This window comes from Pinus tabuliformis, chromosome J (genome assembly GCF_031772625.1).
Source record: "Pinus tabuliformis cultivar Carrire ecotype Pingquan chromosome J, CPIR1, whole genome shotgun sequence".
In the NCBI taxonomy this organism is placed as follows: domain Eukaryota; kingdom Viridiplantae; phylum Streptophyta; class Pinopsida; order Pinales; family Pinaceae; genus Pinus; species Pinus tabuliformis.
In genome coordinates this window covers 662,667,556-662,811,734 of record NC_142295.1, presented here as the reverse complement: position 1 = coordinate 662,811,734, position 144,179 = coordinate 662,667,556, and the positions used below count along the sequence as shown (strand labels likewise).

The 144,179-nt window shown below is 39.2% G+C and overlaps 1 pseudogene; it reads right to left on the bottom strand.

Annotated features, from left to right (window-relative positions):
• Positions 1–31,060: 31,060 nt before the first annotated feature.
• Positions 31,061–136,521, bottom strand: LOC149228629 (E3 ubiquitin-protein ligase WAV3-like; annotated as a pseudogene).
• Between the last annotated feature and the right edge of the window lie 7,658 nt (positions 136,522–144,179).

Below are 144,179 nucleotides of genomic sequence, written 5' to 3'. Positions count from 1 at the left end.
GGCAAGCCACAGCCTCCGTCTAGCAGCCCGATCATCATTGAAGATGCCCCTACTTCGCCCAAGGAAAGGTCCCCCTCGAGGATATCAGTCACCTATGAGAGGGGAAGCCCGAAGAAAACTACGTGGCAAGGAAAGTTAGACCAATTGACTGAAAAAGCTCGGCTACAGGATGCTGAAAATGCTCTACAGGAAACCTTAGCCAGGCTTAAAGAAACTGAGAAAATGGAAGGAGAAGCACCCTTATCACCACCAAGGGAGGGTGAAGTAGAGCCACCAAAGGAAGTGGAGAAAGAGAATATACCAGAGCCCAGCCCTCAGCCAAGTCTGAGTTCATATTACAACTTTTTAGAGGCTGGCAAGATTATACCTCAGAAATTTACTGTGCCACTGTTTTTTGCATTAGAGGAAGAAAGAGTCCGTACACACACGTGGATGAAAATAGCCAAGTCAAAGGGTGTGGCGGACATAGGTCCCTTACAGGAGCAGCTCAAGGAGGCCAGAAGTGAATTGTCCATGGCCAAACACGTGGCAAATTGCCAACGCGTGTTCCTACAGGAAGAAAACCAGAAGCTGAGATTGCAGCTACAGGAGCTGAGGGCAGGGACAGGTACATCCTCCAAGGACACCACAGAGGAACAGCAAGGCAAAAAGGAACTGAACACCGGTCTTGGGGAGCCAACCACACTTCTACAGGAAGCATAACAGCAAGCACAAATTGAGGTGCAAGCTCTCAGAGAACAGCTGCAGCAGAAAGAAGCACAATTGGCCTTCATGGCCAGCTAGGCCATGGATGCTATCCAATGCAAACAGCCAGCCAAATCCTATGGCTTGTACTTGAAAGACCAATGGCTGCAATTTCAGATCAATACCTTGGCGCAAAGAGGTATCTCTCAGCTCCAAGACCCGCAGCAATTCACTGAAGTTTGCAGTACTAGCTCATCAGAGGATAGGGCCAAATTAGCGGAGTTCTACCTCCATAATCTGGCCCTGCCTAATGTAGTTTCATGGGATCCCAATACGGCCTTGGGAGATATGCAATTATTGGCATTTGCCTCATGGTTGAACCATGAGGACAAAAGAGCAGTAGAAGCCAAAGCAATCATGAATCGAGAGCTGAACGAGCCATTGCTCATCAGACTAGAACCAGGAGATCCAGTTGCACTAATATCGGCACACCAACATTTGTCCACTGACCCTCAAGCTTCATTGAGATATATGGATCAAAAGGACCAAGCCATAGCTCATTTTGAGGACATGGAGAGACTGTTAGGAGACAACACTGTCCAAGCATGCACACGCAGATGGAATACATTGGCACACAGTCTGAAAATCTGAGAGTACCATACCCCAACTCGGATGAGGGAAGCTCTGGTACGGGTAGCCCTCTATAAGAAATCCATGCAAAACCTCCAGGCCAGCTAGATTGGCCTTAAACTCAGCCCACCACTGCTGCTAGGCTTGATGGAAGGCAGCACAGAGACAGATGATAATGAATAGTGGGAAGAGGTAAACAGAAGGGCTGGGTTTCATATCAGCAAGGAGGACACTACTACAAAGGCTTGGGATGTAAGGGTAGCAGTAAAGGCAATGAAGGATGAAGAGTTGGACTAGTTGCTCAAGGATGAGCAAATATTTTAGCTGGGGGGTGATGATGAGCCCCAAATTTTGGTAACAATTTGGGCTCATTTGACCTACTTACCTTGCTCAACCCTTCATTTTTTATCACTTATGCATCATTTCTTAGTATATTTGTGTTATTTGTAGGAAGAAGGGCAGTCATTATGCCTATGTGGCTAATACATGATGATTTCAGGTTTTTTGACATTAAATGGAGCAAAGACCACGCAAATGAAGACAAGGAGACAGCCAAGGTGGCATTGCGGGTTTATAGGGAGGTTGTCCACAGCCTTGAATGACCTTCCTCGTGATCTCCACCCCAACTCCGAGCTCCAACAGCTATCACCACCGAGCTAGAAGGCAGCCAACGGATTCTACAAGAACAACAGTTTACTTTTAGTTGGACAGCCAAGCCCCACTAATTGAGGAGGCCAGCTTTGCCCTCGTCATGTATAAATATTGAGGCTGTAGCCTTCGATGAAACTCTTGAACTTTTGTTGTAGATTTTGAATCACGAGCTGTAGCTCTGTTTTTGCTCTTTGTAAGCCAATTTTGGCATGTTGTTAGACTTATGATTATGATCTTTTAATAAAAGGCAGGCAGATTTGGATTCAATTCTGAGTTCTTAGAGGAGCTATAGCTCTCAGGTTAGGGCCCAACCTGAGAGCAATAGACCTCCTTTTCTTTGTATTGTTACTTGTCTTTCTTTTATCATTGCATTTCCTTCCTTTGCATGCACTTGAAAAATACAGTTTGCTGAGTTGACTGTTTCGGTTTGGTTATGTAGGTTAGTTTCATGAATGCAGTTGTTTCAGTAGTTCAGAATTAGCGTAGAGAGATTGAAGTTACGTTGAAGTTAAGAAAAAAGGTTGAATGCATGCTCACTTTCACCTATGTTTGGGGACTGGAAGTGGAGACAGTGCCAACTGCCAAGAACACTGTTTTAACATGTGCATGCAAGTATCGGTGTAATGTTTTCGGTTGAAGAATTGTCCATAAGGTTATATCTTGAGTAATGACTCTTTGGTTCAGCATCATGCACGGTTTTCCTTCAGCTTACATTGTTGTTCTTTGATTCCTAATAAAACAGTTAGAATAGGTTGGTGAACTTTCGTTTACATGCAAGATAAGGGTGATTTGTTTCATTTACACTGCGCAGCACCACTTCATCGTGTTCTTATCCTTCTGAACCGTGCCTAAGCCACCTACTCATCCTTTGTTCAGCTCATTTTCCTTCCAACCCTTCTACTGTCCACGTTGCTCAATCTTTTTGACCTTCCACTACTCTACCCTTCTATCGACCAACCAGCTTTACACACGCCTTCCCCATCTCATCTCTCTATCCATAGGTCATCACAAGCTCCTCTTTCATCTTACCTATCCACCCACACAGCTCCTTCACTCCTCCATCACCCAAAACTCCGACTGCAGAACATCCTATAGAAGTTAGCAGGCTTCCTGTAGAAATCCCGAGCTTCCTGTAGGATCCCCTGCAGACATCCTGTAGAAGCCTGCAAACCCGGTTGCCAAGCACCCGAACATTGTGGACTTCTGTGGAATGATGTGAGGGATCCCCTGGAACCTCTCAGAGTCCTCCTGACCTTTCCCAAGCCTTCCTCCCCTTTGAACTACCCCTGCACAGTCAAGACCCAGTAAGAAGCACAATCACAATAACTCCACCCACTTGAGCAAAAATACAAAAACGTGTTCTCTTCAATGGAAGTAGTTTAAATTCATGCATCTCATCTCACTAGAAGTAATGGCATCATTTCTAGAAGTTGCATTCCCACCATTGCATCATAAAGATTAAGCTATTCAGATTAGGGTTTACTAGGGTTTCCATGTTTGGTTGGCTTTCAGTTCATTCTTGCAAAGTAGGTTAATTTCCTTTGAGATAGCCTTTGTTCATCATTTAGAAAGCTTCTTCTGAGAACATATAGAAGTTGGCTTGAGCCCTAGCGGACTTGTGCCAGCTGACCAAGTGACAGCTACGACAAGAGCTAGTACTTGTGCATACAGCACCGTCGCTTCCAAGTTTGTTACGAACTACAGGGTTGATAAAATTAGAGAAGGAAGCTCCAGGAGTTGTAGCATTATTGCTACAATACTGGAGCCCACCAGTAGCAAAGTAAGCAACCACCTGGTATTAAAGGAACACTCATGGAAATTAAGGCAAAAAATGAATTATTAAGAATACAACTTTATGATTAACTCCTCAAAACAACACCCTCCAAACAGCAAAGACTGATGGCAACTTATGAATTTAAGGAGGAAAAGATGATCTTAAGTCATTTCAAGCGTAAGCTTCAGCAACCACAGACAGCTGTGGACTACATAAAGACCAATCTAAAAGTTCTCGCCAAGGACATACATCCAATGGACCAAATTGAGCTACACAAGCAAACAGGTGAAATGGTATGTGCTACATTGGCAGACAAGGCAATGTTGGCCCACCAATTGAAGGAATCATTAAGCAATACATCTGCCCAGTTGGATTTGGAAAGAATTTCTTCCTTGCCTAAAGACAATCGAATAAAGACCCTTGAGGAAATTATTGTTGAGATAGGGCATGATCCTAAGGATGCCAAGGGCATCAAAGCCCTCATAAGAAAAAAAGGAAGAAGATATTGTTGCACTTAGAAAGCAACTGAGGCTGCCTGCAACCATGCACCCACAAACTACAGAACTTGCAGAAGAGAAGGCAGAAGGAGATACAATGGATTTGTTGATGAGGATGAACCAAAGAATAATTCAAATGGAGCAAGAACTGGAGAAAGCATTGCAAGGCAAGCAAGGAGAGTCAACCTCTCAGCCACCTGTAACAGCTCCAACAGTCCCCACTGCCCTTCCCACATTAGTAGCAACAATTCCTCCTATCATTCCAGCATCAACGACAGGTACTTCAACCACGGATGCTTCAGCAGCAGTAGCAACAACAACATCAGAATCTAGCATGAGTATGGAAGAAATGATGAGAGCAGTAAAAGAGCTAGAAGTTCAAATGATAGAGCTGAAAGAGGCCAAAGAGAAGTTGGCCAAGCTAGAAGTAAGCTATGACAAATCCAAGATAATAGTGGCTGAGAAAACAAGGGAAATAAAGGCCTTGGACAATAAAATAAAGTCCTTAGAAAAAGAGCTTACTCTAGATAAAACTCTAGCTGAAATCAAGAAAATTTTGTGGGCCAAAATTGGCCAGTCTATCACTGACCAATGGCAATCAATTTAGACTATACATGAGCAAATACAATTGATAGGCATAGCTCAATTTCAGACTCAAAAGGCTAGAGCATCATTGGGAAACATGCCTGAGCAAGCCAATAGAATGATTCAATTTTTGAACACTCATACCAAAGAGCAGCTGGCAGTGCTAGATATCAAGAATAGGATAGACACCATTTTGATAGTGAAAACGGTGCTGACCCTAAGGAATTTTGTACAGACTTTAGAAAGAAAGTGCCAAGAAATGAAGGCAGAAATAAATGCCTTCAAACTAAAGTTTGCAACATTACAAAGCAAAGGATTACCCATCTTGTTAACTAGCAATGAAATACTATTATCAGATGAATAGTATGCTAACAGAGTAAATAACTATGTTTCCAATCAAATTACAACATCCTCAAGCACCTCAGAAAACACAGGGCCTCCCTCTGGACAGAGTCTTTATGACAAATTAGAAAATCTGTTCTACATTGAACATGAGATAAATCATCTTTTTGAAGTCCAACCCAACTTTTATATATATACTGAAGCTGATGAAACACTAATTAAAATACAACGACATCAGTTGCCTACAGAATACTGGTGGCAGGGAATGCTGGAGGTTTTACCGAGGTAATTTTGTTTTTGTTTCCTTTTTTGGTCAGCTACAGGTCAGCAAATTCAAATGCACAGGCCACCTGTCAAAGAGTGAAAATAGCATAGAGAAGAAGTCAGATTGTGATTGCAGCTCATTAATGAACGACCAAGCACTAATGACAAGGCCGGGACAGCAACACAACAAAACAGCAAGACAGCAAACGCAAGAAACGCATAGTAAAGACGCAGCTACCAGCCGACTCACTCAGTCCAAAATTCAAATATATCTGACAAATTAAACAGCCAGCACACCAACATTTACTGCGGCATTCATTTCTCTTATTTACTTCTTCTGAAGGGTTGGTGAAGGAAGTTATTGTTTGAGAACTTATCCACATGATGTTTTGTATCTCCTTTTTGTATAAATACCTCCCCATAATATGTATTTGGGGATGGTGATTTACTTTCTAGACTGCGCTGTAATTCTGAGACTGTCTAATACAAATGATGTTGGAGTTCACTGTTGCTGGATTGTCTGAATGTGGATTTGATGATTCTGGGACCTAGTACAGAATTCCCGTGTCTTTCTATAGATCAATAAGTTTTTCTAAACTGTGTTTTGCATTTTCTGTGTTTGCAAATTTAATATATGTTTCATAATCTTAGTAACCGAGGAAAAGAATAGCCCAGAATTTGTTTAAATACACTCTCTGTTCAATCTCTAGTATTAATTATGTTTTCTTCAGGATTAGTCATAAACAGGAATTCTTAGTTGCTCCTGTTTCCACCGGTCCTTTCATTTTGAATATTACTTAGGAATTCTTTACTACTCCTTGATAATATTCAAGAACCTTCCCTTTGCCAGCATGATGAAGGATTCTTGACTGCCCTTCATCCACTGGCTTACATTCCACCAATTTCCAGATTTCAAAATTGTTCCAAGATCAACTATCTTGCTCTATAGCATTGCCCTTTATCAAAGAAAACACTTTCAGCAGTTCATCATCATTGATCCCATTTGCCCAATGGTATAAATATTTTTGGACTTGCATCCCAGCTCTATTTGAGATCACCATCCAACAAATTTAAAATCAAACTTTGTGCATCATAACTAGCCTAAAATACTTGAAAACAAAGCTAAATTACAAAGAGAGAGCCCTCTCTGGTTGCAGATTGGCTATAATCTGTAGCCAAAAGACTGGTTAGTGGTTACCTCGGCCGTATTCCCCCATTAGAGCTTTCCTAGAGAACAACCTGAGTGATAACACAGACTATGATGAAATAGACTAGGATAGTGTTCTTCGTTCTTCATCTGTATCCTCTCTGACATCTTGGTAAGGCTCATACATAGATAGTTGCACATATTGAGTGGTTTTTGAGTTGTAAAGTGCATTAGAAGCCGAATGTGATAATCATATAGTCTAGAGAATCTTCCTTCACATGTGAATAATTTCATGACAAATTTCATCAAGGAAGCATACTTCTCCAGCAGGTACCTGAAAGGTATGATATCAGCATGTTTTTCCTTGTATGGTGTTTTCAATAAAGGTCTATAATGTTCAAAATCTAAGCTCATCCCCTTGAACCAATATTCACCGTGATCTAGTAGCCCTATAACAAGTGAAATAGAGGCCATTGAAAATGTGAAGTCAAAACCAACAATAATGGCACTTTCTCCTTTCAAATGAGTAGCAACCCAATCCCTCAATTTCTCATGGAAACCCACTTCACACACCCTTTTGCAAAAATCTAAGCAATTCACATCTTCAAAGCATTGTTTGATAAATGGTGATGAATTGATCTCATTGGAGTTTAAGGGTTCATATCTGAGAATTTTTCTCCCTTGTGATGTTTCTTCCTCTCTGGTGAAGAGTCTCCTTCCATGGTGACAGAAATCCTAGCAATAGGAAAATGAGAAAAAACAGTGAGGGATGAGTGAAAAATGAAATGAAGGGTAGGTGGAGTTGAAAATTGGCAAGGGGAAATTTTAGGAGGTGAATATGAACTATGAACAACTTATGAATATTAAAGGAATTGAAATGAAGGAATGATATATTTGTGGAAGGGGAAAAACAGGGTTTCTAGGAAAACTATCCAAATTCCATAGGAATGAACTAGGGTTTCATTTTTAGTGAAGTAATTTAATTTTTTAAAGTTGGTTCAGTGGTTCATGTAGCATATGAAACATATGTAGAGGTGTAGGATGAGGTTTTACACATTTAAAATCATGAAAACTAAATGACCATCATCAACCCTATCATCATTTCATGGCAAAATCATTAGAAACCCTAATGAAGAAATCTTAGCTTTGAATTCATCTTGAAAACTAAAAAGTATATTAAGCTGGTATACTTACTTGTAAATGAGTATAGGATTGCAAGAAAAAGGATGTACAAGCTTAAAAGTCTTATTTGGGTGAGTTTCAGGCGATTTTGAGCTACTTTGGCCCAAGCACAGCGCAGTCTTTAGGAGCGCAACGCCCAAGCGTAGTGAAGTGTCTGGGAGTGCAGTGCTGGCCTCCCAAGCGCAGTGCATTGTCTTAGAGTGTAGCACCGGAGATTCTTTGCTAATTTTTCCTAGGAAATCGAGTTTTTCTCACCAATGGAAGGGAGAGTTCAATTCAAAATGAGGAATCAAAGGCAAATAATATGAGTTTGGGTCTTTTTGGTTTATATAGGAAAATTAATTTCCTTTTTGAAAAGAAATGGGACCCACAAACCTTTGAAAAAATTATTTTTCACTTTTTACAACAAAGTCGCCTTATAAGGCTGAAACCTGGGCTGTATTTTCACTTTTTGAACACTAGAACTTCTTCTTCTAGAGCCTTTCAAACTGACATCATGAAGAAGTTGTGAAAGTTAAACAAGTTAATGTCAAAGAGTTGCATTTCATGCTTTCTTCACTGTTGGATTTACACATGGTAATGATTGACCTTGGAAACCCTAGTGACCTAATGAAAAACCTAAAACTAAATGGAATGATGATGATGATTGATATGAGGAGAACTTGTTTTTATTATGACAAGTTCATGTGAATGAGATAGCTGACTAGCATAAGTGACTTTTCCAAAAGACTGAACTCGTTCGTAGACCAACTAACTAGTAGCCAAATTTTACTCTGTAAACCTAGTGACATGGTAAAATTTGATTTTGAGACTCCTCACAAGCTTAGTAAAAGCACATTTGATCACTAGTGATAGGAAAACAAGAATAACACTAACATTGGCTCTGACTGGGGATGGAAACTCCTTGGAGGTGTCAAGAACACCGTAGACCAAGTAGCCTTATTCATTGAGCAATGGAGTCAACATGCAAAAAAATAAACTTTGACTCAAAACTGACTGACTTTTTGACATGACATAACTAAAAAAGTAAAATAAAACAAAAACAACAGCTGATAAAAGAAGCATTAGGGCCTTCTCTTCAGGATTCAAACTCCTATGATAGCCACTTAGATGTTGGAACATAAAAAATACACCAGTATATACAATGATGATGAAATTTCAGAAATTTTTCATACATGGTAGTGCTTGAGAAGCCTACCATTGATCGCTCCTCCTAAGTAATATTCTCCATTCATTTCATCCAATAAGAAAGCATTCTTCCCTTTGAATGTAGAAATTTTGTAGCATCCCTTCCACAAGTTTTCAAATTTGCCATGTTTTCCCTTTTCTTCATTTCTAGTATCCCACCGAAGAACCACATCTCCTAAATTGAAATTGTCTTCTTTGATATTACGATCATATATATTTTTAATCATGTCCTGAAGTTTAGAGGTGTTTCGAAGAAATTCCTCTCTAGTCTACTGTAGAAGAATCATCTAATTTATCCTTCTTTGCGTATCATTGGTCTCACTGTCTAATTCCTGCAAAATTTTCATGATTGGGACAACAAGAGATGAAGGAGACGCTGTGTCAATTCCATACACCAACTAAAAAGGAGACATACCTATCGATTTCTTAGTGCTGACTTTGTCCACCCATAAGGCATTAATGAGATTTTTATGCCAGTTCTTCTTGTTCACTTCTAAAACCTTCTTGATGATGTTAATCAAAGATTTGTTGGAAGATTCGGCCAGACCATTCCATTGTGTATGATAAGCAGTGGAATGTCCTAATACAATACGGTACTTAGCACAAAACTCCACCATCCTTTTTGACTCGAAGTAGATTCCATAAATTGAATGATAATAGAATCAATAGCTTGCTTGGTTGGGATTGCCTCAATCCATATTGTAAAGTAGTGTGTGGCTGTCAAAATCCATTTAGGATGTGATGATGATGAAGGATGAATCTCACCAATGAAGTCAAGACCCCACTGCTGAAAAGGAGCTGAAATTGAGATGAGTTGCAAGGGTAATGGAAAAAGCTTTCTCTTTCCTTGGAAAATCTGACATTCATGATAGCTCATCATTGTTTTATATACACCAGAAAAGAAAGTGGACCAATAGAAGCCAGCTCTCAAGATGTTGTTTGACGTATTCTTCTAGAAATGATGACCACCACAATCTCCCTTGTGAAAATATTTCATCACATCCTTAGCTTCATTTTCTACCAAACATTTTAGCAGCACACCACCAGGATCTTTCTAGTATAAAACACCGTCAAGAATACAATACTTTGAAGCTTTCAACTTTAATGATCTAACTTTACCTTTGGGAACTTCTGGTGGAGGATTTAAATGCTACAAGACATAGACAATGTCGGCATACCATGGAGAGGAAAGGAACATGTCGAACACGTGTAAGTATGGGTCTTCTTCTTCTTCTTCTTTTGAAAGTGTTGCAATCAAATTAATGTCTAATGCATGTATATTAGATTCAGCCATAAGATTCGCCAAACCTTGTCCCTTGATGATATTTGTAGGATTTATCTCCAAATCATACTCCAGCATGGCTGCAATTCATTTTCCCCTTCTGCATTCTGGATCTGTTTGCACAATAATTTCTTTCACTGCTGTTGTAGGAACATAAGAAATGATGCGAGAATCTAGAATATAAACTCGAAAATCCTTGAGAGATTTCACCAAATCCAAGGCCTGCTTCTCAATGATATTGTATCTTAGTGTTGCATCTCTTATTGTGCGACTAAAAAATGCTATGGGTTGCTCATTTTTTCTGATATTTCTTTTGCATCAGGACTACTGCTAATGTATGCTCATAAGCAAATGAAAAGATTATGAAATCTGAAGTATAATCTGTACTAATCAAAATAGGAGCAGTGGATAATGCAAACTTTACTGCATGAAATGATTTCTTGGCCTCTAAATACCACTTTACCTCATTTTCCTTCTTCAGCATGTTTGTCATCTCTTTCAAATGTTAAGCTAGACTGGGGATGAATATTCTCAGAAAATTTATTTTCCCATTAAAATATTGAATCTCTTTCTTGTTCCTTAGGAAATCTAATTGTTGAATGGCTTGCACTCTTGCAGGATCAATGCGAATGCCATCCTTAGAGATGATGTGTCCCAATATCTTACCTTTTGTTAGCACTCGAATCTGCCTCAGGCTGAAAGAGGCAAAACTCGAGGCAACATCAAACCAATCTCAACCTCGTAGCTAGCCCTACGAGGACAGGAGATGGCTCTCTCCAGTCAATCTCGATAAAATGAGCAATAGGGTGCGAGATGACTAAAAATGGGTACTGATTTTAGGCTAGTAAATAGATAGGACAAGGGTATTTTGATAAATGACTGGGTTTTCTGGGCAGCGTGGGATCAAGGGACAGCATGAACAGAGAAGTTAAATCAAAGACACAGATTATCTCCTGAGGCAAGATAGGCAAGAGATTTAACATCAAATTCGAAATACTGTGGAGTGGGTGAACTGTTGAGAGGTTGACAAGGGCATAGAAGATGAATCCTTGTCAAACAGAAGAAAACATTAAATATGAAAACTTTCCCAAGATAGAGCAATAAATTGGATTCTGCCTTTCTCACTTAAAAGTATTCATTTAGAAATGATTGTGAAATGAAATGGAAACATAACCAAGCTACATATGAAACAAAGGAAAAGACAAATGTAAATTTCACACCTCAAGAATCTCAGGGGTCAGAGTTGTATCTTTTCATTAAATCCCTGTCAAAAATTGTACAGTGAAGTTTTGCTTCACAACTCTCCCACTGTTTGCCAGAACTCAGAACCGTTTACACATAATTTTCATACAATAAATAGACTTTACTATGGGAAAACAAATCGATAAAAAATAGGGAGCTGGAACACCAATCGAAGAATATAGGAAGAGAGATGTCCATCTGTGCTGGCGATAGAACGGTGTTACATTATTCCATTTGAAATCTCTGATGACCATTTGGAAAGGCATACACTGTAACTGTAGACCCTTTGAATCATAACTAAAGTCCAAAAATAGGAAATCGAATACCATTTCTCTGCTGGGGTAAATATTATTTGTTCTAAATTTGGCTTTTGGTCTTTGACCTTTCACCTTCACTTTCCATTTGAATGAAACCAATTTTTAATAAAACTTGTCTTTAAATAAGATTTCACCTGAACAATCCCAACTGCAATTTACCAAGCTCAACACGTGTTTTCGGTTTCAAGACATTTACTTGTGTCACCACTGTTTGATTACCAGCGCATTTCGTTCTTTCCAGATATTAGATGTCTTACGAATGGTTCCATTTCCACTGCAAGGTATATCACATAACATGCGATCAAAAAGTAACTCTGTCATATTTTCTGTATTGAGGCCATTCATTCCTCTCAAGTCTTCCACTATCGTTATCCTCTGAGAAAAGTATTTTCAAAGCTGTTTTAAGACCAAGGATCCAAAGTTTCCCCCACAGCCGACATTTTCCATATCCAACATAGTCCATTAAATCACTGATATTTCTTCAATTCCATATCTTTGTATGTTTGGTGTGAGTTTCACTCTTACTACTTCAGTACAATAATCCGCTTGGCAGCTTGTTTACCAGGTTCATCATTCTGGATAAAATATGTACACTGTATTGACACACGCTGCTTCCAATCTGAAAAAATCCATAAAGTAATATACTTCAACCACTGTTTCTGCCCAAAAAAGGTGAAAAATAGGCCATGAAAAGGCATCCCCCTATTTTACATATTTGATGTATATTAATCAGTTGCTCTGCAATTTTCATGTCAAAAGTTCGATGCATGTTGTTAATCTGAGTCGCTTATAGTTCTCTCCCTGAACCACATAGACATGGCATTTGAGCCTGGATTGTCATCTGATGGTGAAACACCATGGGCTGGGAGAAATCAAGACTGTAGTGCCTCTATTGCATCTTCCCAAGATTTCAACTCAGTTCTATGGGTTTCCGACAATCATATTATGGTCTCCACGATGTGTTTTTCATCCACACCAATACGCACAATCCACAAAAGCAATTGAAGGAAACATGTGAAGCTATGTTTGGAAATTCATACAAATGGAGTATCTTCTTCTTTCTTGTGGGTAACATTTGTGAAGCATCAAAGAGGTTACTGGAGTCTTTGGAAGAATTGCAAGCAAATGGACTGAATTTCCGAAGCTTTTTGCTGACAGAAGAGAAGGAGGAAGATGAAGTCTTCTTCTGTTGCTGTTACTGTTGGTTATTGTGGAGATCTCCCATATAATTTTTCATTCTTGCCACTTCTGTATTTAACTCTTCATTCTGCTTCCATAGAGCAGCAACGTTTGCATCAGTGACAGCCAGAGGTTTTGGGTGATGGGCATTGCTGAGCATTTTCTTGCCCATGATGATTCAAATTATCATCGGGATGGGCAGTAATACTGCGAGTCTGGAGTTTATCATAGAACAACACTTGGACTGATGCGCGGCTAGTCCACCAGGCCAAGACTTCACATATAATTATAGAAGACAATGCCTTATATGATGTCATAGAATTCACATTCTTTCATAGAGAAATAACTTCAGATCTCATCTTTACTTCTAATTTTTCTTCACAAATTCCTTTGAACGAGTAGTCTTAGATGTGCGTGGATTGATGTGCTTTGATCACAATAGATGCTTCTCTTCATGGTCCTTTACGTTCTTCAAAAAAAATTCGCATTTCTCAGAAGTATATAGTTTCATACATTTCGTAATTCAAAGAGATATATTGATTCACCGTCTTTTTCTTTTTTCATATCCTTGTAGCCTTGTCTTCTCAAAGAGCGAGTAATTTTGTTTTCTATGTTCAACCTTCAGGAATGAGTAGCCTTGACCTCAATTTCAGATTAGATGTATTTGTGTTGACAACTTTAATTTTAATAAATTGTCTTTCCATAAGCGAGTGAATGCTTCTCCACAAGATTTCAAAAGGATAAAACTTGCATCTATAGTAGTTAAGGAGTCCGGATACTTGACTATTAGTCCAAATGCCAAATATTTCATAGTAGAAACAATGTCATAGTAAACTCAAATAATCCATAAGTATGATGCCTTAATAAGCTCGGATGTCACAGACAAGTGTTTCCCCAGTAAGTTCGGATGCCACAAAAGAATTTCAAAGATTCAGACTGTTCTTGGTCTTCCTTTCTTGCTTGAGCGAGGGTATTCAAATCTTTCTTTTTCTATTCTTCGGCCTCCTTTATACTTTGTATAGACAACTTAGGATGATATGTGTTTCTTGCTCTAATTGAGGGATGTGTATATATATGGTCTTGTTCAAGTCATTCTTCACTAAGTTTAGAGACCATTCCACAGGATTCCAAAAAGATAAACTTGTTACTTGGATGTGTCATAGTGATTCAACTTCAAACTTGTTTCCTGGACGCTTCATTCTTTCATTGGGATCTATTACTTAGATGGTGCTCTCGCCTTTACCATAGCTTTAATACCATGTCAAGAAACCAAGTGTAGAGTAGATTAGGCTCCAAGGAAAAGAGTAGATTGGGCTTCCTGCAGGAAGGTACCATACCAAGGCCTACACTCCTAAACATAATGCTCCAAAATTCCAGGAAAACTATAATGAATCGCAGCTTTCCACGTCGCTCTTGTCAAAGCCCATACCAAACGCTACATTTGCAACCACCACACGAAGCTTGTTATAGCAAAACATGTCCTGAGTTTTCCTTGGTACTTCAACAGTTGTCCCCTTCTAACTTTTTTGCAGAGTACTTGTTTCAACTCCTGCTCATCCTATTGCATAAAAAAAAAAAAAAATTCATATGTGCCTCAATCTGAATGATTTGGTCAAGTCCTTTGTTGAAACACTGGCGTTACTGCGCTGGATTTATAAAACAAGTTCTGTCGAGCCAACAAAATACTGTTTGAGGGCATATCATTCTCAGTTGTGGGCATGTGATAGTCATCATTTCTGAAGTAAGGAATATGAAACGATATCTGAAACAAAGAATTCATGTAGTGTGTCGCCCCTTGTTTCTTCAGCACAACAAAACCCGCGTTATTTTATGAATCATACACCCCATAATCAGGTATCCTTCATGCACTGGCTCCTGCTATACTAACTAACACGTTTGTGCTGGTTCTATTGTATCAATGACCCCGAATCCATTTTTATGCAAATCCTTTCAGAAAATACACAACTGCTTTAGAAGCCTGGTGAATGATTTTCTATGGCTCTTGGAGAAGAATTGAGCCGCTGCAAATTGAATTTTTGATGTATTGATGATAAATTTCGGCCTTGGGGCTCTGTGCACCGTGCGCACTCCCAATGCGCCGCTCTTGGTGAGTGCGCCGCACCAGTGCAAAAAATGCACTGTGGAGGAGCACCCAATGCGCCGCGCGGCCCAAGTGCGCCGCGCCAGTCATCCTATGTGCCGTGCCCAATCTTCAACACACAGTTCCAGCTTTAACCTACAAATTTCACCCTCCCACAATTGCAATCAACTTGTCTGATGTTTTCTTGAATGTGCATGATATTTGAATGGTGAAAAATAATTATAAAAAGTCATGGTGAAAAATATTTATAATGTTTCTCAAGCATTACACATCCTGCTTCACCCAAAGTCACAGGTACAAACTTAAGGCGAGACAATCTCAGAGCCATACCAAGAAGTATACTTGCAAGAGATGGTGTTTCTGTCCAGGTCTATTCTACAATTGCCCGAACATATAGCAGAAGCATGACAATAATATGCAGTATTTCACCTCTCTGGCTGAGGAAACTTTGCTAAGCACACAACATAATCTGTCATTATAAGCAGTTCATCTTCTCTCTTTCTTTCAGCATCTACTAAGATTGGCAACTCTCTTCTTGTAACACTTATGTATCAATAATAATGTATGTGCAGTGCTGGCTGCTTATTCTTTATGGTTCTCTCATCAATGTGGCCATAATACCTTGAAATTCTGAGCATGAATAAATCTGGAACAGGTTCCTTATTTACATGTCCTTGGAACTGCAAATGACAACCATCATATATTTAATCTCAACTGCCGCAGGCCCTCAACTCTGGACATTATGACTTCGCTATCAGCTGGTGGTGGTAGCAAATCTTCTTGGAACTGGTCCCCAGAATGATAAATAACTTAACTCTCCTATTGTTTGGCCAAAAACAACATATTCGGCCCTCCTGTAGGCTGATTAGACTCCTCCCCTTGGCACTGTCATAACAAAATTGGATCTGGAAACTACAGTGCAAGATTCTTATGCAAATAGAACAAATTATACTACAGATGTGTTTTAACTTCCATTCTGATTTTGGCTTGAAATGATGACTTTTCTCGGTTAATTTTCTACAGGGATAGGGGCTGTTGAACCTAGCAAGATGGGCAGGGCTGCCTGAAGAACTCTAAAACCTTATCAATCATGCATTAAATGAACTTAATAATTTCTTCTTTAAAACAATGTTTTAAAGAAGAAATGTCCTTCAACATTATTAATAATGTGAATTTTGAAGTGAAACCTTATTGAAACTCCCTTTGGCCTGCAGGCGTTCGTGAACACTTCTGGAGACAAAACCCTGGACTCAAGAGTTAAAATGACTCTTTTTGACCAAAATGGCATTTGATGACTGCAATTGATGAGAAATGAACCTTGGTGAATTTGACTCTGACATAGGACTGACAAGACTGAGTCTAACATTGGCTCCAATTGAGATGGCAGCTGTCACTCCGTGGAGGTGCCAAGAACGGCAGATCTTTGGGAGAGAAAACAATGCCTTCGTCCATTGGGCTATGGAGTCCGTTATTCCGACAAACCAACATGACTCAGTTTATTGACTAAAACTTGACTCAAACAGACTCAATGCAAACTGAAATGACCAGGGAAAATTTTAAGAACCCCCCCCAAATTTATAAATATAATAATTGGGCGAATCTCCATGGTATATAGGAAAAATGGAAGGCGATTTTATCAATAATATAATATGTATATATAATTTTCTGGCAAATCTCTCACCAGGCATGGCGAATATTTTACTCAATTATAAAATCTTGTAAGAACTTGGCAAGCCTTTCACTAAATAATAAAACTTTGTAAAGTCCTAGTGAATTTTAGCATTGTGAACTCTTAGAGAATTTTTTGAAGAAGTATAAAACCATATATGATAAGAGCCACATGGTGGCAATATCACTATCTTTTTTCACATTTCCACGACATGGAACTTGTCTATAAAATTATAAAAAAACCAACCAGGAACAGGAACAACTCCAATGCTTTGTGAGAGCTAGTCTAGAAAAAAGCAACAAATAACATGTCGGCAGAATTGTTCATCGGTGAGCCGCTATTTCATGGGCAATCTGTAAAGGAGTAGTTGGATATCATATTTCCAAATCCGGGAAAGCCTTTCCCATCCCTCACAAGATTTGTTAAAAATGTTGGGTGTCTAGAAGGTGTGGATTTGCTGAAACAAATGTTACAAGTGGATGGAAACAAAAGAATAACAGCTAATGAAGCTTTGCAACATCCATACGTTCAGTCCTACAGGACTATAAACAGCTGCCATAAAGATTAAAAATGGAAATCAGCTACAAATCTCTTGATGACAACACTATCAAGATAGAGGCCGATGCTCTCTTAAAGACAGAGCTGCTGGAAATGGAAGCAGGTGCTATGAAGCTGACACTAGTAAAAGATGGGACAACACAGCTTCCCATAGTGCATCCCACTCTGGGACAATCAATTTTTTGATGTTTTGCAGATTGGGTTACAGTCTTGCAACTTGTTTTGGATTTGTCACCAACCTGATGTTTTGCTTCTAATTTATTTTCATCTGGTGATAAACAAAGTGTCAATCTTTTCTCAGGATAAAATAGTATTCTTTACAGACATATTAACTTGGCTGAAAAGTCCAGGACAATATGAACAGGACAACTTCCAGGTTTTTTTGAATATTTCTCCTATCAATTTACTGCCGGAGGGTTTTCTGTGATTTCTTGCACTTCTGAAATTTAATCAAATTTCTACTTGAAATAAAAGTTCAGAAGAGACTATATCACTAATGCTAAACACACATAATTAAGAAGCCGATATGAAGCATTGTTTTTTTGGGTGTGTTACAACTTTGGTGACCATGCAGCTCAGTCATTGCATGTTCAATTTGTAACTCCACCTTGAAAGAGTGAAATGTGTGGTGTAGGATAAGAAGCTCTCTCTTAAGGCACAATTGTTTTTCCCCAAAATTCTAATATCTAGATTCTATCTTGTTCATGTCTGTGTCAGGTGATGTTTCTTTTCATGTGCATGTGTTTAGTCAGATATAAAATACTCAAGTTCTCACCAGCCTGGGCTACAGTGGCCATTCTGATGATCTATTTCATACTCATTGCATGTTTCTAATAAAATGACATTATATTCATTTAAATTATGTGATTGAAATAGGGATACAAGAGCTTATTTGTATTTGAAGGTCTATAAGGCAGAGTATAAGCTCACACCAATCCTTGTTATTCTCTGCAAGAGAAAATCAGTTTCTATTTCACTCCTCAATAACACTGACTAAATCTCAGTTTGAAAATCAGTTAAATTAAGAAGACTAAATCCCAGTTTGAAAATCAGTTAAATTTAGATGAAATTACTCATTCAAAATCATTTGGATGAGGAAATTGTCAAATAATTGTAAGTTGTCGTCTTAGAGAACATGAAGGGAGCACATTCGTCATATTCTACCAACTGCAACATACCTACCTTCAATGCACTCTCTGTAAGGACCATAACGGGAGCAAATGTGGACCCATGTACAAATTTTTACTGCCTCAGGGTTTGTTTCGTCCTGTGACTACTAGGTTCGTTAGTCCTTCACATAACTCTCGAACAAAATGAATCCAAGAGTGGAATATAGACTCTTTACACGCAATTTATTTTCTAGAAAGTCTATACAGAGAAATGAAAGTTGCAAGTATAAGAATTATGCTTCAAAAATGAATTTTCTTGTGTAGTGAGCTATACCAAGGGTATGCTTTTGCAAAGTTTTATAACAAAAAAATTTGTCAAGAGGAATTTATTAAGGAAATCTCTTGTTAGAAATGAAATCCAGTTGAGTTGAGATAAATTCCATAGTTACAAAGAAGTATTGTTGTGGAAAGCAATTCCACTATGACATTCCTGTACATTTTAATACAATATAAAAGGAAATTGATGTGATTTCCAAGCTACTTGAATCCATTGAACACAGAGAGAATCATTTGAGAACTGATGAATGAACATGGAAATCGATGTAATTCCTAAGCTACTTGAATCCATTTTGAACACAGAGAGAATCAATTGAGAACTGATGAATGAACATGAGCTGAAGCAAAAGGACACTATCATTAAGCTAGTCGACCCTGAAATTGAAGAAAATGATCATGTCAAACAAATCTACTAGCAGTGTACTAATAACGGTAAAATCGACTTGCAAGAAGAAAGTAACTTAAATACCACATTTGTTGGAAAATGAAATCAATCAACATCTAATCTTCTTCTGGAAAAAAACTAAAAGAGCTTTATTTCACTTTGAATTTCAAATGCTTGTTAAATGATCAAGTGGTAGTTGCAAAGAACAACTCAAACTGGGTGATATCAAACAAAATAATTTAGTATTTCCAAGACAAAATAACATTACTGATGTATCTTTGGATTCCATGAAAACAAAGCAATTTGATGTATTGAAATGATATTAGGAGATTAGTAAAGAGGATCAAATTAAGTGATGTTATGGCCATACCATTGTATCCATTTACGCTTCGAGCAAAGAGACTCAGCAACACCAAGAACATCGAGTGCCCTCCAAGAAAATGTAGTCCTTGTGGTTTGTAGAGAGTCTTCACACTCTAACATCGGGCTCTTCAAACCATCTCTGCACAAGGTCATTACAAATGTAAAAAATCAACAAGACACAAATTTGGTAGTAAATATGACCAAAAGAAGAACTAGTGCAAACAATTTTCACAATCCTGTTTTTGAAACCAACATTATAATCTCCTTAGCATTATGATCAGCTGTCAGTGTTCTTCCCAAGTCAGCAAACTCAGCTCCGCCTTGAAAAAGTGTAATTGCATAAAAGGAATGTCGGTCTCATGCCAATAGGTCTCCTACGATGAATGCGCAGGAACCTAGTACATAGACCATTTTTCTCTTCGCTTAGCTACCTAGGGCTTATTTCCCTTTCCAAATATCAATAATTCTTTTCCAAGAAAACATAAAATAAGAATAATATTTTACTATATTCTAAAAGGTGAAGATGTTGAAATCATGCCACAAAGTGAAAGGAAATCAAATATCATTCCTCAAACCACCAAATATATAAAGAAAACAACAATAATTATAAAAATAAAACTAGATCTGTCGATCTATGCATGAAATAAGTCAAGCGACTAAAAAAATATGACCAAAATAAACCAAAAATTTCAAACTTGACAAAATCCTCTAAACAAGCAGCAAACAAACTGCTAAAATTTTCTAAGATATTAGAGCTAGACATCAACGTAATTTCATGTACTTGAATAAGCCCATTGTTGCTTAGCGTTAGACTTCTTAAATTAGTTATTTATCATTTAATACTAGGACACTGTCTATGTGAAAAGAAATAGGTCCCAGCTTCATCAAATCTGACTTCATTTCAAATCAAAGATCAAATCCAAAGGACACTAACTCGTTACTCTTGGATGGTACTAATGTTAAATACACAAAATAACAAAAAATAAAGATATGATAAAAAAGTAGACCTGCAAGATTATATTGGTCGAGTGTGACAAGGACACAAATAACTGAGACTAGAGAGATTTATAGAAGGCAGTAGTTACTATTGTGTGATTAGTGGTATGGTGGAGAGACCTACCAAGAAGGGACGTTGGTCTCAGAAAAGTATAGTAGGGAGATCCATAGAGCATTTATGTAAAAGGAAGATGAGAAGTGTCGTCTTCAAGTTGGTTTATGTTATGGTAGAATTTTGTTGGTGATAAGTGGTAACAAAACACTTACATCAATAGGTAAAAAGTAAATTCGGGGCATGAGTTGGACTGACTCATGTTATCTCATCCCTTAATGGTCCTAAGGACATGTGGGGACCCGAAAAACTTAGTACCTAAAAGACTTGAAAACATGGCTGACAAATCACTGACAAGAAATGGCTAGCAAATGAAAAGAAATAGGTCCCAACCTCACCAAATCCAGCTTTATTTCCTGTCACAGATAAGAAACAAACAATGTAATGATTAAATATGAAACATCAATCTTAAAATAACACACATCAAAATAATGTTGCTGCAATGTTACAATGAAAAATACAAATATAGAACCTATTTTTACCTGAAGTTGACATATAGTAATTTTGCATGATCAATGGAACATGTATACCAAAATAAGAGTCCTAGGGTATTTCAATTTCCCAGTTCTCATCTTGGTCCTCATTTTCTAAATTGTGAACATGATCTTCTCTAAATGAACTGTCATTATGAGCCTCCAAAACATTATGTTCTATATCAAGTTCATTAGATAGATTTATTATATTGTTTTCTCCCCTTCTATCACAATCTGATCGCCAAAGAGTTAGCGCTCTTTCATATGGAAAATTGTCAATGTCATACTTTGTTACATATAATCTTAAACATGTATCCACATGTTTATCAAGCTTGTTCCTCAACTTTGACTTCAAGAATGATAATGCACTAAACATTCTCTCATCCTCCACTGATCCCAAAATCATGGTTTGACACAAATCTGCTAATTTGAAATATTCTGATATGTTTTCTTGCAGGTATTGGCTAGCACTTAAAGTAGTCCATAATCTTGTTATAGCACCATTTTCATTAGGATTCTCCAAAAAAGGATATTGCTTCCACATTGTTTCAGCAAAGCGTCCACCTTGTTGATACAATTTTGATGAATCTAAAATACCTTCAATTTGTTCTCCATGTATCCAGACTTTCTTGCAAAAATGGTCTACTAAACATTTTAATCTTTTTTGAAAATCAACTTTTAAAGTTCTTCGACATTGACAATTGTTCCAATATTGAGGGTATACCACACACATGGCCTCCAAGAATTCATCTCAAGGAAATCGTTCTCTTATCTCTAATGATAGTGATCTTGCAATTTCTATCAAATTTTGTCTCACTGAAATCACAATATTATCAAATTGGTCTCTTGACACGGGGCAATCTTTGGTGATTCGTCCTGTCTTACTAATATAATGAAAGGGAACCATATACCCACGCACTACGATACATAGTATCCCTTTTTCATCAAAGGTCAAAAAATTTTCAGTATTTTCTATATTGATGATCTCAGTCCAACTTTTAAACTCTGGACCAGTAAAAGAGTCTGGCATCATATACAAATTATCCAATGCAAGACATGCTGACTTTCTTGCATTTGTGTATTCCGCAATATACATTGTGCGATTCTGAGACATTTTCACGAGGACATTCATTTCATGTAGCATAGGAAGAATTCCAGCCAATGTCAATAATGTCTCTATATTAGTTAGTTGAGAAAGAAGATCTTGAGCTTTGTCTACATTATAGCGATTTTCATACATCAACCCTACCAAAGATTTGAACTCACTAAATAGTCTTTGAGCTGGTCCATTTAATGAGATCCATCTTGTATCAACATCTTTCAGTAGTTTTTTTCCATTCGTAATACCATCTGCAAATTGTTGAAACTCTAAAAATCGTTTGGGACTACGAGAAAAGTATGCATGAGTCTCACGTACAAGATCTTCAACTTTTGAAACTGATGGAAACTTGCTTACTATTTTAAATGCAAGATTCATCCTATGAGCCATACAATGAATATTAAGCATATATGGTGAAGCTGATAGTTGTAGCCTAACACAAAGGCCATTCCTTTGTCCTTGCATTACCGCTGCTCCATCTGCTCCAACACATACCAACTTTTTTGCAATCATTAATTCATCCATACCACTTTCCTTCAATCCATTAAGAACAAGTTCATAAATATTTTCAGCTGTAGAAGTCTCTCTCATCTTATTAATCCCAAGTAGATAGGAATGTCTAATATGGTCATTAACCATATAAATGCTCATGCAAATCCATGAAGTATTATCTATAGCTGTAACCTCATCTAAAGACAATGCCAAAAACCTAGCATTTGCAATCTTCTCTTTCAAATCATCCTTTTCTACTTGAGCTAGATATCCTGCCCATCCCCAACCACTAGTTACAGACCAATGAGAAGATGGAAAGTTTGGCACTTGAAGAAAAGATAGTAATTTCCTGTGATCTGGATAATTTGTCATAGGACGACCTTTAGATAAGATGTGAAATACAGTGCTCAATTGTATCGTCTTGGATAACAAATTTCTTTCCATCGTCTTTTCAAATAGAGATATGATGGTTCCTCCGCCCGCCTCAAGTTTCCTCTTACATAATAAATATTTTTTATATTCTTCTGCATATTCAACATGTCGACATTCCTCGGAAGATTTCCATCTAACAATAGATTTCTCTTTACCATTTACAATTTTCTTTTCATACACCTTTCCTGCATGCTTTTGTACCGTATCTAGCTTCATCTGAAATTTCACTTCCTTTTGAGTTTTCCAACTACACGCAATACATCTAACTTGTCGGAAAAGCTCTTTCTCATTTGTAGGAGGTATTTCTTCAATAAATGGAAAACTTGAGACCCAATTTTCTTGGAATCGTCTTCCTATGGCCCACTGGCCTCTTTTCCTTTTCCGCGAATGGATTGTGTCACTTTCCAAGGAAAAATCTTTAACATTTTCATCACCAATTTCTGTTGAAACTGCATTTATCTCACCCTGACCACTTGAGGAACCTATTTCTTCATCCATCGTATGGATATCAAATGCATTTCCACAAGAGTTAACCTCTCTCTCAGTAACAGATTGTTCAAAGGAGCTTGAATCATGAAGAGGATGTGTATTTTTGGATGGAGCCTTTTGAAAGTATGATAATACATCTGTTTGCCTTGATGGTTTCTTCCCATGATTATCTTTTGACATCTCACTAAATATTCCACAAGTAAAATTTCCAATCGATCTGCAAACCTGCATCAACAGTTTTCAAGCGTTGAGATATGCTTCATATAAATTCACTTGTTCATAGAAAATAGAATTATACTTTGCAAAATAATTGTTGAGTCAACATTGAAAGAACATATATCAGAAATTGAATTTTGAGGCAAAATGGAATTTCACAAAAATTATTTAACAATGATAATGGGAAACTATTAAATTTTAAGACATAAAATATAATAATTCATTTGTATAACATTGAAACAACATCACTTTATTTGAATTATTCCTAATTTCCTACAGAAGTTGGTTGACAGGATTCAGGACCTGGTCCCCTCCTCCCAAGCCAGCTTACAGTATGTCTACCATGCCCAAAACTCAAAAGCTAATGCTAAGCCAAATGAAAGGGTATTGCTACTTGAGGAAGAAATTTGAACAACCAGAAATCTAAGTATGGAAAGGGTAGAGCCTCCATCTATAAGATTTGGTAAGTTTTCTTTGGAATAAATAATTTCTATAAGATTTGGTAAGTTTTCTTGGCCAATGCCAATGTTAGCATGTTCAAGCCACAATTATCCAAGCCAACTTTGTCCAAAATCAACCATTTCAACAAAAACTACATTGATCCTTACCAAGAAAGAATATAGCTCTAGCGATCCTCAAACAAATAAAGTTATTGATAATGGAATCATAGTAGAAGGATGCTTACAAATATCTGCTGATCTCACGAGTCCGACAAAATAATGGGTTTAGGGTTCATATTTTTTTGCAAAGTTGCAAATCACTTCATCAAAAAACACATTGTGAATTTGATCCATGGGTGGAAAACCTAAACCAAGTGGTATAAATGAGTTCCAAAATATAAAAATAGTGTGTCTAACCAAATATGAGCACACTATTTGAAATGGAGACTTTGTGAAAAATCACATTTATACATTCTAAGTTAACTCTATCACAAAAGATATTGAAAGAGTACAATTTTAAACCGATGGGATCATAACAAGAATGATTCACCTAGATATGATCTAATTTTAGTAGTCTAATATAATTTATGGGTAACCTCTCTATGTCCCAATTATATTTTTTGGTATTTTTCAACATCTTCCCTTGGATTTTAACAACTGGCTTTCTCCTTTATTTGTATTTCAGCATCAATATCTTGATTCCAAAGGAGTTGAAAGATCAAATAATAAGAGTAAAACTAAGACATACTTCAAGCTTAGATGCATTTTTCAGAGCTAAGATTTGGTGGCATTGGATCCAAGGTTTGAACATGAATTTGTATGAAAAGACATGCAAATGAAATTCCTATTAGGCATTTTGAAAGAATTATCCTCTCCAAAGAAGGCTCCTACATTTATAATTTAGAAATTCCTATGAAAATAGACTCCAATTCTTGATTGAGGGAATTTATAAGAGGCACCAAAAAAAAACTAAAAGGGGCTTATCATTTTTGCATTAAAAAGAACCAAAGATAAAGTGAGCATTCATTATAGTATCCCTTAGTATTTCCTTGTTGGGTATGCCATTGGATGTGAAGCTAAATATCTTGAAAGCTATTGGGAATATAGTTAGGGTAGTACTTGAAATTGACAAGGCTACTCTACCTAAGCTTGTAGGGAATTTTACTTATAGAGTGGGATGTAGATATTTTTGAGAAAAAGCATACCATGGAGTTGCTCATGGTTCGACTATAGGTCACAGTTATGGTTAATGGAAGTTTTGTAACCACATGTTTGCCGGAAAAACTGAGTGTGAGCCCTTAGTGAGAAATATTAGCTTGGGAATTCGTGTGACACAACGATGGTGAATACAGAAAAATAGGTCTTCATTACAATGCACATACTTCCATGTTGTAGGGTTCTAGTGTTTATCGAAAATATGGGTTTACTTTCAGTGTCCTATCTTCAAGAACGAGCTACTTTATCTTTTGGTATTGTATTAACACTATTGTAATCAGCTATCTCGTCGACCTACTTTATGGTAAAAAATTGGACCTAAAAAATGTCATCTTATCACCACAGCTTCAACCTATTGAATTTGGAGTGTGTACTATCTGATAGAACATCACTAGTGAAAAATTATCTAAACATGGAATGTAGATTCAAAACTGGAAAATAATTACCACAGGAAACCAAAACAACCTAAACTAAGCAACCTCTCGTAAAAAATATATGTAATAAATTTATAAACACATATTATAGAAAACAATAACATAAATGACCAACTTCTTATCAAAACCTATCACTAATGATCATTAATTCTGCACATGAAAGTCTACTACAGAAGAACCACTAAATTGTTGAATTTTAAGTCTTTGTTATTGATCTATACCCTTACATTTATTTTATAGAAATGAAAAGGCGAGCTTAGGGTATACAAAACTAGATCTAATCATAGATATATGGATTTTCAAGATGATGATGTGGTGAAATCCAAGCCAAGAGTTCATATTACCTTCGGATCTACACCATAAATAAAGGTCAAACTCCAAGACATAAAAGATTCTAAAAATAAAATTGTACTATCTTCAATCTACTATCTACTTTGAATGGAGATTAAGGACATAGATAACCTTATCCTATCCTTACCTACCTAAAACTCGTGCACACATGCACACTAACTAATAGAAGGAAAATTTAAGGTTGCATCCACTCATTGTTTATTCATGGCTACCATCACCTACAGATTAGATATGATGCTAATGTAATATAAAACAACAAATCTATTGTACGTACTCGAACACATTGAATATTACCATAGGCACAGACTCTAATAGGTTTTTGAACATGTAATTTTAGGTAGATATGGTTAGAAATTGTGAGTCACTAATAGATGTTACAAGGATGAAGCCTTGCAGTAACATGCATACTTGCATGTATACTGTAACCTCTAGAAGAAACAGATAAGAATACATTAAAACAATATTCCATGTGGTTACAAAGATAGATGAATGTAATTGATATTATGACCCCTCGATCCAAAATGGTACGATATTGAGAAAACAATAAAAAGTCATCGAAGTGCAAAAGAGGCCATGAAACGTTTCATGGCAACAATGACGATGATGTATGGTTTAGATTAAGAAGAAGCACCCATTTTATGAACTCAATTTTTCCTTCTTTTCCTTTCACATGGATAATGTGAATTCGGCACAATTGAGGCTTTGTGCGATGGGCATTGCTGCAAAGATGAAATAGGCTATTGGTAAATTTATCGTGTACTTTTCCAGGTCCTGTAAGGATTTTCTATACAATTTCTCACATAGTTAGCTACTTCCCATCTCCTAAGAAAGGAGTTAGAGTAATTATCATTTAATGAAGAGGAATGATTTCAATATACACAAAACTTTATTTATAATCATAGTATCTTTCATCTTCTTGGTTAGGAAGACAGTGAGTACAAGAAAGCTACTTCCAAAAAATAGGACCAATAGAAGTTCCACACTCAGTACAACAATATGAGGATCACAAATAGATGGGTATGTTGTGATCAATCCATGCATAGTTTGGACATCACAATTAATAAGGCACTAAGCACTATGTAACTCATTGATGGGTATTGGGATAAAATAAACTATTCTTCTCCCAACCATTGACATGCTGGAAATTGTGTAACTGTCACCCCCTAGCTTGTGTAATTTTTTCCATTTACTAGACCTATAGAGATTACAGAGGTCTAATCTGGCATCCATCCTCATGGTGTAAGGTATTGAGTCAGTGGCTGGTGTGGGGGTTCCAAAGCAAAGATTCCTCCACCCTGCAACCCATGTGGTTCTCTAGAGATATGTATCAGCATAGTAAGATATTCTAGGGAGAAATTTATCCACCCTTTCATGAATAGGGGACTCCAAATATCAAAATCTACACCCTTTAGACAAGAGGGATTTTATAGGTGTTTTCTCCACGCTAACTATGCCCAAGGATTCCAGAGACACATCACCGTGCTATGTACCAAGTTGGAATGATATGGGGCTAGCCAACCTCTTATAAAAAACCTCTGCCAAATAATGTGACCACTACAATTAATTTAAACCATAAAACCTACAGGGTTTATTTGGGAACGTTGCGAGAGGACAATACTTCCCATTCCCTAAATCTAGTCACAAGCTTAGTGCTGAAAACAATCTTCAACTAGAAGAAAAACAAAGAGCAGATCAAATATAATTATATTAAAATCAATATCATAATAAAATGTCTCACTGTTTAAGATAATTAACAGTGCAATTTGTCTTATAGCTTTACTAATTCTTTAGCAACAGTGCAATTTGTCTTCTTACCCTCCACAAGTCTTAACAATCAATTCTTCAATTATATGTTTAGCACCCTTCACTTGAAGATAGGATAATTCTTCCCATCAAGCTTAACGTTGGGTAGAGGGATGCTTTAAGATGAAGCTATCCTCCCCCTTGCTCAACAATTCTCTACAGATCTCAGAACAGAACCAAAGGTAATCTCAGGAACAGCGTACTAATAAGTTAGACATGGCAATTATTGTCATGTTTCCTAAAGAAGAGGTCATCTTCTCATATCCTGAATAAATTACAAGATCTTCATATTATTATCTATGTTTGAAAAACATGAATGCCATTGCATAAAATCACTTATAAGTGTTAAAAGGAGAACTAAACAACTATCAATACTTTAGGAAACTTATGTAGCTTCAAGAAAGAAACAACCAAATAGAAATCCAACCACAATCCTCATTTTAATGAGACAGATCTATATATTTACATTAAGATAATACAAAGAAACCCCATCTATATTAATACTAGTACAAAACAACTTTAAGCTAATACAAAGAAACCCTATCTATATTAATACTAGTAGAAAACAATCTAAGCTAGTTTCTGTTGTAGGCATTCAGGATGCATACTTTTAATTTGAATTTTTGACCTCTATATAATGTGCTAAGGTAATTTTGCCCTAGTTTTCAACAAAATTTCTCCTTCTTGTACAACAGTTTAACATAATAAATCCAACAACACACCCCTACCACTCATACTATTGTACATTATTATGATGATTCACAGTAGAATTTCTAGATAATTAACCTTTCTATTTCTATTATAGTGGTTAAATTTTAACTCATAATTGTTACTCTCTCTTCAATGATTACAGTGAACAAAGGTATCTGGAATACTAAACAACAATACAACAATTTTTTGCAATACACTACTTAATATCATATAAACATAGAGTTATAGCATGAAATTCAAGTCAAACAACTTCAGTTCCTCACCAATGAGAACTATGAACCACAAGTTAAATCCAAACCCCACAATATCAATTACTCTAACTAGGAGTCAAAACTTAAATTAGTTATGTTTTCTACACTTCTTGGGCTTTACATTGTATAAGAAGTCAATTCTGAACCTGTTACAGAGTTGGATTCACCACAATATGCCACCTTCTACTAGACTACATCCTTCTATTGGAGGATCTAAATTGCATGAAGTGTCTTTGTTGGACTATACAGGAATTTCTCCACAAATTGAATGGAAGCCAAACTCAGTGGTTTACTTTGGTTCCAGAGACAAGAATCAAATCCCCGCAACTTGGAAACCCTCCTTGATTCTCAACTCGAACAAGTTCCGCTTCAGGCAACTCTGATTAAGACTGTATTTAGGCTTTGGAACCCTACGACCAATGCCAAGTCACTACTCCACTGCCTTTTAAACATCCAACTAACCATCAACTTTGGGTCCAAATTTCTGAAATAATACCAAGGCTCATTCTATGATAGGAAACGCCAAAGGGACAGGAACAGTAAACAGTAAATTCCAGGTCCTTGTCAAGAACCCTTCTATAGGTAATACGAGATTAGTTTAGGATCAGCCACAGACAAATTCTTGTTTTGGGAGGAGCCTAAGGTTCCACTTCCAACATCATGAGGATGAAAGCATTCTGAGTTATAGTCTAGATTTGCTTTACAATGTCCTCCCATATTTTCTGATGCGCATACTAAACAGTAAGGCTATTGTCTCAACCTGTCAGAGGCTGCCTTTAGGACTCCTATAAATTCTCCCTATTCATTGGCAATTCATCTCTAAAGTCACGAGACCAGTGCTATTGTAGGTATGTTGGTCAAATAATAATGACCTATAATATTCTTATTAAGGTCTCAACCTTGAATGCCAACTTAGGATTGAGTGGATGAGAGGGTTGTTGAGTGGGTGGTGGGGGGTGGTGGCGCAGGGAGGTCCATGTTGCCTGAATTAACTGCCTATAGATACTGTCTACTGTATGATTGATTTATGCCTTCCAAGGAGGCATACGGGGAGATTCAAAGAGGACAGGTAGGGAGGAAGACAACCAATGAAAATAACTATAGACTACAACAATCTAGATGCCTCAAAAAATTTAAAATACCAGCATTCTTTCCTCAATGTACTTTGAGAAGGATGTGAAGAAATCTCCTTGGAAGATAAAAGAGCCAAATAGGGGTACCTCTCCTCTCCAAAGGCCAAATCTCCAACGGTGCAAAGGTTGTATAGGTAAGAGGTAAGCTTGAACAAAGTCTCTAGTTGAAGTGGGTGAGGTCTAAATCAACTTGTATAATGAAATGTGGAACTGTGTCCTTACATTTGATCATCTGGTGGAGCATGATGGTTGATCTATTATCTGATCATCTCTCAACAAGTGATCAACTGACCTCACCCAAGTTCGGTCTAATTAGACCTTTGATCCATCCAATACAATTGGTCTAACAAGATAGTGAAAGAGTGCGATCATCAAAGGATGTCTACAAAAATAAATTGGAAGCACTTCTTTTCCAAAATAGCTAAAGAAGTGTATGCCTTGCATAGCCACATTTGAGAAGATGGTCCCAAATTGAAAGGTGGCCTTGAAAACTGGACACCTAAATAACTTAATAAGAATAGGTAGGGTGAACTTAACTCATTCTCCTCTATTGAAGAATTGGAACCGAGACATAGGATCTTTTGTTGCACTAAAAAATGTATTCTTAGCCTTAATAATATTAACAACCCCAACTTACGAATGGAAAGCCAACAAATCAAGTTGTGACTGAAGAATCTCAAGAGAGGAAGCAATTAAGACCAAATCAGTCAACGAAAATAAGTACTTAGACCATGGTGTAAAATGCACCCTTCATTGGCATGTGTCATCTCTCTTAGAAACTAGTCAAGCTCATGATTCAATGTAAATCCTGATTAAGATGGGGAAAGAGTGCAGCCTTGTTTAAGACCCTAAACGCTTATAATAAGGTCAGAGAAGCCACTGGGTTTGTAGAACTAGCTGATAACTGATCCATAAAGCCTTGGGATGCCTACAAATCCATTCTCCTAATCCCCAATACAAGTTGGGCACTTGTCAAATCACTCGTCTGCCAGTGCTCTAGCTTCTGCTATGGATTCTGCAGTGCACAATCTGTTTCTTTTCCTATCAACGTTAAGACAGATATCCTGTTCATCACTGCTAACATATTCAAGACATTGAATATATAGTTATGTCACTCATGTCCAAATAATTTCTTGTGAAACAGGATCCTTGTAAGAACAAATAACTTTCAACATTTTCATTTCATTAACAGTGGTGCTCTCTTCAGGTTTTCTAAATGGAGGAATATTAACATGTACCAATAAGTCCCTCTCCTCCTCTTCATACAAGTCTCCAATATTTACCAATACCTTGTGCCCATCATCTAGAATATTGCCTACATAACTGCCTTCTTGTATGACACTCAATTGCACTCCTGAACTTGTGTATGTGACAATACCTTGCATATCCTGAATCACCACACTTAGAAAACCACCAATGCACTGTTAAAAAGCATCTTGAATAATACTTTCTATCTAAAGGAAGGAAAAGGTGGCACCAGAAGTCTCTGGTATGGAGTGCATGGATGTTGAATCTTGATCTGTCACAAATCCAAAAGTGTATACAGTGATTTGTATGTTACGCTTCTCGACAAGTTTTCCTTATTGATCCTAGCAACAAGGACTAATAATCCAAAACCCTCTTGGAATTTGACAAAATGGAAACCTGCCTATGGTTTCCCACATTGTAGGTGTCCTTCCCATCCATGAGTAAAATGATACTACAGACAGTCACCGGGTTTAACATTTTCATTTTGTTAATAGTGGTGCTCTCTTCAGGTTTTCTAAATGGAGCAAGCTTAACATGTACCAAGAAGTCCCTCTCCTCCTCTTCATACAAGTCTCCAATATTTACCAATACCTTCTACCCATCATCTAGAATATTGCCTAAATAACTGCCTGCTTGTATGGCACTCAATTGTACTCTTGAACTTGCATATATGGCAATAACCTACATATCCTGAATCACCACACTTAGCAAACCACCAATGCACTATGAAAAGGAATCTTGAATAATAATTTTTGTCTCGATGAAGGAAAAGGTGGCACCAAAAGTCTTTGATATGGAGTGCATGGATGTTGAATCATGATCTGTCACAAATCCAAAAGTGTGTACATGGATCTATATATTACGTTGCTCTACAAGTTTGCCTTATTGATCTTGGCAACAAGGACTGAGAATCCAAAACCCTCCTAGAATTTCACAAAATGGAAACCTGCATGTGGTTTCCCACATTATAGGTGTCCTTCCCATCTGAGAGTAAAATGATACTATAGACAGGGTTCTTCTCATGTTGTTCTTCCAGCAGTTTGGCACCCTTTTTCAATCCTTCAGCAATGTTGGTTCCACCAGTGGACACTAGGCCATTCACTGCTTGCAAATCAAACTGCTGACCCCCCTCAGACATACATTGTAGAGGAAACAAATGCCTAGTAGTTGATGAGAAGAAAATCACTGAAAGGCGGTCCATGGGGCCAAAATTATGAATCACGAAGCCCACAACACACTTCGATAGTGCCAGTTTTGTGCCTGCCATGCTTCCACTAACATCAACAAAAATTACAAGATCAATGGGGGCTCGATCTTTGGGCATATCAGGGGTTTGGGATGGATTTCCAGTATTCCAAGTTCTTTGGATTTGCTGTTGTTTTGCACTAGAGCATGGATCTTTTATATGTACCAGGACACTGAACTTCTCACGAACCTTTGAACATGGAATTCCAGAAAACTCAGGAAACATTTTTAACTGTATAGACGTATTATCAACTTCTCTACCTTGAATCCCTTCACTTCCTTGTGCCAATTTTCCTCTTGAATCCATAGCCTATGAGTTTCATGTTGTTATCTCAATTTCAACCAAAGTAGGTTCATTCCCATTTTTCCCACCTAACCCGTTTTCTCCACTTGACCGATGGTCCAATGGCTCATCATTAGCAAAAATAGCAAGGTCTGTAACAAGTCTTGCAACTTCAGGATGTGGGGGACAAGAAGATGGAAAATAGGGTAAAATTGTAGTCCTACCATCTTTCTTTTGTGGCCAATTCAAAGGAATTATTCATGCTTTGCAACGCATTGGTTTTGAATGAATCCCTTGTAAGGGAACTTATTCGCACTTGGCTCGACAAACTAGACACACCCTATTTCCACGCTTCACATTGGAAGCAATGCAAGAAAAGTGGAAAGTGTGGGAACACTTTGCAGTAAATAAGGCATGTCCATGGCCTGGTTTCATTGCATTAAGTCATATTGCACAAGTTTTCTGCATCATAAAATGTATGCATTAGAGAACCAGATCTATATACACATAACCATGGTTTTACAATTTCTTCAAAAGACCCAATAACCACAGTAGGAAAATCAATCACCTGCTCATAAAATAATGCGTGTGCTCAATCACAACAACCCTCTTATTTTTCAGATCAAGAATAATCATAGATTTATGAATATGAAGAATAATGTTTTATGACCAGGTTAAAGGGAATATTCAGTATCATATTTCCATTTCTATAAATTGCATTCTAATCTGTGGAGCTTTGACTTGCTGTGTCTAGAGAGATTGAATCCACTAGACTACCATCGATAAACAATCAACAGAACATCAACTAGCTATCACATAAAAGAAACCAAAAGACACTTACCGCTCCCACCGGCCGGCTGATGGAAATGGACTGACTACCGGAGATATTCGTGTTATTTCGTCTACACTGGTTTGTACACGAATGCGTGGGTTATACTGAGTACTTGGTGAATTATAAACCGCTGCAAATAAGAAACAAGTTCCATGAGTATAAAATCAACAAATACAAATGAATATTACGAAGTAGCATGAACAGGTATACCCCATCTTTCGGAAAGCAATTGCAATCCCTGAGAAAAGAAATCATGAGCCGCTCAAATCCAAGAAACAATGGATACCGAAACCAGAGAAGAATAAGCGGATTGAAATCTGAAAATGCAAGAATATCCCACCGAAACTGATTTGTGAACTAGGATGAAAAAACCTATTTCAAAACCATTTTTATACAGGAACCCAGGGAGCCATATACACCAAAACAGCGGGCTGAATCCGTCAAAACAGGGAGCCGCCCTCCATTTCAAAATAAATCTAACATCCCATGACCAAATCGACCCTCATCCCATGACCAAATCAACCCTCACAAACCACTCCCGGGACCAAATCGACCCTCACAAACCACTCCAAGACCAGAAAACCCAAACTGTAAATCAAAATGGGGGCGATTTTGATCAAATACCATTCCGCAAATATCAAAATGGGGCTATTTTGATCAAATACGATTCGGTTAGTTTATCTGCCCTGGGCTAAAATAAAAAAATAAATTAATTTTTAAATAAAATATGGGCTAATTATATAAAAAAAAATAATATTATTTTAATTAAAAATTCGCCCCATTAAAATATAAAAAGCCTTAAATTTCGCCAATGGGCTATTATTCACCCCTAAAATTAACCTTGGAAATGACTAAACAACTTGAATCTAACAAACTAACTCAAAATGACGAAGACCTGGACTTAAACTTAAAGCTTGGTGGTATTACATGGCCACCTGTGTTTCTTACAAGACAATATATCCTCAAACTATATCAAAATGCCAATTCAACCATTCAAGAAGATGGCTTCTTGACTGATTCTTCCTATCAGATCTTCTGGTCAACAGTACAAACTGATCACTGGGCAACCAAAAACATAGTTGACCATGATCTCCTTCATCACTAAACACTGCAATAAACACTTTCACAGCTAACTGCAATAGATTGGCCATTGGATCCTAAAAAACATGAAGATTTACCTCTTGCTGAAAGAACAAGGTGTCCTTTTCACCTACTTCTGATCTTTCTTCAAAATGTACTTTAGTGAAAATCTGCTCCTCGTCCCCAAAAAATTCTGAACAAATAGATGAGCAGATCTCTTCTTGGAAAAACATTTCAGTGCATGAAACATATGAAGAAGAATCTGAATGGAAATCCTGAATGTTTTGATCTTCTGCGGTGTAAATGTACTGTAGGTTATCATTATATGATATGATAGCCAGGTTTTCATGTTCCTTATTACATTCATTAATCATAAGAAAAGCAACTTTAGATGATTCTTGAAACTCAAGCATGACATCATCTATCATAAATTCATCCAGAGAAACTTTTTCACCTACTTGAACAAAGGTATCCCCTTGTTGTTCATGAATTGACTGGATTACCTTGGTAGGAAGGCTGTGTTCTAATGAGATGAGGGCAGTTAGGCCTGTAACTCTTATTTCTTCATTTGAGGCAGCCTCAACAATGCAATTCTCTTCTATGAGATCCAGAACAACATGTTTTTCCTCTTCACAATCTATCTCTCGATTTGGTTTATCATCATCATTTTCGGAGATTGGAAAATCATTTTCCTGCATATCCTCATTTATTTCAACCAGATCTGAAATAGGACTTCTTTTTCCATCATTTTCAGCCATATGGAAATCTTTAACCTGCTGATTTTGATCCTGCTGCAAAGTTTCCTCTAAGAGTTTTGTAGGCTGCTGAAACGGATTTTCATACAATGCTTCCATGATTTCGTCGTCCATAAAATTAACATCCTCATAGTATTTTTCAAGCAAGGATAATTTTAGGGGCGAATTTTCGCCCTTTGGCGAAATTAAGGGGTTTTAAATTTTTAGTGGGCGAATATTTTGTATCATAGTACATTTTTACAAATCACCTCAAATAGCCCACCTTATTTTAAAGGAAAGGGTAAAAAAGGTAAATTTAGCCCTTGAAATTAGGACTTACAACCTTCCATTCGCCCATTTTCAAGAATAGGTTTTATTTAAGTGAATCCATTCGCCCATTTTCAAGAATAAGTTTTATTTAAGTGAATCCTATGGGCCAAATACCATATTTATAAAAGAGGTATGGTAAATTAATAAAAATATAAATAAATGAGAGGTATGGTAAATAAATTAAAAAAAAATTATATTTACTCCATAAATCACCTTATATACATGTAACGGTGTAAACAAATAAAAATATAAGTAAAGTGGAGGTATGGTAAATAAATAAAACATCTTTTTATACTTACTCAAACGGTATGGTAAATAAATAAAAATATAAATAAACTAAACGTATCGTAAATAAATAAAACCTCTTTTTATATTTAGTCCATAACCCTCGTTCTATTTATGAAGGCTCAAGAAAGAGGTTTTATTTAAGGGAATCCTATGGGCCAAATACCATATTTGTAAAAGAGGTATGGTAAATTAATAAAAATATAAATAAACGAGAGGTATGGTAAACAAATAAAACATTTTTTTATATTTACTCCATAAGTCACCTTATATTTACGAACACTCAAAAAATGGGTTATATTTAGGTGAAACCTATGGCCAAAATACTATGGGACAAATACCATGGACTAGATTGTTATTAATACCATGCAAAAAACCATTATTAATAAAAATAAAAATGGCACATGGTATTGACCCATGGTATTCACCAAAATGGCACATGGTATTGACCCATGGTATTCACCTGGAATGTAGCCTATTTAAATGGGGGAATTAAACTAGCATGTAGCCTATGCTAAGATTCACTAGGACTTTACAAAGTTTTATTATTTAGTGAAAGACTCGCGAAGATCTTACAAGATTTTATAATTGAGTAAAATATTCGCCATGCCTGGTGAGAGATTCGCCAAAAAATTATATATACATATTATATTATTGATAAAATGGCCTTCCATTTTTCCTATATACCATGGAGATTCGCCCATTTATTATATTTATAAATTTAGGGGGGGTTCTTAAAATTTTCCCTGTTTTCAAGGCTCTTAATAAAACCATAAGCATGCTTGCAACAATCCTAAACTAAATTTAATGATGGATAAGATTCTTTATACTTCTCAAAGAATATTGAATGAAAATCCTTTAAAAAATAAATAGAAGCAGGTGGCAAACTTTCATACCAAGATCGGGCTTCATCTTCCAGGGTAGCCATAAACATTTTCATCAAGCAGTCTTTAGGAAAATTGATCTTTAATCTACGCACATGAATGTGAAATTTCACCAGATGAAGAGCAACGTCATTACCTTCCACATTTCTGAACACAGGCAAATTCTTTGACAAATCTACCTTAGGCATTTTATTTGGAAAACATGGGATGTGATCTTGGATCATGGGAGCGTATCTTCTTGAAATCCAATCCATCTTGAAAATCTTACCGCTACTGATCCCTCTGTAGTGGAGTCACCATGAAGCACCAGTTTTTGGATTCTTCAGTGAAAGGAGTCGCCAGGTGAATGATTTCAGCAGTCTTCTTATGTCTGATCGTTGTTCACCATCAACAATCAGCCCTAAACTTGAGATATGTATTGGGGCAAAACAATCTTCAAGCAAACCATTTTCTTCCCTAGTATGGTCGCCACTATGTTAGCGCTCGAATCTGCCTCAGGCTGAAAGAGGCAAAACTCGAGGCAACATCAAACCAAGCTTAGCCTCGTAGCTAGCCCTACGAGGACAGGAGAGGGCTCTCTCCAGTCAATCTCAATAAAATGAGCAATAGGGTGCGAGATGACTAAAAATGGGTACTGATTTTAGGCTAGTAAATAGATAGGACAAGGGTATTTTGATAAATGACTAGGTTTTCTGGGCACCATGGGATCAAGGGACAACATGAACTGAGAAGTTAAATCAAAGACACAGATTATCTCCTGAGGCAAGATAGGCAAGAGATTTAACATCAAATTCGAAATACTATGGAGAGAGTGAACTGTTGAGAGGTTGACAAGGGCATAGAAGATTAATCCTTGTCAAATAGAAGAAAACATTAAATATGAACACTTTCCAAAGATAGAGCAATAAATTGGATTCTGCCTTTCTCACTTAAAAGTATTCATTTAGAAATGATTATGAAATGAAATGGAAACATAACCAAGCTACATATGAAACAAAGGAAAAGACAAATGTTAACTTTCACACCACAAGGATCTCAGGGGTCAGAGCTGTATCTTTTCATTAAATCCCTGTCAAAAACTGTACAGTGAAGTTTTCCTTCACAACTCTCCCACTGTTTGCCAGAACAGAACCGTTTACGCATAATTTTCATACAATAAATAGACTTTACCATGGGAAAACAAATCGATAAAAAATAAGGAGCTGGAACACCAATCGAAGAAGATAGGAAGAGAGTTGTCCATCTGTGCTGGCGATAGAATAGCATTACATTATTCCATTTGAAATCTCTGATGACCATTTGGAAAGGCGTACACTGTAACTATAGACCCTTTGAATCATAACTAAAGTCCAAAAATAGGAAATCGAATACCATTTCTCTGCTGGGGTAGATATTATTTGTTCTAAATTTGGCTTTTGGACTTTGACCTTTCACCTTCGCTTTCCATTTGAATGAAACCAATTTTTAATAAAACTTGTCTTTAAATAAGATTTCACCTAAACAATCCCAACTGCAATTTACCAAGCTCAACACGTGTTTTCAGTTTGAAGACATTTACTTGTGTCACCACTATTTGATTACCATCGCATTCTGTTCTTTCCAGATATTAGATGTCTTGCGAATGGTTCCATTTCCACTGCAAGGTATATCACATAACATGCGATCAAAAAGTAACTCTGTCATATTTTCTGTATTGGGGCCATTCATTCCTCTCAAGTCTTCCACTACCGTTATCCTCTGAGAAGAGTATTTTCAAAGCTGTTTTAAGACCAAGGATCCAAAGTTTCCCCCACAGCCGACATTTTCCATATCCAACGCAGTCCATTAAATCACTGGTATTTCTTCAATTCCATATCTTTGTATGTTTGGTGTGAGTTTCACTCTTACTACTCCAGCACAATAATCTGCTTGGCAGCTTGTTTACCAGGTTCATCATTCTGGACAAAATATGTACACTGTATTGACACACGCTACTTCCAATCTGAAAAAATCCATAAAGTAATATACTTCAACCACTGTTTCTTCCCAAAAAAGGGGAAAAATAGGCCAGGAAAAGTCGTCCCTCTGTTTTACATATTTGATGTACATTAATCAGCTTCTCGGAGATTTTAATGTCAAAAGGTCGATGCATGCTGTTAGTCTGAGTCGCTTATAGTTCTCTCCCTGAACCACATAGACAGGGCATCTGAGCCTGGATTATCATCTAATGGTGAAACCCCATGGGCTGGGAGAAATCAGGACTGTAGTGCCTCTATTACATCTTCCCAAGGTTTCAACTCAGTTCTATGGTTTTCCAACAATCGTATTATGGTCTCCACGATGTGTTTTTCATCCACACCAATACACACAATCCACAAAAGCAATTGAAGGAAACATGTGAAGCTATGTTTGGAAATTCGTACAAATGGAGTATCTTCTTCTTTCTTGTGGGTAAATTTTGTGAAGCATCATCTGCATCAAAGAGGTTACTGGAGTCTTTGGAAGAATTACGAGCAAATGGACTGAATTTCCAAAGCTTTTTGCTGACAAAAGAGAAGGAGGAAGATGAAGTCTTCTTCTGTTGCTGTTACTGTTGGTTATTGTGGAGATCTCCCATATAATTTTTCATTCTTTCCACTTCTGTCTTTAACTCTTCATTCTGCTTCCACAGAGCAGCAACGTTTGCATCAGTGACAGCCAGAGGTTTTGGGTGATGGGCATTGCTGAGCATCTACTTGCCCATAATGATTCAAATTATCATCGGGATGGGTAGTAATACTGCGAGTTTGGAGTTTATCATAGAACAACACTTGGACTGGTGCGCGGCCAGTCCACCAGGCCAAGACTTCACATATAATTATAGAAGACAGCGCCTTATATCATGTCACAGAATTCACATTCTTTCATAGAGAAATAACTTCAGATCTCATCTTTACTTCTGATTTTTCTTTACAAATTTCTTTGAACGAGTAGTCTTAGATGTGCGTGGATTGATGTGCTTTGATCACAATAGATGCTTCTCTTCATGTTCCTTTACGTTCTTCAAAAAAATTTCGCATTTATCAGAAGTATATAGTTTCATACATTTCGTAATTCACAGAGATATATTGATTCACCATATTTTTCTTTTTTCATATCCTTGTAGCCTTGTCTTCTCAAAAAGCGAGTAATTTTGTTTTCTATGTTCAACCTTCAGGAATGAGTAGCCTTGACCTCAATTTCATATTAGATGTATTTGTGTTGACAACTTTAATTTGAATAAATTGTCTTTACATAAGCGAGTGAATGCTTCTCCACAAGATTTCAAAAGGATAAAACTTGCATCTACAGTAGTTAAGGAGTCCAGATACTTGACTTTTAGTCCAAATGCCAAATATTTCATAATAGAAACAATGTCATAGTAAACTCAAATAATCCATAAGTATGATGCCTTAATAAGCTCAGATGTCACAGACAAGTGTTTCCCTAGTAAGTTCAGATGCCACAAAATAATGTCAAAGATTCAGACTGTTCTTGGTCTTCCTTTCTTGCTTGAGTGAGGGTATTCAAATCTTTCTTTTTCCGTTCTTCGGCATTCTTTATACTTTGTATAGACAACTTAGGATGATATTTGTTTCTTGCTCTAATTGAGGGATGTGTATATATATGGTCTTGTTCAAGTCATTCTTCACTAAGTTTAGAGACCATTCCACAGGATTCCACAAAGATAAACTTGTTACTTGGATGTGTCATAGTGATTCAACTTCAAACTTGTTTCCTTGATGCTTCATTCTTTCATTGGGATCTATTACTTAGATGGCGCTCTCGCCTTTACCATAGCTTTGATACCATGTCGAGAAACCAAGCTTAGAGTAGATTAGGTTCCAAGGAAAAGAGTAGATTGGGCTTCCTGCAGGAAGGTACCGTACCAAGACCTGCACTCCTGAACATAATGCTCCAAACTTCCAGGCAAACTATAATGAATCGCAGCTTTCCACGTCACTCTTGTCAAAGCCCATACCAAACGCTACAGTTGCAACCACCACACGAAGCTTATTATAGCAAAACATGTCCTGAGTTTTCCTTGGTACTTGAACAACTGTCCCCTTCTAACTTTTTTGCAGAGTACTCGGTTCAGCTCCTGCTCATCCTGTTGCATAAAAAAAAAAATTCATATGTGCCTCAATCCGAATGATTTAGTCAAGTCCTTTGTTGAAACGCTGGCGTTAATGCGCTGGATTTATAAAACAAGTTCTGTAGAGCCAACGAAATATTGTTTGAGGGCATATCATTCTCAGTTGTGGGCATGTGATAGTCAGCATTTCTGAAGTGAGGAATATGAAACGATATCTGAAACAAAGAATTCATGTAGCATTTCGCCCCTTGTTTCTTCAGCACAACAAAACCCGCCTTCTTTTATGAATCATACACCCCATAATCAGGTATCCTTCATGTGTTGGCTCCTACTATACTAACTAACATGTTTGTGCTGGTTCTATTGTATCAGTGACCCCGAATCCATTTTTATGCAAATCCTTTCAGAAAATACACAACTGCTTTAGAATCCTGGTGAATGATTTTGTCTGGCTCTTGGAGAAGAATTGAGCCACTGAAAATTGAATTTTTGATGTATGGATGATAAATTTCGGCCTTGGGGCTCTGTGCGCCGTGCGCACTCCCAGTGCGCCGCTCTTGGTGAGTGCGTCACACCAGTGCAAAAAATGCACTGTGGAGGAGCGCCCAATGCATCGCGCGGCCCATGTGCACTGCGCCAGTCATCCTATGCGTCGCGCCCAGTCTTCAACACACAGTTCCAGCTTTAACCTACAAATTTCGCCCTCCCACAATTGCAATCGACTTGTCTGATGTTTTCTTGAATGTGCATGATATTTGAATGGTGACAAATAATTATAAAAAGTCATGGTGAAAATTATTTATAATGTTTCTCAAGCATTACACATCCTGCTTCACCCAAAGTCACAGGTACAAACTTAAGGCGAGGCAATCTCAGAGCCATACCAAGAAGTATACTTGCAAGAGATGGTGTCTCTGTCTAGGTCTATTCGACAATTGCCCGAACATATAGCAGAAGCATGACAACAATATGTAGTATTTCACCTCTCTGGTTGAGGAAGCTTTGCTAAGCACACAACATAATCTGTCATTATAAGCAGTTCATCTTCTCTCTTTCTTTCAGCATCTACTAAGATTGGCAACTCTCTTCTTGTAGCACTTATGTATCAATAATAATGTATGTGCAGTGCTGGCTGCTTAATCTTTATGGTTCTCTCATCAATGCGGCCATAATACCTTGAAATTCTGAGCATGAATAAATCTGGAACAGGTTCCTTATTTACATGTCCTTGGAACTACAAACGACAACCATCATATATTTAATCTCAATTGTTGTTGGCCCTCAACTCTGGACATTATGACTTCGCTATCAGCTGATGGTGGTAGCAAATCTTCTTGGAACTGGTCCCCAGAATGATAAATAACCTAACTCTCCTATTGTTTGGCAAAAAACAACATATTCGGCCCTCCTGTAGGCTGATTAGACTCCTCCCCTTTGCACTGTCATAACAAAATTGGATCTAGAAATTACAGTGCAAGATTATTATGCAAATAGAACAAATTATACTACAGATGTGTTTTAACTTCCATTCAGATTTTGGCTTGAAATGATGACTTTTCGTGGTTAATTTTCTACAGGGATAGGGGTTGCTGAACCTAGCAAGATGGGCAGGGCTGCCTGAAGAACTGTAAAACCTTATCAATCATGCATTAAATGAACTTAATAATTTCTTCTTTAAAACAGAGTTTTAAAGAAGAAATGTCCTTCATCATTATTAATAATGTGAATTTTGAAGTGAAACCTTATTGAAACTCCCTTTGGCCTGCAGGCATTAGTGAACACTTCTGGAGACAAAACCCTGGACTCAAGAGTTAAAATGACTCTTTTTTACCAAAATGGCATTTGATGACTGCAATTGATGAGAAATGAACCTTGGTGAATTTGACTCTGACATGGGACTGACAAGACTGAGTCTAACACCTTCTTCCATGGTGAATAAGCTCTTCTTTGGGTTGAGTGAGATGCCAATTTTTCTGCATTTCTGAAAAAAAAAAAATTCTCAAATGATGTAAATGATCTTCATCATATTTTGAAAACATTGTAAGATCATCTAAGTATATAACTAGAAATACATCTTTTTTCATTGGCGAAATCTATGTCCATAACTCGCTGAAAAGTAGCTCCTGTATTCTTTAATCCAAAAGGAATCTTGGAGTACATGAATGTACCCCATGGTGGTTTGAAGGTTTTTTTCTGTTAATCATCTTTTTGCACTAGAATTTGATCATACTTGGAATATCCATCTAAAAATGACATTCTAGAAGACCCAACTACCCTCTGAAGTATATCATCCATATTTGGCAAGGGATAATTATCTTTTTGGGACAATTTGTTCAAATTTCTGAAATCAATGCAAAGGCGAATCTCCTCAGTCTTTTTTCTTACTGGAACTAGGTTAGAAATTCATTCAGAAAATTGAATGGGAACTATGATACTAGACTTATAAAGCCTATTTAACTCTTTTTCAATTGATGGCAGCAGCTTAGGATTAATCCTTCTCAATTTTTGGTGAAATGGCTTTTAATCAAGCTTGATGGGAATGGTATGCTGAATGATACTCTTTTCATAAACCTTCATATCTGAATAGTCCCAAAGAAATACATCGAAAAATTCTATCATTAAGGCTATGTACTGACTTTTTATTTCAGGAGATAAGGACTTTGATATTTTGATCATCTTGGGCTTGTCAGTTGCGCCAATGTTTACATCTTCAACACCTTTTTCTATGGGAACCATGGTGGGCTTTTTGGCAGCATCTTCACAATCAAACAACTCTTCCAAAGGTACCAAGCCTCTTGGAATGTTGTTTTACTTTAGCTGCAATATTTCAATCTCAGTTGATTGAATGTCTGGATCATTCATATTCGATGTATCATCAATGCGAGAATTTTGAAATTATCCTTCTAATTGCATAAAATTGTCGATCTCCTTATCGTCCCAAAAGACTCGCCAAAAATCATATTACTAGGGAAAGCTAGGTAGTGTTTGACATGGATAGAATATTTTTTATTACAGTGAATAGGAAACTTCACCATACCGGCTGCAGTAGCAAGAGATTCAGCTATCACATTCTGAGTTATAGGAATAAGAGACAAAGTATATTCTGTAAAAGTTTTGAGGATTTCAAGTATAGCATTTGCGATAAGCTCTCATTCTTGGATTCTTGGCATGGTATTCCCCTTTGACTTGTTTGATTACTAACTTGGAGTCGCCATAAATAGAAATTTTATTTTCTCCCAACGTCTTCAGAATTTTGAGGTTAGCAATCAATGCCTCATACTCCGCCTCATTGTTTGAGAATTCAAAAGCTAACTTGTAAGAACTCATTCTTACATTAAGAGGAATTTTGCATGATTGATGTAAGGGGCCATGAATCCAAACACCAATCCCATCTCCTTCTCTTCCCACTACACCATCAAACTCCATAATCCAAAGACCATTTTCTTCATCCAGAAAAAGGATTTCTGAAGGCTGGACTACCTGATATTTTGGAGGATGGTTGGTTGTCTCAAGACACTCTATTTTTTGTACTATCTCGGCAATCTCTTCAAAAGAGGGTTTTTTGGATGCAAACACTCATCCTTCATTTCTTTCCCTTCATCTGTAATAACTTTCTGCATGTTGTTTATAACCCTTGGAACTTCTGAAATTTCTACCAGTTGACTTTCATCATCAACATAATTCATATCATTATATAAGATGAAAGAATCAAGGTGAGTATGGACATCATGTATAGGATGATTGATGGGCATTTCCTTACTGTTGATCATGAATTTCATCTTCTTTTCCCGATAGAGTTTCTGGAGCTGACCAAATACAGGGATAGTGGCATATGAAAAATCAAGTTGTAGAGTGCCTTTTAGTTTTGCTCCCCAAGACCTTGAAAGCAACATGCCAAACCTAAGAGGAATATCAGCAACCACTACATCCATAATCACATTCTTGGCTGGAATTTGGTCCAAGGACACTACCAAGTCTTTAATGAGGCCAAGACATTTCACTCTACCCGATTCAAAAGAATAAAGGTCATGATAAGGTCGGGTGATACTTGGTCCTAGTTTTTCCATGATGACTTTAGGCATAAGATTATGTGAGGCACTAGAATCTAGCATGGCGTTATGGAGGATAAAGTCATGAAGTTTGAGACTAAGATAAAAAAGAGGGATTTCACTATCTTTGATAGTTCCTTTCAAGGCTAGACCAAAAAGGACTGTTGGCTCATCATCAACCACATTAACTGTATCTGACATCTGGTCAACCTTAAGAATTTTTGCAATCTAAAATTTATATTTATCATTCCTCACTAATTTAGTGAGAGGAATATAAAATTTCAACTTAGAAATTTCATTTTCCAAACTAAAAAGATTAGATTGATTTTCTACCTCCTTTGCAATGATATCTTTCTTTTCAGCTGCCCTTTAGCTTGAGATTCCTTCTTGTGACTTTCACTTTGAAACTCCTTGTCCTTTCTCACATTTCTGGTAGATGCCTCATTTGTTTTATCCTAGCTCAATATACCAACTTCTTTTTCTTTATTCTAATTCGGAGGAACTGCATCTTTTCTTGGTGTGTCTTTCTACAGATTTTGCCTCTTCTACTTCAATGAAATAGGTACATTTTTGTTCCTCAAGTTGTATTTCTTTCGCAAATGACCAAGAGTATTCTGATATCCTCTTTGGTATTCTTCAATTTGAATGGCCCATATATCGTCACTTGCAAGTACAAGTTGCTAATCAATGGGTATGAAAGAATCTTCAGAAAACTAATCTTTTTCTGTCAAAAAGGTAGGCAGCTTATCTTCTTCGAAGAAGTGATTTTCTTCCACAATATCTTCTTCATCTTCTTCCTAGCATTCAGTATAATTTTCTTGAAAAGGTGCTCTTACTTGTCCTTGAGGATCTTGATTTCGCTGCTCTTTCTGTCTATTTCTAAACTTCTGTTGTTGCTGGCCACAAAAGTTTGGATTCCTCATTAAATACTATGCTTGTCTATCAGTTATGGATATTCTATCCATCATTCTCTCCATGGTTTTGATCAGGTTGTCAAGCTTTACATCTGAATACGATGAAGCTTCTTCTTTAAACACAACTTTCTTCTCAATCCTCTCAAGCTTTGACTTAGACTTCTTGATAAGAAGATTGGCTTCAACACTCACTGAATTTCACTGCATTTCTTCAAGAGTAGTAGGGTCTCTCTCTCTTAGCTAATGTTCCATGTCTAGCTCAGAGGCATTGAGATAATGGAGAAGCGCTAGACTAGGTGGAGGCTTAATATCATCAGGAATAGAATTGTATACCAAATTAAATCTTGTTGTAAATTCTTGAATTGTCTCATTTGCATTTCTTTTCATTGAGTTATACTCAGCCAATATTTGCAATGGATTTTTCTTCTCTTGCCAACAAGCTAGGAACAACTCAATCAACTTTTGTGAGTTATTGATAGAATTACAAGCTAGGTTGTGAAAGCACTTCTTCAAATCCCCTGAAAATCTCTGAGCTATGATTCTCATCTTAGCATCACCATTATTAATTTCTTCTAGGTTAATAAAATCTATCAATTTATCAACATGATGTTGAGTTGCGATTTTTGAAATCCCATCAAATATAGGAAGTCTTTGACCATAGTTATGAGGTAAAGAAGCAAGTTGAGCAGGTAGTATGAGGGGCGCAAATCATGCCATGACTGTTGGAGGTGGTGGGAGTACTACAATGGGTTGTGTAGGTAAGGATGATGATACTAATGGAGGTGGTGGGAGAAAGGATGAGGTGGCTAAGGTACTTGGAGATGTAGTGGATGTATTTGGGTTTAGTGGAGGAGGAGACAACAGATAAGTATTCAAGTTGATATTGAATGTACGCTTTTCAGTAGTAATTTGGAGCTGGTCAACAAGACTTTGAAGTTTGTCAAAATTCAACCACAACTCGTGATCAACTCTAGGAGATAGAGATTCGGAAGAATGAGAATGAGATTCAATTTGAATAGGTTTAGATATTACTTTATAAATGCAAGATTCAGATTTTGACCTTGAAAGGGAATACTCTAACTAAGTATCAAAATGAAGCTACTCAAAGGCAAATAAATTTCTAGGTAGAGAGGTTGTTCTTTTAACTTTTTGAACTGCACTTTTAGTGATAGGTAATTTAAGTTTTTTGAGAATTTTTTCAGGATCTTAAACAATAAAAGGTGGATTTGGGTCAAGATTTGACCTGGTATATATTTTAGAAGCCATAATTTTGTCTCACCTTAAGATTTGATGAACTTTGTAAAATCAGCCTATGTTTGGATACTAGAAATTGTCAACTACAGAACCAGTTCTCTTGAAAGCTCTAAGAAATCTCATAGGAATGATTTATCAGTCGTTCCTCGGTAACAGTGCCAAAAATGTTATCCCTTACAATTCCCTAGGCTAAGGAGGAGATCGAGAAGGGTAACCTCGAACTACTTTCGGCTTAGTAGCTAGCCCTACTGAGCCAAAGAGGGATCTCTCAAAGTTTTTTCCAATGAATAGCTTTAAATAACCAACTTTTTAGGCTAGATATACATATTTGTTTGTGTGTTGATGAATTTGAGATTTTAGGGTTTGTTGGACTAGGGTTTAGAGCCAGTGATTAGGTCTAGGCTTTAGGAAGGCAGAGACAAATATAGAAAAGAGCTAGATATCAGAAGGCCATGGTGTACTTGGAATATTGTCAATGTAGTATAGAATAGAAAGTTTTGAAGAGACTAATGAGCATATGCAAGTATGATTTCATTAACTTTTAGAAGAAATAAACACAAGCATGAAAACCATATAAACAGAGCTTGAAATCAAGAATATTGTCTATTTAACTGCAAGGTAATCCATAGAAAGAATAAAAAACATGTGGAGTAATATTATTTAACCATTAAAAAAAATTGATAGAAAGAAGAACAAACACCATGCACTCACTAGACTAGAGTTTCTTAAAAATAGTTGCAACTGCCTCTGTATTAGTTGAAGAAAACATAAACATGCCAACCTCCTACACAAAATTCCAACCCTTCTCTCTAAAATAGAAATGACACAGATAGACTTAGTTATCCAACTTCCCCACCTTCAGGAATCAAATTCCTAGGTGGTGGAACTGACTCCAAGATTCTCTCAAACAACAGGTGAGAGTGAGAAGGTAAAACTCAAACACTTCTTGAAGACTTTGTTTAGGAGTTTGCTTCCTCAATGAGGCCTATTAAACATCAATAACAACCTATCATGTAAATTTATTCATGATTACATCATCTAAACTCGAAATAATTTCCATTACATTAATATTTTTTACTTTGACCAAGTCAAACTGAAAGTTAGAAAATTTACATAGTGAAATTTACAATAAAAAACACAAGAAATTGCAGAAGCACAATGTCGACTTTGAGCCCAATTTAAGGTGCCTTTCTGAAGTCCAAATGAATATATGAGAGAATGGTCAACTATCCTTTCAATTCTAGTTTCCAGAACACCCCGAATTTTTGAAAAGTCACCATGGGAAGGCCTTCCAAAATCAAATCTCCCAAGGTCACTCCAGGAGTGCAGCACCTGTCAAAAAGAGGTCTACAGAGTCGATTTTTGGCCACTTTTTTTTTATTTTTCTCAAAATTTAGGCCTCTTATGGAAAATATGAATAAATGGATTTTGAGAGGAGGCCAAGGGATTTCCAAAAATGTAAACTTTTCTTGAATTTAGTGCCTACGGAGGATTTTTCTGTTAATTTTCTACATAAGGCACCAAAATTTGCAAAAAACCAAAAATGATCAAAATTTCCTCAAAATTGGTCAAGAGCTATAAAATGAGGCATGTTAAGCCCTCATGGATGCTTCAACAAGAATCTCCAAGTTTCCTTTATCATTTTGGTCCTTTTGGGCTTCTTTGAGTTTGTTTTCAAGCTGCTTGACCTTGACATTACAAATCATGTTCTGAGCCTGGTAATGGTGTGCCATGTGCCTTAGCAGTTGATTGTCTCTATTATCTTTGTCTAGAAGCTTCTCCAAATGGTCATTGACCCTGTTTAACCAGTACTCTTTGTCTTGATTGACCTTTAAATCAATTCTATCCTCTAGGTCTAGCTCCTCATTCAATAAGATGTGTTTTTCTTCTTCCTCTAATTCCTTCTTAAGACCTTTAGTTCTTGGCCTCTTTCTCTTACCTTTTCCTTATGTTCCTTTAGGCTCATTTGTCTCCATGACTTATTTTCCCTTGTCGGCTTGGTACAATAGTTTGGTTTTCTCTTACTCCATGATCAATTGTTTTCCCTTCAATTGACTATTTTCCTATTATAGGAATGAGATGATGAACCTTGCTCTACCATGTTGACTGTGAGTTCCTTGATCTAATAATATTTGTCTCTGATCATCCACTGCATGCTTGAAACCTCCTTTTTTGCCTCTAGGTCAACCAAATCAAACTCATGCTCAACCAAGTGCTTATCCTACACTGATGATCCCTGTTTTGCTGATGTAGAAGGCTTGGCCCCTTTCTCACCATGAGAAGCAAACACAAGCTTATGTCCTCTTTTGTACATCCGTATCACCTTAGGTTTAGGTGCTTTAGGTATTTCCACTGATTTGCTAGAAGACCTAATTTCCATTTGTTGTGTTGGCATGCTAGAAGTTTGAGCTGCCACATTGGATTCATGTCATTTCAGAGCTATCTCTAAGAAAGATTCCCATGTCATATTCTTCTCTACAAGTTGATGAAGGACTATAGTATTGATCAGACTATGATAAAATAGACCAGGATAGTGTTCTTTGTTCTTCATATGTATCCTCTCTGACATCTTGGTAAGGATCCTACATAGATAGTTGCACATATTGAGTGGTTTCTGAGTTGTAAAGTGTATTAGAAGCCGAATGTGATAGGCATATAGTTTAGAGAATCTTCCTTCACATGTGAATAATTTCATGACAACTTTCTTCAAGGGAGCATACTTCTCTAACAGGTACCTGAAAGGTATGATATGAGCATTTTTTTCCCTATATGGTGTTTCCAAGATAGGTCTATAATGTTCAAGATATAAGTTCATACCCTTGAACCAATATTCATCATGATATGGTAGCCTTGTAGCAAGTGAAATAGAGACCACTTAAAATGTGAAGTCAACACCAACAATAATGACACTTTCCCCTTTCAAATGAGTAGCAACTCAATCTATCAACTACTCATGGAAACCCACTTCACACACCCTTTTTCAAAAAATCTAAGCAATTCACATCTTCAAATCATTGTTTGATAAAGGGGGATGAATTGATCTCATTGCAGTTTAAGGGTTCATATCTGAGAATTTTTCCTCCCTTGTGATTTTTCTTCCTCTCTGGTGAAGAGTCTCCTTCCATGGTGACAGAAATTCTAGCAGTAGGAAAATGAGAAAAAATAGTGAGGGATGAGTGAAAAATGAAATGAAGGGTAGGTGGAGTTGAAAAATGGCAAGGGAAATTTTTAGGAGGTGAATATGAACTATGAACATCTTATGAAGATGAAAGGAAATGAAATGAAGGAATGATGTATTTTTGGAAGGGGAAAAACAAGGTTTCTAGGAAAATTGTCCAAATCCCATAGGAATGAGATAGGGTTTCATTTTTTGTGAAGTAATTTAATGTTTTAAAGTTGGTTCAGTGGTTCATGTAGCATATTAAACATATGTAGAGGTGTAGGATGAGGTTTTACATGTTTAAAGTCATGAAAACTAAATGACCATCATCAACCTTATCATCATTTCATGGAAAACTCATTAGAAACCCTAATGAAGAAAATCTTAGTTTTGAATTCATCTTGCAAACTAAAAAGTATAGTAAGATAGTATACTTACTTTTAAATGAGTCTAATATTGCAAGAAAAAGGATGTCCAAGCTTAAAAATTTGATTTGGGTGAGTTTCAGGCGATTTTGAGCTGCTCTGGCCCAAGCGCAACGTAGTCTCTAGAAGCATAGCACCCGAGTGCAGTACAGTGTCTGGGAGCATAGCGTTGGCATCCCAAGCGCAGTTCGGTGTCTGGGAGCACAGCACCAGACATTTTTTGCTAATTTTTCCTAGGAAATCAAGTTTTTCTCACCAATGGAATGGAGAGCTCGATGCACAATGAGGAATGAGAGGCAAATAAGATGAGTTTGGGGATTTTTGGTTTATATAGGCAAATTAATTTCCTTTTTGAAAATAAATGGGACCCACAAACCTTTGAAAAATTGATTTTTCACTTTTTAAAACAGAGTCACATTAGAAGGCTGAAACCTGGGCTGTATTTTCACTTTTTGAACACTGTAACTTCTTCTTCTAGAGCCTTTCAAACTAAAATCATGAAGAACTTGTGAAAACTCAACAAGTTAATGTCGAAGAGTTTCTTATCATGCTTCATTCACTACTGGATTTACACATGGTAATGATGGAGCCTGGAAACCCTAGTGACCTAATGAAAAACCTGAAACTAAATGGAATGATGATGATGACTGATATGAGGAGAACTTGCTTTTATTATGATAGTTTCATCTGAATGAGATAGGTAACTAGCATAAGTAGCTTTTCCAAAAGACTGAACTCATTCCTAGACCAACTAACCAGTAACCATATTTTACTCTATAAACCTAATGACATGGTAAAATTTGATTTTGAGACTCCTAACAAGCTTAGTAAAAGCACATTTGATCATTGGTGACAGGAAAACAAGACTGACACTAGCAGGAGCCTTGGTTGGAACAAATGTTGTGGAGCCCTGGAAGGCTTAGGTAGGGACTAATCTAGTGATGGTTTGTGATGTCTGACCATGAGGTGGAATCGTTGTTTGATGGGTTGAGTTGGTTTGGCCTCTGGAAGCCCTGGATGGTTTTGATTGGTGTTTTTTATGAGATTCGACATTCATTCTTGGAATATGGCACAGGGTTGACTAGCTGAAGAGAGATTTTTCTGAGCCATGTCTATGTTCAGGTGGTTTGTGGAAGTCTTGAACCTGTTTGGCCTTTGCATCATTAATATGAGGTTATTTATCCTTTTTATTTCATGAATATTGTACTAGTTTATATGTGCATTATATGGTTGTTGTTTCCTTGGTATTTATGTTGTTGTTATGTTGGTTATGAACATGTATTATGATTATGGCTATGTATGGCTCTCATCATGTTTACTTGTAAATTAATGGACAATGTATATATGGCCTAATAGATGAAATTTCAGCTAATGTGTTGAGGCATCAATGCTTCTTAGCAATTCTCAGATAAGTATGAGACCCTTATGCTCATTTTTGTTGTTAAGAATAGTAGCTTTCATATTTGTGACGTGTTTGACAAAATTCCTATCACGACTAGTACGCATCTAGTCTATACCTTGTTAATGTCTTTGCAAATGTATTATTGTTCCATTATGATAATTCATTTATGAACCTGTCATTGATTTTTGGGCAGTGACCTGCACTCTAGGCCTGAAAAGTGGTACAAATCCCGAAGTCTTAGGCACAGTTCTAAGGAGAAAATTCCCCAGGTGCATGCATACCCATGTTGTGGGAGCGTCTAGAGCCTCCTGGGCACATGATTTTCCATATCAAGGGAGTGTATGATGGTTTAATGGTCTAAAAACGCGGTGGGACCCAGGGGTTAGTTACCTAAATGGTTGGGATGGCTCCTAGGAGTTATGTTGTTGATGTGAAAGGTTAGTAAGGTGTGTTTCCATCAGTTCCACTTTGTTAACTAACACATAGGGAGTCAAATCATATCATAATAACTTCTCCTCACATGTTTACCTCGGTTGGCTGGTTACTTGGGTAGATATGGCAGGAGGGTGTTACATATTTCCATGTAAATATCTTTTGTTCAAGATTTATGTGATTGGTGCATTATTTGTTTGCTAAATGTGTTTAATTAGGTGAATAAGCATTTAAAAATTATAAAATACCTATTGACCTCCCCCCCTAGTATTTTTGTGGTTTCCAACAATTGGTATCAAAGAATCTTCATTTAGTGGCAGCTTAGAAACTATAAGGTATATCCAAGACATGGCCAACTAGGATGGAAATTTCACCAACAAAGGTCCTATATTCATTGGAACGAATTATGCATTTTGGAAGGTAAGAATGAGAACTTACATAATGTATCTGTTAGCGCTTGAAATTTCACCTCAAGCTGAGAAAGGTAAACCTCAAGGCAACATCAAACCACTTAGCCTCGTAGCTAGCCCTATGGGGCAGGAGAGGGCTCTCTCCGGTCTATCTCGATAAAGATCTTCAATGGGCGAGATAACCACTAGGGTAACACTGATTTTAGGCTAGTAAACTGATCAAAGGGTTGATTTGGGATTTTTTAGGGTTTTTGGTGGCAAATTGAGGAGGTAGAAATTTTGGGTGCGGGGATTGGACACAGTTTCTGCCTTGCAAAATGCTGATCTATATAATATGTTAGTGCTTGAAATTTCACCTCAGGCTGAGAAAGGTAAACCTCAAGGCAACATCAAACCACTTAGCCTCGTAGCTAGCCCTACGGGGCAGGAGAGGGCTCTCTTCGGTCTATCTCAATAAAGATCTTCAATGGGTGAGATAACCACTAGGGTAACACTGATTTTAGGCTAGTAAACTGATCAAAGGGTTCATTTGGGATTTTTTAGGGTTTTTGGTGAAAAATTGAGGAAATGGCAATTTTGGGTGCGGGGATTGGACACAGTTTCTGCAGGGGGTTCTTTGGGGCGAGGTAGGAGACAGTATTGATGCCTTTGATTGAGGTGGATGATTAAGAATGACAGATGAGGAGTTAAGGAGAGCAAACAATAACTTTGAATTCTCCTTAAACAGTAGAAAACATTGAAATTAAACAAACTTAAAAGCAGAGCATGACAGTCATGAGTTCTACTTTAACACTTCATTTGCTTAATGTGCAGAAGGAAAAGAAAGGAAATGATTCACATAAAACTCTTACAAGTACATAGAGAAACACACCATCAATACATGTAACCACAAGAATCCCAAAAAGGAATGCAAAACCCTGGTCTTCCTTAGCCAAAAATTGCAGAGATACAGTGAATAATACAATGATAGCTTCTCCCTCAAAAGTCCAACCATGAAAATGAGCAAGAGAGTACATAATATAGATCATCCAACATATTTCCCTGCCTCTAGGGGTCAAGCTCATCATTCTAGGAGCTGTTTCAACCAATTCTAAACTGAGCACTAAAATCTAGGCAGTCAAAACAACTTGCCTCTATAAGCTAGGAAACCAATTCATTCATTAAATGTTTGCTATTTCATGAATGAATCTTCTAGAATAGGTAAATAAGTGTCATGTCAAAATAAAAATACATTAGTTACATCAAAGAGGGTGAAAAATCCCATCAAAAGTCAAAACTAGTAAAAGCTGGGCGAATCCATGAGCTGTAAGTGAAAAATTGTGAAAATTGCCTGATGGGTCGCGCGCCTTTGAGAGCACTTTTGGGGCACTTCCAGGTGTCCAAATGAAACAAGAGTAGGCTTTTTGGAAAGTTCTGTGAGTCTACTTTCCAACCCAACTAGAATTTCTGAATTTGGTTGTCATTTGCCCCTCCAAAATTGCAATCTCCCAAGACTGCTTTCTGTGTGTCAAAAATGTGGCAGAAAGTCATTTTTTGCTTGTTTTTTGACTTTCTGGAGGCCCAAAACTTCATAAAATCTCTTGGAAATGGGTGAGCATGTGTAAATTTTCATGAAAAATCTAGAAATTCTGAGTTTTCCCGGAACGGAGTTGCCAAATGAAAGGGTCGCGCGGGGGGTGAGACCTGTCAAGCGAAAAAACCTGTTTATGGCACAAAAAAATCACAAATGAAAAAATTTTCTCCAAATTTCTTGAAATTTGGGCTGGGAGTCCCCAATCAAGTACCATGCTCAGTCAAAGAGGTTTTGACCAAAATTTGGAGTGGATCAGACCTCTTCCGTCGTTTTAGTGCCTTGGCCAACCTCCTTGGATCCGGCGATTGTAATTTTGACATTTCTCTAAAACCATGACACCTGTGCAAAAAGTGAAGGAGGTTTTTCTTCTTTGGCATGTTGTGGACAAAAACCTCTCTCAGTTTTGAAAAATTCATCTTTTATTGCTCTGAAACATCATTTGAGTGAAACTTGCCCCGATGTGTGAAACAAGGAATTTTGTCGAAATGGAGCGAAATGAAGGGGATAGGGGGCTTCTAAATTCTTGGGGAAATTTTTGGGAGTGGGGAGGGATGTTAGGAAGTAGGGGAAAGTGGAATCCCATAGATTGAGCGAGGGGAAGGGGTCCAAAAGGGCAAAACACAGGCCAAACCTAGAAAATTGCCAGGTTGTAGCTAGAAACTAGGGTTTGTGCAAAAATGAGGAATTTGGGGGATCTCAGTGATGGGAAGCATTTGATAAGGTACTTTAAGGATAGGGGAAGGTGTATGAACATCTGGATACAAGTTTTGCTAATGATTTGATCGTCCAAGAGAAATTGGCTTTAAAACCCTAGGAGAGGGAAATGACCTTGCCTGGGCGCAACTGAAGCATGAACAAGATGTAAAATGACTCATTAGATACTGACATGATAATGACAACCCCTTTGAATGATGATAGACTCAGCTGAATAATGACATGGACCGACATTTTGACAACTTTAGAAGGAGTTAAAGCAAACCCTAGATCCTAATGCCTAGTGACTAAATTTTGCTTGAAAACTCTTTGAAATGACCAAATTTGACCTTGACACTTCAAAATCACTTTGTAAGAGCATGTTTGATCACTGAAGGAAGGCTAGAAATACTGACACTAACATTGGCTCCAATGGGGATGGTAGCTCCTCGGAGGTGCCAAGAACGACAGATCTCTGGAAGAGCTAGACAGTGCCTTCATCCATTGGGCAATGGAGTCAAAAACTCAAGCTGAAATGCATGACTGAAAAATGATGACTTGACAACACAAATTGACTCTCACTCAACTAAAAACTGACTCAATACTTAAACACAACCGACAAACTGAAAAGGATGCTCAAAGTGGAGCTTATTCATCACAACCTACCCTAACAGTTTCATTCATCACCTGATCAAGTGAAATGAAACAACCAATGCAACCAAGTAAGTATCCTGTTTGCTGTTTGAAGCCTCCGCAAGTGCTCACTTAAGAACAACAAAAGAGAACTACTGAAAGGCAACTCCCATGGCAATTTGGAAATAGATCCGTTGGATGATATGAATTCTCTATCCGCCTCCAAAAAAACTGCATAAGGATCTTGAAATTTATGCACACTGGAACTTAGCTCATCCAATGGATTACTTCTCGCTTCCTCCTACCATGAATGAAAACTTTGATCTGAGCCTTGTGACGAGACCTCTGCTGAAAATGACAAAGAAACCGGCTGCCAGATCAAGTTCATATCAGCACATGTTTCAGGCTCACATATAGACAATGGAGAAAAATTTTGACTGCAAACCTCATCCAAAACATCAGCTATTGGATCATGAAAAACTTGAAAAGACTGCTGCAATGTATCCATTGAAAATGTATGACATCCTTCTAGCTGTTCATCTTTTTCTTGAGAGATTTTACGAAGATTCTGCCTTATAAACTGAAATGCTTCGAAACAAAAGGGCATAGAATCTTCCTGCATCATCAAATCATGTATTTCAGCTGCCATACCTTCATCTGTAATCTACCCTTCAAGTTCATTTGGTGGCTGCAAATCTGATGCTACAGGCTGCTCAAGAATTTTGTTATCTGTCTCATCCTCAACATTAACACTGAGAGATTGCTGATTTGTTATAGGTTGTTCATTTGAAGATTTACTATGCAATCTACCCTTCAAAAACTGAAATGATTCAAAACAGAATGGTATGGAGTCACCTTGAATCATTAAATCATGTGTGTGCACTTCCAAGTCTTCGGCTGCAACTTGACAATCAATGGCATTTGGGGGTTGCAGATCTGAATATGAGAAGTCTTGAACAAAATTTTCATTGCTCGCAAGATGATTCAAATCAAGACTTGTTGACATTTGATTTCTGATAGCATGGTAGTTATCTCTGATGAACTGAAATGAATCAAAACAAAAAGGCAAATATCCTTCACTTACTTCAAACTTTGATGCACTTTCCTCAGCAATGTCATAGCTGATATGTGATGGCTGAACATTGTATTCAAGCTGCTGAAAATGAACTTTTTCCTCCCACAAACTAGCTGCTTGTTTGATTGCAAGATTAGCTTTTGTTTGGAGAACATAATTATCGTCATACTGATCAAACTGAGGCAAATCATCACTATAAAACATATCATCAAGCATGCAGGTCATATCAACAGTGCTTTCTTCGCCAAGGTGATCTACAAAACAATCATTATCAGATATATGACAACTAGGATAAGAAAGAAAATGTTTTGGATCAGCAACTTGTTCTTCTTCAATCAGCGAGCCATGAGCTTGAACATCATAAGCATTCCTTGTGTTGATCTTGTCCATCATCGTTTCCACTGCACTTACCAAAATGTCAAGTTTCACCTCTAGAGATGTTTATTCGGCCGGATCTATGTTTCTCATCTCTTCTTCTTTCAACCTTGCCCTTCGGATCAGCAAATGCGCCTCTACATTTACTGCACTGTTTTGCATCTCGTGAAGTGTTGCAATATCCCTTTATCTCAGCTGAAACTCCATCTCCAGATCAAAGGCACCCGGATAGCGCAAGAGAGCAGATCTAGGAGAAGGTCTTATATCAACTGGCATTGAATAATAAACTTGGTTAAATCTGGCTGAAAACTGTTGTACTGTCTCCGCTGACATTCTTTTCAGCTGGTTATACTCTTCTACAATCAAGAAAAGGTTCTGCCCGATCATCCACCTGTCGAGAAAAACTTTGACAAACTGCTGGAAATCTGAGATGCTCGCATCAGGCAGGGCTTTGAACCAACTCTTCACTTTAGCTTGCAAAGAAAGAGCAAAAAGCCTAATACTAACATCTTCTTCATCAACTTCAAAAAGATCTAGAAAATTCTCAAAATTTTGCACATGTTGCTCAGCGTTGACATTCTTACTTTCACCATCAAACCTCAGCAAGTATAGATCATAATTTTTTGGGAAAGCATGAAGAACAGAAGGTAAAACAAGAGGTTTATACCGATCTGGCATTTTACAAGGTGTAGGGGCATGTACAGCAGGTATAGAATCGGTCTTGGTCTTTTGAGGTTCATCAATCTGAATATGGTTATCACAAAATTCGGAAAAAGGATCTTGATCAAGCTCAAAGGCATGCAAATCTTTGGTTTTCACACTTTTCAAAGGGAAAGAATCAACTGCAGGCTTGGGATCTTTTCTCAAATACAATATACTTTGCAAAGCCTTCTTAACATTCTTGGGAAAAGAGAAGAAATAATTTATGACAAAGAACAAAATGTCTTGGATGAAATTCCAACTTGAATACCTGGTCTGTCCATGTTCTCCTTTCATGTTTCTGCTGGTCGGGATCATCCTCCAGTGCAGTCTTTCGATCTGATCTCAAAAATGATTTAGAGTCGCCAAGTGAATGATTTCAGCCTTTCAAGTGTCTGATCGTTGTCCACTATCAACAATCAGATCTGAACTTGATACATGTACTGGGGTAAAATGCAAATGAAGTATTGTATCCACAAGCTCATAGAGATTAACTGAAGCAGCGTTTATCTACTTCTGCTTATGCAAAGCAAAAGCGTTTCGAAGGCTACCTGGCATAACTTCAGGCTCCGTCTAAGACTTATGAAACAAACACATCAATCCACAAACAAGTTTGTTCTCCCCAGTATGGTCGCCAATATGTTAGCGCTTGAAATTTCACCTCAGGCTGAGAAAGGTAAACCTCAAGGCAACATCAAACCACTTAGCCTCGTAGCTAGCCCTACGGGGCAGGAGAGGGCTCTCCCCAGTCTATCTCGATAAAGATCTTCAATGGGCGAGATAACCACTAGGGTAACACTGATTTTAGGCTAGTAAACTGATCAAAGGGTTGATTTGGGATTTTTTAGGGTTTTTGGTGGCAAATTGAGGAGGTAGCAATTTTGGGTGCAGGGATTGGACACAGTTTCTGCCTTGCAAAATTCTGATCTATATAGTATGTTAGCACTTGAAATTTCACCTCAGGCTGAGAAAGGTAAACCTCAAGGCAACATCAAACCACTTAGCCTCGTAGCTAGCCCTACGAGGCAGGAGAGGGCTCTCTCCGGTCTATCTCGATAAAGATCTTCAATGGGCGAGATAACCACTAGGGAAACACTGATTTTAGGCTAGTAAACTGATCAAAGGGTTGATTTGGGATTTTTTATGGTTTTTGGTGAAAAATTGAGGAAATGGCAATTTTGGGTGCGGGGATTGGACACAGTTTCTGCAGGGGGTTCTTTGGGGCGAGGTAGGAGACAGTATTGATGCCTTTGATTGAGGTGGATGATTAAGAATGACAGATGAGGAGTTAAGGAGAGCAAACAATAACTTTGAATTCTCCTTAAACAGTAGAAAACATTGAAATTAAACAAACTTAAAAGTAGAGCATGACAGTCATGAGTTCTATTTTAACACTTCATTTGCTTAATGTGCAGAAGGAAAATAAAGGAAATGATTCACATAACACTCTTACAAGTACATAGAGAAACACACCATCAATACATGTAACCACAAGAATCCCAAAAAGGAATGCAAAACCCTGGTCTTCCTTAGCCAAAAATTGCAGAGATACAGTGAATAATACAATGATAGCTTCTCCCTCAAAAGTCCAACCATGAAAATGAGCAAGAGAGTACATAATATAGATCATATAACATCTTTCCCTACCTCTAGGGGTCGACCTCATCCTTCTAGGAGCTGTTTCAACCAATTCTAAACTGAGCACTAAAATCTAGGCAGTCAAAACAACTTGCCTCTATAAGCTAGGAAACCAATTCATTCATTAAATGTTTGCTATTTCATGAATGAATCTTCTAGAATAGGTAAATAAGTGTCATGTCAACATGAAAATACATTAATTACATCAAAGAGGGTGAAAAATCCCATCAAAAGTCAAAACTAGTAAAAGCTGGGCGAATCCATGAGCTGTAAGTGAAAAATTGTGAAAATTACCTGATCGGTCGCGCGCCAAATCCTGACAGGTCGCACGCCTTTGAGAGCACTTTTGGGGCACTTCCGGGTGTCCAAATGAGGCAAGAGTAGGCTTGTTGGAAATTTCTGTGAGTCTACTTTCCAACCCAACTAGAATTTCTGAATTTGGTTGTCATTTGCCCCTCCAAAATTGCAATCTCCCAAGACTGCTTTCTGTGTGTCAAAAATGTGGCAGAAAGTCATTTTTGGATTGTTGTTTGACTTTCTGGAGGCCCAAAACTTCATAAAATATCTTGGCAATGGGTGAGCATGTGTAAATTTTCATGAAAAATCCAGAAATGCTGAGTTTTCCTGGAACAGAGTTGCCAAATGAAAGAGTCGCGCGGGGGGTGAGACCCGTCAAGCAGAAAAACCTGTTTATGGCACAAAAAATTCACAAATGACAAAATTTTCTCCAAATTTCTTGAAATTTGGGCTGGGAGTCCCCAATCAAGTACCATTCTCAGTCAAAGAGGCTTTGACCAAAATTTGGAGTGGATCGGGCCTTTTCTGTCGTTTTAGTGCCTTGGCCAACCTCCTTGGATCCGGCGATTGTAATTTTGACATTTCTCTAAAACCATGACACCTGTGCAAAAAGTGAAGGAGGTTTTTCTTCTTTCGCATGTTGTGGATAAAAACCTCTCTCAGTTTTTCCAAATTCAACTTTGATTGCTCTGAAATATCATTTGAGTGAAACTTGCCCCGATGTGTGAAACAAGGAATTTTGTCGAAATGGAGCGAAATGAAGGGGATAGGGGGCTTATAAATTCTTGGGGAAATTTTTGGGAGTGGGGAGGGATGTTAGGAAGGAGGGGAAAGTGGAATCTCAGAGATTGAGCGAGGGGAAGGGGTCCAAAAGGGCAAAACACAGGCCAAACCTAGAAAATTGCCAGGTTGTAGCTAGAAACTAGGGTTTGTGCAAAAATGAGGAATTTGGGGGATCTCAGTGATGGGAAGCATTTGATAAGGTACTTTAAGGATAGGGGAAGGTGTATGAACATCTGGATACAAGTTTTGCTAATGATTTGACCGTCCAAGAGAAATTGGCTTCAAAACCCTAGGAGAGGGAAATGACCTTGCCTGGGCGCAACTGAAGCATGAACAAGATGTAAAATGACTCATTAGATACTGACATGATAATGAAAACCCCTTTGAATGATGATAGACTCAGCTGAATAATGACATGGACCGACATTTTGACAACTTTAGAAGGAGTTAAAGCAAACCCTAGACCTAATGCCTAGTGACCAAATTTTGCTTGAAAACTCTTTGAAATGACAAAATTTGACCTTGACACTTCAAAATCACTTTGTAAGAGCATGTTTGATCACTGAAGGAAGGCTGTAAAGACTGACACTAACAGTATCTAAATTCAAATGCTTGGTACATAGTGCATAATGGATATAAAAAGCATGGTGTATTGGTTAACAAAGATGATAAACTCAATTTCTCTTGCAATGCTAAAGCAATGAATGTAGTCCTAGGTGGCTTTCCTAAATTTAAGTTGGTTAAAGTCATACACTGCAAGTTGTTGTGTGAAAATGTGTGTTGATTTCATATTGGGTATTGTATGCATATCAGTGTTGATGGAAGTATTGTTAAAAGATAGAGATAGTATATTTTGATATGTTAGTTGTTTTCTAACATACATACTAACTTGAAATTTGGTATTTCAGAAAGTCTCATTTCCATAGCTTATTTCACTTAAACCAAAGTGATGGGTGAATTCTTTTTATGTATATTTGATTGGATAACAATTATGTGCATGTAAAAACACATAAGATGACACCAAATATTAGCAAGAGAGCAAGGGGATGAGCAATAGAATGGCATAGCATAGCACTGAATAATTCCAGTGGTTTCAAGAAGACAAATCAATTGGAAAAATCATAGATTGTCTTGATTGGATGAACACCCTCAAAAGTGAGATGGGTTGAGAAGTTTCAAGGATGACAATGAAATGATTTCCATGGCTGAGGAGCAATAAGAAGAAGTAAATTTAATTATCATGGGAAACCTTTCAAATTTCCAGAGGAATAGGCAACATGATCTAGATTTCAACCACCTAGGAAGAGGTAAGGGTAGGAAAAGTCCCTTAGGACTTGAAAAGATGAATTAAGAATCGATGGTGCAGAAAGAAACATATCTAGGAAGAGACATAGACAAGAGAGAAATGATATGGTAAGAGGAGGAACTTCACTAAGTACACTAGAGAGAAGAAAAAATAGTAATAAGTAATTGTCTACTATTGCTACTAAAAGGCACTATTAGCATAAAATGAGACAAAAATATTTGATGCTAGTAGAGGTTAAGAAGAAAAAACCTCATAAATTTGATTGAGAGGTGAAGAAGGTGGAAGAAGTAGAAGCATTGTTTCTAGGAATGAAGAAATAGTTTAGAGTGCGTGATTAATTTGAGAATATGAAAGCAAGAGTGGCCACGTTTTGCTTGAAGGGTAGAGCTAGTATCTGGTGGGAAGACCTGAAGAATGTCAAGAATATTAACAAAAAAAGCTATCCAGGAGGGGATTTGAGAGATATTTCTAGGAAAAGTACCTATCTGAAAGATACTATGACAACAAGGTCAAAGAATTTTATGAGCACAAGCTAGGGAAATAGATAGTTGATGAATACAAAATTAGGTTCTTGTTGTTGTTGAGGTATGTTCCCTACCTCAAGTATGAGAAGGACAAGATTCATACGTTTCTTAGTGGGTTGCAACAAGCATTCAACAACATAATAGAGTTTAATGAGCCACAAAATATAGAGGACGCCATTCTAAATATGAAGCATTTCTATGGAAATTCAAAGCAAAGGATCGAGTCCTAAATTGATTGGAAAGTGAAAGGAAAGCCCATATTTAAGGGCAAATGTAAGAAAGTTGTATGACAATAACTTGGAGGAAAGAATGTGAATTTTTCCCCTCCTATCAAGGGTGAGTTTCAATAGATATACACTATTTCTCATGGAGATCGATTCTCTTAACGTATAGAAGAGGAATCCAAGGGTTATGGAGGAGAGCTTATAAAGTTTTAGACTTATGGAGAAAACCACAGGAAGAGAGAATATCCTCAACAATAGAAGAACATTTTGAGACTGCAAAATGTGTAGGAAGTGGAGATCATAAATGATGTGGCTCAGAGCATACTGTGAATCTATGTACCATTGTACAATAGATAGGCTAATCGCTAAGCCTCAATGATCAAAATGGAAGATACGGTCAATAACAAATTTGTTTCAATTTTGATTGACCCTAGATCAAATTTTAATTATATAAGTCCATAAGTTGCAAAAAAATGTAAGTTATAGGGCATAATCCATGAAATTTCTTTGTTGGTTCACTTGGTCACCAATACTAAGAAACAAGTTGAATATGTGGCAAAGTGATGCCTAGTCATGTTAAATGACATTCCCAAAATTGCAGATGTAAAACTTATACCATTGCACTTGTATTATGTATTGGTGAGGATGGATTGGATAGCTTCCCATAAAACCAAGGTAAACTACTACAATAATTCGATTGAGTGTCTCAATGAAAGAGGAGAAATGATGACGTTGTAGTGAAATAGAAAATCAGTAACAGTCAAGTAAATAACTACGCTAAAACTAAAGAGGTGCAATAAGGAAGGGTGGGGATTTTTTTTTTTCAAGTGACCAACAAATTGTAGCCCGATAAATATGGAATGGATGAACACTCAATAATAAAAAAATCAACGATGTGTTTCTCCAAGAGATCCCAAGACTACCACCAAGGAGGGAAATTGATTTTTCAATTGAATTGCTTCAGGGATAAGTGACAGCACCCAAATCCCCATATAGGATGAGTACACTAGAGTTGGTAGAGATGAAACTACAATTGAAAGAGATGTTGGACAAATGATATATTAGACCCAATATATCACCTTGGTGATCACCTGTATTATTTTTCAAGAAGATGGATGGCACGTTGAGGCTTTGTATCGACTATAGGAAGCTTAATAAAACCACAGTCAACAACATATATCATTTTCCAATGATTGATGATATATTTGACCATTAAAAGGAGTCGTAGTATTCTTGAAAATCGATTTGATATCTAGGTACCATCAGGTATGCATCAAAGATGGAGATATTCATAAAAGCATATTTAGAACCAGGTAAGGGCACTACGAATTTGTGGTTGTGCTATTTGAAATCACAAAATACCTAGCAACATTCATGTGTTTAATTGATCTAGTTTTAAACAGGAATGCAACAAATTACAAATATAACCATACATATAGAGATGCAGCAGAAATAATACTTCATTTCATTACTGTAAAATACTGAAATATGCTTACAAACAGAAATGGAAATAAACTAGCTAAGACGATGATAGCTTATCTCTGAGAAGAGATGTGGTAGCTACATGCCCCTGAACTATGTTACAATGAGGCTAAAAGGCCTATTTATTGTTGAGAAACAATGGAAAACCCTAAACATCCAAAAACATAACCCTAGAAGATGAAATTCCAAACTGTGGGCCCCGTTTGGGTAAATTGGTACATCAAATTCCCGAGGTCGTAACTTTGGCATACGATCTTCGTTTGACGTGCACAATATCTCGTTAGAAAGATCTATCTAAGAAATACAACTTTGGGAAGAGAAACATCAGTCCATGGACCCATTTTTCTCCCAGTTTTCCCAAAAAACATCGTTTAGGGCCTCAAAATGGCTCTAGAAGTTTAGGACCCGAAAAACTGCTAAGAATAGTAAATTGTGCTACAATTAAGGAAACTGAAAAGTTGAAAGAAATCTGGGGGTCCAAGTGGAATCAACGGGTGGCCACCAAAATCCACCTGGATCTTTCATCCCCCCTTAGGAAGAAATGGTCCCCATTGCGTTGAGTTCCTCCATGAGATGAGGAAACTTCTGTTGAACTTGGTCTTTGGTGAGCCACTTTCCTTGGTGAAGGAGTTGGCCTACTTTGACAACTCTATACAGTTGGATATTCTGCTGGCAAGTGTGCTTGATCTGTGTGTCCATGATCCGATCAGTTGCAGCTTGTTCCATGCAATTTGGATTTAACTCTATGGGTGTGAGTTGTTCTGCAATGTCAGATGTGTCTAGTAATGGTGGAATGTATGGCCGAAGGCAGTCCACATTGAACACTGGATGCAGGCCAAGGAATGGGGGAATGTTGAGCTCAAATACATTTTCTCCCACATCCTTGGTAATGGTGTAACGACCATATCAGAGTGGTCTGAGTTTCCGATAGGCTCTGGTAAGGTGTTCCTTTTGCTTATGCAACCAGACTTTGTTTCCCACCTGAAACTTGAGTGGCACCTAATGTTGATCATGTCGCTGCTTGTACTTGGCATTTGATTTCTCCAGAATGTCATGGACCTACTGGCGAATATGTTGGATGTGATCAATGAAGTTGTTTGCCTTATCTATATTGGAATGGACATGAGCTGAATCTGCATGAGTAGTTGCAAATGGCATGGCCACATCAATGGGACATAGTGGCTGGAATCCCAAGCCCACCTGAAGAGGGTTGTGGCCAGACGAGTTGTGGAGAGTCTGGTTGTAGCTGTGCTGAGCATAGGGGAGGCTCTCATCCCATGTGTGTTGATGCTTTGAGTTGTACATGCACAGAATGTGTACGATCATCCCACTGACAACCTCTGTCTAGCCATCAATTTGAGGATGGGAGGTTGTGGACTTAGTGAGTTTGGTGTCCAGCATCAACCAGAGACTAGACCAAAATGTACTAAGGAACCCGTTGTCCCGATATGAGATGATAGAATGTGGGATCCCAAAGTGTACCCACACTCGTTCAAAGAAGAGGTTAGCAATGGCTTTTGTTGTGAAATTCTTCTTGCAGGTCGCCATAATGGCCATCTTCAAGAACCTGTCGACGACCACATAAACAAAGTCATTTCCATGCATAGTAGAGGGAAGGCCCGACATGTAATCCATGGAGATGGATTCCCAAGGTTTACTAGGGGTAGGCAATAGTGTATAGAGGCCTTGCTTTTTTATGGTTAGTTTGGAAATGGTGCAGGCAGTGCATGATATGATGTACTTCCCGACATCATGTCAAAGATTCGGCTAATAGAAATACCTTTGTAGTACTCCCACCATTTTCTCAACCCTGAAATGCCAAATAGGCCAACTATAGTGTGCTTCCCAAATCATCTTGGCACGCTCACTTGAAGGAACACAAAGGTGACCCAAGTGGCATAACAAGGCATCCTGGAGGTGAAAATATGGAACATGCTAACCCTACAAGAGTATCTAGTATGTGTGGCTGAATTTTGGGTCGCTTTTGTAGAGAAGTGGCCAATCAGAAGTCTTGTTCCCATAAGAATTGAGCACGATGGTTAATGCCATGATCAGTGGTCGACTGAGGCAATATGCAACATTATTGGTGCTTCCCTTCTTATACTTGATATTCAAATGGAACTGTTGCAGGTATGTGGACCACTTTTGATGGCAATCGTTTTGCAATTTCCCTTGGGTCTGTATGAACTATAGGGGTCGGTGGTCTATGTGGATGACCGTTTCCTTCCCCAAAATGTAAAGCCTCCATTTTCGGCAAGCCTGCACAATGGAATACATCTCTTTGTCATAAATGGGATACTTTTGGACTGTGTCTGAAAGTGTCTCACTGTGATATGCCACTAGAAGCCTGTGTTGAGTACGGACTACCCCAATAGCATAGTCAGAGGCATCTGTATCAACCTCAAATGGTTGTTTCAAGTCTGGTAATGTGAGCACTGGTGCCAAGTAGACGCGATATTTCAACTCTGTGAATGCCTTCTATTGAGATTCAGAACAAAATAATTTTTCTTTCACTCCTCCCTTGGTGACTTAAATCAAGGGCCAAGTGATATGAGAAAATCCCAACATGAACCTGTGGTAGAAGTCGCCAAGACCTAGAAAGTTTCAAAGCTCTATCATAGTGGTTGGAGATGGCCAATCCTAAATGACTTGGAACTTGGCTAGATCCACATGCACCCCTTGTTCATCAATAATGTATCCCAGATACTAAACCTGGGTCATGCCAAAAGTGCATTTCTCCAAATTGGCACATAACTTGTGTTGCCGCAGTGTTTGGAGAACCTATCGGATGTGGTGGAGGTGCTCTTCCCAACTCTAGCTGAAGATCAGGATGTCATCCAAGTATACCACTACAAATGAGTTGGTGAATGGCTGCAATATGTCATCCATTAGCCTCATGAAGATTGCAAGAGCATTCATCAATCCCAAAGGCATAACCAACCATTCAAAAAGGCCCTCCTTGGCTTTGAAGGTAGTCTTCCACACATCGAAGGGTTCGATTGGTACCTGGTGATATCCTAACTTCAAATAAAACTTGCTGAAATATTTTTCCCCCTTCAGTTGGTCTAAGAGGTCATCAATCCATGGGATCGGGTACCTATTATGGACAGTGACCTTGTTCAGCACCCAATAGTCAATACAGAGTCTCCAAGTCCCATCCTTCTTCTGTACCAACACGATCGAGCTCCAATAGGGCGATGAACTTGGACAGATGTGACCTTTCTGCAGCAACTCCTGAATCTACCTCTTGATTTCATCGTTCTCCATAACGGAGCACCGATAGATTGGTCCATTTGGCAGTGGCACACCTGGGGTCAGATCAATGGAGTGCTTGACCTGACATTGCAGAGGAACCCTTACGGGGGAGGTGAAGATGTCCTCATACTCCTCCATGACCTTGTCCATCTGTAGTTGTCGTGTGGAGGGTCCCTTTCTAGACGTCGTGGCCACCATATTCTTCTTTCCTTGAGGGTGTATTATCAGGAAAATAAATTTCCCAGTTTTGGAAATGAGCTTACTGCATTGTTTTGCAGTAACCAAAGAGATGGCGGTAGGCGGTGCTACCTCTGGTATCTTGTACAACTTATTTCCAAAAGTAAATATAATAGCATTTGGCCTTGATTCATACACATCATGTCACTTCCACAAGTATGGTTGTCCTAATAAAACAATACCTCATCCATGAAGGGCTTGATGAAGTATGGAAGGCGACACTGTTGGCTCACGCGAAGATCCCGTCCTTGGTGAAACCACCTAATGTTGTATAGTTGTGGATGTGCTATGGTCGGCAAGCCTAGCCACTTCATGACCTCTACCAAAATGAGGTTCTTTTTTCTCCCGCTATCGATAATGAACTATACCAAGGAGCCCTTTACCCACATCTGGGAGTGGAAGAGACACTCCTCCTCTTCTTGATCTTTGGATTCCTCCTTCTGGATCTTCATGGCTGCAATGGTGGCATTGGGCTCCCCATTGATAATTTTCTTCCCTTTGTCATTCCCCTTGTTAGGTTATGACTTAGAGTTTGAACATGCATCTGATTCTGAAATCTTTAGCTTAGCCACCAGTGACTGCTTGGCCTGACACTCACTTGTGTTATGAGTGGAGCTCTTATGGAACTCACACCACTTTCCCGTGTCATTTTTCGACTTCGCGGCGCTATTCCTTGCTTGCAGCCTTGGCAGGTTGTCTTAGGCTACCTCACCTTGGCTTTGTCCTTTGTTATGTGATTTGGGGGTACCTTTCCCTTGCTTAATATTCGTAGATCCAAAGTCTCGCTTCTTTTGTTTAAACTTTTTCTCAATCTTGACGGCATATCGGTATGTCGTGCTGAGCGAGGAGATGTTCAAGAATTCTATTTCTTCTTGGATGTACTTGTTCAAGCAACTGTAGTATTTGAGTAGAAAATACTACTCTGAATCCTTGATACCAAACTTCATGCGAAGGGTATGGAAAATATTGGTAAACTCTGGCATGTCTTGGTCCCTTCCCTGCCGCAGTGTGGTCCACTTTATGTATTGATCCTCATAGCTTCCGACAGGGTAGTACTTCTCCTTGATGGCAATCCAAAATGAATTCCAAGTGGATACGGCTGAAAACGGTGAGGCCATACTTTCCTCCTTCTTGCAGTAGGTTTCCCACCAGTCCTTAACATGGGGGGCGGCTTTGAGAAGAGCGAAAGTAATCTTTTCCTGGCCAGAAAAATCATGAACAGAAAAATACCCTTCAAGTAGACTTAACCATTTATCTATAGCGTCTGCATCTATATAACCCTCAAATATGGGAATGTCAATGTTAACTTGTACCTTAAAGGGTGTGGCGCTTCCAGAGTAGCTGCTAGAAGTAGATGTATCACCCTTGGGTAGCCGTTGAAGGATCTAGGCAAAGTTGTCCATCATCGCGTTCCTTTGTCACTCAAGGGCCTCTTTGAGAAAAATTTTGATAGGATCTCCTACCCCCTCATATTTCTTTTCATCCACCATGGGAGGTCGTCGGGATTTGTGAGGCTGGTCTTGCAAAGGTTCGACCAGTTCAAGCCCTAACTCCTTATATCCCGACCTCGTTGGGAACATGCAAAGAAAAACAGAGAAAGAGAATACCTCTCTGATACCATTGATCCAGATTTAAATAGGAATGCAACAAATTACAAATATAACCATACATATAGAGATACAACAGAAATAATTCTTCATTTCATTATTGTAAAATACTGAAATATGCTTACAAACAAAAATGGAAATAAACTAGCTAGGGCGATGGTAGATTATCTCTAAGAAGAGATGTGGTGGCTACATGGCTCTGAACTATGTTACAATGAGGCTCGAAGGCCTATTTATTTTTGAGAAATAATGGAAAACCCTAAACATCCAAAAACCTAACCCTAGGAGATGAAACGCCAAACTGTGGGCCCCGTTTGGGTAAATTGGTACATCAACTTCCCAGGGTCATAACTTTGGCATACGATCTCCATTTGATGCGCACAATATCTCATTAAAAATGTCTATCCAAGAACTACAACTTTAGGGAGAGAAACATTGATCCATGGATGCACATTTCTCCTAGTTTTCCCAAAAAGCGTCGTTTAGGGCCTCAAAACGGCTCCGGAAGTTCAGGACCTGAAAAACTACTAAAAATAGTAAATTGTGCTACAATTAAGGAAACTGAAAAGTTGAAAGAAACAATGGTAGGGGTCCAAGTGGACTTTGTGGATGGCCACCAAAATCCACCTGGATCATTAATGAACAATGTTTTAAGTTTGTTTATGGATAAGTTTATACTAGTTTTTTGTGGATGACATATTGGTTTATTCAAAAAATGAGCATGAAAAACATTTAGCAACAGTATTGCAATAGCTGAGAGAAAACAAGTTCTATGCCAAACTTAACAAGTGTGAATTCTTCCAGACCCAAGTTCAATATTTTGGGCACATTATTTCCAAAGAAGGAGTAGTAGTGGATCCAAAGAAGATCAAAGACATTATGCAGTGTCATACTCCTCATAACATGAAAAAAGCCAAATCCCTCATGGATTTAGCCAGGTACTATCAGAGGTTCATTCAAAACTTCTCAAATATTGAGAATACAATCATAACACTGCAAAGAAATGGAATTAAATTTCAATGGACACCAAAATGTGAAGCCGTATTTGAGTAATTGAAATATTTTCTCACACATGCATTAATATTAAGAATAGTAGACCCAGAGAAAGATTTTGTGGTATGTACAAATGACTACAAGGAGGGAATTGATAGAGTCTTAACGCAAGAAGGACATGTGGTATGTCATAATTCGAGGAAGCTAAATGTGCATGAGTGAAATATGTCACTCATGGCTTGGAGTTGGAAGTGACAGTGCATGCATTGAAAATGTGGAGGCACTACAAGGTAGTTGATGCACTCAGTAGAAGGCTTGTTACATAGTATTTTGTCACCCCTCTTGAAATTCCCTGTGACATAACCTAAAGTGCCAGAAACATGACCATTATGTTGTGTACTCATTCATATATTCAGTTTAGATCCTTCCCAATACATTGATTAGAAAAATCCTTGAGATTTCCCTGAAAGAATTAGCTCTAAAACCCTAATTTGAGCATCATCACACTTATGAGACTCAAAATAGTGATTATCGCCTATTGCACTGCACTTGACCAGTGATGGCATCACTTTGCTCACTTGTATACATGTGATGATCCCCAAAAAGGAAATTTTCCCAAAGAATATGAGAAGCTCCATGATCTAGAAGCTTCCAGGGTGACAAGCTGGAGGTTGTTCGACGTGGATGAGGTTGAATTCTCCAAAATTGGGCTCTCGGACTTATACCTATGAGCTACCTCCTTAAGATGAGGGCCTACTCCTATCTTTGGATAGATTGTAACTCCCTTTCCCTACCTATATATTCCTCTTTCCTCATTCACAAATGGTTGGTCTATGCCTATTTGCACCCTTATGCTAAGATTGTGCCTATATGCTACTCATTTGGCTTAGAGAAGGACTGCTTGGAGAGCTTAGCTTGGACTTGGATATTCATTTAAGGAGAGCCTATCAACACCAAGCCTTTGTTGTATGCTTCCTTTTATTTTCTATTAATATACAACTGCTAGTTCATTTTCCCTAAATGTGTATTCTCATGTATCATTTAGCTTAACATTCCTTGATCGGTTAAGTAGGTTGCTTTTGAATATGCTATTTGTATTTGCATGCCTTGTTGTGTCTTGATCTCTTGTACAGGTGCATAAACTCTTAGAGTAGCAGGAACAATCCTGTGACACAAGGGATTCAAGGTCTTCAACAAAGCATATTGAGATAGCATCAGAACGAGGTAGGCCATCTTCTTCATCTCTCTTTTCAAATGCGACCAGGGGAATTTTAAGGATGAAAAATCATCTCGATGTTTAAAAACATTGGTGAATATCACTAGTCCCTAATATGAAAACTATAAAAATTTTATTGATGTATTTGCAAAAATGTTAAAATTTATAATGATTTTATATATACTCTTTATATAGTGTTGGTTATTTTTAAGGTAAAATAATTTTATATTGTAAAATTTGCACGAATCATTTTTATAAAAAATGGAAATTAGCAAATCTTTTTTTGGAAAGATCATGGAAAATTAGCCCACTTGCAAATATTAGCCCCTAAAATTTTCCATGATTGCAACTTAGGAAAGTGTCTAGTAGATTGTCACTTCAATTGCTAGACCCACTCATTGGGCTAGAGGGATCCTCTCTGTCTGTAGAGAGGATTTACCTAGATAGCAAAATGGTGACTCCTCTAGGGAGCCTATGATCCTTTCCATCCAATCCTTCACCTTGTTTTTGTGATAAGTTTGACCAACTGTCCAATCCCAGACTTATTTGCTTGTCTGTAACTATTTTCACTCTCTGGTAATTGCTTGAAGGTTTTTAATTTGTGCTACTCTTGAAGATTTTATTTTTCTTTATCTTTCTTGACCATCGCGGTTTTGTCCCTGACAGTCATGATGACATCGCGAATATGTTGCTTATAGTAGTAATTATCGCTTCTTTTCTTTTAACAGTTGTGATGATATCAAAGGTTAAAGAAAATTAGGGTTTGTCTTCCTATTTTCAGTTTTTTGTCTTCCATCGGTGGTTTACCAATGTAATTTTAGTGTCCTTGTCTTGCTTGACATGTCCGTCTGATTACAATTGTCTCTTGATTTGGTTTAAGTGTGTTTGGAGCTTGATTTTCCTTCTAGGGTTTTAGGACTTCTAGGTCATCCTTCATTCACTCGTTGGTCTTCTCTTCAGGGATCGATTACCCTTGTTAGAAGAGTCTTTTTTTGTTTGGAAATCTTTTGAAAATAACTTTTGGTTCTTGGATATTAATTTTTTTTCATTAGTGTTGAATTCAGTAGATTCTTAGAAATTCACTTTAGTTCCATTTGGCAAGCAATAGATTACGAAATTGTTTGTTTTGATTGAACTAAAAGGAAGTATTTTCTTTGAATATTTGGTTTCTAAAAGTGAAAGTGAAAGTGAAAGTGTTTATCTTTTAAGTAGTTTTCGAAGCATTTGTTCCAATCAAAATCATTAATGTGAAATAGATTTTCATGATTATTGAGTTGTTTGCATTCTCTTTTTTTCTTTTGCACTATATTACGTTGATTGCATTAAAGTAAAAATGAAATGATCATTATATCTTAAGGTAGATCACTTTAATATTTTATTTTGGCATTTCATTTGCTTATGAAATGAAAGATTAGATTTCATGTTCTGTATTTAGCATTCGAAATTGTCATTGATGCATTGTTGCTTGTTTTATGCATGATTTGGGTGTTTCTCTTCCCTAAATAGGTAGCCTTGATCGAATGAAAGGATTTCAATTTCATCATTTAGCTGCATTTTAGGAACAGGTGACATTGTTAAGGCCTTGAAATCAAAACGTAATTTCAAGATTAACTTTAAAATATATCAATTAATCTAAGTAGCATTTGAAACATTAACACTCGTAATTAGTGGTCTAGGCTAGATACATGTTCCAACGTCTATAAAACTTAGTAGTTGTTGTTCGCTCCTACATTAGATAGTGCTAGCATGGACTTGTGCTCCCTATACCATCAAGTATATAAAGGGAGACCCTTATAGGTTGCAAACATTTATCCATAGGAAGTCGAGTCTGCCGCCCTATAAATGTGATACACCGAACACAACATTCGAGGAGATTGCTTGCATGTACATCAAGTCCTTGGTAAATTTATTTGCTGAGGTGTATATTGCAGTTCATGCTTACTTGGTACTCCTTTTTTCCTAGAGTTACCTAAGTGGTCATTTCGATCTATTCTAACTCCTTAAATTTGAAAATATCATCGAGCACTTGTCCTTTCAAGCTGGCTAAACCTATGAAAGCAACTAGAGTCACCTTTTTCATCCTTTTCTCGAATCTTAAAACATGAAAAGGCAAAGTTTTTGTTTCAAATTCTAAAATTAATTGACCATGGAACAACATCCTTCTTGTGGAAATACTCCTTAGTAGATCTTAGGTTGATACCAATGGCAACATTTCCTGAGTCTGTTGTTCAAGGAAACCCCTTTGATGGGAATCCTACTCCTTTTCCTTCTTTTGGAAATATTGGTGCTCCTTATATGGCAACGTTTTCCCTTCCTAGATTGACCATTGGTCTGCCAGTTTGGTTGTTTTCTACCTTGGTGGTTCCGAGTGTCCAAACTTATTTTCAACAAAGTTCTCCTCCACCTTAACAACATCAACCTCATGTTGATCCTAAAGTTGACCCCTTTCCTTCTTCACCTATTTCTTCGCCCCATTCTTCCTCTTCTCTTGGTGAAAGTCTAGATTCTAGTAATCAGGAAGCTAAGAAGAAGAAGAATAGGTTGAAGAAGAAGAATCAAAATAAGAAAGAGGGCAACCAAGCAGCCATTTCTAGGGATGAAACTAATGAAGAAAAATATTCCAATGAGCCCTAGAAAGTAAAATTCCCTTGCATGTTATGTAAGGGTGACCATTTTCATCGGAATTTTCCTGGTATTCCCTAGCTCTTAGAAGTGTGGTGCACTTGTTCACATCAACCATTTTCATCAGCCTCTAGTGATCATGTGAGTGACAAACCCTCAACTAGTAACATTAAAGCTCACAGAAAAAAGGGAAAAGTCAAATTTCCTTGTAAGTTGTGTGAAGGTAATCATCCCATTCACCTTTGTCCTCTTATGGATGAGGCTTCCAAAGAGCTGGAAAAACTTATAGCTTCTCAACCTCATCTTCTCACTGGGTATCAAAAGCTTTCCCCTAATCCTTCACTAGTTGATCCAGTGATTGATCAAAACTCATCTTTGGTCAAGCCCATCCTTTCTAAAAGTGAGTCTCGTGAGTCCATTCTCGATCAACCATTGGTTAATAAAATGGTATACTTGGCTCCACCTTCAGTTAACCATACATTTCAGGTAGAGATTGAACCTCATACTACTCAAGTTCTTCTGGTTTCTTTAGTTTCGAATGAACTAGAGGTAAATCCTCCTATTCCTAAGGTGCATGAGAGAAATTCTCTTGTTCTGATAGTGCAAGAGAACAAATCTCACATTCCTACAATACCCCCTCTGATTATTTTAGTCACTTCTTTCAAGCTTGAGTAAATTAGCTTGTTTTTCCAAATGAGCCTTGGTTTCTTCATTCCATCGTCACCATCCCTTTGGCCGATCATACGCTTTCACTTAGTTTTTTACCATTGCCTGAGGAACGTCTACAATGAGTGGTCTTATTAGCCAGCCTCTTGACCCTTACATGTTTTGAGTAGTTCAATCATTACTGGAACTAGTTGCTATCCTTTTTTTACCACTCGTTCCTCCGGGAGGAGTCATCTTTCAACTCTTTTCTAACTCTTGAAACGTGAAAAGATCAGCGAGTACATTTCTTTTTGAACTCGTAAAGGTAAATGAATTGGCATCTAATCAGTATAAGTTTAACCCTTTTCAGAACTGAGATAGACTATTGTACAAAAAAGATACACCTTGGTCGACATGGTCAAGAGGTTCTCTTGAATATTGTTTTCTACCTTTTCGGGTTCGAGAGACAAATTACAAAAAGGGACTTGATGGAGTTTTCTTTTTTGTCTCGTTTTCAAACTCTATAAATATGAAAAATACATTTAGTTACTCTTCCATTAGACTCGTTAAAAATTAAATGACGAAAGACTCGTCACCATGATGAGACCGATTTTCTCCTTCCTAGGACTCGTAAAACTTACTAGGATGGATTCATTCAAAGAATGAACTTATACGACAAGCATATGGTACCCTCTTCAAGCTTGTGTAAAAATGAAAAAGTACTCACTAGAAATAGTGTGGAAAAAGTGAAAGTGAAACATCTCTTGTATAGGCAGCATTTTGCTCTTGAACATGGCACTCATCTGTGTCTTGTGTCGAGTTTGGCATATCCTCGCTCAGCCACTTGTCTTTCCAGGTTTGGGTGATCCATTTTTTCCTCTCATTTGACTATTCCATTTTGTCATCGTGACCTTTAGTCCTATGGTTGATTCAAATCCTTCCATATTCCGATGTCGTGTCGCTAGTGTTCAAGAGAAGTCGTATCTGCAATTATTTACCTATACATTGTCTGACCCATTGTTATAGTCTTGGATCTTATTCATTTCATTCCACTTTATTCCATGTTTCATGTCGATGATGGGGGACTCATCATTTCCCTCCTTCAATGGGTCACTTCCTGTCAAGTTCAACTCATTATCCAGGAAGATGAATTAGAAACTCCGTTTCGGTACCTCAAAGCTTGCATGCCTTAAGGGCAAGTTCTTCGCATCCGATGATAGGTCTTCATCATTGGCCTTCGATTAAATGATTCCACGATTGTTTGACTTTAGTTTCATTGCCACATTCACAAATTGTATTGTCATACCTTGAGAGCCATTATCATTATTGATGGTTTCTCTCATACTTATTAACATTCCACATCATTGGCTGGTAATCTGCTAGTTTTCTAGCATGTTCGATTTTCGACACATTCATTCGCATGTTAGAATTTTCACTTTGATTGGGTCGGGATGGAGCGCAAGACCCTGAGTCTTGTCTGATATGACTCAGGCTGTGTGGAGTTATATGTTATTCATGATTGTACACATTTTTCTGTTATACGGATGGTTGTGACCATATTGTGGGACTTTACATTTATGATCATCCTTCTATATCGGATGGTTGCGACCATACCTTGGATCTTAGATTCATAGATGATCCTTCTTATTTGGATGGCTATGCCCATACCATGGATCCTTTCATATAGTCCTTATCATCTAGATGGTTGTGTCCATACCATAGATTCATGTCTTGATCTCAGATATGTATATGTATATGCATCCTTGATTTGCAGGTCTCCTAACAGTGATTGTCCTCATCCTTAAAAAAGCTCATAAAGCATCTCATCCATCACTCTTCGTTATGCCTTCATACTTTAGGGAGAATTTGTTACACATTATTTTGTCACACCCCTTGCACTTCCCTGTGACATACTCCGAAGTGCCCGAAACATGACCATTATGTAGTATACTCATTCATATATGTAGCTAAGATCCTTCCTAAGACATTGATTGGAAAATTCCTTGAGCTTTCCCTGAAAGAAATAGCTCTAAAACCCTAATTTGAGCATCATCACACTTATGAGACTCAAAACAATGATGATCACCTGTTTCATTGCACTTGACCCACAATGGCATCACTTTGTTCACTTGTATACACACGATGATCCCCAAAAAGGTAATTTTCCCAAAGAGGATGAGAAGCTTCATGATCTAGAAGCTTCCAGGGCAATGAGCTGGAGGTTTTTCAACATGGATGAGGTCGAATTCTCCCAACTTGGGCTCTTGGTCTTATTCCTATGAGCTACCTCCTTGAGATGAGGACCTGCTCCTATCTTTGGAGAGATCCTAACTCCCTTTCCCTACCTATATATTCATCTTTCCCCATTCACAAATGGTTGGTCTATGTCTATTTGTGCCCTTATGCTAATATTGTGCCTATATGCTACTCATTTGGCTTGGAGAAGGATTGCTTGGAGAGCTTAGATTGGACTTGGATATTCATTCAAGGAGAGCCTATCAACATCAAGGCTTGGTTGTATGCTTCCCCTCATTTTCTATTAATATACAAATGTTGGTTCATTTTCCCTAAATGTGTATGTTCATGTATCATTTAGCTTAACATTCCTTGATCATTTAAGTAGGTTTCTTTTGAATATGATATTTTTATTTACATGCCTTGTTGTCTCTTGATATCTTGTGTAGGTGCATAAATGCTGAGAACAGCAAGGACGAGCTTGTGACACAAGTGATTCAAGGTCTTCAACAAAGGAGATCAACATAGCATCAAAGCGAGGTAGGCCATCTTCTTCATCTCTCTTTTCAATTGCAACTTATGAAATTGTCTAGTAGATTGTCACTTCGGTTGCTAGACCCACTCATTGTCCTAAAGGGATCATCTCTGTCCATAGAGAAGATTTACCTAGACAACAAGGTTACAGGTAGATCATATGGCAGTTGTAAGTTCTTATGAATTCAATGTTAGTTTCAGTCTTTGAAACCTTCCACCAGTGATCAAACATGCTCTTACAAAGTGGTCTTAGGGTGTCAAAGTCAATTTTTGTTATTTCAGTGAGTTTTCAAGTAAAATTTGGTCTCTATCTATTAAGTCTAGGGTTTGTTTTCACTCCTTCCAAATTTTTCCAAATGTTAGTCCATGTCACCATTCAAATGAGTGTACCATCATTTATATATTTTTCATCATCATTTCAGTTTCCAATGGGTCATTTTACACCTTGTTCGTGCTTGAGTTGTACTTGGGTAAGGCTCATTTCCCTCTCCTAGGGTTTTGAAGGTAATTTCTCTTGTATGGTCAAATCATCAACAAAAATTGTATCTTGATGCTCATATACCTTCCCCTATCCTTAATTCACCTTATTAGACACTTCCCATCACGGATATCCCTCAAATTCCTCGTTTTCCCACAAACCCTAGTTTCTTACTACAATTTGACAATTTTCTAGGCTAAGCTTGTGTTTTTCCCTTTTGGACCCCTTCCCCTCACTCAATATTTGAAATTCCACTTTCCCCTATTTCCTAACATCCCTCCCTACTTCCCAAAATTTTCTCAAGAATTTAGAATCCCCTTATCCCCTTCATTTCACCTCATTTCGACAAATCCCCTGTTCCACACATCGAGATAGGTTTTACTCAAATGTTGTTTTTGCGTAAGAAAAGATGAATTTGGAAAAAGTGAGAGATTTTTTTGTCCATAATAGGCCAAGGAAGAAAAACCTCCTTCACATTTTAGACAGGTGTCATGGTTTTAGAGAAATTGCAAAAATAAAGTTGCCTCAAGAGGGTTGTTGCGCCTCTGAGGTGGCCTTGGGAAAATCCATATTTCTCCTAGCTTGGTTGGCCAAATGACTTCCTTGATGAGTTAAATGATATCTACACATAGATATATTTCCAATGCACTATCATGAGCTCAATTTGGAGTTGAGTAAGACCTTCAAAAGTTGACTGCAACAACACTTTACATTTAGGCAGCCTCATTTTGCACATTTTGACAAGTCTTAGGAGATTTGACTTTTGACAGAGAAAATAACCTCCAAATTGAAAAATTCAAGATTTTCTACAATGTAGACTTGATAGGCTTTCCAAAGAGCTATCCTACACCCAATTTGGACACTACTAAGGCCTCCAAATCTTGATCTGAAAGTAGCACTATGCATCAAATCAGTGGCGCTGCACATAGAAATTTTCAACACAGGCTTTTCCAACAGGTGCACAGTGCCACTGGCGCTGCACTTTTGTTGGAGGCATCCATTTGCAAAAAAATTTATATTTTTGGAATCAGCATGAAAAAATATGCATGCTCAGAAATGGCTGAGAGTTTTGGACAAGTTCTATGTCTCCAAAAGGGCAAAAAACACCCAAAAAGTGCCCTCTCTGCCACTTTTTTGCCACACAGGAAGCAGTCTTGGGAGATTCCATTTTTGGAGGGGCAAATCGACTCCAAATCCATAAATTCATGTTTTTCTAGAAGGTAGACTCACAAATATTTCCAATGAGCTATTTTTCACCTGATTTGGACTCCAGGAAGCCTTCCAAAAGTATCCTAGAAAAAGCATTTCACATAGGATCAGTGGCGCTGCGCATAGGAGGAATTTTGCCAGTTTTGCCTGATTTTCTAGAATTTCACCCAGTTTAACTATCAGTTGACTTTTTCTCTTCTCCTTGGTAAATTTGTAATGGTAAATCATGGAAGATGATTTAAATTTTATGAAAAATGACTTGAGGGGGTAGATACATCAGTTAGAAGTAGTTTGAGGTTGAATGAATCAGTTTCCATAATTTTAGAGGCAAGCTGTTTCACTGCCTGTTTTGTAGTTCCTAGTTTAGATGTTGTTGAAACAGCTCCTTAACTCATGGATTCGACCCCTGATGGCTAGCATAGGTGGTTTGATGCCTATATCTTGTACTTTCTTAGTCATTTGTCAAAGTTGGACTCTTGTGGATGCATTGAGCACTATTGTAAATCACTTCTGCAGTTTGGCAAGGAAATGAACCAGGGTTTTGTAGCATTTTGTGGGATTCTTGTGGTAATGTGTCTTGGAATTGTTTTCTCTTCTGTAATTTAGTTTCTCTTATGTGTATGTGTTCTATCATCTATTTCTTTCTTCATAACTAAATGTATCAAGAGAATTAGGTAGAATCCATTGATATTCAGTGCTCTACCTAGAGGATACATTTAGTTTTTTATGTTTTGTTGTTGTTTGAAGAGGACTCATGAACCTTGCATGCCCTCTCCAACTCCTCCTTGGTATTTAGACTCACCATCACATTCATTTCAAAGTGCTAAAACACTTGCCCACCTCGCCCCACAGAAACCTCTGCAAATCTGAGTTGATTTCCCGGACCCAAAATTTCCTTCCTCATCCGATCCAGCAACCAACCGTTAAAATCAATCAAAATCCTCTGAGAAAATATACCTAGCCTAGAATCAGTATTTACTTTCACTTATCTCAAGCCTTAGTTGCCATATTCTTTTGATATTGACAAGGAGAGAGCCCTCTCCCAACCTGGTAGGGCTAGCTACCAGGTGAAGCGTGGTTTGATCTTACCCTAGACATGCCTTCCTTCAGCCTGAGGTAGATTTAGGCTCTAACAGTCAACATCCAAGAAAATATTAAAGAATCAATGCAGCAAGATGAACACTACTAGCAAGTGAAATAATTCTTGTAGTAAGAGCTAGAAGGGGCATTGAGCAAGAAATATTGCCTCATAGATGATGTACTATTGAATTTTAAAGGAGGGTGGTATATACCTTGTATGTGTGACTTGAATAAGCTCATTTATGATGAGTCTCATAGAATACCATATTCTAGACATCTTGTTTATTAGAACATGATAAAAACCATGTAAAAAGATGTATTGTTGGCCATGCATGAAGAAGGATGTGGTGGAGTACATTTCCAAATCCTTGGAGTTCTAGTAAGTAAAGGTGGAATGTAGACATTTATTTGGGTTTTCTACAACCTATCCCCATTCCAAAGTGCAAGTTGGAATTCATTTCAATAGACTTCATCACTAGGTTTCCAAGGACATCTAGGAAACATGATGTAACACCCTCCTCCCACATTTACCTAAGCTAACCGGTCCACTAAGGTAAAAATGTGTCGAAGAGTTACTATGATATGATTTAACTCCCCAAGAAAAGTTAAGGAAGTAGAACTGAAAAGACAATACCAATATGAACTTCCTTAGGAGCTACATAACCTTCAAGAGACAACCAAGCCTTCTAAGTTCCCAACCCCTAAGACAACTTGATGTTTTGTTGATATAGACCACTAGCCACTCCCATGACAAGCCATGCATGCGACTGGGACCTTCCAGTCCCTCCCACAGTAGGGCATGCATGTGACTAAGACCCTCCATTCACTCCCACAGCAAGGCATGCATGCGACTGTGGCCCTTTTTAGGTAGTTTTGTGCTAGCAACCCCAAATTATGTGCCACTTTTTTAGGGCCAGGACTCAGGCCACTGCCAAGAACTTCATGAAACTTCCAAAACTGATAAATGGCATTGAAACAAGACTACTAATGAAAAATATTAAACAAGGACTTGATCTAAGCCCTACTAGCCATGAAAGGAATTTCATCAACATATCATAAACATGAAATATATAGGTCATAACAACATAACAAAACATAGGAGTCTCATACTTATCTAAGAATTGACAAGGAGGATTGATATATCCTCCCAATAGCTGCATTTTTATCTATTAGGTTATTCATTCATTATTATTTCATCTACTAACCAAAACATGATAAGGGTCATACATCAAGATTACCATAAAACATGCTCATAACCAAAAAATAACCAGAGATATATCAATGATGAAACAACTAATAAAGTCACATAATGGAAAGCACATTTTCTCATGAAAATACGAAAGGAAAAGGAGATCTTATTAACATATGAAAATCAAACCAAGTCAAGGACTTCCACGTACCACCTAACCATAGATTTGGCTTAATGAAATCTCTCTTTCAGCTAATCACCCCTCGCACCATATTCCAAGCATGAATGTGGGATCTCATGAAAAAAATCAAACAAAAGAAAACTAGGGCTTCTAGAGGCCAAACCATCTCAGCCCTCAACTAGTGATTCCACCTCACGGTCATTCATCACTAACCATCACTAGATCGGTTTCTACCCAAGTTGTCCAGGGATCCACATTATTTGTTCCAATCAAGCCTTCTAGGACTAGTAACTCATCTCATAGCTGTTGTCAAGATCCATAGTGTTTATCCAATGAGCGATTCCATGACTAGTAAATCAACCTACCAAGGGCTACAAATAATTTTTCCAACCAAGGCATCCAAGACTAGTAACTCAACCCAAGTTGTTATAGCGATTTCAGAGCGTTTGTCCAACCAAGGTTCCAAGAACTAGTAATTCAACCCACAACCATAAGGAACATGACCACCAACTAGAAAACAAAAGGAAAGAAACCCACAACACCATGGCTATACAAGAAATGGAAAGGTTAGGATAAAACACTATCAATCTATCCAATCCTCCATGTCAATGATAGATCATAACAAAGAAACCACATGCATGGGTCATGTATGACAAAACTAGCAAGGAAATCATACATTTAATTCAGTACGTGCAAGAAAAACTCACTATAGTTGTTGATCCCATTGTCCTCTTACACTTTCTTGCTTTTCATTTGCCTCCTTGCTCCAAATCCCAAGTATGCGACACTCCTCAAAGAGTGCTCCAAGAAAACTCTAATTGTCCATGAGTATGAGAGAGAGAGAGAATAGAAGAGAGAGATCCAATCTAAAACTGACAAAAGGTTGAATTAAACAAAATCCATGAATTGATCCTTAGAAAAAAGTTTATCATTGAGGCCTCTATTTTCTTCATTTTCCATTATTTTCCTCCTCACACGAAACCTAAGACCTTTCACATTCCTTTTCTCCTATTTCCATCATTCATAAATAAAATTCCATTCAACGCTCTTTGCCTTTGCCAATTTCCATAGCCATTTATTAATCACAAGTGATCCCCATCACTATGTTTTTGCCCAAGATTCAGCTTGGAATATGTGTCCCATGACCTAGGTTAATATTTTTCCTTTATTAACTTTATTAGATGGATTTTTTACCAGGGTTGTTACACATGGTGCCATAGTGGTGGTGGTAGACAATTTTAGCATGGTAGATCATTTTGTAGCTACTAAATCTACTCACCAAGAAAGGGATATTGCTCATATTTTTATAAAAGAAATAGTGATATTTCACAGTTTACCCAAGAAGAACATCTTGAACAAGGATCCTAAGTTCACCTCAAAAATTTGGAAAGTGTTATTTGCTAGTTTTGGAACAAAGTTAGCCTTTAGCACAACCTGCCATCCTCAGACATATGGGCAGACTAAAAGAGTAAGCAATGTGCTATAAGACATGATAAGAATGTATGTTATGCATTAACCAAAAAGATGGGAAGAATTTCTACCTATGGTATAATTTTTCCTACAACAATGGGTACTAGGAGTCATTGAAGATGAGTCCATTTGATGCTCTTTATGTCATAAAATGCAACACACCTATCAATAGGAATGATCTAGTGAATAGGGTGCATATCGAGGTAGATAAGTTAAAGGAAATGGAGAAGGAAGTAATTGTTATTAGGTAGAAATTACAAATAGTTGAAGACAACCAAAAGAGTTATGTAGATCAACAAAGGATGCACAAGGAGTTTCAAGTGGGGGAACATGCTTACCTCTACATCAGACCAAGGAAAAGTTCATACAAGATTGTATCTTGTGCTAAGTTGGCACCAAGGTTTTTTGGACCATTTCAGATCTTAGAAAGAGTGGGGTTGATGAAATACATATTGGCCTTGCCACCCATAGTAAAGGCACATGATGTCTTCCATATATCTTTACTTGAAAAGTATGTACATGATGTTAATCATGTTGTTGGCTGGTCTATTATACAAGTGGAATTTGAGGAAGAATTCAAACTAGAGCCACTATGCATTCTAGATCGGAAGCATATTGCACTCCAGAATCTAGTAATCAAGCATGTCAAGGTGTAGTGGAGGCAGTTTAGACCAAATGAGGACACTTGGGAGATGGTTCAGCAAATAAGGGCACATAACCATTTTTGTTGTTAGGTAAGAAAATGTAATTATAACTATAAGTAAATGTTAAAAGTTGTGTACATAAATATCACTATGATTTTCTGTTCAATATAGAGTACTATTTAATTTTGTATTCAGTAAAGAGCATGGTTGAACTGTGTTCCGGTATAAAATACCAAGGATGGTGTTCCTCTAGGGGCGTATCATTTTTTATAGCCCTTTTTGGCTACGCCTCTTATAATTATCATTGTGAATTTGTAATTCATGTAAATATTGTGAAAATATAAACACAATGACTGTCTATGAGGAGTGGACATAAATTTAGAGTTGGAGAGAGGAGTTTCTTGGAAATTAGTTAAGTTAAGTTACGCATTAAATGGCCACCATTTTTTCTAATTGGATTTAATTTCCTACATGGCATTCCAGGAGGTGGAGTATGGGATTTTGTTGTAGCGGGTACAACCACCCTCTAAAATTTTTCCTTAGCTTCGTTTTGGAGCCTCCTTACCAACCTTTCACAACACCTTTTCTTGCTTCGTCAAGTACACAACCTTCATTATTTTTCTTGCACAAAGACATCCTCTCGATCAAATCTTGATTCATTCGCCTCATAGGTTGATCACACGGACTTGTTCCAATAGTAGGCCGAGTAGCTTCCCCAAGAAATTGTGCAATTCTAGAGGGAAACTAGCCTTCCCTCAAGAAATTGCACAATTTTATATAGCATCCTACTGGGGTCCAGAATTATGCAATCCTGCTAGTCTGGCTTCACCTAGAAAACTACGAAACCCTTCAGAGTAGGCCTGCTCAGCCCAGGAATTGCACAATCCTAGGCAGCAGTCAACTGCTCTACCTAGAAATTACACAAATCTCCTAGGCAGCCAGCCCAGCTCCCATCCATAAATGTGCATTTTCTCCCAGCAATTGAGCAGCCTCATACATGAGCAGTTGGGTTGACTAGTTCCACCCAGGACCAAGTAAATTTGACTTGGATGCATGGCTTGGTTTTTCCTAGAATAGCAAAAGGAAACATGCAAAAAATCATCCCATGATTCAGGGAGCTATTTTTAGCAGTCGGAGGTTACATGCAAAGTTCACTCTAGAAACTTTCCTCCAAGTGTCGCTTTTTCCTAGATTTATGGCATGCACATCATGAGCTAAAACTTATTTATTCAACGCATTAGAGATCATTCTTTCACATTGATCTTGGAGCTATAACATCCCATAGCACATCCAGGACTCTTCGACACATCCGGCTCAGCTATTCACGGGTAAGTGTTCTCAACTTGTCTTTTTCAGCATTTCTGTCACTTTTTGTGTTTTTGCTTATGTGAGTGTTGTTTTCTGGATTTCTTTGATCACTTTTTGTCATTTACATGTATACAAGTTTGTCCTAGCACCATTTCATTTTTCGTTGTTGTTGCATGCATGAAACTGTTTTGCACAAACGTCGCTGATTCGGCGACTCGCTTCACCCACATGCACATTTATCTGCTCACTGAATCTTTCATTCAATGTTTGCATGCACAATAAATCACTTCTACTTTCACTTAGTGTCACCAAGGATTCACTTTCATATTTTCTTTCATTTTCCCGTTGGCGGGTTTGGGCAGCCTTAGCCCAGACTCTGCCTCACCTAGACAGCATTGTGCAATCTAGAGAAGGAAGGCTCTGTCTTCCTCTCTATAAATGTGCATTTCTACCCAGACATTATCCTCTAGGATTGTTTTGTGCATTTATGAGGGACAGTGACTATCGGCCTAGAAAATTGCGCAATGCAGACCTCAAGCTTGTAGTCATTTCCAGTTGGAATTGCACATTATGCAATCCCAACAGTCAACAGTCATCCTGGATTACCCATTGTGAAAATCCAGCAGCTAGTCTTGCCTCCCAAATATCCCAGACTGCCTTTTGCATAGTTCTAGTAGCCAATCACCCAACCTCCCAGAAGAAATTGTGCAATCCCTACCTATCATTCCCCAAGTATGTGTTAAGTCATTCCTCAAATTTGCTTTGGTTTTCATTGACATATTTCTTGCCATGCATGTTGCTTTGTCTCTAGATCTTCCAGGTGTTCATCTGCCTCTTAGCAGTACAGGATCAATGGCCTCCAAGAGAGCAGGATCCAAGGACACTAACGAAAGTGCAACTGGAGTAACAATTGAGTAGGTGTTCGCATGTCTACCAATCTATCAAGATACCAAGTTTTCTCTAGACAAGGACATCAAGTTGAAATGGCAAGAAGTCAATGAATCATTTGCAGGCACTTTTGTGGAAGACCTCGAATACTGTTAGGTGTATGTGAACATTCACAAGTCCAGCATGTACTAGATTACACACAGATACCCTGCATTCCCATGCGCGGACATGATACACTGGATCATTTCACACACTGATCCTGAGACAATGAATCTGAGCAATGCTAGCAAGACGAAGCTTGCCACCTTCTGGGCACAATATTATGATGAGATGTATTGGATGTTGAAGCCCGTGATTATCATGGAGACTCCTTTCAGCTTACCCAACAGAAGTGCCAACTCCAGAGACATTCTGAAGAACGAGGTAAAGGAGCCGACTAGATTTAGGATGATACCCAAGTAGATATATACGATGAAGATACTACAGAAGGCGTGTTATCTCAAAATCAAGCCCTGGAAGGCTGCAGACCAGGAAGACTTCAAGTAACTGTTTCAGACCAATCTTTCAGCTAAGGCTTAGCCTCCTTAGCCTGAGAGGGCTCTCTCAAAGGATTTAAGGTTTGTGATTATAATTGAGATGGCTAACTCTTTATAAAACAAATAGGAATGAGGCTGGTAAAATCTGAATTAACAAGCATCCATTGGGCTCATGGATTCATATGTCATTTAGCATCAATGGTGAATTGGCTTTGCAATAAAATCAAGGCATTCAGACTTCAATATAGATAAAGTACAACAAACACAAAAGGGACAGTATTTGAGCATATGAAGGAAATTAGAACACTACAAGTGATTTCTAAGTAATCAAGTACTCATAATACTGTATATAACATGAAAGACAACAAGAGGAATTCATACATTGAAGTCACTATGATTCTTGAGCAGTAGAAGCCATTTACTGTATTACCAAAGAAATAGAGTCTTTACATAAGCTTGACAACAAAGCTTTTTTACATAAAATTCCAACCCTAATTACATTTCCCTTTCTCCTATTTATAAATTTCTTCTACCTGACTAAGATTCCTCCTCAAACCTGAGGGGAACTCGAAATCTATTTCTAATGACACCTGTTCAACTTTTAACTGCCTATTAAATATAACAAACTGTAACTAGACTTTCTAGAGATTTAAATCAAGTAGGAGTCTAACTCCTTTTTATGCTAATAATAGCCTTGATTACAAACATTCTCATTCTTTGACATCTGGTCCCTTTTTAGTTTGGTTTTGATGAATGTTCAAAAATCCATGCTAGTCTTCAATTTCACATCTTCTCCATTTCCCTGAAACATAGGAAACTACCCTTGCTCATCGGTCTTTAGTTTGCCTCAAAATTTTTGAATCCAAAGAAGCATGTCCTTTATCCTTGATTATCCAAAATGTAACAGATGGCCACGTCCTTGATGTGTTGTCCACCTCTTTTATGTGTAAAGGCAAAAACTCTTTCAAGCTGTTTTGACCTATCTTGAACTGTGGTAAATGTGCTCACTTTATGACAAAAATTTAAAGTTGGATTCGAACCCATATTTTCTCCACCTGCCTTGACCTGGTTGAATGTTTATAGGTTCAGATAATGCCTTGTATATATCCCCCTTTCAAAATTCCCACTTATGTTTCAAAACAGGTTGATTGATATTGGATTGTTTAGCTTCAGCAGTTTCATAGCGCGCTACGAAACTGCTGAGCTCTTGTCATAACCTTTAGCAGTTTCATAGCGCGCTACGAAACTGCTGAGTTATTTCAAAAATCACAGTTTCAACCCAAAACTTTGTTATTTGAGCACTTTGTTGTTTAAACATTCTTTCGACTATTCCAATACCTTCCAAAACTGAATGGGGATGCTTGAAAAGATTATACCAAGCAAAACCATCAAAACTTTGAAACATATCCTTACTTGAAGTGAGATTTCTTTATGGAGATTCTTTTTGTTGGTTCAATTGTATCTTTAAGTCTTCAATTTGTTTCTTCATTACTTTGATCCTAGACCTGAGGTTTTTACTGACTTTTTTGATAAATTGAGCTTATTTTGTTGCAGGAGTAGTCCAGCTACGGAATTGAACATTAAAATCGGCCACCTCAAGAATTTGAAATGTTTGGTCCTCCCATCGAGCTTGCATTTGGTTGAAATAAGCCCCCTTAGCTGCAAATTTCCTAGCAGCTTTCTTCAATCTAGAAATTTCAAAGTTGGCAGATTCCAATCTCCTTTTCAAGTCTTCCACACTACCTTCTTCTTGAGTGGCAACTGTTTTACCTTTATCCTTTCTTTCATGAAGCCGTGTCACCTCCCCTGTTTCATCAGCTCTTGGTGGTACCTCCTGTACTTGTTTGAACTTCCTTTTTATGGGTCTCCTGGGCTTAAAAACAAATTGATCAACTTGATCATCAAACTTGAGTTTCTTTGAGGCTTTGACCTTCTTAGCCTCCTCTTTTCTTCGTTGTAACAACTAAGCTTGAACTAGTGGGGACTCTTCAATGTCAATTGCATGCAATAAATCATTTAAGTCTCCCTTTGAGACAGGGCTTTCTTCAATACTCATTGACTTACCTTTTTCTTTAGCCACCTGGATCCTAGTTCTTCTTCTTTGAACTCCTCCACCTATGCTTGATTCATGTGTAGTTTCTTTGACCTGAGTTTTCTCTTTACTTGACTGCTGGGGTGTATCCTGAATAGTCAGTGGCTTGTTAGACTCTCCAATTTGTTTCCTTCCCTTTAACTTTGAAATCCTCTTGGCTCTTGTTTCTGCTTGAGGACTGGTTGTTGTTGAAGGTTCTTTTGCAGCTTGAGGGTTGAGACCGGTCTTGCTTTTGAAACCGGACATGAATATAAATGTGTCCTAGTCTCTGCCTACCCTTTGGAGTTCATGTAGAACAATCAACTTAACCAAGCCATGGTGGAACAATGAAGTCTCACAGGCTTCTTTTCTCAGTTTTACCTTGTCACACATTTTACTTAAGCTGCAGAATAAGTAAAAAGGTAGATCAATATATTTTTTCCCTGCGAAATGCAACATAAGTTTAAAATGGTATGAATACACTTTGTTATATCTCCCTTCATAGGTCAGATACTTCTGTATACAAGTAAGCAAATGGGCATATGATTCTTTAACATAACTTCTAGGAACAGACTTGATCAAATCTGAGTTAATGAACTCCTGCTTTAGAAATTCTTTGCATGGGTTCATGTCAAATTTGAAATTCTTGAACCAGTTTTCTTGCCCTCTTGGAATTTCTTTAACTGTGGATATCATGTCTGGTGAGACCTGCAATTCCAGCATGCCAACCTTTGAGTTTAGTCCTGTGAAATTCAGTGCAAATTCCTTAGTAATAGAAAAATTGATGTCCAATGTTAAGACTTTTGGTTTATGTTTTTGGAGGAATGGATAGATAGATAGTTAGACTCCTACTTGATTTATATCTCTAGAAAGTCTAGTTACAGTTTGTTACATTAAATAGGAAGTTAAAAGTTGAACAGGTGTCCTTAGAAATAGATTTCGAGTTCCCCTCAGGTTTGAGGAGGAATCTCAGTCAGGTAGAAGAACTTTATAAATAGGAGAAAGGGAAATGTAATAGGGGTTGGAAGTTTATGTAAAAAAGCTCTGTTGTTAAGCTTATGTAAAGACTCTGTTTCTTTTGGTAATACAGTATTGGCTTCTGCTGCTCAAGAAGCATAGAGACTTCAATGTATGGATTCCTCTTGTTGTCTTTTCATGTTGTATACAGTATTATGAGTCTTTGATTACTTATAAATCACTTGCAGTGTTCTAATTTCCTTCATATACTCATAGACTGTCCTTTTGTGTTTGTTGTACTCTATCTATATTGAAATCTGAATGCCTTGATTTTATTGCAAAGCCAATTCACTGTTAATGCTAAATGACATATGACTCCATGAGCCCAATGGATGCTTGTTAATTTAGATTTTACCAGCCTCATTCCTATTTGTTTCATAAAGAGTTAGCCATCTCAATCATAATCACAAACCTTAAATCCTTTGAGAAAGCCCTGTTACACTAAAAAATGTCACCATGGCTATTTACAGTTAGTATGGCTCTATCAACAGTCATGCTATCCTCTTAGGCAAGTCTCATGCCTCTGCTCTCCATGTCAAACTCCAAAAAGAGAGAAAGTCTTTACAAATGTATTTATCTCTGGGTACGCAGGTTCTCTCTACCTTACCTGCGGGTACGCACCCAATGTTCACAAAAGCTGCGTCTTTGGATGCTCTGTATGTAAAGGGGCAGGTGCGTCCCCCTGTAAAGGTTAAAATGCGCAAGTTTCATTTTTAAAAAGTTACTTGTGGTCATTTCTAGAGCATTCTAGAAGGTTGTTCGACGTGTATTGAGCGCCTCCAGATGGTTCATGCACCCCTACCAAAGAGGAACTTATCCCATCAATAAGGGAGCTATCCCATCCAAAGAGGGGATTATCCCATTGATGGTGGACCTGATTAACTTCCTCTTGAGCACTATAAATACAGGCATTGGGCCAGAAGGAGAGGAGGTTGGAAGTTATATATTTCTAAGGGTAGATGCTGCAGGAATTAGGACTCCCATTTAGAAGCTTGTGAGGAGAGATTGCCATCTTTTCTTGTTCTATTTGGAAGTGGGTGAGCTTTGTCAAAGTAAAGGAGAACTCTTGATGGACCCTGGGAGGGACTTGCACAACACCAAGGCTCAGGTTGTATTTGTTCCTTTTGTTACCTATTAATGCAAATGAGTCCATTCTTCTCAATAACTTGTTATTTATGAGTTGTTTCATGTACTCCTTGGTCTATGTGTTAAATATGTTTTATTCTATGAGATTATCAAGTGCTATTTAATCGTTTGATTGTTAGTGGATGCAGGTTTCAAATTGAAGGAGGATCTCATCCAGATCAGCGGAGCTGGACTGCTACAACAGCGTTGGATTACAGGTAGGATCTAAACACTTGATTTCTTATATAGTAAATGCATGTTTAGAGAAGGATTGCTCTTGTTTGTCTTGTTTGTCACTAGAGAGTCTTAGGCTCCTATGGAGGTTGCTTGTGTCCGCACAATCGACTCTTTCCTCCTGACAAATTGGCGACTCCACTGGGGAATCCATTGATGTGAAAGTCTTTTCCTTTGTATGAACTTTGCTCTGAGAAAATTGGTTTATTTTTCTGGTTTTTGGCTCTGTGACTTTGTTTTTGGGTGGGTTAGCTTAGGGTTAGATTAATTTTAGTTTTTCTTGAATTTTCCAGTAGGACGCACTCTCTGAGTATTGCACAGTGCGTCCCTGGACGCACTGTCGCTGTGTGCACAGAGCGGGCCCGCACCTGTCTTAACGGGGTGCCTGCGTCCCCTGCTAAAATTTGAGAAAATTCCATTTTTTGCATTTTTTTCTCTTAGATTTTGCTTTTTCTCAGTTTTTACTGCCCAGATTCATTAGTCTCTTGTCAAAGATCTTCACCTGAACTTGTTTCGATAGCATTGAGTGTTTTAGTGGATTTCATAGAAGTTTAAGCCCTAGAGTTTGATTTTTGAGTAGGTCTTGTAGTGACTTTGGCGGTAGAAGTTGTCAAGCCCTAGATCTCTCTGGTTTTGTCAGCATTCTTAGAAGTTAGACCTGTCATAAAGTCTACCTGTGAGAGCAACTTACCATTGAGTTGTCTCTTGGGCAAATTTCGAAGTGCTTGTTGATTGAGTATTGAATTCCATTTTACAAAAAGAACAAAAAGATTTGAGTTTTGTTTTGACTAGTCTTTTGATTCTGCATTAGCTGGTCCTTGATTTGATTTTGGTCAAGTAAAACAACCTAGAATCATCTTTGTAGGCTTTTGCCTCGTTAGGTTTGCTTAGAATAGTTTTCTTTTTGATTTGCTTGTGAGTCAAGTTTTCATAGATTTTATAGCTTTTAAGATTGATTTTTGTTAAAATAGATTTATATGCTTTATTAAAAAGAGAAAATACAAAAACATCTCCTTTGAAAAGTTTTGTTTCAAGTAGCTTTGAAGAGTTTTGAAAGAAAAAGAGTTTTTCGTGCACGTAAGGAGTGGTCATGTTTGTATGCTTGGAAAGATAAAGAGAATTGTTTCTTTGATTGTCTTTACTAAGAAAGTTGTTTTCTATAAAATTTGCATCTCTCAACTCTCTTAGTTAAGAATTTCATTGAAAGAGAAAGTAGCGTAAATCATCTTAGGTGCATCTTTGTAGTGGTTTGAGTCGAGTCTACACACCATTGGTTTCACTTCCGCTACCTTTTGTCTTTAAGAAAAACCATAAAATTAACGCTTAAAGTAAAATCAACGTAGTAACTTTTATTTACTAGGGCTCTGAAACACCAATTTAGATCAGGCTAGTGTCTTGGAGTAGGTGAGTAATTAACTCTCCAAGACAACAAAACCAAACAAGTAGCTTATCTTCTGATAGAATAAATCCAATTGTCTCATTTGTACTCTGGGAAAGCTCCTCTTAAAGGAGAAGCACGAGCTCGTGTCCGAACCAGTGAGGGGATCAATCCTCCCTCGTTGGGAACGACACCAGACACGCACGTATTACAAACGGTAAACCTCGGATTAACCATTGTCGAGGAGCCAGGGGTCACTTGTCGGTAAACCTTGGATTATTGTCAAGGAACCAGCAAGGGGATTGAGCTTGATACTCTGCCCTTGCGTGCTGTCGGAGTGTAGACTGTTCCCCCAGGTACATTTGTTGCGGTTGGTAACCTTAGTGACCATTATCTTTAGGATTCTACCGAGGTGACGGTGGAGGGAAGATCCCACTGTACCTGGAGCAAACGTCGGCTAGACTCACTTGGATTTTCCGGGGGGTTCACTTCACTCAAGACGGTTAAAGTGGAGGAACTTGTGCTGGTCTATTCATTAAGCAGGTTGCCGGGGTAACTGTTCCACCCGCCACTTCTGTACTGAATCCGGCGATGTTGGGCTTCATCACCAACTAGCCTTTTCGGTCTGGAAGGCTACTGTTTGTGCTTGGTTTGATGCTCTAGATTCTTTAGGCGTGTGATTCAAATTTGTTTGGTTCTTTAGAGACTTTAGGTGGTTTGATTTGAGATTTTACTTTGTTTTCGTGTGTAGTAGTTAAAAGTTTTTAGCTGTGGCGGAATTACCGAGACAGTCCCGTAGACTTCAGGGCCAGTCTCCTGAAGTTGTTTCTGTGGCCGAATTGTTGAGACGATCCCGTAGACTTAGGGGATCACCTCCTCGAGACGACCCCGGTAATCTAGAAGGTTTAAAGGTCCTTGTAACTCCTCCTAGTGGCAGTAGAGTAAGTTCACCTGAAGAAGGAGAATCTTCCTTGGTAGTCCATTCAGATTACCAAGGCTTAGAGACAGGTTATAATCCCGAAGCTGTTACAGTTTCTGAGCTTGTTGGTAGTTTTTCGTCTGCTAGTGATACAGGCGAAGAACGTGAAATATCTGAACCTGTTACTCCGACTTCTAGTGTTCCAGATTCACCAAGAATAGAAAGAGTTATCACCGAAAATCTTCCTACTGGTTTGATTGCTATTGAAGAACTTGCTCCAGAGGAAGAAATAGGCGTCTCTAACCTTGAAGATCAACTTACTATTGATCTAAGGGAGCGTGAATCTATCTTTTACAGTCCTCCTAGAAGTACTACTTGGTACCTTTCGTTAACCAATTATTTAGACAACTCAGGGGTAGGTTTTTCTACACCTCGTACTCCTTTTCCACCTGGAGGTATTTATACTCCTGTAAATATGTTTGGTCAGTCGTCCATGTTTACTCAAAGTCCTGAATCTTTCTTACACGGCAGTCCTTCTGTTCCCACCGGGTATCAATCACTTTCTGGTACCTTTGCGGGGGCATCTCCTCAACCCGTTGATCATGGGTTATTAGCTGGAAACAGTGGTAATATACCATTGGGTGTAGGAGACATTTACATGATGTCAGGTTCAGTTCCCGTTTCCCAACCTCAAGGTGGCCAATTACCGCCTGGGGGGCAACCTCAGTTAACGCCTGGGGGGCAACCTCAAGGTACACAAATCGTGTCTGGGGGGCAACCTCAAGGTCAGTATGCGCCTATGGTGCAATACATGCCTCAAGGTCAACCCCAGCCTCAATATGTACCCCAAGGTCAACCTCAGTATCAATATCAACCTCAAGGATGGCAACCCCAAGGGTATCAACCCCAAGGGTATCAACCTCAAGGGTACCAACCTCAAGGTCAAGGTCAACCCCAGTATCCGTATTTACCTCAAGGTTATCAACCTCAAGGTCAATACTCGAGTCAAGGTTATCAACCGCCTCAAGGTCAGTCATATATTCCAAGTATGGGAACTGCATCTTACAATTATCCATCCTATCCTCAATCTGGTTATGGATCTCAGTATCCTCAACCTGTTACGGGTCAATACCCCGGAATGTTAGTGTGGGATCCATCACAGGGTCAACAGGTGTTGCAGCCAAGTTTACAGTTGGTACCTCAAGCTGGACAACCCATAGTTTCTGGTCCACCCCAGCAACCGCAACCTGTCCAGTCAAATGTTCAAACTTCTGTAACTTCGGTAGTTACTCAGCCGCCAATCGCACCTAGTACTCCATCTCAAACGGCTGCTGCAACTACCGCTACATCTGCCGCACTTACTTCTGGAGTATCGACGGCTCCGGTTTCTACTGTCTCTGCAACCACTCCTCAGGCATCTTTACCATTGTCTGGATCTACGATTCAAACCACGGTCGAGATGCCTACAGGTCAGCCTGGTATAAGTACGGTTGTCACTACTCAACCTCAATTTGTTCACCAACCGTACCAGGGACAGTACCAACCTGGGCAAGCTGTCCAACAACTGGTTTACCAGTATCAACCGTATCCTGGGTATACTTATCAACAACCTCAACAACCCCAGTACGGTCCGGTTAATCCTGGTTTTCCAGGAGGATATAATATCCCAAATGCGACTCCTGTTCCTAGTTATCTTGGATATCCTCCTCCTGGGACTGGTCTTGTGACCCAGAGTTTTAGAGATCCTAACCGGCAGTTACCGTTTATCGCAACTTTGGATTTACCAGACTTGACGCGCCTAACGAATGATCCAATTCAATATCTTCAGTTCTGGCCGCCAATGCCAAATAAGTTGCCCAGTGATATACCCAAGTTCGAAGGTAAGTCTGGAGAGGATCCGTCCAATCATGTGATGACTTACCACCTCTGGTGTGCTTCAAATTCTATCTCAGATGATTCGATCCGCTTACGTCTTTTCCAGCGTACACTCATTGGTCTCGCGGCCAAGTGGTACATTGAGTTACCACGGGCCTCTTTTTACAATTTTAGCCAGTTAGCTACCTCATTCCTAACTCACTTTCAGTTGCCGGTCAGATACGATAACGGCACGGAGTTATTAACTTCACTAAAACAATCGACGTCCACGTATATTTCTGATCACATTCATGAGTGGAGACGTCGAAGAAGGCTAGTGAAAGTTTTTATCCCGGACCAAATCTTAGCTGAATGGTTTGTTAAATCATTATTACCGAAGATTACTGAAGATGTAGCTAAGGCCGGAGTAGTTACTGAGGAGCAAGTCATTGCTCAGGAGCAATACCTTGACTTAGTTTACACTCAGTCGGGTACGTTACATGAGAAGATTCCGGATCTTCCAAAATTGAATCAAATCGCTGCTGCTCCTTTGGGATCTCATGCCACTGATGGTATGATTGGCATCGTGAATACAAAGAGCAAGAAGAAGTCTTCCAAGGCTTCAACTACTCCTATTATCACTTTGCCTGATTCCCCGACAGGAGAGTCTTCTCCTAAACTTACCGCCGATATTCACGCTGTAGAATCATCTACGGCCAAATCAAAAAACGGTGGAAAGAAGAAAGGAAAGAAGAAGGCTAAAGCAGAAAAGGCTCCGAAGGAGAAAACGGAAATGTCGGAAACCAATGACGAAAAGCGCAAACCTCGATATTCTTGTCTTATTTGTGAAGAGGATCATTTTACAAGAGATTGCCCTCATCGGGCCAAGGTTGTGAAAATAGTCAAAGGTTCTCCCACTCCTGCTGTGTTAAAAAATCCATTTCTGGAACAGGAGAATAAGATGATAGGTTCTTCCTCGAATGCCAGTGAAGAACCCATTTTGATGATGTCTCATGTGAGGATTGCGACTCGATCGCAAGATTATGGTAGTAAGAATCCTGTTGATGGTAAGGAAGCAGAATCTTCTCATTCTAACCCATCAACCTCAGCTCCTGGTTCCGATCCACTACAGATCGAAAAACCTAACCCGGACTTAGTAATTAAACCACCCGCCAAGGGTGTACTTCGAAGGTCTGCTTTCAATCCACATGCGAGAGCAGCCCAGAATTACAACATTGTTGAGGACTTAGCTGTTTCACCCTCAGCAATGTCGGCTTTAGAAGTGCTGCAATCATGCCCAGCACAACGAAAATTACTTTTGTCGGCTATTGGAGCTGTTGATGTTCAGGACCCGAATCTAATAATCTTCGATCTAGAAAATAGTACACCGCGTCTACCCCATCAAATGGCTTTCCAAATTCTAGTGATAGTCAAAAACAGGCCTATTCATCGGACTGTGATTGATGAGGGAGCCTCTACGTGTATTATGTCGATTCAATGTTGGAGATCTCTTGGCTCTCCTTCGTTGAACCAATCCCCCACCATCCTTAAGGCCTTTGATGGCCGTGGGTTCCGTCCATTTGGTATTCTACAGGAATTGCCTATAGGGGTAGAAGGTAAAACCGTTAGTCTGGATGTGGAAGTGGTTGATGCCCCTCTAGACTACAACCTTCTTTTGGGTCGAAGTTGGTCATATGCTATGACAGCAGTCGTTTCATCGGTCTTCAGAGTAATTAAGTTTCCATATAACGGTAAGATCGTGACTATTGATCAGCTGACATACTTTTCATCCGACCCAGCCTCTTAAGAGAGTATCCAGCATGTCGGTAAGATGACAATCCCTTATAGGGACGTTGGCGTAGGTTTAGTTAAAGATTCCGGTTTACTGGGAACTTTTCCTCTCCCTCCAATCAGCGTAGATCCTTCATTTGCATCAATTCATATGATTACATCAGAAAACATTATTTATGATGATCCTTGGATTGTCCCATCTGAATCTGAGATAGACTCATTCGGTGATGCTATGCCTTTGAGTCCATATGAAATTGCTTATGAAGCTGTCATGTCTTTTACCGACTCACGTTCAACCCAAATCGACCAAATGAATGTGGTCAGTGAAGAATCACTTTTCACCTCAACCTTAGAACGGATAGCGTTTCCCGAAGTCGTGTCATCTGACGAACAACTTTGCGAAATCCTAAGTGTAGACGATCTACCGTGGGAAGATCTCCATCACAGATCTTCATTTTTACCTAAGGATGATGCTTTTGAAAATGATTTTTCATCTATCTTTACCGCTGAATATGTCAAAGACGCTCAGAATCCAACGAAACATTCTGATTCAGAGTTGAATTTAGGGAATATTTCTCGCACTATTCCCATTGATATTTCAGTGAAGCCCGGAATTGAGGAAAACATTCATATAGGTGCCGCATGTACAGACGATGAAATCCAAACTTACAAGGCCCTATTCCAAGAATTTCGCGATGTGTTTGCCTGGTCTTACGAGGAAATGCCGGGAATCGACCCTGCCATTGTTGTTCATGAAATAAAGACCTACCCGGACGCTAAACCCGTCCGGCAACGGTTGCGTCAGATTCACCCTCGGAAAGCGGCTGCGATTAAAGCAGAAGTCGAAAATCTGTTGAAAGCAGGTTTCATTTATCCGATCCCGTTAACGGATTGGGTATCGAATATTGTTCCGGTCAACAAGAAACAAGGAACAATAAGAATCTGTATCGACTATAGGGATATAAATCGAGCTTGTCCAAAAGATAACTATCCTACGCCTTATATCGATCAAATTATTGATGATTGTGCCGGAATTGAAATGTTTTCCTTTATGGATGGTTTTTCGGGCTATAATCAAATCAATATTCTACCTGCCAACCAACCAAAAACGGCATTCATTTGTCCATGGGGGACATTTGCTTATTGCAAATTACCTTTTGGGCTTAAGAATGCCGGGGCCACTTTTCAACGGGCAATGTCTTATGCATTTCATGACATCAAGCACATTGTGCAACCGTATCTCGATGATTTTCCTGCTCATTCTTTACACTGAGCTGATCACCTTGTCCACTTACGAGCAATCTTTATGAGGTGTAGGCATTATCGAATTCGGTTGAATCCCCACAAGTGTGTTTTCTGTATAGAGACGGGTCGATTGCTGGGATTTGTTGTTTCAAAAGCCGGCATTCGCGTCGATCCCTCGAAGGTCGAAGCTATTATCAAATTGTCTCCTCCTTCGAGTTTGCGCCAACTCCAAAGTTTGCAAGGGAAAGCGAACTTTTTACGCCGATTCATTCCAAACTACGCCGAGGTCACTAAAGGTTTTACACGGCTGTTGAAATAGAACGCTCAATTCTTTTGGGACGAGATTTCCCAACAATCTTTTGATGCACTTAAACACGCGTTGACCCATGCACCGTTGTTGCATCCTCCCAACTACAACCAGGACTACTTCTTATACCTCGCAGCTTCGCATTCCACCATTGGAATGGTGTTAGTTCAAGAAGATGAATTCGGAGTGGAACATGTGATATATTATCTTAGTAGGACCTTAAATCCCACTGAGCTAAAATATTCGCATGTGGAGAAATTGGCCCTGGCAGCCGTTCAAGCTGTCCAGCGTTTTTGTCACTACATTCTTCTCCGTAAAACTACAGTTATTTCGGATTGCAACCCTATGATTTATATTTTGACAAAACAACTGCTAGGGGGCAAGTACTCTAAATGGATCGTTATCCTGCAAGAGTTCGACTTGGAGTTCGAGAAGTCCAAGTCTAAGAAATCCTTAGTTTTTGCGGAATTGATGTGTGATTTCCCGCGTGCTGACACAGAAACTGTGGCAGAGGAGTCCATTGCGGACGAATCTTTGTTTCTTATCAGTACTGTAGATCCGTGGTACGGGGATATAATCATCTATCTCCAAACCCAAACCTTTTGGCCTGAAGCTTCAAAGTTGGAACGTCGAAAAATTCGGTTTCAATCCCAGCAATACAAGATTATTGGAGATACACTTTATCGCCGGGGGACAGACTTAGTTTTTTGACGTTGTTTAACTCACGAAGAGGCTGAGAGGGTTTTGAATGATTGTCACTCTGGAGCATGTGGCGGTCATATGTCTGGGTATGCCACAGCTCAGAAGGTGTTGCGCGCTGGCTACTTCTGGCCGTTTATGTTTAAAGATTGTATCATTGCAGTCCGGAAGTGCCACAACTGTCAAGTGTTTGATCGCAAGATGCGCGCACCACCTGCTCCTCTCCACCGTTGGTCCATTCGCCAAATGGGGTATCGATTTTATTACTTGTAACCCTCACTCGGCCGGGGGGCATGCGTATATCATCCTCGCGGTTTATTATTTTACTAAATGGGCCGAGGCGATGCCTACATTCGACGCAAGTGGCAAAACAGCTGCAGTTTTCGTATTCAATCATATTATAACTAGGTTTGGTGTCCCACAAGCAATCATTACTGACCATGGGAGCCATTTTCGAAACATCATGATGACTGAGCTTACAAGCCAGCTTGGTTTGCGCCACGATAGCTCTACTCCTTATTATCCACAAGCCAACGGTTTGGTTGAGTCTATCAACAAAGTTCTAGTTATCATGATCCGACGAACCATTGGTATTCATCGGTCGAATTGGCACAACATGTTATTTTCAGCGCTATGGGCATACCGAACCTCAGTGAAAACTTCAACAGGGTTCACTCCTTTCCAGCTAGTTTATGGCTTGGAAGTTGTGTTACCCATTGAATGCGAAATCCCATCACTTCAAATGGCTGTCGAATTACTTCCAGCTACTTCCGAAGAGGAGAAACATTTATTATACTTAGCTAAATTAGATGAGACTCGACGTGACGCTGCATTGGCAATCGAGACTCACGCGAAGCGAATGAAAGCTCAGTATGATAGAAATGTGACCCCTCGAAGTTTTTCGGAGGGAGACCTAGTGCTATTATATGATCAAGCTAACGATAAGCTAGGTGCTGGAAAATTCGTTCCTATGTGGCATGGACCCTACATTGTAAAGCGAAAGCTAGCAAAAGGGGCTTATGAGCTGGTAGATTTTGATGGGGACTCTTTGGGTAAACCCAGAAATGGACTTTACCTAAAGAGGTATTATGCTTAAATGATGGGTATGGAGAATTTTTTAGTTAGGTTAGATTTTCTTTCTAGCTAGCGTGTTTTTTAGTTTAGTTAGTGTGCTTAGCTTAGAGAGAGTGTTTTTCGTCGTTATTCTGGCTTATCTTGGTTTTACTCTTGATATTGCAGATGTCGACGCCTCTCCAAACATACATTGGATTTGTTGATGGTGCTTGTCGTAGTACACGGAATATCTCTTCCGCAGCTTGGGTTATCTATTCGCCCTCTGACGAGTTAGTTTCTATGCATGGGGTAAGCCTCGTTCAAACAACAAACAACATTGCAGAATACAGTGCAGTGGTTGAATTATTATCCGAATCTATTTCATTTGGAATTCGACGTTTGATAGTGAGGTTAGATCCTGAACTTGTTGTATTACAGCTTAATAGAGTATATGCCATTAGAAATCCTGTGTTATTAAGGTTGTTTTTGAGAGTGCGTCTCTTGGAACGTGAATTTGATTACATTGAATATCAGCATATTCCAAGGTCTTTAAATACATTAGCAGATGCAATTGCTTCTAGAATGTTGGACATACATTTACGATAATCATGCAAGTAAATTTAAAAACATTTCATCACATATGTTAAACAAGATAAGCCGGTAATAGTGATATATATATATAGATAGGAGTGTGTCAAAAAATATACATTGTCTTCGATCATAGGTTGAAAAACACCTTATGATCGGCAAAATGATAAGTACAAAAAGTCAAAAATGTCACATGTGTCTACAAAGTGACTAGCCAATCACTGGTGGTGCTCCCTATACGACACCACTGCATGGGCTACCTTACACAAAAATCTCCTAAACGGCCCAGGGACTGCGACTACATAGCGCTGAAGTCTGATAGGAATATCATCTATGGTAGTCTCAGGTATATCCACCGTCAGACGCTCTAGATCCTGCTCCAACTCAGCTAGTGACTCTGCAGCCGCGTCCTGTGGGGCCGGTACCGGTGCAACAGGATGTCTCCTCTCAAAAGGCCGGAGGTTGGCTGGGCACTGTGGACCAACATCTGCATTTTGAAAATTTTTACTGTCAGTTTTGAGACGATATATATAAAAAACAAAAAATACATAATTTGAAAACTTGTGAAAAATAAAGTACCTCTGTCATCCCATTGTTCTCCCTGTGGAAGAACCATGTCCGGATCACCTCGAAAATCTACTCCGGCATACGGAAAGTCCTGGATCGAAAAAACCTGGTCCTCTAACCAGTGAAAATAACTATCAGAGAATCGAACAACCGTCGCGCCCTCATCAGGATGCCGGGCCATCACCGTAACCCATCGTATCAGCTTTGGCTCCCGAGGACCCAAGATATCAACAGTGAGTTGCTGAGGGATCAACATCGGAACTCTCTCTAAGGCAAAGCTCACAACTAGAGGCCCATATCCAAAGGTCTTCAGTTGTCCGTTCTTTGCCCTAGTCAGTTGGCCCTTCATATTGGCCGACACAGCATCACACCAGTTGAAAATGGTGCCTTGGAAACAGTCAATCGCCATCCGCATTTGGGACCCGGTGGCAATATGTAAAGCGGCTGCGCCGCAAATTCTGGTAACAGTGAAAGCTATAACCTTGAGTTCACACAGAGAGATGTGTTTGATTTCTACGCCTTTCGCATGGTGTGCATTGGGTGTGCACCAATCTGCCCAGAGACTAGCAAGGGATTGGCCACCCGGCCTAGTCCCGGCTAGATTGAGTTGCTCGCCCCTATTTGGCAAGCCAGTGAGAAAGTATATGTCAGAGGGCTCTATCTCGAGCTAGTGCCCTCCGATGTAAAAGAATTGCTCATGAATGTTCCATCTCTCAACCAGCCACTCCAAGAATCTCACCTGAGCCCTCATGCCAGGTATGGCCCAGTATTTATATAGTCCGCATGCTTTTAGGGCATCAATGGAGGGTTGATGTTCAATTGCGGCTAAATCAACGTCCTCGTGCTCTCTTTCTCTCCAATCCAACATGCTGAGTGCCCTACACACCAAGAAACAAAGATTAGAATTGATTTGGGAAATTTTAAATGGTTGTTTGTGGAGTTTGGGGTTTCAAATTCCGCCTTTCGCGGGGGACGCACCCCGTGTTTAGCACACAGAGCGTCGGGACGCAACTGGCCTGAAGGTGGGCTGCGTCCCCCGACCTTTTTCCTGTACAGGAAAAAGTCGGGGGACGCAGGTCACCCTAAGGGCACCTGCGTGCCCCGCAGAGCGAACTTTGAAACCCAAAACCCCCCAAAAATCAAAACTAAAACCTAAAACAAACTTTTAATCGGATGAAATTGAAGAGGAGGGTGTTGTGAAATACCTGGAAGAGACGGCGTTCGATTCTGACGGTCGGATTCTCCGCAGCGACCACGGGAAGTTTCTTGCCAAAAGCCCTTTTTTCAACCTCAACAGTAAAATGGTAAAAATGACATGGTAAAAAGTCTTTTTATAGGTTTTTTGGATGAATGAATGCTAGGTTTGTTCATTTTTCACCATGGAAGGATATTTTTCAATGCGTTTTTGCCTATCTTAAACAGGTATGAGTAATGTGTCGTTTTTGTGCAGGACAAAGGGATTTAGAGGGAAAATTATCATTTTTCACAAACCAAAATATCAGAGTCATCTTTCAAGCCCTTTTCTGACTCCTAAAATATGAAAATATTGCCGAGCGTTTCTTTTACACTCGTTAAAACGGAATTAAAAGACGGTCCCCTTATAGCTCTTTTCTGACCGTAAAATCAGGAAAAGATTGCCGGGTTTTTGTCGTTTCAAACTCGGTACGGAAATAAAACGACGTGTCCTTGATCGCTTTTTACTTTTCAGGTTAGTGACACTAATTATGAAAGTACTCCTTGGTCGCAAGATCAAGCGGTTCCCCCAGGTATTATTTTATACTTTTTCGGGCTTGAGGGACACAAATCTACGAAAAAGTTCAACTTGGAGTCTTCTTAAGTTTTTCAGACTCTCTAAAATTGAAAAACGCCGAGTTTCTCCTATACTAGGCTCATTAAACATTTCACAGTAAAGGACCTGTTCAATTACAAACAGGAATGAACCACTCCTTCCTAGGGTTCGAATCAAAACTAGGTTGGACTCATCCGAAGGATGAGCTTATAATCAAGCATATGTTATCCTCCTCAAGCTTGTTAAAAATAAAGAGGTACTTGCCAGAAATGGTGGGGGAAAAGAGAGAAGAATGAGCCTATTTGTTATCTTTTGTCTCAGAAGAAACTTTATTACCACTCTTGGACACGACACTTTTCATTCACCTGGGTTGGGAAATCCTTTACCTCACAGTTGATCAAACCACTTTGAAAGTCTTCAGCCGGGTTCCAGGGATTAACTTTGAGTTATTCATCACCAAGCCATCTGTCGTGTTGTTATGTGTTCAAGAGGTCTGCAAGCAAAACTTTCATCTGCAAAATACTTGTCATCCATTTGACCATCCCTGAGTCAGTCCTTACAGCAACATTTCTTCAACTTGAACAATGATTTTGTGTTGTGGGCTTGCCTGCAACGAGTCGCTTTCTATCGACATCAGCACATTATCTAGAGAGATGACTTAGAAATCATCAGTACCTTGAAGTCTGCATGCATCAATGACAGGTTTCTCGCCTTTGACGTCAGTTTACATCATTGACTTTCGATCGAAGGATTCCGTGAAATGTTCGACATCAACTCATTCGTTCACATCTCTTGGATTGTACTGGGTACTTTGAGAACCATTGACATTACTGGTGGTCTCTCTCACACTTGTTAACAGTTTACATCATCGACTGGTAATCAAGTGGTTTCTACCATGTTCGACATCAACTCATTTATTCGCATGGATAGAATCGTACCAATTCGGGAAGTAGAAATGAAGACCCTGGATCTAGTTTCCACCATCCAAGCTGCGAGGAGTTTTGTATTCATTATCTAAGTAGACTAATCATAAACAGATGGCTGCGCCCATACTGTGTCTACAAAAGTCTATGATTATGATGTACTGCAAGATCATTCCTGTATCAGAATAGTTAGTCTGTTAGTTAAAGTTTTGATATGAGTATGGGAATGCCTACCTCAGTGATGATATAATCTTATACATGTATTTTGTGTTGAAAATTGCAGGTTCTGACCAGGCTCTCCACGAGATAATCCTTGAAATGATAAAGCGCTTCACCCTTCCTAGATAATACAAAACCCTAATCTATTACAGGCTTCGCACTTTAGGGGGCATTCTGTTACACTAAAAAATGTCACCATGGCTATTTACAGTTAGTATGGCTCTATCAACAGTCATGCTATCCTCTTAGGCAAGTCTCATGCCTCTGCTCTCCATGTCAAACTCCAAAAAGAGAGAAAGTCTTTACAAATGTATTTATCTCTGGGTACGCAGGTTCTCTCAACCTTACCTACGGGTACGCACCCAATGTTCACAAAAGCTGCGTCTTTGGACGCTCTGTATGTAAAGGGGCAGGTGCGTCCCCCTGTAAAGGTTAAAATGCGCAAGTTTCATCTTTAAAAAGTTACTTGTGGTCATTTCTAGAGCATTCTAGAAGGTTGTTCGACGTGTATTGAGTGCCTCCAGATGGTTCATGCACCCCTACCAAAGAGGAACTTATCCCATCAATAAGGGAGCTATCCCATCCAAAGAGGGGATTATCCCATTGATGGTGGACCTGATTAACTTCCTCTTGAGCAATATAAATATAGGCATTGGGCCAGAAGGAGAGGAGGTTGGAAGCTATACATTTCTAAGGGTAGATGCTGCAGGAATTAGGACTCCCATTTAGAAGCTTGTGAGGAGAGATTGCCATCTTTGCTTGTTCTATTTGGAAGTGGGTGAGCTTTGTCAAAGTAAAGGAGAACTCTTGATGGACCCTGGGAGGGACTTGCACAACACCAAGGCTCAGGTTGTATTTGTTCCTTTTGTTACCTATTAATGCAAATGAGTCCATTCTTCTCAATAACCTGTTATTTATGAGTTGTTTCATGTACTCCTTGGTCTATGTGTTAAATATGTTTTATTCTATGAGATTATCAAGTGCTATTTAATCGTTTGATTGTTAGTGGATGCAGGTTTCAAAGTGAAGGAGGAGCTCATCCGGATCAGCGGAGCTGGACTGCTACAACAGCGTTGGATTACAGGTAGGATCTAAACACTTGATTTCTTATATAGTAAATGCATGTTTAGAGAAGGATTGCTCTTGTTTGTCTTGTTTGTCACTAGAGAGTCTTAGGCTCCTAGGGCGGTTGGTTGTGTCCGCACAATCGACTCTTTCCGCCTGACAAGCCCTCTCAGGCTAAGGAGGCTAAGCCTTAGCTAAAAGATTGGTCTGAAACAGTTACTTGAAGTTGGGGTCTACTAATCTTCTAGCGCACTACGAAACTGCTGTGTTGTTCCAAAAAACACAATTTCAACCAAAATTTTGCTATTTTGAGCCTTTTTCGATTTAAACATTCTTTCAACTGCTCCATGTCCTTTCAAAACTAAATGGAAATGTATGGTTTTTCAAGAAAGATTATACCAAGCAAAACCATCAAAATTTGAAACATAGCCTTACTTGAAGTGGGATTTCTTTAAGGAAATACTTTCTGCTGGCTTAACTATATCTTTAAGTCTTCAATTTGTTTCTTCATGACTTTGATCCTAGCTCTCAGGTTTGTTAACCATTCTGATGTATCTCGCCTCCTTTTTCTTGCATTGCCGATATAATGGTAAGTGAAGATGACATGAGATATAAGCTTCTGTTCTGGCTGAAAAATAGGTCTTGGGACAGAGCTCATAACTTCTCACACAAAACGTATTTGGAAAAAATGAAGGAGGATTTTGTGAACCAATCCATGCTGAACAAAAACCTCTCTTGGTTTTTTGAAAAATCTTTCCTACCGCCCAGAATGAGTCTTTGAAAACTAGGTGTAAAAATATGCTTGTGAAAAACTGCACCTACAGCAGTTTCGTAGTGAAAATTTGGTCCTTCACTTATCCAAAATCATAATGGATTTGAAGAAAGTGGAAGAGGTTTTTTTACTTCAGTATCTTAGGAATGAAAACCTCTTTCACTTTTTGGAGATGAGTTTTCAACTGCTCAGAAACGCTTCTAGAAGTTGACTAGTAAAAACAAGGAGACAAAGTTCCCCCTTTTTAGAGTTTCATTCTTCTTCAAATTTATCGTCTGTCAAATCCTTCATTTTCATAGCATGCTTCATCATGCACACAAGAGAGTTAATAAGCTATGCTTAGATTCATTAAGAGTATCCAACGCTATTTTCTTGTGTTCCTTGGCAGCACAAATAAGAAGAGCAGTTCCTCCAACTTTCACTTCTAAGCTAGAAGAATATATGACTCGGTTTGCCAGAGAAACAATACATCTTGGCATTTCTATCACCAAATCTCCAAGAAATGTAGACTAGTCCGGGCACTGTCTCCAAAGAACCTCAATTTCCTTTTCTGGTGGGAGTCCAATGGCCAAGCTCTTCACCAATGGTTTCAAGTTGTTAGGCAATTAAGCAAGGACTGCCCATGTTGGAATAGCAGGACCTCCACCTTGTTTCACTCTGATGACGTTACATTGTCTAGATCAGTAGAAGCCAAAAAATTACCAAAGCAACAACTGTACCACAGTGATGAAGACATTCAATAAGCACATCATCAACAGGCATATGACGCAGAAATGGCAATCAATGCATTGGCTAGTCTTCTATTAGATGCCCAAATTGCTGAGCAGGCTTTAGCAGAGGATATCATTCCATCATTGACAAGAGTCCTCAGGGATGGTACAAAAGGGGGAAAGGGACATGCAGCAGGTGCTCTTGCTTGATTTCCTAAAATGATTTATGCGCTGTGAAAACACTTCAAAATGACTACATGCGCTACAAAATCACTTAAAAGGGCTTTGTGGCGCATAGTAACTTTTGAACAAAACCGACACATGGCTATGAGACATGTGATGAATGGGAATGGTCAGTGATGAATGAGAATGCATAGTTGACTCAAGACTCCTAAGACTCTGACTCTAAGGAAAAAAAAAATCAAACTTAGAATAACATCGCCCTTTACCATCAAACTAATGTGAGAAATTTTTGCATTAGAATTCTTAAGTGATAACAGGTCCATGACCTCCCTGAAGCTTCTTGCAAAAATTCCAACATCCAGCTTGTTTAAATGCATGCTCGACTTCTCTGTTCTTCAAGGTTATGTCTAAACCTTCAGGCTTGTTTCTCAGACATTTGCCTGATCTTTGATCTTTCCTTTCTGTCGATCCCTCCATGAAGATTTAGTGTAATGGAGGCCTGAAATGCTAGCGCTGCTCAAACTCCAAACTCTGCCTCGCCTGATAGCTGCCTCGCTTGAATTGCTGCCTCGCCTGATAGCTGCCTCGCTTGATGACAATGTTTTTCAAATTGAAATCCTGCAGATTTGTTTCTCATGCAAGGCTTACAATCATCATTAAAACTGTTCATACCTGGCTTTCCTTGGAACTTGTATTCCGTGTGTATCAACGTACCTTTGTCATCAAGCTAGTATGAGAAATTTTGGCATTAGAATTTTTAAGTGATAACAAGGCGTATCAATACTTGGTCATATTTGCATGTCAAATATGTGGCCAGGAAAGCATGGAAACCTTCCCACAGAGTTGGGTGATCACGTTGGACCAACTGGCCAGAGAGGGTAAACCATGTAACTGGCCCGACATGTTGGCTCATCAGCTGAAGGAATAGGTAATGAAGGCTCGTCAGTCACCCAGATTTATGCAAGAAGATGTCTACATGTCTTCCTACACCTTAGATGCAATCTGTGCCCGTCATGATTTCCCGAGCATGGAGTGGGCATGGTCACTGGCAGAGACTACTGTGAACACATATTGCAATTTGTTGTCCAACTATAGCTTCAGAGGAGTAATCACACGGCTGTCCAATCATTTTGTCACCCCATTCTACAAGATGATATTCGAACAAGATCCATCCTGCATATCGAAGGAAAAAATGGAGGTACTAATAGAAATTGTTGATTGGTATGCCTCACTATCTGACACCTTCATCCAAATGTTTAGCGCGAAGAATCCTCTGCATGTTCTATAGAATTTTTCCTTTGAAATACTCATTATGCAGAAAGTAGCATATCACATCTTGGCAGGATTGACAGCTAGACTACACTGGAAGAAGAAGGCACCTTGGCCCACTCTTCCATCTGTATGTTGGCTTGGTGGGGCCTGACTCAGGTTCAACGTTAGTTAGCCAAACAAATCCCTACACTACTAGCCCTTTCGGCATCGGCCCGCAGAGCGCGGACCGAAGTCTCACCTGAACCAGTATGGGGGGATGTTGGAACCAAGTTTCTGCACCCTAAGATGGTCGTGATGTTGGTTTATTCCTCATATTCCTGCTTTCGAACAGGTCATTAAGTTCTAGGGCTCTGTTTTCCTAGCCCTTTATTCCGCCCTTTAGTACCTCTGCGAAGTGGTGCAATTGGCCTTCGTGCATCCCTAACCTGTGGTTTAGGTACTTTCATGCTACTAAGAAGCACATAGAACAGATTCCCAAGTTATTCTTAAGTGTTTAATTATCTTACTAAACAATCACAATCAGCACCGTGTAAACAGATATCCTTATTTGTGTTCAATTATCCAACGTAATTACATACATTCGCGCATGACATAAGAATTGTAAATGAAATTCATATACAATCTGACAAGATGCATTAACAGGAAATAAAGACACAAAATTTGTAAAATGCTTATCTTTATTGATATCTTCAGACAATTACAGATTCTATCCGCCCTGCGCACTCAGCGGTAGGGGTCTGAGCACTCAGCTATAGATTTCTACCCTATGCCTTTTCACACTCAGATGTAGAGCCTCTACCTATGCTACGACCCGAACTTAGACTTCTTTCCTTATCTTCAAGACTTCATCTACCACTATGACTTGTTAAGACTACTTAGAGCTTACTTACTTAGCTCTTTTTATACAATCCCATGGTCCACGAACCATAGGTAGATCTTTTACAACCGACTTTACTTTACAAAATAAGGGCGAACAACCCTTTATGACTCATGACACCTCCATGCTCCGTGATCACAAAATGCGGAGACTTTACAACTTTATTACAAAATTTGACCCAAAACATGACCTTTTAGCCCCAAAACTGTCCTTGGGGGATCTCGTTCGCAACACTGTATGACCCACATTGTATTGTGAAAGATCACTGCATGAGAGTACCATTCAATTGGATCCACGGGGCATTTCATTGGGCTGAGGAGGACCCATGGAGATATTGCTACGGTTTATCCAGACCCAATGAACAGGTCGGCTTCACTGTGGAGTGGTTGGTGAAGCAACATGAAGCAACATCCTAGAGAGCATCAGCATCAGCAACAATAGCAGCAGAGGCAAGCATACGAGTGCGCGACAAGGGCAAGAGGAAGATTGTCGAACGCATGGAGGAGGAGCATAAAGGTAGAGGACTAAGAGAAGAATGGAAGAAGAAGAGAAGGAGTTGCATGAGATGAAGGAGCAACTATAGAAGGAACAAAATTTGCACAAACAAGAGAGGGAAGCACAACAGCAACAAGAAAAGCATGGGGGCGCAACATGTGCAAACAGATGAAACAACGCCCGTACAAGTAGTGGATTTATCATAACAGATGGCATCAGGAAGACAGGGTGAACCATCGCAGGAGCAGGACTTCGCTCATGAGATAGAGCAAGAACTTCAATAGTTGGATATAGATATGGAGCAACAAGAATCGGAACCGGACATCGACCATATGCCTCACCACCAAGAGGTCGACTTACCTACTTCACCGCATCGAGATGATGATCAACTCTCAAGCTGCCAAGGAGGCACTGAGATCCTAGGAGATCAGCCGGAAGGAGAGATGCTCAACATCTCATTAGACAAGTCTTAACATAGAGTTGTGCAGTCTCTTAGAGTGTTGACTCCATATGATCATACATCTCCTGCTCAAGTTGATGAATGAGTGATCATGTCTGACGCGCAAAAACATCTAGCAGCCTTGGCCAATGCAACTAGAGTGTATGTCGAAGCCACTAGCTCATGTGTTTGCTTTCTGATAGCTAAGAATGAGCAAATGGCTAAGGAACTGTAGATGGCCAAGAAAGGAGGAGAGTTGGTGATAGTGTCTGCTCGATCTAAACTGAAGAAGGCAATACTAGATGAAGTATTGTCCCTTGATCACAGCAGAAGCATGTATCTTGATGAACTTGCATGATGTTGTTAATTACATGCAAGCATGGATGATGAGATACAAGTGAGCCCTGCTTCACTGGCCTAAGGGCTAGTGCGGTTGAGCTGAAGGCATGTATCCAGAGTTAGATCTAAAACTATGAAGAGCTCCCACAGCTCATCACTAGTATACATGCTTCCCATGCACGTGTGTTCAAGAGTGTGGATATTGTGGTGCACGCACATGTGATCCCATCTATTGGGACTCTCACCTGGGCGAAGACAAAGGCACATGTCTAACTAGAGCTTGACTCGTATTTTGACGAGTTGATGTGCATTGCTACCAGCCCAGACTTGCCCATTAGTCCAAACATCATGAACAAGTATGTTGTTGGTCCAACCGTATTGAAGATAATGATGTGCATGCTCACAGATGAGTTGGACAGAGGAGCCCGAGCGGTGTACCCAAATGCTATGGAGGCAAGAGTCAAGTTCCATAAAGATGTCACCTTGGAGCACATGGACACCATCAAGGACTACCAATCTTGGCATCGGTATGTTACTGCTAATCAGAGTGAGGATGTTGAGGAGTTGGACTTCCACGATTGTCTAAGTCAGAGTGATGTCTAGCATGGCTTTCTCAAGCCATTTTGTCTCACATGGGTACATGTGCATTGTAATGTAAGCTCATGTCAAGTGTAACTCAAGTTGTGATAGTTGGATGTAACAGCCATAGAGTAGATGAAGAGTCATGAGGGTAGTTGAACTGTCACAAAGGGGAATATCAAGGGTCACCCCACCCTTTGCTACAAATAGTCCCTCATAACTCATTGTATAGGCTTTTGGTTATCCAAGCTTCCATTAAGACTATCTTGGAGAGAGGTTGGACAGTATTGTAACAAGCCTTGGCTTCTCCACTGTGCAAAGCTAGTACATATATTTGGAGGAGTAGGGGGTTGTGGCTATAACGTTCTGCTATCGCAACTAGTGGTTGGACATGGATGTATTATATGACTGGAACTTACAATTCTTAATATAACAAGAGCCAACATGTTTCATGCATATGTTTTATTTTATTTTATGCTATCTGGTTTACTCTAAATGATATATGTATTGGTTTTCTTACACATGCATGTATATCTATCTGTGTATGTATGTATGAATCTTTCTTAAATGTGTTGTTGGTTTAACCATCACTTTGGATTGCTTGCTAACTTTCCTTCCATGTTGTGATGTATGTTTTCTTGTGTGTTCCCTTCTTAACTGTGTGCTATCACAGGTTTCCAAGAGGCACATTCATCTCAACCCCGATGTGTTAGAACCTATCATGTAGCTTCCTTGGCTCGTTGTAGCTGTCACACCCTTGCTAACAACAGATTTATCTTACTTGCCTCTATGCGAAATTGTGTTCAAGGCATTACCATATGACCCACTGCTGGGACTCCTACACCAAATGGTTTGAGGTTTAATTGGGACTTATTACTAGGGAGATCCCCTGACATGTTGGCGGGTCAACACCGTCAACGGATTCCTAAATGGAGGACAACCCCATATCACCTTTGTCTCCTAATGGGTCATGTTGTGTGGTCAACATGCAAGAGGTCACAAGAGGGTCAATGGAAAATAAGATCTAGTGGGAAGGAATGGGACATCATCATCATCATCATTTGCATGAACATTGAGACAACATTGTTGAGCCTCCATTTTTTCTAGATTTCCACACCTTTTTGCTCGGATCACTTATGCCTTCACTTAGTTTATGTGGTTACTATCATCATTTTACATATTTTAAAGCTAGTATTTTAAAACATGGGCATGATAAGATAATTTTTTATTATTTGATGAATTTCCCTTGTTTTAATGATTTGAGATAATTAATGTAGGGTTGTCACTCATAATGGTTGATGTGAAGGCATGTTCATGTTATAGGTCAAGATTTCATGTTCATCTAATTCAATTCCTATTCACCTAATATATTTTGTGTTCATCCAATTCAGTTCACGTTCATACAGTGTACTTCATGTTCCGACCTTCATGATTCTTACACATCCAGTTGTCGTGAAAATAATTGAGCATATGGGTTTTCTCAAGATAATACTCGAGATGGTATTATGTTGTTTCAACTATGCCCAGGCCCTCAAGGCAGTGCACAAAGTAATGGTCAAACATATGCTCAGCCATCTTCTATCTACTATAAGTCAATAATTCATTGCTAGTACCTTAACGACCTAATATCTTCATGGATGAGATCGAATTATCTATGATTGGAGTTTCATGATTTGGCAGTTAACCAAGACATCTACGATACCCTTATAAAGTTGAATCATATTTGATGTGGAACCTCGCGATTAAATCAATGAATTTATCGCTTTAATTTTGGTTTCAGTCAAGGATAACTTTGTTTTATATGGGGATTTGGATTAGATTAAGCTCCAGTAATATATATAATGTCCTTGATCCATAAATTAGGGGGTAATTGGTTTTATTTGAAAGCTGGAATATTTATAAATATAGTGTTGTAATGTAAAGCAGGGGGGTGGTAAGTAGATAGAAGGGTAGATGGGAAAGCAAATCCAAAGGAGAAACATTATTGTTCCATTGGGATGATTTGAAGAGGGGACCATTGTTATCAATTTCTTCTCTATCACACTTTCATGTAACAGACTTTAGGATTTTCAATGCAAGATGACACTAAAATTATATTTATTGTCTTAACTCTTGCGAGAGTTGAGATTTAATATTAGGGACAATGAGCAGGGTGGTCTAGGCCCATCAACCAGCATGTTGTCCTCTATCTCTTTAGGTTTTCTTGCTTTATGTTTTGATGTATGAAAAGTTATGTAATCATGGTTTGATCATAATAGAGGTTTGTGGTTTTGTTTTATATCCCTGATTCAACTTAAACCTTACTATTTTTGTCATCAAGCAACTGCTCTGCTTGGTGCATGATGGGTGCTTATGGCTAGAGGAGCCCATCCCCATCACAGACCATTTGATTCATAGAATTACCCTACTCCCTTGCAAAGGGGAAGACACAGCAAACATCTCAGAGGGAAAGAGTGATGATTTGGCCATCGCAGAGGCCATGAAGAAGAAATTTAAACTAGAGAAGAAGAAGCGAGGGTACACCGTTTCCAACATCAACAACCCTGCGGTCAAGGTCACAACGCAGATTTTGGAAGGGAAGGTGATACGAAAGTGTCACGCAGATGAGGTGCATGCGCCGATGGTTGCGTTAGTAGCACAATGCGTAGAATGGGTCTAGTTTAACTCGACAAACTATTCATGCAGAGAATTCCTTGAGAACTGCTGCGAGGCACAGGAGCAGGGAGAAACTTTTCACTATACATGGCTTCTGTTGTAAATAGTACTAGTGGCATGGGAATTGCCTAAAGATAGCCAGTTCTCGATGATCGCACAGGACCTTCTGGAGGCAGCAAAGTACTCTTCACTGTGGACAACTCGGGATGCATAGAGGATAAGGGAGAGAAAAATATTCTGGTGCTAATGGAGATGAACATCATAATAGGGATTAATCACAAGCTGCAGTTATCACCCATAGTCTACAATAGTCTACAGAGCTTCGTGGAGTTCAAGGAAAATTTCCAAGATGTCTACATGAGGGTACGGAAGGACCCTACAAAGACGTGGTGCGAGTTACCATATTTGGCGACTGATGATGTCATATTCATGATCCTTGATTCGTGGCTGCTGGAGTGGCGTGCTCTAGCTGGCTCCATGGTGGAAGCAGAGAAGTCTGCCATGCAACGGAAGAAGAGTTGAAACTATGGATGGCACAGTTAGAAGAAATACGCAAGAAGGAAGAAGCAACGGCTAAGGCCCAGGTGGTGCACAACATCGCAAAGTTGGTAGAATAGCAACAGAAGACAGCAGAAAAAGAGCGCAAAGGACAGAAATCGCCTTCACTTGAGATAGAGACCAACATAGTTTTAGGTGGCATGGATCCACAGATAGCGTACACCCAACTCAAACATCCATGCCCAAGAGAGCAAATAAGGCCGCGAAAGAAGTCGAAGGCTTCAAAGCCTTCATTTGACCCAATCACCCTTATTGAGGAGGATCTCCATGATATTGGTGAGACGGTGAGGGATGTCACCGCGGAGGCCCTCCAGCCATTTGAGGAGCAACAAAAAATGGTGTTGGGGGCTCTCCGGATGCAGATACAGGAGTTGTAGGTGCACACTCCATAGGTTGGCACTATGTCAACCGGCCTCGTAGTATGTACATCCACGAACGAGTAAATGTTGCATGCCTAGATGACTAACACAACAGTGCTTCCAGATGGGGCACTCATTACCAAAAAACAAGGCTGACAGGCCCATAATTAGCAAGTTGAAGGGAATTAGATTAAACGTGGTTGCGCTCCCTAGGGAGACACTCTATATTTTGCAAGCTGGAGTCACTGCAGAACTACAAGCCAGGGAGGGTCACGTGCTCCAGGTAATGAGTGAGCAGTGCATCAACATTGAACAGTTGAGCCTGTAGCGCGACGAGGTATTGGCACAAAATACAAAAATAGTGCAGGTGGTGGAGGAAGCCTACCAAATGGTCCTGGAGTTGGCCATCCAAGCAGAAGAACCAGTGTAGGAATGCATCGGAAAATTAGCAGTAGGGGTGTGCGAGGCAAAGGAAGAAATGGCCAGGGTTCAACTGGAGTTGAACCTTCAGATAGTAGAACTGCAATTGAAGGTGCAGCCTTCGACGCCGCCAGAGGTTAAGGAACAGTGTGCCATTCCGATTACCATAGCAATGGCAACGATCAACATTGAAGTGACAAACTGCACAAAGTTGTTCGAGCAGTCATTCGAGGTCCTCACCACCTTGTAGGAGGACCCAAACATACAATGCCTAGAGACAAAGGTGCGCGAGCTACAACAGAGATATGACGAAGTAAAAGGGATTGCGCAAATGGTTTCCCTCACACAGAGGCTCACCAAGATGCAACATGCTAAAGCGCTCAAGGAGCAGGTGGATGTTGCTTTCCATAAGGAAGCAGTTTTGAAGGCGCACTTACAGTCATGGATTGATGAGGCATATACCATTACAGCCCCCATTGAAGAAAATATCACATGGCTGCAAGAAACACAGGAAAGGATTTAGGGTAATAGTTCAGCCACAGCAATCACTGAATAGCATGTAGAGGAAGTACAACAGGCAGCCACTCAATGCGTTGTCAAACTTGCAGTGATCCAGTCAGAGTTGGTAGGTCTTCGTGCAAAGATCTCTGCACCAACAGAGTGACTTGAGGGTGAGTCATGATGTTTGTGTTGGGGGCCTGTTGGGCACGGGATCCCCCAAGGGAAGTTTTGGGGCTTAGAGCCTAGATTTTGGCCAAATATTGTAATTCTAGTGTAAAGACTCCGCATTTTGTGGGCGCGAAGCACATAGTTTGTAAAAGAGTCATAGAGTTGTCTGCCCTTAATTTTGTTAATGTAATGTCTACTTTAGAGATCTACCCATGGTCTGCGGACCATGGGATTGTATAAGTAAATCGAGGCTCTAAGTAGTTAAAACATCAATCAATTGATAATGGAAGATGAACGCATGATGTATGTGAGATAGATCTATGTAGTAAGGTCTAGTTTTGGGTCATAGAGTAGGAGAAGACCCTGTAATTGAGTGTGTAGAGGCCTAGTAGTCTGCAGCTGAGTGCACGGACCCTTATAGATGAGTGCGTAGGGCAAGTCGAGTCTATAACAGCTGGAAGTATTAATAAAAAGAAGTTCCATATCATTTCCACATATTTATTTCCTGTTTTATGCATCTATTACATTGGATATAAATTGCAATTTTAATACTTATATGATGCGCAATGTGTATAACTATGTTGATTAAGTGAACACAAGTTAGAATAACTATTTACGCGAAGATAAGTAAGATTTGTTAAAGAAGATAAGTAAGATACACGGTGTAGTTTGGGGAAATAGCACTGTTCATTGCCATAACAACGTGAAAGCATCTCAAACCTTGGTTAGGGTTCTGTTGGGCATGGAATCCCCCCACAACAGGTTTTTAGGGCTCAAAGCCCAAGTTTTGGTCAGAAATGTTGTAAAACTCCGTGAATTGTGGGGTGCGGAGTGCGAAGTGTACAATTGAGTCATAGGGTTATCTGCCCTAAGCATTGTATTGTAAAATAGTGTAAAGTTGGTCTACCCATGGTCTGCGGACCATGGGATTGTATAAATAGAGTGAAGCACTAAGTTGTAAAGGGAGTCAAGAAAAGATGAATAGATGAATAGCGAAGGAATGGTTCAAGCTTAGAGTAGAGTTCTAAGTGTCTTGGGGTGTAGTAGTAGGAAGAGGCTATGCAGTTGAGTGCGTGGAAGCCTAGTAGAGTCTGCAACTGAGTGCGCGGACCCCTGCAGCTGAGTGCACAGGGTGGTGTCGAGGTTGCAAGCAAGATTGAAAAGTAATAAAAGAGAAGTTGATTCATATTCTTGTATATTTTCTATGCGTTATATTCTTTATGATTGTATTCGTTTATGTATTATGTGCACTATTATGATTGATGAATATGTTGTAATAACCATATATCTTACACATACAAGTTAAGTAATCAGTTAATTAACAAGGATCTTGAGTATTATATAGGCCACACCCCGATTAGGGCTACGCAGAATCCGCACCGCAAGTCGCGAAGGGATCACAAGTGCGCGTAGCAACATGTCACACCGCAGACCTCCAGAAGTGCATCAGACATCCCTAGGGTGCGGAAACCTAGTTCTAGCACCCTCCCATACTACTTCGGGTGAGACCTCAGTTTGCGCTCCATGGACTGTTGCCAAAATGGCCAATAGTACCTGGATTTGCTTAGCTAAATTAGCTTTGAACCTGGGTCAGGCCCCACTAAGCCAGTAAATGGTTCCATTGCTGAGATTGGGATCTTTATAAAGGATGTTTGATGTCGTGCCACTGGAACTCTACAAAGAAATAAATTGAAGAGTGGTTGGACAAGAAGATTCACAAGTTTGCAGTGCAGGAAAACAGAAATTTGCGAGTATCTAAGGAGCAGTGGTTGGATAGTTACTTGTACACTAAAATCCACAAAATTTTCTTTGCATATTTTCCATCTGAGTTGTATGAGTGGATCGCAAAGTTAGCCGACAACCAGGGAAGGTGTAGGCTCGACAAACCAATAGTGTCGACTCCGGAGCTAGTGTGTAGACTAGAAGCTTTAGAAGATAAGATAGTGCGAGTTGTGGACCCCTGGCTTGATCGAGTAATAGGAGGATTTATCATTGACTTCGTGGTAGACACAACTGTCAGCTACAGTGAGGCAGAGTGACGTTTTCTCAAGGGACCGTGAGGTAAGTATGTTAAATATTTGAACACTTGGATTAAGATGATATTGTGTGAAAAGCAAGTTATGCAAATAAATTAATGTTTGGGACTATGCATAGCGGAAAGATCTACAGAAGCAAAAGCAGTGAAGAATTAGAAAATATTCCCTTAATTTCACCGTCGCAGGAGAGCGAGGATGAGCTCGTGAAGGTTTCTTTGAGAAGCATGGTCAGTTTGATAAGGCAATGAATTCTGCATTTACCACCTCCACCCACACTGACACCTACTTCAACCCCCTCACATCCATCTCCACCCACTCCACCTCTGCCACCTTTGTAGTTCAATATGGCAAGTGCTATCAAACTACTGGTGTTCAAAGGAGTAGGAAATGAAGACCCAAACCAATTTTGGTTCATGGTAAGAGTAGTATGGGAAGCACAGGGTGTCGTGGATGATAATATTAAAAAGGCTACGCTGGTGAGCGTGCTACAAGATCGCCCATTAACATGGTATATCAAGCATTCTAATGACCACCCAAACACAGGAATTCCCGAGATACAGACTGCATTGAAAAGGGAGTTTAGCAGGCCAAAGTCAGAGATGTAATCAATCATCGGGTTTAAAGAGATTGTGATGCTCTCGGGTGAGACTCCTTGGGATCTAGACCAAAGGCTGAAAAGTACAATCCGTGAGGCCAATATTGTTATCGAGAAATCTAGTGTCTATTCAAAGCTGCTAGTCCCACTAAGATAGGTAGCTATCTTAGAAATAAACAGATTAAAGTCACTTGTCTTTCCTTTATGAGAGAGAGATGGGAAAGAAGTAGAGAGTACCAACCTCAGTCTTCTGCTTGGCTCCTTTCTTGTTTCCTTTCCCCTTTGACAGAATCTTGCCACTGCTTCCTTACTTGTCTAGCTTCAAAGAGCACCTGTAGATTCACAGCAGCATAATACCATCAAAGCATAGAGATCTTTCACTGTAAACAATATAGGATCATATATATATTGACCATACAAATGCATATAACAAACACAGTATTCAGAGATACACAAGAATATGGGGGAAAACTCAAATAGCTTTATTAGTAAAATTCATAGAAGAGAGGATTACAACCACTTGGTCTGACCCAGTGCCATCCTCCCAACTTGAAAGCCTTCTTCACCTCACACAAAGCAAGATCACCCAACAATGTCTTCAATGAGAAACCAGCAGCACCTCTTTGCAAATTACCAAATTCCAACCTCTGGATCTCTTCGATGTGAGATCCATTTATAGATATTTGCATGGGGGTGAGTCAGCTTCTGGGATTTTGATTAGTGTCATCTCTCTAATAGTTCCTAGTTCCACATGGAGATTTTAGATCCCTTACTCATCCCTGGGCAAACTCAGAGAGGCAAGTGTCAAATGAGCAGTTTCTAGAAGATTCTCTGGGTTTCCACCTAGCAAACTGCTTGTGCCATTTGTCTGCTCTCACTCATTGCACCCTATAGAAGGGCTTTCCAGTATGCATCGCATGTGGCAGGTGAGATGCATCATACCTTTAGCACTGGGCAGTCTGTATGGTCCTGCTTTGACCAGTTCTGAGTAGCTTTTCATGGAGAACTTCTGGGAGATGATGTAATCAGCTGACCTTGCTCCTTTAGGGTATGAAGCAACACTTTTAGGTACTTAGAAGCCCTTGGTTTATGGACATATGTGATTGGGGTTGCAGTTCCCAAATATGTCTATAACAAATATGATGTTAACGAATGCACAACATCACGCATGGTTTGTGGCCTCACTTATGCCACACTTAAGGATGGCGTTGTCACAGCAAAAACTTTCCACCTAAGCTGAAGCATTGCAGATGGCAATTAGGTTGCATGAGACTCCTATACAAGACCCTAGATTGGGAGTCCAACAGATCCATGTACAGCTACAGAATCTATGTCTAGAAATGCAGATTTTGAAATAGGATAGGGCACCTCGACCAGAGGCGCACGAGGAAGTATGGTGCATAAATTACAAAGGCCAAGGCCATGACAAAGATCATTGTCCAGTGTTCATGAACTACTTGATAGGAGGAGGGCCAATGCCATTAAGACTGGAGGCACAGACGGGGCCGATCGCGGTGTCTGCATTATGGTGAGTAATCTGCCAGATAGGAGGAAAACATACCACTGATAATTGCCATTTGTTGCAGAAGTACACGCAAATGTCCCAACAGTTGTTTTGTAATTTCTATAGGTAGGTAGGCCATGATGAACACACCTGCTGAAGTTATGAACTAATGATGGATTGGACTCTTGCCTACAGGGTGTAGGCTGAAACGTGAGCCCTCAACCCAAATGCAATGATGGCACGCGTTGGGTTTCAGGGGCACGGTCGAGGTCGAGGAGGAACGGGACCGGGAAGGGATCGTAGACAAATAATCTGTTACAATTGCAGAGGGCCAAGGCATTATACCCGTGATTGTATGAACTTGACTAGGATATCATGTTGGTATTGTAATCAGTTTGATCATGAGGCAGAATATTGTCCATAGCTGATAGCGAAGATGCGTGAAAAAGGGGTACTCTATCCCCCTCCAACCCAGAATTTACAAATGATGAGGTTTGAATCGCACAAAGAAGACCCAAATGTAAACATGATGCTCAGGAGCGGTGTGACAATGGGAGATGATAAAGGGAAGCAGCCAATAGAAAGTTCGTAGGTTCATAAGGCTCCTACAAAGGAGCCCGAGTTTGATTTAGAACGCGCAAAGGAGACATTCATGGAAGCTAAGAAGAGCTTCACGGAGGCCGCCCCTTCAGGTAGTAAGGATCAACTAGAACCAGGGATGGATCCTTCAATGATCAGTACCTTTCTGGAGACATGCATGAAACTATTGCATGACAACAAGGTAGTCAAAGGACTACAGGAACTTATCACTAGGTGCGCGGGGTCAGGAGAGCACCGCGTGGTCCGAAAACTAGGAAAGCATGCATTGCGCACAGGAAGGGAGATGAGGTTGACTGCGAAAATAGGCGAGTACGAAATGGATCAGGCAATCTTGGACCTGGGTTCTGACGCGAATGTACTACCAAAGAAAACATGGGAACGCATGGGCAGACCCACATTGTAGTGGTCCCCTATTCAGTTACGAATGGTGAACCAACAGAAGATTTTTCCCATGGGAAGATTGCAAAGGGTGACAGTTGATATTGAAGGCACAAACATGCAGGAGGATTTTGAAGTGATAGAGATTGTCGATGAGAGAAATCCCTATCCCATGCTACTAGGAATAGACTAGGCTACCGATATGAACGAAGTCATAAATTTGAAGAAGCGCAAAATGATCTTTGAGAAAAAGTCACTACGCATAGTAGTACCGTTGGATAGAGCCGAAGGAGCGCGATACACTAAATCAGTGTGCGATGATGATAGTGATGATGATCTCGACTGTATCTACAAGATAACTACACAAGGAGAAGATTGGGTGAATCCAACGGTAGATGGAAGAATTTCGTGGGAGTAAAAAAGCTCCTTCACTTTGGATTCTGACAAAGAGATAAAGCGATGGCAGAATCGGCTGCACGAAGTAACAACACTGAACTGCAACATGATGATCAGGTCATTATGTTTTGTAACAATAGAGGCAAGGGAGTTTCCAACATATGATGGATTGCCAGAGGTGGATAAATTTCTGAGCAAGTTTGAAAGTACAGTACTAGAGCAACAACGGTTCGATGCGCTAAAGTGGGCACTATGCACAACACCCGCACGATGGTGGGGTACGCATCAAGGAAATTTTGAATATTGGCATGGATGCAGAAGGATGATGCACCTACGTTTTTGAAAACCCCAGCTTCGAATGAAAGCCAATCACATGGGGCGAAACGACTTGCATGCCCACCTTTCCTGATGGGTACAAACATATGTTGTACAGTCCGCACAAGCGCACGCCAACCCCAGCCTAGAGCATCAGAACAAACCACAACAGCAGGAAAGGTGACACACATTACCAATTCTCCATGACGAAGCATTCCATAGGGTGTGTAGAGTACTGAACAAGGTTTACCAGGTGAAATGAACTAACTGGGACCTGCGTGTACCAGCAATTCGGTGAGCCTATAGGACCATACGAAAAAACCTGAGTGCAGAAGTGATTCCAAAAGTGTGAAATAGAGTAGAATCCAAGGTTTTTGAAGCGAACACCAAAAGGGATCTACACATAATAACCCCCGCAGTGATGACAGCGCATGACGACAAGGACGAAGAAATCACACAGCTACACAAGGACGACCATATAAGGATTTAGGAAGCCATTCAATGAGGGAACCTTAGACTTCACGAACTCGAAGAAGATCGGGTACGATTGAGGAAGAAAAGCATGATGATGGATGCTGAGATCAAAAGACTAGAGAAAGGGGTCACGCAAGCATGTCTCGTTCATAAACCAAGGATGATAAGGTGAGATACAGATGATCATACCACTGTGTTAGATGATTGTCACCGAGAATTCATGACTCTGCTACCATGGCTGAGACCGCACCTTACCAAATGTAGTAACAAGGGGAGCGCACCACATGGGGTAGAACGCGTTGCACCAGCCATCACGAGAGCAATTGAGGAGTGTCCACGGACTAGACTGGAAGGAAAATTGGAGACTCGCACAGATGGTGTGACCACTTGACTAGTCGTAGGGAGCACAGTATCAGTGCTCCAGACAATTGAGAGAGAGCACGAGACTCTAAATGAGTATGTTTGGGAACTGTGCGGTGAGGGAGCTGTGCGCAGAATTAGCATGGTACAAGGTCCGCACCCGTGCACGGGGGGCTATGCTATCACATGGATTAACTAGGAAGTAACTATTGACGTCACTGTTCATGATGAGATGTCCAATTTAAGGAAAAATGGAGCGAGCGACAGGCAATTAAGGCACGAATTAAGGGTTGGATTTGGCAGGATCTGTCGCCAAGGATGAATTAATGACTCAGAAATGGGGAAAACGGTCAAATTAAAATTCAAAAGACACTATAAAACCCCCCAAGTTATCCATGAGACAACACTTGGTCATTTAAGATTTGAGCTATTACGAAGAACAGAGAGTGTTGAGCGCCAAGCAGTATTTGAGCCCCCAAGTTTGTGAGCAACAACAGACAGATTGGAGAAGATTACAACTACTAGGAGAGGTGTGGGTTTTTTAGAGAGTACCGCCGAGGAAACCACGTAGAGCCCTACGGTGTAGGTGGGGGATGCGCTGGAAATTCCGAAATCGTACCGGATGCTGAGGCCTAAGTAGGATACACAAGCAGCGGGACCAATCCACATGTCCCCGCGAATTCTACAGTTCAGTAAACTTTCCATGGAATAGAAAGGCAAGGCTGTCAACCTTGAGACAGATGATAAGGAGGAGGACCTCCAAGCTTTCGTAGAGGAGATAGAGGTGGATGAAGAAATGGAAGAAGACATCCAGCCAGTGTGCGCTGTAGCAAAATTGTCTAGGTATGTCCCTTTGTAGAAAGGGAAAGCTAAAGTATCCAAGGACTTGGATGCTACTAAGAGCGCACTCCAAACCACGCTCCTCCTAGATGGAATTCTGTTTGAAGGCTCGGTCCTAGGCCGTGTGCCCACGATGAAATTTAAAGGCTAGGACCTCGCGGACAGTGAAAATTTCCCACATTTGGAGACTAGAAACCTCATGAAACAGAGCAAGGAGGGGTCAGTTACAGCGCTAGAGCCACGGAAATGGCTGTGCAGTGTGGAGAAGGCCGAGCTACTCCACCTACTATGGATTCCACACTTTCACCATGCACCGATCATGATATTTGTCATCAGGAAGCTACTTTGGCGAGTGCACAATGGATAGTTGTGGCTGGAGGAGCCTATTCCCATCACGGTGGAGCTTATTCACAGGATTTCTCGGCTTCGCTGTAAGGGAAGGGACCCCACGAAAATAGCTAGCAAAAGCAGAGATTTGGCGCTCACAGAAGCCATGAAGAAGAAGTATGAATTGGAAAAGAAGCAGAGAGGTTACGTAATCAATAACATTCAAGACAAAGGGGTGTGTGTAGCCACCCAACTGCTATCCAGGAAGGTGATGAGAAAATGTCACGGCAACGAGGTACCAACGTCGGTCGTCATGCTGGCAGAGCAATGCGTGGAGGGGGTCCAATTCAACTGGGTTGAATTCCTCTGTGAAGAATTTCTAACCAACTGTAAGCAAGCTCAGGAGTAGGGCAAGACCTTCCGCTACGTGTGGTTGCTCTTATCTATCCTATTTGTGATAGGGGAACTTCCTGAGGACAGTCAATTACCTCCTCTTAAACAGGACTTGCCAGAGGTAGCAAAATATGCGTCTCTTTGGGCTATGAAAGACGCCACGTAGATCCGCAAGACTAAGATCTTCTGGGTGCTCATGGAGGCGAGCATCCAGATGTGGATTAACAGAAGGCCACACCTATCCCCCACAGTGTACAGTAGTCTGCAGATCTTTGCAAACTTCAAGGTGGATATGCACAATGTGTATATCAAGGTGCATAAGTATCTGACACAGACCTGGAACAAGCTTCCTTTCATCACAACTGACAACATTATCTTCTTTGTGCTTGAGTCATGGCCTATTGAATGGTGTGCCCCGGATCTGGCAGAAAGGGATAAAACAATAGCACAGTAGCAGAAGGATGCAACCAAGTTGCACGTCACAAAGTTGGCCCGGCAAAGTTGTAACGAACAAGCGGTTGCGGAGGTAAGGGTCGCCTGCAAAGAAACAAAGGCAGCTGCAAAACAGGCCAAGGCCGCCGAAAGAGAAGCAGTAGCACAAGCAACAGGGGCCACTGCAACACAGGAAGAAAGAGGCCAGGATGTGTCTATAAGACAGTGACCAGATACAGCAGAAGGTGCAAACCCGAGCATGATGTCCACCCAACTGAAACGGCCACACATTGCGGAGTAGTCAAGTCCATGAAAAAAGGCCAAGGCTTTCAAACTGGAGATTGAGCCAATTACATTGATAGAGGGTGACCTCTATGACATTGGAGATACAGTTCACAAGGTCACTCGGGAAGCACTCCAAGAAGCGATGATGGAGAAAAAGAATGTGTTGGGGGCCCTAAGGGCGTAGCTGTAGGAAATTCAGGTGCAGCCCCCACAGGAAGAAGCAACAGCCACCTATGGAGCCACAGGTACATCAGTAGCGGAGAAGCTGATGCGTGCAAAATGACCAACACCATAATGATTCCGGACGGAGCACTAACAGTAGAAAGCAAGGAGGACAGAGCAGCGGTGGGCAAGAGCAAGGGACTGGGCCTCAACTTGGCTGCCCTTCCGCGAGATATATTATATCAGCTACAGGATAGAGCAACAACATAACTCTGTGCGAGGGAAGGACACACAGTTTAGATACTCAGCGAACAGAGAATCAACATTGAGAAACTTAGTCTCCAGCTCGATGAAGTGCTTGCACAGAAGTAGTAGCTGGAGAAAATTGTAGAGGAAGCATGCCGCAGCATTCTAGAGCTAGAAATCACGATAGACCTACCAGTTGGAGTGTGAATCCACAAATTATCTAGTGGATTCCATGAAGCAAAGGAGGAAACAATGAGGGTACAACTGGACCTCACCTTTATATTTCCGAACTACAATTAAAGTTGCAGTCCTCTACACCCCCGAAAGTCAGGGGACAATCACGTTGGCGCTATTAAAAAGGGCTGGAAGAAATAGGACAGGTAGTACAGAACTGCACTATGTTGGAGGATTCCTTCGTGGTCCTCACTTCATTATAGGAGGAACCCAACATTTAGCGCCTAGAAACGAAAGCGCGTGAGCTTCAGGTGCAGTATGACATTGTGCACAATACGACACAGACAGTTGTCCTAACCCAGTGGCTTACGAAGCTATAGGAAGCAAAGGCCTTGAAGGAACAGGTGGATGCCACACGGCAGAAAGAGGCAGTCCTTAATGCACATGTCTAGCCTTGGATTGATGAGGCCTTCCTCATCACTGTAGACATCGAAGGAAAGCTCGCACAGATGAAGGCGATGCATGCCTTAAGATAGGGAGTTTCCCCTAACAGCGAGACCTCGATCGAGAAGGTGGAGCAGATCCAACAGACTGCTGATCAGTGCACCACAGACCTCCGAGAAGTGAAGGAACAATTGGAGGCGCTCTATGCCAAGATCGCTGCACCAGCAGAGAGACTCAGGATGAGTCACGATGATTGTGTTGGGGGCCTATTGGGCATGGAATCCCCCCACAGTAGGTTTTTGGGGCTCAAAGCCCAAGTTTTGGTAAGAAATGTTGTAACACTCCACAAACTGCAGGCACAGAGCGCGAAGTGTATAATTGAGTCATAGAGTTGTCTGCCCTAAGCATTGTATTGTAAAATAGTGTAAATTCAGCCTACCCATGGTCCTCGGACCATGGGATTGTATAAATAAAGAAAGGCTCTAAGTTGTAAAGGGAGTTAAGAAAATATGAATAGATGAATAGTGAAGGAATGGTTCAAGCTTAGAGTAGAGTTCTAAGTATCTTGGGGTGTAGTAGTAGGAAGAGGCTCTACAGCTGAGTTCATAGAGGCCTAGTAGAGTCTGCAGCTGAGTGCACGGACCCCTGAAGTTGAGTGCCCAAGGCGGTGTCGAGGTTGTCAGCAAGATTGAAGAGTAATAAAAGAGAAGTTGATTCATATTCAAGTGTATTTGCTATCCATTATCTTCTTTATGATTGTATTTGTTTATGTATTATGCGCACTATTATGATTGATGAATGTGTTGTAATAACCATAGATATTACACACACAAGTTAAGTAATCGGTTAATTAACAAGGATCCTCGGTATTATACGGGTCACACCCTGATTAGTGTTGTGCAGAAGCTGCACCATAGGTCATGAAGGGATCACGAGTGCACATAGCAACAGGTCAGACCGCAGACCTCCAAAATCCCATCAGACATCCCTAGGGTGCAGAAACCTAGTTCTAGCACCCTCCCATACTACTTCGGGTGAGACCTCAGTCTGAGCTCTGTGGACTGTTGCCGAAAGGGCCAGTAGTACTGGATTTTCTTGGCTAAATCACCTTTGAACCTAGGTCAGACCCCACTGAGCTAGCAGGTTGCGCAAAAGACAATTATGACACTTCGCAAAGGTATTGAAGGTTAGAATGGTGCACGAACAGACCTGTACGAAGGCAGATCTAGTTGGACTAAATCGACATCACAGACATCTCAAGGGTTCAGAAACTTGGTTCCATCATCCCCCCATACTGCTTTGGGTGAGACTTCATTCTCCGCTCCATGGGCTAATGCCGAAAGGGCTAGTAGTGTAGGGATTTGTTTGGCTAAATAACTTCAAACCTTTTTTAGGCCCCCATAAGCCAACAAATGGTTCCATTGTTGGGACTAGAATCTACATAGAGATGTCTAATGTCGTATCATTAGAATCCAACTAAGAAAGAAATTGAAGGCTGGTTGGACAAAAGAATTCACGAGTTCGCGGCACAGGATAACAGAAACCCACAGCTATCAAAAGAAGAGTGGTTAGACAACTACCTATATACGAAGGTCCAAGAAATCTTCTTTGCATCCTTTCCTATTAAGCTATACAAGTGGATTGTGAAGCTAGCATATAGCCAAGGAAGGTGGAAACTTGACGGTCCTATTGTGTGGACCCCAGAGTTAGTGTGAAGGTTGGAAGCATTGGAGGATAAGATCATGAGCGATGTTGATCATTAGCTCAATCGTATTATAGGAGGATTTGTTACTAAGTTTGTGGTTGATACCTCAGTCAGCTACAGTGAGGCAGAGCGATGCTTTCTCAAAGGACCACGAGGTAAGTATGTAAAGTCTTTAATACTTGGATTACAACGCTATTGTGAGAAAAAAGGGTTATGCAATTACCTTGATGTTCGGGGCTACATGAAGTGGAAAGGTTTACAAGAATGAAGGAAATAAGGGTCCAGAAAATAGCCCCTTCATTACACCTCCGCAAGGAGATGAGGAAGAGCTTGCTAAGGTCTCTCCGTGAAGTTCCAGTCATCTGATAAGGCAAAGAATTCCACGAATACCACCTCCACCCACACCACCGCTAGCTTCACTGCCATCACCTCCATATTCATCCATACCACCTCCACCATCGCCACGATTCAATATGGCAAGAACAGTGAAGTTTCCTGTGTTCAAAGGCTTAGGAAATGAGGATCCAGACCAATTCTAGTTTGTTGTAAGGGCTATATGGGAAGCGCAAGGAGTTACAGATGACAATATAAAGAAAGCGACACTAGTTAGCACTCTACAGGATCGCACACTGACCTGGTATATTAAGTACTCCAATGATAATCCAAATGTGGGAATCACGGATATCCAAACAATGCTAAATAAAGAATTTATCAGGTCGAAATATGAAGCACAGTCGATCATTGGATTCAAAGAGATCATGATGCTACCAAGCAAGACTCCTTAGGAGCTGGATCAGAGGTTGAAATGTATGATTCATGAAGCTAATATCAATCTGATGGATGGACAACATTGCGAGTGGTTTGTAGCTTCATTAATGCCACATTTAAGGAGTACACTATCATAGCAAAATATAACGACTCAGGCAAAAGCCCTGGAGATTGCCATGAGACTATATGAGACCCCGATGCCGGATCCTAACTTAGGAGTTTAGTAGATCCATTCACAGCTGAAGAATTTATGCCTTGAGATGAAGAGTTTGAAACAGGAGAGGACAGCTCGACCAGAAGTGCGTGAAGAGGTATGGTGCATAAAATACAAGGGTCGGGGTCATGACAGGGACCACTACCCAGTTTTCACAAATTACCCTGCAAGAGGAGGATTGATGCCCTTAAGGCTAGAAGCATGAGTAGGACCTAGCGCGATGCCTACTTTGTGGTGCACGATTTGCCAAATAGCTAGAAAACATGCCATGGATAACTGCCACTTATTACAGAAGTATAAGAAAAATTCAGAACTGTTGTTCTGCAACTTTTGTAGGTCGGTGGGACACGATGAGTGCACTTGTAGAAGCTATGAGTTGATGATGGATAAACTCAAACCTATAGAGTTTAGGTCAAAATGCAGCCCCTTGACCAAAATGCAAGAATGGCACGAATAGGATTTTAGGGGCGCGGACGAGGCCGAGGCGGAGCAGGACCTGGAAGAGGTCACGAACAGTTGATATGCTACAATTGCGGAGGGCCAGTACATTATGCCAGCAATTGCATGAATCCAACGTGCCCATCATGTTTGTATTGTACCTTGTTTGATCATGAGATAAAAGATTTTCCTATGTTGATAGCTAGGATACGTGACAAAGGAGCACTACAACCTCCCCTGACTCAAAACCTACATATGATGAGGTCTGAGTTGCGTGAGGAAGATCCGAATGGGAACATTGTGCTCCAAAGTGGAATCACAATGGGATATGACAAAGGCAAATAGCTAGAATATAGTACTTGGTTTCACAAAGCTCTGGTGAAAGAAGTGGAGTTTGATTTGGAATTCACTCGGGAAACCTTCATGGAAGCTAAGAAGAGCTTCCCTGATGCCTCCACTTTAGGAAGCAAAGATAAACCAAAGTCGAAAATGGACCCATCTATGCTCACAACGTTCTTGGAAACATGTATGAAGTTACTGCGTGACAATAAGGTAGTGAAAGGGTTACAAGAACTCATCAACAGATGCGTGCCAGGAGAACCGCACATAGTCCGGAAGATCAAAAAGCATAAGACAAGGACGGGAAGAGAAATGAGACTAACCGCGTAGATTGGAGAATATGAGATGGATCAAGTCATCCTGGATTCGGGATCAGATGAAAATTTTCTGCGAAAGAAGACATGGGAATGAATGGGGAAACCTACATTGTAGTGGTCTCCAATTCTACTGTGAATGGTGAACTAGAAGAAAATAATACCCATGGGGCAATTGCAGGGAATAACTGTGGATATTATGGGAGCGAGCGCGCTGGCAGAATTTGAAGTGATAGAGATTGTTTATGATGGTAATCCCTACCCTGTGCTCTTAGGAATTGACTGGGCCACTGACATGAACGGGGTGATTAATCTGAAGAAGCGCAAGATGATTTTTGAGAAGAAATCACTACATGCAATTATACCCCTAGACCCTACTGAAGGATCACACTATACGGAGCCAGTGCGCAACTATGAAAGTGATGATTATTTGGATTGCATCTACAAGATAACAGCATGACAGAAAGACTGGGTAAATCCCACCGCAGATGGGCGAATTTCATGGGAGTGCAAGAGCTCCTATACATCGATTTCTGATGAAGAGATAGAGCAATGGAAGAATCGATTTCATGAGGTAACTAGAGTGAATTGTAATATGATGAAAAGGTCGTTGCGCTGCGTATCAATAAAAGTAAGAGATCTGCCTACTTATGATGGTTTAAGTGAGGTAGATACCTTCTTGGATAAATTTGAAACAAAGGTGGTGGAAAAGCAATGCTTCTAGGCCTTGTACTGGTTACTGTGCGCTACGCCCATGAGATGGTGGGGTATGCACAAAGGAAGCTTTGACAACTGGCACGAATGTAGGAGAATGATGCATGTACAATTTGGGAAGCCTAGGGTGTGACTGACAGACAAGTACAATGGGCGCGATGATCTACACAGGCACTTGGCCAAGTGGGCACAAGCATATGGAAAAAAACCTATGCAGATGCACATGTACTCTGCACTGAAATACATGGTCAATAAGCATGTGTTGGGGGGGGGAGCTCACAGATGGCTCCTAACGTTGGGAAGACATTATGCAAGAAGAACAATCGTGCAAAGGGTTCTATGCGCAGAAGCGTTCAACAAGGTATGCAACGTGATGAACAAGGTATGCAATGCACAACGAAGTGATTGGGGCCTATGCGTACCTGCAATATTATGGGCTTATAGGACGACATGCGAGAAACTAATGGGATAGACACCTTTTAGGCTTGTCGATGGAGTGGAATTCATAATGCCTATGGAATACAATGTGCCTAGTCTGTAAATAGCAGTTCCCACAGGTATGATAGACCACGAAGTCTTGGAAGAGAGGCCTGCACAGTCGGAGGAGCTCGAAGAAGAATGATTTTTGGCTAGATTTCACCAGCAGGTATAGAAGTAGTGTGAAAAGGCATGGCACAATTGACATATTAAGTTGCGCACATTCAAGGTGAATGATTTGGTGTTGTTGTATGATAGTAAGTTTGATCAATTCCCAGGGAAGCTTAGAATGCATTGGCTGGGACCATATGTTATTAAGGAGATCACAGATGGTGGCACGGTGCAATTAGTAAATTTAAATGGAGAAACTTTCCCAGGAAGAGTAAATGGTAGTCATCTCAAGCCATACACAGGTGGCTTGTCCATCTGACTAACCGAAGGAAGCACAGTCTTAGCGCTCCAGATAGATGAAAGGAGTTGCGAGATTATAAACTACTCTGCCTGGGGACTACGCGATGTCAGGACTGCACGCAGTAGTGAAGTGTCACAGGGTCTGCGACAACGCGAGGGTAGTTGCGCTGCTACGTGGGTCGGCTGGAAAGTGACCATTACAGTTGCTATTCACGATGTGATGCTTGGTTTGAGACCAAATGGAGTGCGCGACAGGCATTTAAGGCTAACTTTATGGCCTAGATTCTTGAAAATATTCTGCCAAATGAGCGTTAATGCACTGAATGTGGGGGGAATGGTCGAATTCAAATTCAAAAGGTGCTATAAATTACAAAGGGTTTTCCAGCAAAAAACACTTGGCAATTTGAGAATTGAGTGGTTATGCCCCCAGATATTCATGAACCGAGATTTGTTCGATCTTTTGAAAGCAGATTCATTGCTCAAGTAGTTGCTAGAGACCATGAAAGAATTGTGGAACCGCACTATGGTAGCACACGAAGAAACCATGGATACTGGAGCAATGATTGTTGAGGAAGCCACGTAGGTGATTACCGAAGTAGAAGCCTCAGAGAGCACTAGGATAGTTGCTGAAATCCCTAAATCACCATGCACACCGAGACCCAATAAAGATAATCACGCCATGGTACCAGTGCGTCTATCACCTAGAAATCCACTAAGGACTAAGCTCACCATGGAAGAAAAGGGGAAGGCTATCGATTTGGAGGCTGTTGAGGAAGAAGAGTTTGAAGAAATCCTAGTTGAGGAGGAGGATGTAGAAATGGAGGTTGAAACCCAAGGTGTGGACCCTCCCACCAGGTTACTTGCATATGTTCCTCCACGAAAGGGTAAATAAAAGGTGCCCAAGGATATAGATGAGAGCAAGAGCTCTATGCAGACTCTTCTACTCCCTGACGACATTATTTTTGAAGAAGTGCACTTGGGATGGGTGCCTGTGCTGAAGTTTGAGGATTGGGATCTCGTGGACCACGAGAAGTTATTGCATCTCACAACTATGCAGTGCATACACCAGAAGAAAGACATGTCAGCTAGGATAATAGAGTTGGAGCCGTGCAAATGGCTAAAAGGTGTAGAGAAGGCAAGATTGTTAAACCTGCTATGGGTGCCACATTTCCATCACACCCCAGTGACTATTTTTGTGATCGGGCAGCTGCTTTGCTTGGTGCATGATGGGTGCTTGTGGTTGGAGGAGCCCATCCCCATCACAGACCATTTGATTCACAAAATTACCTGGCTCCCTTGCAAAGGGGAAGACCCAGCAAACATCTCAGAGGGAAAGAGTGATGATTTGGCCATCGCGGAGGCCATGAAGAAGAAATTTAAACTGGAGAAGAATAAGTGAGGGTACGCCATTTCCAGCATCAACAACCTTGCAGTCAAGGTCGTGACACAGATTTTGGTAGGGAAGGTGATGTGAAAGTACTGCGTAGATGAGGTGCCTATGCCGGTGGTTGCATTAGCAGCACAATCTGTAGAAGGGGTCTAGTTTAATTGGGCAAACTATTTATGCGGAGAGTTCCGTGAGAACTGCCACGAGGCACAGGAGAAGGGAAAAGATTTTCACTATGCATGGCTTCTGTTGTCAATAGTACTGGTGGCATGGGAATTGCCCAAAGATATCTAGTTCTCGACGATTGCACAGGACCTTCCAGAGGTAGCGAAGTACGCTTCGCTGTGGGCAACCCAGGATGTGAAGAGGATAAGGGAGAACAAAATATTCTGGGTGCATATGGAGATGAACATTAGAATGGGGATTAATCACAAGCCGTGGTTATCACCCATGGTCTACAACAGTCTACAGAGCTTCACGGAGTTCAAGGTAGATTTCCACCATGTCTACATCAGGACATGGAAGGACCTCGTAAAGACCTGGTGCAAGTTACCCTATTTGGCGACCAATGATGTCATATTCGTGATCCTTGAGTCGTGGCCGCCAGAGTGGCATGCTTGAGCTGGCTCCGTGGTGGAAGCAAAGAATTCCATCGTGTAGCAAAAGAAGGAAAAGTCGAAATTGTGGATGGCACAGTTGGCAGAAATATGCAGGAAGGAAGAAGCAATGGCTAAGGCCTAGGCGGCGCGCAACGCTGCGAAGTTGGTAGAAGAGCAATAGAAGATAGCAGAAGAAGAGTGCAAAGGAAAAAAGTTGCCTTCTCCTGAGCCAGAGACCGACACAAAACAAGGTGGCACAGACCCGCAAATAGTGTCCACCCAGCGCAAACGTCCACGCCCAAGAGAGCAGGTAGGGCCGCGAAAGAAGTCAAAGGCTTCAAATACTTTGTTCGACCCGATCACCCTCAATGAGGGGGATCTCCATGATATTGGCAAGATGGTGAGGGATGTCACCACAAAGGCCCTCCAACAGTTTGAGGAGCAACACCAGATGGTGTTGGGGGCTCTCCGGATGTAGATACAGGAGTTACAGGTGCACACTCCACAGGCTGGCACTGTGTCAACCAGCCTTGCAGTAGGTACTCTGCAACCGAGCAAATGCTACACGTCCAAATGACTAACACAATAGTGCTGCTAGATGGCACAATCGTTACAAAAAATGAGGACAATAGGCCTATGGTCAGTGGGTTGAAGGGAATAGGATTAAACGTGGATGCACTCCCTCGGGAGACACTATATTTTTTAGGATGGAGTCACTACAGAACTACGAGCCAGGGAGGGTCACGCGCTCCAGGTAATGAGCGAGCAGTGCATCAACATTGAACAGCTGAGCCTGTAGTGTGATGAGGTAGTGGAGCAGAACAGAAAAATAGTGCAGGTGGTGGAGGAAGCCTACTAGATGGTCCCAGAGTTGGCCATCCAAGTAGAAGAACCAGTGGAGGCGCGCGTCCAAAAATTAGCAGCAGGGATGCGCGAGGCAAAGGAAGAAATGGCTAGGGTTCAGCTAGAGCTGAACCTTGAGATAGCGTAACTACAATTAAAGGTGCAACCTTCAACTTCGCCAGAGGTTAAGGAATAACGTGCCACCGTGATTACCACAGCAATGGCGGTGATCAACACTACAACACATATTTCATTAAATTTGGAAGTAGTCAGTGGATCTAGAATTTAGATCTTTAACTAGATTAAGTTTTTGGAAAATGAGGAATTAAAAAATCAGTTAGTTCACTAATTTTAATGTAGATATTCACCATTTTTTGTGAAAAAAATATCATGATAAACTATATAGAACACATTTATATAAACTTGCAAAAGCAAATCTTTCACATCTTAATTTTGGATTCCTTACGTTATCTCTTTTAATATTTTTTATGGTTTGTATTAAAAGCTAAGTTTTTTGAGGTTATTTTATGAAAAGAATGTTGTGTATGTTACTAGTATTAACCCATTTAATTATAATCTGATATACTAGATATCATGTATGTGTTATGTTATGATTATTACTAAGACAAGGTTGGCACAATTTAAAAGTCTATCACCTTTGAAACACTAGTAATATGGTTGAAGATGAAAAAACTCTATTAGATCATCGAGTTTATACTCATATTGGATTTAAATTTCAAAACATTTGTGACACTACCAACCTTCTTGATCTTTTAACTAGACAAAATTTTGATATCTTGAAACACTTTTAATGTTTTTTTAGCATAACAATAAAATTCTAAAGAATTTGTGAGTAATATCTTTATGGATTCTTATATACCATATTTGGTCTTAGTGGATGATAATCATCATTATCACCACCATCATTACATAATATTGTAGGAAATTTGCACCATTTTAGAGTTAATGAGAGAAAATACTTTTTTACGATCAAATTAAATGTTGAATGAGGGTAGTATCATAATTTATTTTTATTTATTATTTGTACTTTTGTATTAAAAACTAAGTTGATTAAGGCTTACTTAATGAATACTAGATTAATATGCAAGATATATATTAAGTATAAAGTTATTTAATGACAAATGATCATAATAATGTGTCCAATATATACTACTAATCATTTTAATAATCAAAATCAATCATGAATTAGAATAGTAACAAAGTAGTACAATTTGATTATTTTCAAATACAAGAGAAAGAGAAAATTCACTAAACTATTTATTACAAGTGTAGTTAGTTTTTATTCCTGGAGTGTTTAAAGATATTATATTGAAAATAATATATTAACATTCATCTAAAACTTAGATTCCTTACAATATTCCTATAGTCATTAATATTTATATTTATGTATTAGATTTGACTCATGAATAATAGATTTTGTAAAACAATTCTTACCTATAAAGTTATTTAACAATATATTAATATTGTGTTTCTTACTATTATTGACCATTTTAAATTGACATTAACTATTTTTCCTATGTTGAGTATAGATTTATTATACTAGTGCAATGTTGGCACCACTTCAAAATTTATAAGAGGAAACATTTTATAAGTCTAGTTGTGTTGTTCAATGAGCATTTTTTTTTAATAAATTAGAGTGCAACAAAATAGAAAATTTGATTTCTATCACTTATAATAAGGAATATTAAGGAAAACTCACTTCAAACATTATTGCAAGTGTCTATAATTTATTCATTAAGTTTTTAAATGGTTTATATTAAATAGAATACTAATTAGCTACTCCACTATTGTTTTAATAGACCATGTTTAGAAGATGTTGTTTTAAGTGCAAAATTTAATTTGATTATGCATATTTGATATTGTGAGAAGTCATGTTGGTCAAACACAGCTTTGAAAAATTAAATATTTTATGGCACTGTCATGTAATTTGTATCACCACATGACTGCATTGAAATACTAAATAATATAAAACTCCTCCAAAAATAATATGAAGAGAATATTACCCGGATGCAGGTGAATTTACTGTTCATTAATGCAGGGGCGATGGAATGTCGGCACTCGGCCTAGCCAGCTGGTGGCCAGCGCTTCATCCCAGGCCAAGCCTTGGTACATGAATTCTCATCTTAAGCGAACGCAGGCCAGCTTGCAGAATTACATTAATGCTCGCTCTTGCCGAGGATTCCAGACAGATCAATCCATTATGGAGCCCATTAACACCTCCGCTTGCCCTCCATTTCTCAGTGTTTGCTCGCTCCAGGCAGAAATCCCCTGCAACAGAACTGTGGTAGGAAAACGTTGCTGCCTGCTCTGCTGTCTTGCCTTTGGCAATGGTTTCCATTATTCCCATTCCCAATTCTACCCTTTAAACCTTGCCCAGACTCCCTCTGCTCATTCTCAGATTTCTGCCCAAGCCCTCAATTCTCTAGAGCTTCACATTTGGCGCAGCGTGATGGTTCGACATCGCATGTGGAGTCGCAGAGGAGGAGACCGTGGGGGTAGCGCTCGCTCTCAGGTTGAACACAATGAGGCTTCACCTCCGCCTCCTGCCTCTCTGCCTCCTTCTCAGACCAACTCGCTCCCTCCCAGTCTGCCTAGCTGTCACCTCCCTCACTCTGCTTTCCACTCGAACCATTTCAGGTTTCAAAGCAACATGAATCGGCCACTCATCTCAGCTAATATCACCATTATCCTTTCCGAAGAAGAAAACCAGCTTAATGCTACTGCACATCTCTCTGCGGACCAAACTCAGAATGTTCATAGAATGGAATTTAGTTTGGGCCCTAAGCAGCCTCCGCTGGATGAAGGCAGAGTCGCCTGGCGTGTCGACCAGAAGATTGATGAGGGCTCTGAAGGCTACACCCGGCACCCAGATGGCAGCGCTCGGGGTGCCACTACTTCGTCGGCTTTTGTGGGCAGCTCAAGCGGCACTCCTCCCGTTTTGGAGATCCCAGGTGGCAACGCTCCTGATACCATTGCTGGCAGCTCAAGCAGCATTCCTCTGGCGACTGGTACTCCAGCTGGCAGGGCTGATGGTGATGCGGCAACAGAAGGTGAAGTTTGGTATGGAAATGCATGTCTAGTTGTCGAGGAGGCTCCAGACTAGGATTTCCTTATGTGATGACACGTGGTCTCCCATTAGCCACCTCAGAATCCTCATGCTGAATGGTCTGGTCCTATTTTCTGTGGTTTTGTATCTTATGCTTTGGTTAGGAAATTCTATCTGGTCTTTCAACTGTTTCAGAATGGTGAATTTTCAAGTCCTCATTCTGGTTTTGTTGTTGTTCTCCCGGTCTTTAGCACGGTTTTTGAAATCCCAAACTAGTTTCCCCAAATCTGGGGCAGTTATGTTTTTCCAAAAGGAACTTAGTGGTTCTATGCTGAGGCTTCTGCCTCATTGTAAATTATTTTTACCTTCCTTCTAATAGAATCAGCTTTTACAGAGAAAAAAAAATATGAAGAGAATATTTGATATACAACAAATATTGAAAAATGTGTCTAAATGTATACTAATAGATGCTTCAAAAAAGAAAATTACATTCATGAATCATATCAATCTAATCTTAAGATATTCGCTCAAGTAGATCATGAACAACTTATACACCATATTTATTTATGTTGGTCTTCTTACAATGTTCTTTCTTTGGCATCCATGCCCACACTATGGTATTAATTAGAATAGAGCCAAGTTTTATGTCATCGAGATTTGGTACCCAATCTTGCTCTAAAATATTTCCATTGTATTTCCCTGACATAGGTTTCCACCAATCGACCTTTACATGAAGATTCTCACTTTCATTATCCCTAAAGATATCTGAGATGGATTTTTCCATCCAAATCATCTCTCCTACATCCTCATTTACTGATCTAACTAGCAACATCTTCCCTTTCTCAACATCAATCATTGGATTGAATGTTGGCCTTGGCTTGTTGCATTTGGGTCCAACATATACTGGTTCATCTATCGCATTATCAAAATCTCCATCCATAGTACTTGAGATTACATGCAGTGGATTACGATCAACATCAACATTGTGCCTTGTCTTGGCCAGAAATCCTCAAAAGATGAATCACGTCCATCTATTAGTCTATGATCATTATAGATTCCATCTAATGTACCAAGAACTCTTTCCCAATACACTAATTTATTTTTCCATTCCTTTGTAACAATTGGTGAATCCTCATTCTCAATAGTGTCTTTCCACATTTTTATGTATGATGTTATCCCTTCCTTTAGTTCTTTTAAATGGGCATCATTCTTTTTGGAAACTAAGAAAGATGGCTTCCCTATGGGAATTATAGGTCAACCTTTATCATCTATATTCCATGACTCAGTTGGTTCTAACCACTCAATATCTCTAATGGATTATGTGTACCTTAGTATTGGAACATCATTGAGTACAAGAAATTGGAAGTATTAGACATTAAGATGTCCAACAAGTGCATTTTTCCCCTCCTTGATGTATCCAGGAAGGAAACTTTTGAAGTCATAGACCTTGTCAATAAGGTAGGTGGAAATACTCAATTTTCTTCAATTATGTGATATGTATCCGTCATTTCAAGTAAAGAATATATATCTTTACTTTCTAGGTTGGAAGACATTCTTCCATAGGTTCCATCATGTCTTCATGGGTGTGTCCCACATGCAAGAACCCAACCTCAATAGTGATGAAGACAATAAGTGCAGTTAAAAGTGATAGAAACATGAAAAGATAGTGATTCTTATTATCACTTGATGCATTGTCCAACTGTAACAACAAATGTGGAGGAAGAGGTCTAAAATCAACATTTTGACTTTTTGATCTTCCATGAGATATAAAATCATCCTTTTACACTGACATTTTGAGTGAATAGAGGTGTCAAGTAATGCATTTGTAAGTGGGTTTCTTGAAGTTCCACTCTCATAAAGTAGATCACCACACATATCAATTTGTGGGTCTTCAATGCCCTTAAGCACTTTGCAAGGGATGTAATAGTAAATTGTGATCCCATATGTACAAATGGTAGAGAGAAATAACCAAAACCTCATATCTTGTGCCCACGTGTTAGCATACCTATCAATGACAAACCTAAATTTGTTTCTACAATAAATTTTGATTTGACATGTAGCCTTGGGATTGAAGTCTTTGTTTTATCCATTTTATCATGGATAAAGCTCAAATACTCCTTTGGAAACCTCTCTGGCATAATTCTATGGGCATAGTAGCAATATCTTCCACACATAACAATCTTGTTATGTTTGTTCAGCCTACATCGTGTATTTTCTTCCAACTCTTTTGTAGTCCCTGACTTCATCTGTGATTTCAACACAATACATTCACTGCATTTACTGAAGTTGGTGTTCTTTGGAAATGCCACATCTCGAAACTTAGTATTCCAGATCTTGCTCATTGTTGATTGTGATATTGATGGGTTATTGAGCTTTTGAAGAGCCTCAATGATCCCTTTTAACAAAGAATTTTGTAAGTCGAAGGAAGCAATCTTAAAGGAGTAGATGTTCCATCTTCTTCAACTTGACATGTTTGGTTTGGTGAAAAATCTAAAATATCCATTACAATTATGTGCAATATTTCTATGTCTACCACAGCGTGTGCCCGTGATTTGCATGTGTTGGTGTTACCATGAATAGCTTTGATTTGTCCATGTTGGAAATAATGTTGGTAGTTATAGAATGTGCATTGAGGAATCTTATGTAGCTTATACCATGCTTTCTTACAAATAATATTCCCATTAAATCTCATGTCCTTTACATTTCTAACAATAGGTGGTAGGCCATGGCTCTTTGACATGATTATGTTTGACATTAGTGAATTCAAGACAAATTCCCTAATATCAATTTTATTTATTTGTCTTGTACCCCTTCTAGTACCTACAATGGCCTTCCTATCCACATGTTGAAGACAATCTTTTCTACAACATACAATTGCTGCCAAAAGTCAAATTTATTTCTCTTCATCTATTTTTGTTTGACATTTTGCAAAAAAAAATGTAGCCATAACTCATTTAATCATTTTATATGGCCTTGTTACATGCATATCAATTGAGTTTCTATCTTTTCCACTACAAAAATACCCATCCCAACTGTTTAAGGGATGTGTGTCCTCTATAACATCCCATATCACCATTTCCTTGGGTGGCTCCTTGAACTTTTCCTTGACCCTTAATATCACACCTTTGTTGTCCACCAACTTGTTTGTTGGCCATCTAACCAAACAGTGTACAGACTTATCCCCAATTCTGCATATTTCACAATTTCCATCTAACTCTACCAATAAAAACACCAAATTCCATTTCACCTAGTGTTTCACCCTCATGGCCTGTCATCCTCACGAACATTAACTAGCATTCCTTTGGCAATACACATGCTTGTTCCCATGCATTCATGTGTAAGAGAAACATTTGTACATATGAATCTAACCCTATCTTGGGCAATATTTATGGCATGATCATGACAGTGAGGTTCCAAATTTGATTCTAGCCAAATCTCATAAGATTCCAATGCACCCCCTAGTGTATGCTCTTGTTGGATGTGGTAGAGGAGCATCATGTTTTAACACCTTCTCAATTTTAACCACTATGCATCATTTATTTACCATCTTTCCATGCGTTTTATGCCCAAGCTCTATATTGAATATGAAGCCCTCACCCAACTTCACTCCATGTTGCAAAAGATCTACCTTGTCTCCAATAGAAAATGTACAAGAAACATTTGCACCTATAAAAAAATGTAAACAAGATTAATATTTACTCAAAAAAAAAAATTATTATATTATCAAGAATATTTAACACATGCATCAATATTTTGATTTACCTATGTTGTGCCTCAAATCCATGATCTTCCATGGATGTATGTCCCCTTCACTAACATCCTCCTCAATCAAATGTGGTTGAGTAACATCAATTATTAAAATTTTAACATAACCTGCATTAACCCTTTCTCCAACATAATAAGTTCCAAACTCTGTAGATTCAACCCTTCCTAGCCCAATGACTTGATCATTAATAAGGAGATCAACATAGTCCCCTTTTGCCAAATTTATATTTTCCATTGTAGCTTGGACCAATTCTGTAACACCAATTAAATCGTAATTTGTAATTTGTAATTAAAAGGTTGAACCATGTAAAGTGTGAATTTATATTTTCACAAAAATACACAACTTTCAAAAAAGTAATATAGATTTAATAATTTAAATAGTATGGTAGTCATATTGTATGTAATGAAACATTGTTCCCCACCATCTAGTGCCTACTACCAAAAAATACTTTACATACAAAAATACACACAAAGTATATATGAAGACCGGGAAATTAGAGATGTAGATAGTATCATAGAATGACAAATATCAACTAATATCAAACCACCAAGTTCCTATTTAACTTAAGAAATGACAATTGTAGTCTTGATGCATGTGTATGAATAATGATCATAAGAAATTTGTAGAAGTTGAAGAACCAAAACATGGTCCTTTAGAAAATCTAAGAAATTCCAAGATTAGATTGATGCTACATAAGATGTCTAAAAGCCCCATGAGAAGGAGAAATTATATTTATATTTCACTTAGTGAGGATGTTTGATGTTTGAACTTGATAATTGAAAGCCAAACTAGAGGTTTTCTTCGAAATAAAAGTTTTGGTACTGTAAATACTAGATAATTCTCATTTTTATTCTAAAATCAAAGAAAAATCATTTTACAAATCTTTAGTTCCAATGTTAGCACTCCCAACTATACACATCTAAGGACATACTATTTAGGATGGATACAAAGGGATGTTAACTTTAAGTCCTTGAAAAGTGTAGATTTAAGTTTTCCTAGATTGTTATGTTGATGAGGAAGAGTCTTGACTTATGCATCCAGACATTAGTGAAATTGTTTTTGGAAGTTCATAACTATACAACAAAATGGAGGGAAAAACAATACATGTTAAAAAATTGTGCTTGATACTTTAAACTTGCGTACATGTGCATTGGAAGAAAAGTATAGTATACCTCTATAATACATTTATTTATAAACTTCAAAATTACACAGAGATCGCATTATTCTCCATGGATCAAATAATTATGATTGGATTATTGTGTTTGTGCCAAAAGGAAAGCTATACCATTATCTTTCCTTCCAACTCTAGCACAAATGTAGTGCCAACAACAACATATATTTATATACACTTTTTTTGCACTATTATTGATCTTCATAAATTGTTCCAAATTCAATAAAAGGGCACATCAAAGGCTATAACTCTAGCCATTGTGATTATTGAGACAATGTCACCCCTAGAGTATTGGTTGCATAAGTGTAATGGTGTCTAGAAGAAAGCTAGTAATCACTAGGTATCCTTCTTGCATAATCACAAATGCACTGCCAACAACAATATTAGAGCACTAACCTTGGTGAGGGGGAAATTTTGATAGTTTTCCTTTTGGAACAAGAAAAAATAAATCTAGTGCATTCTATAATTCCTTCTAATAGAAATACAAGACATTTCCAACAATAATGTTGCATTGCAAAAAAATCTAACATGTGCAAGTTTTACTTCTATCACAAACACTAACACATTTTCAACAATAGCATTGCCAGATGAAGGAAATTTAACACATTCTAACATTCCTTCTAGCATAACGACAAACGTATTTCTAATAACAATATTGCATTATGAAGGAAAGATAATGTGTGCTAGCTTTCCTTATATCACAAGTAGAAGCCCATTTCGAACAATAACATTGCACCTCAAATGAAAGCTAACAATCAATATCATTCCTTCTACTACAAACATAAGCATATTGCTAGAAGCAACATTACATGGTCAAATAAATCTAGCACATGCTAGATTTCCTTCTAGCACAAACACAAGCACATTGCCAACAACAATACTCTAAGGCAAATGCAATCCACCACATGCTAAATTTCCTTCTAGCGTAAATAGAATCATATTACTCACAAAAACATTGCAAAGTAAAAGAAATCTTACACATTCTAGAGTTTCTTCTAGCACAAACATAATCACATTGCCAAAAACAAAATTGCAAGGTGGAAGATATCTAGCCTATGCTTGATTTACTTCTAGCACAAACACAAGCACATTGTCAACAATAACATTGTAGGGCAAACGAAATCCAATGCATGATAGATTTCCTTCTAGCACAAACACGAGTACATTTCCAACAATATTGCATTGCAAAAGAAATCCAATGCAAGTTATATTTCATTCTAGCACAAGTACAAGCACATTGCCAACAACAATATTGCATTGTGAAAGAAATCTATTGCATACTAGATTTTATTCTAGTACAAACACAAGCACGTTGCTAACACCAATATTGCATTGTAAAATAAATTTAGTGCGTGCTAGAATTCCTTCCACCATACACAAACATATTGCCAACATCAATATTGTAGGGTAAAAAAAGTCTATCTCATGCTAGATTTTCTTCTATCACATACATAAGCAAATTTCCAATAACAATATTGCAAGGTGAATTAGAGCTAAGATGCTATTTGCACTTATATCTCAAACACAAACATGTCATCAATAACAACATTGCAAGGTGAATGAAATCAAACACATGCTAGATTTCATTCTCGCAAACACAAGCACATAACAATATTGTAGGGTGAAAGAAACATATCGCATATTAGATTGACTTCTAGCGCAAACAAGCATATTGTCAAAAACTCCACTGCCAGACAAAAGAAATCTGATGTGTGGTATATTTCCTTCTAGCACAAACACAAACACATAGCATTGTAGGGTTAAAGAATCTAGCGCATGCTAGATTTTGTTATAGTATGAACACAAACATATTACCAAAAACATTCTAGGGAAAAAGAAAACTACCACATGTTAGATTTCCTTTTAGCACAATCACAAGCACATTGCCAATAACATCATTGCAAGGTGAAGGAAATATTACGCATACTAGATTTCCTTCTAGCACAAACAATTGAATTGCCAACAACAACATTGCAATGCGAAAGAAAACTAGTGCATACTAGATTTCCTTCT